This window comes from Astatotilapia calliptera, chromosome 14 (assembly GCF_900246225.1).
Source record: "Astatotilapia calliptera chromosome 14, fAstCal1.2, whole genome shotgun sequence".
Classification (NCBI taxonomy): domain Eukaryota; kingdom Metazoa; phylum Chordata; class Actinopteri; order Cichliformes; family Cichlidae; genus Astatotilapia; species Astatotilapia calliptera.
Window position 1 is genome coordinate 2,127,958 of NC_039315.1, and position 144,179 is coordinate 2,272,136.

At 43.4% G+C, this 144,179-nt stretch overlaps 4 protein-coding genes and 1 long non-coding RNA gene across 11 annotated transcripts; 3 read left to right on the forward strand and 2 right to left on the reverse strand.

Moving 5' to 3' along the window:
- The first annotated feature begins 8,390 nt into the window (after positions 1-8,390).
- On the forward strand, positions 8,391-15,868 carry LOC113035964 (myristoylated alanine-rich C-kinase substrate-like). Its single transcript, XM_026191879.1, has 3 exons — positions 8,391-8,581; positions 10,798-11,334; positions 15,348-15,868. Exons 2-3 carry the CDS (start codon positions 10,893-10,895, stop codon positions 15,368-15,370), a joined length of 465 nt encoding a protein of 154 aa, XP_026047664.1. The 5' UTR covers positions 8,391-8,581; positions 10,798-10,892; the 3' UTR covers positions 15,371-15,868.
- A 4,942-nt stretch (positions 15,869-20,810) lies between these two features.
- LOC113036981 (uncharacterized) lies at positions 20,811-22,881 on the reverse strand. 2 transcript variants are annotated; one of them, XR_003274534.1, is made up of 7 exons: positions 22,670-22,881; positions 22,492-22,560; positions 22,304-22,398; positions 21,762-21,888; positions 21,489-21,606; positions 21,314-21,380; positions 20,811-21,178 (listed from the first exon to the last, which is right to left on the reverse strand). It is a non-coding gene; the product is annotated as an uncharacterized LOC113036981 (long non-coding RNA). The 2 variants fall into 2 exon arrangements; XR_003274533.1 differs by having other exon boundaries at positions 21,314-21,390.
- Positions 22,882-33,651: 10,770 nt separating this feature from the next.
- On the reverse strand, positions 33,652-55,632 carry LOC113036113 (transmembrane protein 87A). Of its 2 annotated transcripts, none has more exons than XM_026192196.1 (21): positions 55,398-55,632; positions 51,588-51,660; positions 51,057-51,151; positions 49,521-49,634; positions 49,368-49,424; positions 49,068-49,121; positions 48,366-48,404; positions 48,143-48,263; positions 47,261-47,322; positions 46,971-47,154; positions 46,786-46,885; positions 42,326-42,419; positions 40,778-40,846; positions 40,277-40,385; positions 40,144-40,202; positions 39,842-39,945; positions 39,683-39,756; positions 39,210-39,271; positions 38,463-38,515; positions 38,343-38,373; positions 33,652-34,186 (listed from the first exon to the last, which is right to left on the reverse strand). In XM_026192196.1, the coding sequence occupies exons 1-21, from the start codon at positions 55,518-55,520 to the stop codon at positions 34,145-34,147; spliced, it is 1,719 nt and encodes a 572-aa protein (XP_026047981.1). In that variant the 5' UTR covers positions 55,521-55,632; the 3' UTR covers positions 33,652-34,144. The 2 variants fall into 2 exon arrangements, with proteins under 2 accessions (XP_026047981.1, XP_026047980.1); XM_026192195.1 differs by lacking the exon at positions 40,778-40,846 and adding an exon at positions 42,158-42,232 and having other exon boundaries at positions 55,398-55,631.
- Positions 55,633-57,545: 1,913 nt separating this feature from the next.
- Positions 57,546-65,468, forward strand: LOC113036540 (calpain small subunit 1-like). The gene is made up of 11 exons (XM_026192947.1): positions 57,546-57,690; positions 58,914-58,972; positions 59,055-59,091; positions 59,478-59,570; positions 62,835-62,892; positions 63,023-63,087; positions 63,237-63,305; positions 63,397-63,475; positions 63,663-63,779; positions 64,367-64,425; positions 65,155-65,468. Exons 2-11 carry the CDS (start codon positions 58,926-58,928, stop codon positions 65,179-65,181), a joined length of 651 nt encoding a protein of 216 aa, XP_026048732.1. The 5' UTR covers positions 57,546-57,690; positions 58,914-58,925; the 3' UTR covers positions 65,182-65,468.
- Positions 65,469-67,659: 2,191 nt separating this feature from the next.
- Positions 67,660-93,647, forward strand: LOC113036394 (flocculation protein FLO11-like). Of its 5 annotated transcripts, none has more exons than XR_003274448.1 (9): positions 67,660-67,768; positions 71,276-71,426; positions 76,337-76,378; positions 77,031-77,079; positions 78,448-78,559; positions 79,471-79,617; positions 79,860-80,004; positions 81,464-83,064; positions 86,813-86,945. XR_003274448.1 is itself a non-coding variant. In XM_026192724.1 (7 exons), the coding sequence occupies exons 2-7, from the start codon at positions 86,941-86,943 to the stop codon at positions 91,388-91,390; spliced, it is 1,500 nt and encodes a 499-aa protein (XP_026048509.1). In that variant the 5' UTR covers positions 82,799-83,064; positions 86,813-86,940; the 3' UTR covers positions 91,391-92,083. The 5 variants fall into 5 exon arrangements, 1 of the variants encoding a protein (XP_026048509.1); XR_003274449.1 differs by having other exon boundaries at positions 67,660-67,755; XR_003274450.1 differs by lacking the exon at positions 67,660-67,768 and adding an exon at positions 70,060-70,265.
- The last annotated feature ends 50,532 nt before the right edge of the window (positions 93,648-144,179 follow it).

Sequence of the window (144,179 nt, forward strand, 5' to 3'; positions counted from 1 at the left end):
CATAAACCTTTGGATTATTCATTGATTGGTTAGCGTGAGCGTCTTACTGCTTTCAGTTCGAGTCACATGGTTTTCTCCTTTCCTGCTCTCAGTCTCACTGCGAGCACACCTCCGTGCACAAAGAGTGGAGCAGATTTTAATCACAGTGCAAGAAAAGCTGTTAGCATGTTAGTGTGAAATGCTTTCTAACTGCTGATACTTTGCTGTTAGCTTCCGTCATGCACTGTTAGCTCTCCTCTCACCTACAGCATAATCATATAAAGCTACAGAGGCAAAATTGATTCCACTTTTGTGTGGACACGTGTTTAAATGTTGCGTCCGGCTATCTTACCTTAACTGTGCATCGAGTTGGCTCTGAAATAATAAAGATGTTTGTTGCAAGTTGCCAAAGACTGATGGAAAACAAATCAAGTAAATTGCTAGTGAACACTACGCAGCTTTCAGATGTATTCATTAAAATGTTTTCTCATTACGTTGATAAAAATGAATTCATTACATCCTCCCAAACTGTATTTGCTGTTCCAAATTGGTAGTTCATGAATTAGAAATATGCTTCAGCTCGCAGCAGTGTTGCTGTGTTTACAGTTACGATACAAAGAGGTTTCGAGTCTCATGCGTCTCACTCAGTCAGTGTTGTGCTTTGACTCCACATATTACACACGTCCTAAGCTCTGACTGTGCAGCTGTGCTTTTGCTTTCCATTGGAATTGAAGTGCAGTTGTGTGCTTTCGATCTTTTGCATGAAGTTAAACTTTGACTCCCGGCCGTACGGTGCTCACAGACAGACTGCATCATAGTGAGTCTGTACCAGCCCGGCACAGAAGGTGACTCATCCCAGCTGCTTCGTGTGCCTAAAATGTATTATTATCGACAACGCTCAACTTAACTCACAGCTGCACAAACGCAACACATCTTGTTGGTCCTTTGAGTCTTCACTTGACCTTGACAAACTACACCACATCCACTCCCTTCGTTTAAACCTTTCCAAGATGCCGGCGTCACGATAGCGGTCGTTGCTCATGTTAAACGAAGATGGTCGTTTTCTCGTACCAGTCAGGAGCAGTGTAATCAAAAGAGATTTTATTTTTTCATATTTCCCCAAGACCTCAGAGCAGAACGAGGCAATGACGGCAGATATTATATTTATAAAGTCAGGAACAATATTTTAAAAAGGGAGGCTGGGGTGAGGTGGGCTGCACAGCTGGTTGCAGATGTGACTGTAGGTTAAATTAACATAAATAGATCCCAACTGTAGCAGGTCTGAACCAACACTGTGGTCGATTCCATTCTCTTTACTTCATTAGACCAAATTTTAATTATTTCTTCAAATACTTTCAGGAGACTCGAGCTTCAGGACTTTTCTCAGTTTCCAGAACTTGTGGTGTTGAGTTTTTACGCAGTAGTGTGGTGGTGGATTGCCAAGCGGCTTGCAGAAGCAAATGTAGGTGGTCTTAAACATCTTGGCTCAGTGTCCTTTATGATATTTGCCATTGATATGTCTAGAAGGAAGTCTGCTAAACCACCAGATGATGTGGGCTGAAACCAGATGAGCTGATCTGCCGAGCTTGACTTCATGACCTACCTGAGTGAAGGTTATGCTTGATTGAATCAATTAGATTTTAAATGTTGCTGAAATGTGTGGCTGACTCCTACTTCCTGTGGCAAACATTGAGGACATCAGCATTTAAATGTATCATTTGACTAGTTATGGGGACATGTGCTCTGTTACAATAAATAAAAATGGTGAATTTGGGTCTAACAATCAGAAAGATGAATATAAAGCTGATAAACCGGGAGAGATGAAGACTGACAAACAGGTTGGAGGAAAAAGATCAAGTCAGAGATGGAGAGACATGGGAAGGTGAACGAGAACAAACGTGATACAAAAGATGCCGAAAGAAGAAGCTGGCATCGCAAAAGACATGAAGGCAAAAACGAGACGGTGACGGCAGGAGAGACGGAAAGAGTGAAATAAACAACTGAATGTGGCTGAGAGGAAAAAGGAAGGAGGATGAATTAAAGTGAAAAGGAAGAGACAGAAGAGAACACAGCATGAAAGGAGAGGCAAAAACACCCAAAGACAAAGATTTAATGAGAGGGAGAGAATAAAGACGAGTGCAAGAGAGAGGAAAACAAACGAGAACGAAAGAGACGGACGAGAAAAAACCAGACAGACGGAGGTGAATGGTAAGAGGCAAACGAACAGAAAGAGCGGATTCACAATCAGCCCATGTCTGCGCCACTCCTCCTCCTCCCCTTCCTCGCTCCCTCCCTCCATTTTGTCGTCGTCCTCTGTCTGATGCTGTTCCAACACCTCGGGGCTTCAGCCTCACATCCACCATCCAACACGCTAATGCTCCTCTGCTGCAGCGTAATCAGACGCCAGCAAGAAACACAACAAAAACACAATCCATCCAAAATAAAGAGCGACTGAAACAAAGCCCCAGCTCGTCTCGTGTGGGCGAACGTGCCTCAAACATCGAGGTAGAACCCAGCAGAAAGTTGGATCAACTGATGCTATAACGTCTGTTTAAAGCTGCAGTGATGAGGATTTCTATTCTCCTGTGTCGCCGTGCGATTAATCCTTAAATCCCGTTTAATGAATCCGTGGTTGAGATGATCAGTCACCTCTAATTCACAGCAGAGCAACTTTTTCTCACCGGTCCTGTTTTATTTGAAGCACTTGTCCGCTCTCTGACGGCCTTGGCTCAATGCTGATGTTCAGTGTTCTTTGAATCAGTTTATTAAAAATGTAAAGAACGGTCTGTTAGGTTATGTCAGTTTTGAAGCTCAGCGTTACGGCAAATGAGGAGCGTGAGACGAGTTTCAGACTTAGTTAGAAGCTTTAAAGACGGGATTGAAACGGCTTTCAGATGCAGACATGAAGGGTTAGGGTTACCCCTCTCTGGTCTGCTTAAGCAATCAATAAATAACAATTAATGTGTGGCCCAGGTGTGCCCCACATCTGCATTTCTGGTAAGTATTGAGACCTTTGTGCCAGACCTCCCTCACGCAGGTAGATCCTGTAAAGTCCAGCTCCTGACTTTTTAGGGCTTGTTGGACCCTCGTGATACCTGCTGTATTCCAGCTCATGAAATCTAGGGCAGTGGTCCCCAACCTTTTTTGCGCCATGCACCGGTTTATGCCCAACAATATTTTCATGAACCGGCTTTTAAGGTGTCGTTGATAAATACAAAATAAAGCTAGTACCGGTACCGAAAAAAATATTTATTCATAACACACGTGAAAAGACCCAGGAAAACCGAGTAAACGATAAAAACGATAACAAAATAACACTAAAAACCGCTAAAACCCCTGAAAACCATACATTTTACACCTGAGCCTCAACTCTCGCAGCCCGGTACCAAACGACTCACGGACCGGTACCGGTCCGAGGCCCGGGGGTTGGGCACGGCTGATCTAGGGTAGGGGTACGTACCATAACCTCATGTCACCCGGTAGCCTAGAACACAAAACCAGTGGCTGACACTACTACTCTTTGTTTAAAGTCCAGTGGATTTGATTCGATCCAAAGAACATCCCTAAAATCCCACAGGTCTGATTCTTTGGTAGGTTTTGTAAGACTCACTTAAATGATTAATAATGATCAATATTAAAGTGAAAACAGCCAAAACAAAGCAGCCTGCAATGGAAAAACAGATGGTGGTGCCAGTGTCCATCAGTCTGTACGACTTGTTGTACTTTGGCATCAATCAGCGGCACATCAATGAAATTATTCTATTTTTCATCCTGTAAAAACGGAACTGAAATGACATATCGAAGTAAACCCGAGTCGACGTTTGCTTGGGAAGTATTTTGATGAAACCAAGCCCATCGGCGTCTGAATTATTGATAAGCAGAATATTTGATCAAGAGCTTCTTAATCTCTGTCCAAACTCAGCTGCTAATGTGATGTTTCCAAACAGTCTGAGCGAACGCGTCGCCAGATGAAGGAAAGAGGCAAACAAACCAATTATTGGAAGAACGGGACCAAGATGGCTGATATTTGACAAACCGTGATGAAGTCCAGTGAGCTGGAGTTAAATCAGTCAGCGCCAGCTGGGGGGGGATAGTATAAAGGTGAATGCATGTGCTGAGCGTCATGTGGCTGCTAGCCTAATTTGTGTTTTATTTCGGCTAAATGACGCAGTGATTTTAATATTGTGTGATAGTGGCGGTGTATGTGTTTCTATCCCTAGGCTACAACCTTCAGGGGCTCAGAAACCAGCCACATGGTCACATTTATTTCTGCCAATGCTTTTATTTTGTCTCTTGGATTTTAACTCTAATGTTGCTGCTTTTTCCAGTCACTTCATATAATTTGTGTATATTTTTTGTTTTTATTAAATGCTGCCCTTCTTTAAAACGCACCAAATAAATGAATAACAGCCAGTCAGGCCCATTCGTGTGCTTGACATTGGTAAAGGTGAAAAAATATTCACCATTTGAGCTTCCAGATTCAATAACTCAGACATGAAATGATACGAAACCTCTTTCTGACTGCGGTAAAGTCCAGTACAGCATGAAAAACACGAGTAAGAAGTGACCATTGTGGCTAAGGCAGCCACGGCTATAAAAGTATTTATTCAAATATATTTTTGCATAATTCAGGGCAGTATTTATTGCCCGACTGTACGGCCCACAGCTGCACACACAGTCTGGTTTCAGGTTTCCTAGCTGGATAATTTTGATGTCGATTGTTACAGCTTGGACATCATAGTCAGACTTCCAGGTCTGAGGCTGGAACAAGGCTGATTGCTCCCTCTTGGTTAAGGAGTTGTTGTCCCAAGCAAGGAGCTGAAGTATCCTGAGTTCTTGTTAATGAGTGATGGGAAGGAAGGTGCAAGACCGACGGACTGACGTGCCATCCAACGTTCGCAGTCAGTATATTTGTGGCAACGAGAGAACTGAGCTGAGCTCACACGACCACCAGCTGTGGGTCGCGGCCAAAAGAGTATAATCTCAGTTAAGAGTGCAAGAAAGGAGCTTCCTCTGAAGGGCGTGAAGGTGACTCTGATGAAGGAGATGGCGAGAGGAGATCCGGGCATCTCTGCTGAGACTGCTGCAAGCAGCAAAGAAATGATGCATGGATGGAGCACTTCGACGCCGTCCTCTGTCACCACAATCTTTTATTACAACGATTAGTTTAGCAAAAAAAAGGGCTTTTATCACCTGCTCTCACCAAACCTTTGAAGCGTCAACACTGGCAGGCATGAATATATAAATGAGTGAGTCGGTCAGGCCGGGACACAGCAGTTTGGGGCAAAGCCACATAATGTTGGTATAATATGTCACAGCGAAGGTAGTAAAGATAACACGTCATTTAGATGTGGCACTATGTCGCAGGGAGCTCTTTGCTCTTCCCACAGATTTCCTTTCGTTCGTATTTCCTCCGAGCAATGTCAGCGAGGTCTGTCGCAGGTGTGCAGATGTGCACACATCACTCAGTAACTGCTCTCTGTGATTGCCGTCCATTATATCTGAGAGCCCTCGTGGTTTTTTGCTGCATTGTTTTGTTTCTAGTTATTGTTTCTGCATAATGACGGGGTTTCGCTTTTTGTGTGCGTAGGTATGAAATTGAACTTGATTTGAACTAAAACCAGCAGCAGTTTATGTCATTCACTCCAGAGTAAGATGGTTGTAACAACGTGCAAAGGTAAAAGCAGTGCTGTAAAATTAGTGATTGGGGTGGCCGGGTAAACCAAGCGTCTAACACAAACGCTTCGTATCGTCCTCACCGGGATTTATTTATGCAAATCCAAATCTTTACTACAGAGGTGTTGAACAACAAATCAGACGGCCCGTAAATCTGCCTCTCGCGCCGCTCAGCCATCACGGGATAATGAGCGCAAATCATCCGTCCCATCAGCAAGCCAGAATGACAGGCAGTCGACCAGTAAGCCATCCAGTTGGCCGGTCAGTCAGTTGTGGCAACAGCATAGTGTGAGATTATCTGGAGCATGTGATGTATGTGTTTACACCTCGCTCCCTCCGTCTGCCTCTCCTCTGTGTGATTGTCTCTCCACCCGAGTGCCTCTCCATCGGCGTCTGACTCACTCTTTTCACCTTCTCCTCTGAGAGTGTGCGACTGTGCACACTAAACGTCTGGACTCTCAGAGCTGAAAATTACTCTGCGTCGGCACTCGTGTGTGTGTGTGTGTGTGTGTGTGTGTGTGTGTGTGTGTTTGTGTGTGAGTCATTGATCTGCTGATTCATTCATTAAACTGTCAAAATGTGTTACAACCGAGGAATGTTTGGAAGCAGCAGTCTGGTCGTGTTTTATAGTTTTCCTCAATGAAAACAAACCACACCAGCAGCACACTGATCTCACCAGCAGGTGTTTTATGTGCGTCTCTCAGAACAAGACGGACAGTGTCTAATTGGTGCCACGTACCAAACATATAAAATACACGATGATTACCCAAAATGTACTTTTGCTGAGTCAGTGCTTGTGTTCTTATACATCATAAAGAACACAATTGGTGTCAATATATGATTGAAGGAACATCCCGTCCCACTCTCCTGTGATACTGATGGAGTTGTAAAGAAAAAATAAATCGTGCTGAACGACAACAAGCAAAGCAACAAATGCTTTACAAGATCCTGTGAGCGCGACACCGAGGCCTTCCACTTCTGTGTAGGTTTTGCATTTCATCCTTTTCAAGGTGTGTTGCGTGTATTTATATCTTTGTGTGGACCAAAAATTGCAAGTTTACTGTACTTATAGGGACCAAAATCCAAGTCGCACAAGTTGAAGGAATTTTAGAGACAAAATATGTGGTTTTAGTGTCAGGGTTACAGTTAGGCTATGTTTAGGGTAAGGTTAGTGCGTGTGCGTGTGATTAGGAAACATGCCTGTATTTTGTGTCCTGCTGAGATTCCTTATCATGTTACACTTCATTCCTCATTCGGTGCAGACCAGACCAGACTCATTGAGCGCCTATGGTGTTGCTTCAGACTATTAACCATCTGTCTCTCGCTCTCTCTCCCTTTTTTTTCCTCCTGCAGGAGTTTGGAGGTCTAGTAGGATGCTGAGTATCTTTCCTCCTCGCCACTGCTCTCAACCCTGCTCTCCATGACCTGAGAGTGCCACCACAGCGGGAGGAACGAAACACTAGAGAGAGAGAGAGAGGAAGAGGAGGACAGAAGGCCAGGGAAGAAAGGCAGGCCGGAAGGAAGAGACTTTTTTGTTGTTATTGTTTGGTTTCCCTTTCTGAGATGGCGGCAACGGAGGCCAGCACAGCACCAGTGCTCCAGGAAGATGGAAAAAGCACCGAAAATAAGCCAGCAGAGGTGGAGCAAGCGGCCAAAAACGCCAACACGAGCTCAGAGACTGTCAACGACGAGGCTGTCGATAAAGACGGCACAGCCGTCAACAGCGAGGTTGTCGAAAACAAAGAGACTGTGAATAACGACACAGCGGTGGCGGACACAGTGGGAACTGAGGAGGGGGGAGCCACGGCGGCAGGCGAGGATGCGCCGCCGCCTCAGAGCTGCGAAAACACCACTTCCTCTGAACCCAAGACCTCGTTCCTGGACTCCTTCCTCAACAAGAGTGGCCTGGGAAAGGTGATGGGTGGAAGGAAGAAGAAAGAGCAGAGCGCCCCTGCAGCTGGAGGCGAGGAGGGCGCGGCTGAAGGAGGGGAGAAGGAGGCCGATAAAGGAGGGGAGGAAGCTGCAGCAGCAGCAGCGGAGGGAGGAGCAGAAGGAGGTGCAGAAGGTGAGGCGGCGACAGAGAAGGCTGCGGAAAATGGAGAGAAGGAAGACGAGAAGAAAGCGGAGAAGGGCAAACCAGCGGAGGCGAAATCCACAGTTCGAGATTTGATCAGGAAGCCTGTGGCGAGAATCTTCTCCCATCGCAGCACTGAGAAGAAGGAGGGCGCCGCTGCAGAGCCCCAGAAACCAGTAAAGGTCCGGTCCAAGTCTCTGGACCGGCTGGAAGATCCCGAAGCACTTAACACCACTGCAGACTCCATCATAGAAGAAGGAGGAGCAGCGGGAGGTGCAGAAGGGGAACAGAAAGCCTCGGCCTCTTCAGCAACCACTAAGCACATGAAGCGCTGGCACTCCTTCAAGAAGCTCATGGCTCAGAAGGCACACAAGAAGACTGGAGGAGGTGAGGATGGGAAAGAGGAAGGAGCAGAGGGAGAAGGAGGTGGCGGAGACTCCTCCACACTTGACTCCAAAGAGTCAGGCCAGAAGAGGTGGAAGCTCAAACGCTCCTGGACCTTCCAGGGCTTGAAGAGGGACACCTCCATGTCCGGCATCAGCGGCAAGGCCAAGGGCTCCGACAAAGACTCCGCTGAAAACGCCAAGCCTGAGGAGCCTGCAGGAGGAGCTGAGGGAGGAGAGGAAGCAGCTAAGGCAGAGGGAGGAGCAGAGGAGGGCAAGACAGAGGGAGGGGAGGAGAAGGAGAAAGCAGAGGGAGGTGAGGAGGAGAAGGCGGCGGCAGCAGGTGGAACGGTGACACAACACGCCAACGAGATCTGGACCTCCTTCAAGAAGCGGGTCATCCCCAAGAGCAAACGCACCAACACGGAGTGCCACCCCGGAGGCGAGGAGGAGACGCCTGCGGCCTCGGGTGAGTCAGCGCAGAGTCGAGCGCGCGAACATAACTGGTCTTTACGAAGTCTTCATCTGACCTCAGTCACCCTGACGTCAGCCAGCCAAAGCAGTTGCAACCGTCTTTATCCAGGCTGTCAGTGAAGCATGTGCAGGTCCAGTGGCTGCAGGTGTGTAACCGCATTCTGCAGGTATGTGGGCGTTAATGTGGGAGGAGCCAAGGCTGATAATGTTAGCCACACTCGGCAGACTCTTGCTTTAATTTAGGCTTGTTTTACTCATAAATGCAGCCTTTTAACGGCTTCAACTCTGCACATCAAGATGTTCTTCTAAAGGACAGGGTGTGGGCATCCGTGCGTGACGAGTGACCGTGTTGGTGTTACGCTCATCAACTCTTGAAACTTTAGAGGTTCCTCTTTAAAATCCCTCCATCCATCCATTCGCTTCTGCTCATCCAGTTTTTAAAATTATAACCAAATGAAACTCATTTAATATCTCGCCAGTTATCACATGACCTGCACTGGGGGTTTGGCCTTTAGATTGAGAATCGCTGCACTTTGGGCGTCGTCATTTCCAGGTTTCTGCTTCATGATCTTTTGGAGGAAGTTAAAGCGAGCAGAGATGTATTAAGAGTCTGACTGCAGGTCTTAAGCGTTGCTGTGTTTTTGTCAGCGCCACAGTTGGACACCGTTTAAAAATTCAGCTTCTGAAGCCGGCAGCTTGTTTGCACTCGTTTCAGTCTGTCGCTCTCCACCAAGGACACGCAGGAGTTAAAGGCTTGCTAACTCTGGGGGAGGTAATGTAATTGAACATTGTCCCAAATAAAATATTCAACGGGTGATGTGAAATTCAAATTACAGCATAACTTAGGTCAACAGAAGAGACTAAATTAAGCTTTACTTTCTGCTCTTTCTTCACAAGAACACAGCAGAGTGAAAATGAGAGATTTGTTTCTTTAATGGCTGAGAAAATATTCCACCTTCTTTGGTTCAGAGTTGAAATTTCATGTTTTAATTTTAAAAATAAAAGTTTGTTCTTGTTTTTTTGCTTTAAGATAAGAAAAACTTTATTCATTGGGAAACATGGCAGCTCAAATATTCACCACAACCTGAAAAAAACTTAAATAACATGATGTCATTGTTATCCAAAAGGGCTTATTCCTGTTCCTGCCTTTCACAATAAAAGACCTCAACAGAAACAGTGTAATGATCCTTGGATGATCTGATATCGTCGTGTTTGTGTTCCCAGATCATCATGAAAATGTTGTTCCAGGATCAACATTGCAAGTGACCAATCACATTGTTGTGACGTTATTCTTTTGCGCACCAAGCCATTCGTTCATTTATGAAATTCCAAATTTTGCAAGTACAATATCAGTTCTGCTTACCGTTTACCGTTTATTAAAGGGTTAGGGTCAGGGTCAGGGTCCGTTGATCGGCGGACAGAAGCGGTTTCTCGCAGCTTAAGTACAGTTTTTAGTTTTACGGCAGTTTTTCCCGAAGTCGCAAAAGTATGACGTCACAACATTCTGATTGGTCACTTGCAATGTTGATCCTGGAACAACATTTAATATGATGATCTGGGAACAACACCAACACGACGATATCAGATCGTGCAATGATCCTTAACGTAGAAGAAGGAAAATCTTAAAAAAGAAACCAAACTACAGAAATATGAGAAGCACTTTACAAAATAGACTCGACAGCTTGTCTTTGGTTTTACAACTTATCAACTGTTTTCTTAAAAAGGAAATGAACATTTGTCTTTTTGTTTGAAGAACCTGATTGAATGAATTTCATGAATGTTTGCCAAGTGTAAGAAAGGACCACATTAGCAAAATTAATGAAATCATAAAACAAGAAGAAAGAGAAAACAGGGATGTATTTGATAAGACGTGATATGATAAGGACTTACAGTCTTCAGTGTAATTAGATTAAATGTTGGCACCGCGCTGGGTGAGCAGCGGCGTGAATACGATAACGTGAGAATGAGGATTTTTACATTGATGCCATAGGTGGAGCTACTAAAAATATCAGACAAGTTAGAAGCTTAGAGATCTGGACCTCAAGGACGAGGTCAGACTCTAATATTTTTAATCAATAAATTTGTTTTTAGTAATATAAATATTTGCTAACACTTGATGAACACTTCTTCCACTCACCCGCTGTAATCCTGTGCGACTAATTGATGCACACCCTGATGAACTTTAACCTCAAATGCTTTTTTCCACTCCAGGTGAGGAAGGCGCCACAGAGGACGGCAAAGACGGAAAGTCGGCCAAAGCCAAGCGCTCACATTTTGGCCGTGCGGTTTCCCTGAAGAACTTCATCATGCGGAAGGGCAAGTCCACCAGTGTGGACACGGGCGAGGGCGCCAAGGAGGAGGAGGCCACAGAGGGAGGAGAGGGAGGAGAGGCAGCGGCGGCGACAGAGGAGGGAGGTGCTGACGGCGAAGCTGCCGCAGCGATCGCAGAGGCCAACGACAAAGATGCAGCGACGGCAGCTGAGAAGACACCAGCGGAGGAGAGTGGAGCGGAGGTGGCGAAGGAGCCGGAGAAGGAGCCGGAGAAGACGACGGCCGAAGCTCCGGTGACCAACGGGGAGAACGGCTGCTCCAACGGCACAGAGGAGGAGAACGCCACACATAATCACCAGGAGGAGGAGGAGGAGAAGACGACGGGGAGCAGCCCCATGAAGAAGAGCAAGGAGGCGGGAGGGGTGAAAGATGAGGCCAACGCCAAGATCATCAACGCCACGGCGGCCGTGAACAGCGGTGAGTTAGAGCACGCCGACCGGGACTCTGACGAGCCTCAGAACAGCAGCAGCAGCAAAGATGGAGAAGCTAACGGCAAACGGCAAGAAGCGCTAATAAACGATAGCAATAAACGCGCCGCACACAGGGACCGCCAGACGCAGATAGCATTAGCTGTTAGCGGGGAGAAGGGGGAAGGGCAGGGGGTGGCGGAGTCTCCGCAGAATGGAGGTTGTCACGATGCTAAAGATTCACATGACCAGAGAGAGGGTGAGGAGGAGGAAATGAGGAAGAGGGATCTAAGAGAGGCGGCCGTGGTCATTGTTCAAAACGTGATGTCAGCAGCAACCGACCAATTAGAGAAGGAGCTGTGTGTGGACAATGGGTTAAACGGGTGCTATGATGCTGATGCCAGATACTAGGAACACACGCACGTGATGCAGTGAAATGTGACAATGTAAAGTAACACACACGTTAGCACAGATTAGCACAGACGTGGTGATCATGGAGCTCTGAGGGGAGGAGCCTATCTTTGTGCAACGACTGAAAGCAGGAGGAGGAGCAGTCTCCTCAAATGTCACAAATACAAAAAAATCTGATTCAGAATGAAAACAAATGAAAAGCAGGAAAACAGCTGACGCCTGCAGGCGCTCCAGAGTTTAGCACTGAGATGTAAACTGAACTTTGTCTGCGGCCGAGGTGACTTAACAAACATGCAGTTACTGAATTTGAAACAGGATTTCCTTTGAACTTTGAAATTCAATAAGAAGACACGATTTGAAAGAATTGAATCTAATTTATTTAGTTTAAGTAATACATTTTTTGGTGATTAGACTCAGATGAAGCTCCACAGCAGGTCAGAGTCCTGGTGAAAGATTGGCCTGGAGCAGAGTCATGAAGACTTGGCTGAGTTTAATAGTGTGGTCAGAAGAGACGATGTATAGTCTAGCAGCCCAAACACCTGAGAGCGCAGGTAGATGAGTGAATACAGATGTTTCTTACTGAACCTGTACAATAAGAGGTTAAAGAGCTGAAGGTGGCTGTTTGAAGCCCCAATCCAAGCAGCTGCTGGCCTCCGTGGTGACAGAGACCTGCACCGCAGCCGGGGTAAAATCTAGCTTATGGTCACCGTTTGCGTTACACTCTGATATCACCACAGCCCTGTAACACTGGCGCTCGACTCACTGCAGTCTCCTGCTGAAATACAGGTGCGACGGCAAACTCGAGCTGCTGGGACTGATGGTTCAAAGCTGTTTGAAAGGTTACAGTTTCACCCCGCCTGCATTCAGTCGTTAAGCTAAGCTAGGCTAACCGTGACCAGCTCCATATTCAGCCCACGCACTGATTGACGCTGTTTACTTGTACGTTGAAAGGTGCACGCACAGAACCACGCACTGTATTTATAGGCATGCCAGCTTTTCTGGGCGATCGCTCGGTAAACATAACGCAGTTCTTCCTGAATCCCTTTAAGTCGTAGAGTAGATGTTTGCTCAGCAGCGAATCACCTGCGAGTGTTCAGCAGAGAGAGAGAGAGTTCATGCACAGATGAGCAGCAAAAAGCCATCAACGGTGACCGGGACTCAGGTGGCGAGCGCGGGAGGAAGCCGGCTGCTCGTGGACTTGTATGAAAATGTAAATATCAGATCATCTGCTCTGCGGCACATCGCGTTAGAGCTAATTTGATGTTGAAGTCGCTTTGGTAGGTTTTGACCCACACACGAGAGGATCGAGGACAGGCACGAGGAAGTGTGACGATGGAGGTGAAATTTAGCATCTCCTGACATTTGGAGCCTTTTCTCTTCTTTACGTGGGGGCGGTCTGCTCCGTGGACTTGCTCTTTTCCTTCCTGTTCCCACCACTTCCCCCGTTCCCACCAGGGAGCCGGCAGGAGCTGCTGGACGCTGATCAGTAGGAGGTGAAGTGCCTGCGAACCAGAAGGTGCTCTGTTTCCTCCTCCATTATTTATCACTTCCAGCCTCCTCTTCATTCAAGCGCTACGTGAGGCTCGGTGTCCAGCGAGCGCCTCGCTTTGATCTCTTGCAGCCCGGCAGATGCTCGCAGAGAGGATCGCAGCTCCTCCTGCTGCTGCTGTGCCGTTCACGGGGAGTCTCTTTGAAGCTCCAAGTCTTTTGCTAAAATGAGCTCGGTTTAACGCCCAGCGTTTAGGACAGTGTGCCGAGCTGTCTGCGACACCAGCAGCTGGGCTCTGCTGAAACGCTCAGTAAAGGGTTTTTATTTGGTGGCACAAAGAACCAGCATGGAAATAAATGCCATACCAAAACAGATGAAAATTTCAGCTCTGATAATTAGTTTAGATTTTTGGATGAAGCATCTAAAATTTCACTCAGCAAAACTGGAGCTCAGACTTCATGGACCGTCTGCTAGCATGAATGACCTCACAGCAGCCGTATTATTGGTCACATGATGCCATTAAAAATACTCCAAAAGGCTCAAACATCACAAACGCAACCCAGAGGTCCAGTTCAGGGACTCCAGTTAGCTGAGGTGAAGCCTAGCAGACCACTAGCACCTACAGCCACCTGTGTCACCGTCCACCTGTCAGTCAAAGAGGCCACGCCCCTAACCCCTAATTGGTGGTGAGACCAGTGTCTGTATCAGGCTGTAAACGTGCTTCTTTCTGATGTAAAGTTGCACATTTTAACACCGACTCTGTTTTTGGCACTTCGGCGTTGTGCATTCAGTTTCCAGCCCTCTAACTGGCTGCTTGGTTGACATACTGGTGGAGCTTCCAACTGAAAATGCTGCAGCAATTTGGCAGCTTTTTAAGGCTCAGTGTGTGATGAGCAGAGAAGGTGAGAGGTTTGGAAACCAAATAAATGATGTGGCACAGCTCTTAGAGAAAGACTCAGATGTCTTTACATCTGTAGTAACAGAATTACCATGTTTGTGCATTTAAACCTCCTTTCTTCTCCGGCCAGTACAGAGTTGGCTTCTGTTATTTCCCATATGGATGCTGTGCAAGTCCAAACTGCCTTCGATAACGCAGGAAGATTAATTTGTGGAAACTCTCAAGTTCAGTGCATGAAGTGTTATTGTAACCGTCACTGCATTGATAATATAAAAACGCATCTTTTGGGTCTGAAGTGAAGCCAGTGCACAAGTGCCTTAAAGCTGCGTTCTTTCTGCAGGGAGCTGCAGCTCACACTTTGGGAATCAGTGATGCAGAAATGTTTTAAAAGCCTTTTAATGTTGGCAAAATAAAGCAAGGAGTTAATTTAGTAAATTACGGCCATGTTGGACTCAGAAAAGGATGTTAATCCAATGAGCTTGCAGTGTGCTTCAGTTTGTGTGCTCACGCATCACATCCGGTCTCAAAACGCAGAGGTGGCGACGGTGAAAAACGTCTCGAGGCGTTAAACAGGACTTGATGTGCTGAGTCCGTCTTTCGGACGTGTGCTGGATTCGGATCAGATTGGATACCGTGCTGACTCGCGGCTCCATCTTGTGGTTCAAACTGGAATTACGTGAAAACGCAGCTCCGTGATCGCACAAGCTCCTGTGCTTCCTGCTGCTAGTTTTACACGAATCACGTTTAAGGCACCGGTTTTGTCACAGCGCTTCGACCTCTGACCTCGATCCTCAGGTGGCTTCTAGCTCTCACTAGCTGTAGCTGAGACAGCAACGGGAGAGAAAAGCTGGGTCTGGACAGACTCTCCTCCCTCACTCGCTCTCGGAGGGTTTTCTGTGTGAGCGAGGCAAAGACAGGCTGCAGTGGGTGGTCGGGTTTATTTACTAGAGGGCAAATCTCCTCCTCAAGGTCAAGAGCACAAAGAGCACAAGCACAGGTAGAGTAGCTGTCACGTGATCCTCCATGATGTGACGACTCATTGTTGTCCTCGTCAGCTGTCGTTGTGTTGTGTTGTTCTGCTCTGTGTGCGTCCTGTGAGACCAACCTCCTCGTACTAAACCACTGAACACACGTGCAGCATTTAACCCTTTTATGTGACTGTTGCTTCTTCTTTTTTCCAATTTTTTAATCCTTTTTTTCGATCTCTTCTGTTATCATTTACCAGACAAAAAGGCGGGAAACGTGTGAGGCCACACAAAGAGGATTAGAACTGCCCGGGATTCGCTGAGCAAGGAGCTCTGAGCCCCACCCCCACCCCCCAACTCCTCCACTTTCTTGTCCTCTTATTTCCTCCCCGTCCTCCTCCTCTCTCCCTTCATCCCTCCCAATAAATGGAGTAATCACGTGTTATCAAACCAACATGAGAGACGGAGAGAAAGATGCAATTCATGTAGATGAGAAGAAAAATGATTACTCGGAAAGCAATAATTCAAGCCCTTCTTTTTGTCCATCCATCCGTCATCCATCCATCCTTCATCCATCCACCCCCTCTGTCCGATACAAACATCCAGTCTTTTTCTTTTCTTAATCCTTTCTTTGCTTGTCTGTGAGATTTTATATTGTCTACGAGAGAAAATGAAGAATAAAAAATGAAAATCGAGACATTCCACTTTCCTCCCCCTTCTCTTCCCGAAGCTCTGCCGACTCCTGATTGGTGGATTACATAAAAAAAAAAAAAAAAAAAGAGAGAGAGAAAAAGACTGTTAGTTTTATATCGACGGCCATTTTGGTTTGTAGTCCCCCCTCTCCTCCTCCTCTTCCTCCTCCTCTTCTTCTTCCTCCCCATCTTTGCCCCCCGTAGATATTTGACAGTACAGCAGGACCATGTTGCTTCCATATATAAACCGCCCCAAGGACTGCCACTTCCCCACCAACACTGCAATGTCTTCAGCTCTGTGTGTTTAATGTTTTTAGACTGTTATATTGTGTACATGAATTTAAAACAAAGGAAAAAAAAAAAAAAAGAAAATCCATCATTGAATATTAAAGTCAAACTGTTTCTTTTTGTTTGTTTTGTTCCCGTTTGGTTTCAATTCTTCTTTTGTTTTTATTTTTTAAAAACATCTTCTCACTATTACCGACGATTATGCTGTAATTAAAATAATAATAATAATAATGATGTTTTGTTGGTCCAAGTTTTCACATGTCCGCTAGCAAATTGTCAAGAAAAGAAATAGTACAATAAAGACTAAAATCTAACAACTAAACTGCAGGTTTCTATTTTTATCTGCACGCCTGAAGGCTCCTATGGTTTGAGGGGAGGGCGGGGCGATATGCTGAAATATGATTGGGCGCTCGTTAATCTGCATATCGATAATCTCATCCTTTTACGTAACGGGTGGAATAATACGAGATTTCTTTGTATTAAAGTAGATCTGCGTGTATTATCTGGCAGCAGGCGGCTGCTGCTTCCTGCGGACGGTCCAGGACGTCCGTATGCCGGACGCTGGTGTCGCACAGGTGGCTCAAAACTTTATAAAGGACTCGGCGACCTCTGCAACATCTTCATTTTAAATAAAGCATCATGTTTGTGCAAGTAGAGTGAAAGCAGTCCATGCTGTCAGTAGCCATTTAGCATATTCATTTTAGTTCTAGTTAATGAAGTTGGGCAAAGTTTAACTGTCACGTTCCCTCAGTTACACAGAAGGGCCTCATAGTGGCTGAAATCCAGGAACAACACACATCAAAGACGCAGGATGAAGCAAGAATGCAGATCATAAAATAATGTTTGTTCATGAACAACAGAAGCAGAATGAATGTGTTTTATATAAACTCATCAGGTACCTACACAACAGGTGAGGGCTTGCAGGACCTGATACCATCACACAACAGGAAACAGGCTAGTTCATGATCCTATCATTTGGGGCTTGATACCCATTCTCAGGGTGGGGGTGATGGCGTCTCCCCCCTGACCTGCCGTCCTGGCTCCTCCTTGCCGTAGCGTGATGTCCCTCATCAATCTCTAGCCGTGAGAGTGGTCCCCTCCTCCACACAGCTGGAATTGAACTTGCAACTCCCACTCCAAAGGCATGTAGTCTTACTACTACACTATCCAGTAGGATCCAATCGGTTCACTCTGAGGGAAAACTAAAGGACATAAATGTAATTTTCCATGGCTGATAACTGCAATAAAATGCAGGCTTTGGTGTTTTAAAACAGGAAATCATTTTAGCTCCATTCACTCTCATCATCGAGGATTTGGTCCTGCTGAGTTTCAGCCAATATCTGAGCAACATTTATAAAAGAAAGTGGAATGTCGGAGCAGCAGTATAGATCCCCTTTGTAAGAAAAGCATTTGACTTGCCTGATGTTGTTACTCCTAAATCAAATAGGTCTCAAAGGGTGGAGGGGAGGGGCTAAGAGACGAGGGCCGTGCAGCAGAAAATCGTCTGCTGTATATATGTAGAAGGTTTACTGGTGGAGATTAGAGAGTCGAGCTTCCAGTGTCCGGGTGAAGGTCCGCGGGCCAAACGTTGACGCTCACGGCAGCAGTAATAACACATGTCTCGCCGTCTGTGAAGTGTGTGATGATGATAATTCCCCGCTGTCAGTTAAAATCGGCAGCATACTGTCTCGCTGTCAGGCCAAATCTCTGGGATTATGTTATTATAATGTGGGAGTACAGTAGCCGAGCGTGCGCACACACACACGGAAACACCCTGAGGAAAACTGCTGCTTTGTCATTTAAAGACATCTTAATGGACGGCGTGTGATAATACCGCTCATGTTGGGAACAGCTCTGAATAGCAGATGGAGACGATGTCGGAATAACAGCTCGGTGGTTAAAGTCGTCTTTTTCTGAGTTCAGGTCAAAGACGGAAAAAAACAGGCCGAACAGACGGATTACAAATCGGGATTATAACGCAGAGACACCAGCTGCTAATTACAGAGCAACACCTACATGAACGGGGCCCACAGGCCTCTGCTTTTAGGATTAAAGTAACACCAGCGCACAGACTAACATCCAGGCTCCAGCAGCCGTCCTCAAGTTTGGATGAATTCTATTCTTCATTTCATTAAAGACAGATAACGTAACCCAAATTTGAATGTTTTATTTAAAGAAACCCTTTCTGCTCATGCTCAGTGCCAGTTTTTCATGCTTGGAGTCTGGAGCAGCTTTGCATGATTCACAGTTTGAAACTAATTGAGGCTTTACTGGCTTTTTAAAAGTGTACTTGGACACAAATTCTTTAGCTTTCTTAGTTCAGACTCTGCTAGAGCAGCTTTGCATAAGTCCTTGTTCAAAATAAACCATCTTATTCTGAGGCTCGGTGTAACTTTTTAGTTCATCGTCCAGGTTCTCTGCGCCAACTGTGCCAGAATAAAACAGAAATAGCAGACAGCAGGAATAAATGACATACAGTGTAAATATATACAATCAAGGAGGAAACAAAATAGTTGTACTTGGAGGCGAATAGAGTCTGAGTGGCCTGAGTGATGATTCGTGGGTGGGTGGAGAGGGGTGGGGTTTGTTAGCAGTCTGATGGCCCAGGGGAGGAAGCTGTTAGTGAGTCTGGAGGTGTGGACCTGACTGACCTCAGGTGCATCGGGTCAAACAGGCGGTGGGCGGGGATGCCAGGGCTCTGTGATGGGCTTGCTTTACCTGAAACAGGAAGATGGCAATGGTCCTGGTTAGAGCAGGGGGACATGGCCAAAAATATTTATCACGATATACATTTGAAAATTTGCGATAACGATATAACTGACACGAGACAAAATACTTTACAACGCCACAACTTTATTAGTGCAAAAAAAACATCAGTGTATTTTCACTTAAACAAGCAGCTGTTTTTTATCTGCATTAAAGTTATATAAAAACATAACAGTGCAAATGCAAACTCCTCGCTGACAGTTTAACCAAAAGGCATTTCCAGTGGAAACTGGCCGACATGTCCTCAGCATAACCATGTATCATATCCACAAAACTTAAAAAGAGGTTATACACACACAATATGGTAATATCAGGGGTCGGCAACCCCGGGCACGCTGCAGCTGGCACACAAAGGGTTAACTGATGGCACGACCATAGCTGGACTGTGATTTTTCGTTTTTATGGGTCAATGATTTTTTTATTTTATTTTATTTTTGTAACGGTATAAACAGTGAGAGGTGGTGGATTGGCCAGATGCTGGTCGATGTGTAACAATAACTCTGTTGTTTGGTGGTGGCTGTGGCGGAGCTTCCACTGAGGCAACAGGTGGATGAGGGAAGGGGAGGCAGGAGGAGGAGGAGAGACCCGAGGCGGCCGCCAGTCCGAGTGTCAGGTGAACTGAACTTCGGGTAAGAAGTTATGACCTGCAGTCTGTCTGGGTCAGATATAAACCAAGTTTAGGTGGAGTTTATTTTGTTGTGCTGACTTTTTACCGTCAGTTACAATAACTCGTACTGCGTGAGCTAGCATGACGGAGTTTCTATACAGCTGGGTGGGTGCTATGATGTCACTGATAGTGAACTTTATTTTATTCATAAGGTCAGTTAGTAGAGTTGCCAACCGTCCTGTACAAAACGGAATCGTCCCACATTCAGAGAAAATATTACTCGTTTTGTGTTGAGCTGAGAAGGAACGCAGTTTGTCCCAGGCCAGGTAGGATGGATTCCCAGAACACCGGACTTCAGCTACAATGAAAAAGACACAAAGCTGGATTTATTCTGTGTTTACGCTGCACAGATGCCTCTTCTCCTCTCTCTCCTGTTACTGCGGTCAAGTGAGCCCTCACTTACGAAGTCACAGTCAAGCTAGCCGCTCCGCCAGCCGCACCGAGAATGTGGTTGCACTACTCTTACGTATATTACGGTATGGGTGAAGACTGGCTTAGAAACGCAGTGTTTTCTGTCCTGACACTATTTTACTTCACAATCCACTCCCAGTTTTAGTGTATCTCCACTTTCCCCCCTGTGATCCACAGCCCAAATTACTGTATGATTCAGAGAAAATTAACAATAAAATTTACCCAATTTACTCAACTGTACTCTTAATGTCCTCATCTTTGAGCTCAGATTACAGGAAAACTGTAAGAGGTGACACAGATATTTCACTGGATTCTAAATCTAGGCCATCTCCACTCTTCACCCTGTGATCCACAGCCAAAATTACTGTACAGTTTTTGAGAAAATTGATAGCAGAATTTACCCAATTTACTCTACTGTACTCTATATATTCTAATCTTTGAGCTCAGATTGCAGGAAAACTATAAGAGGTGACACAGATATCTCACTGGATTATGACTCTGGGTGACCCCCACTCTGCACCCTGTCATCCACAGCAACAATTACTGTATGGATTTCTGATAAAATTAAATCCTATTCCATTACCAAACAAAATGAGTTCATTGAAGTATTTGCTTAACTACAAGAAATTTCTTTCCACACACAATTTAAATTTTTCAAAATGTCATTCACACACCACCTCAAGTAGCAACTTTAGTTTTAGACATTATTTATTCAGTGCTTAATCACAACAATAGCCACCTTAAGGCACTTACATAATAAGTTAAACCTTACAATAATACATACAGAGAAAAACCCAACAATCATATGAGCCCCTATGAGCAACAGTGGGAAGGAAAAACTCCCTTTTAACAGGAAGAAACCACCGGCAGAACCAGGCTCAGGGAGGGGCGGGGCCATCTGCCTCAACCGGTCAGGGTGAGAAATTACATTTCTCAGATTACTGATTTCTCATATTACTACTACACAGTTTAGATATATTGTTATTCATTATCTGTCATCACACAAATCAACCCAAAAAAATCAAAAAGGAAATACTTGAAGTACGAGCACAAAGCAAGAATGTTATACACATTGTGTTTTACACATGTGTTCCTCAAAACACCAATAACAACTATAAGCAGATTATTCAAGTAGCTTTCACTGCATGTGGAATTAGGTTACACAAAGCACACACTTCCACTCTGTCTTCTGAGCACTGCTCAGCTGTTCATTTGTCATGTCCAGGCCTTCAGAATGGAACCAGTGGTTGCAGTTATCACACTGGATCTGTAAACAAAAACATGAACTTTCATAAACACATTACGTAAATAATTCTATGTTTTAATCAATTACAATCATTAAAGACACAGAGTCAAATACTTTGTTGTAGATAACATAAAACTATTTAAAAAAATACTATACCCAGTCAGTGATGGAGGGTCCTGGATTAGGTGGTTTCACCGTTGCACACATGGCACAGTTGTTGTCACTGTCAAATACTAAAATAAGTAAATAAATATATATATATATATATATATGTTAGTGTTCATCAGTTTGACACAAATAAATATGTCCATTTGAAGAAGATATTACACACCAGAGGCCTCAAGTATTGTCTGTGCAAATGTCCTTCGTGCCTGGGCCATCTCGTTTTTTGTCGTCAAAAATGTCATTTCTGGTTTATTTGGGAATGCTTCCATTACTTCTTTGACCATCTGAAATAAAAAAACCCAAAAACAATTAATTGAAAACATCTGCAAACACTTCCTGTTTACACAATTTAACCTTTTAAGATTATTTTAACTTCCCCCACCCCATCTTCTTATCTAATTTCACAGAAAAATATTATTGCATCAATGTGGTGCCATACCATGATGACCATTACTCCTCAGCTAGAACCATCCCGTTGAAATGGATGTGTCAGTACTCCTCCTCGAAGTCTCACATTCACCCAGTCTGTTTTGTTGTAGCATGTCCTCCTCATTTTGAAGTATTCACTTTGTGAACATAACATATATCACATTTATATAATAATGAAAGATAAAAGTCACACAGAAAAAGACACATATAGTACATATCACTGTTTTTAATGGTGTGTCAGAAAGCCCTGTGCTCTACATTATGTTAGATGAAGTATCAAACTTATTAACATGTTCTTTTAAATCTACAAATGTTAACTGTCTCAAATGTATCACTGCTTAAACACTGTCAGTGGTTTTTTTATTATTTAAAATTACATATGTGAGTAATTTTGAATTATTTTTTTAAATTCTTTAAAGAACTGATAACCACAGATTTTATTAAACTTTCATCTACAACCATGCGTTCACCTTTAGAAAAAGACCTCCTAAGTCCTCCTGTCACTTCTCTAATACTTCATGTTATTATATACATGTAATAACGCATAATTACCGGACTCTTTTGGCTGCACGGTCAGACTCTTCCTGCTCCAAAGAGTTTCTTGAAGGATCGACCAAATACAGACAGCTGTCATCTGCATTTATGTACTGCGATAGATATATAAATTTAAAAAGTACATAAATTATGAATAATGTGTTATTGAAACAAACTGTTTTCACAGAAATGCTGCTCATACTAACCAGAAACTTCCAGTGTATATTTCCAATGTTCACAAAGGATAAAACGGCTCCGTAGTTGTCAAAGTTCACCTGTGACATATTAGGAATTAATTACAAATTTGCAACAATACCGTTTCCATTTTGAGACATTAATTAACTTTTAAAAAATTAATTCTAGAATATATAAAAAATTTTTTACCTTGGACAAGCTTTGTCTCCTGATTAGTTCTCTCTCTCCATAGAGGATCACACCGCTCGTGTAGTGGTTCATAATGTAGATATTATTCCCCTGATTTAGCCGAATGGCCCAGTGGTGCAGGAGACTTTCAATGACCTGAGGAGTTTAATAAATAACCTTTTATTACTTTGTAAACATGATAAAGTTTTGGAATACAAAGGTTAATAAAGATTTTTTTTACTTACGTATACTCAGTATTCAGTCATGAGGATATGCCTGGAATGTCGATCTAAAGTAGTACTTACTGAATGTGTAGGGAAAAACTAATGTCCTGCCCCAGCTTTAACGTTAACCTTATGCAATACTTTTTTTTTTTAAATAACTAGTTTACATACCTCTCCAACAAGCCAGCTGTGTGGTCTAAGGGTCAGGAACTCACTGTGACGTATGACAAAGTTGTTACCTCTAATCTGAGATGGGACCACAGAAACAACAACTTCCGTTTCCTGTTGTTTCCACAAATATGCGACCTGTGTTTCAACAAGACAATAGTAACTAAATTCAAATAATTCTTCTTATGAGAACATTCATTGTAATCAATTACAACGGTTTTAAATCTAACTCAAAAAAGTATTTAGTCAGCCACCGATTGTGCAAGTTCCCCCACCTAAAATGATGACAGAGGTCAGTAATTTGCACCAGAGGTACACTTCAACTGTGAGAGACAGAATGTGAAAAAACAATCCATGAATCCACATGGTAGGATTTGTAAAGAATTTATTGGTAAATCAGGGTGGAAAATAAGTATTTGGTCACCTCAAACAAGGAAAATCTCTGGCTCTCACAGACCTGTAACGTCTTCTGTAAGAAGCTTTTCTGTCCCCCACTCGTTACCTGTATGAATGGCACCTGTTTGAACTCATCATCTGTATAAAAGACACCTGTCCACAGCCTCAAACAGTCAGACTCCAAACTCCGCCATGGCCAAGACCAAAGAGCTTTCGAAGGACACCAGGAAAAGTATTGTAGACCTGCACCAGACTGGGAAGAGTGAATCTACAATAGGCAAGCAGCTTGGTGTGAAAAAATCAACTGTGGGAGCAATCATCAGAAAATGGAAGACATACAAGACCACTGATAATCTCCCTCGGTCTGGGGCTCCACGCAAGATCTCATCCCGTGGGGTCAAAATGATCATGAGAACGGTGAGCAAAGATCCCAGAACCACACGGGGGGACCTGGTGAATGACCTGCAGAGAGCTGGGACCAAAGTAACAAAGGTCACCATCAGTAACACACTACAACGGCAGGGAATCAAATCCCGCAGTGCCAGACGTGTTCCGCTGCTGAAGCCAGTGCATGTCCAGGCCCGTCTGAAGTTTGCCAGAGAGCACATGGATGATACAGCAGAGGATTGGGAGAATGTCATGTGGTCAGATGAAACCAAAGTAGAACTTTTTGGTATAAACTCAACTCGTCGTGTTTGGAGGAAGAAGAATACTGAGTTGCATCCCAAGAACACCATACCTACTGTGAAGCATGGGGGTGGAAACATCATGCTATGGGGCTGTTTTTCTGCCAAGGGGACAGGACGACTGATCCGTGTTAAGGACAGAATGAATGGGGCCATGTATCGTGAGATTTTGAGCCAAAACCTCCTTCCATCAGTGAGAACTTTGAAGATGAAACGAGGCTGGGTCTTCCAACATGACAATGATCCAAAACACACCGCCCGGGCAACAAAGGAGTGTCTCCGTAAGAAGCATTTGAAAGTCCTGGAGTGGCCTAGCCAGTCTCCAGACCTCAACCCCATAGAAAATCTGTGGCGGGAGTTGAAAGTCCGTGTTGCTCGGCGACAGCCCCAAAACATCACTGCTCTCGAGAAGATCTGCATGGAGGAATGGGCCAAAATACCAGCTACTGTGTGTGCAAACCTGGTAAAGACCTATAGTAAACGTTTGACCTCTGTTATTGCCAACAAAGGTTATGTTACAAAGTATTGAGCTGTATTTCTGTTATTGACCAAATACTTATTTTCCACCCTGATTTACCAATAAATTCTTTACAAATCCTACCATGTGGATTCATGGATTTTTTTTCCACATTCTGTCTCTCACAGTTGAAGTGTACCTCTGGTGCAAATTACTGACCTCTGTCATCATTTTAGGTGGGGGAACTTGCACAATCGGTGGCTGACTAAATACTTTTTTGCCCCACTGTATGTGTCAAGCAGGTACACAGGCCTTTTGTTTTGCATATTATTTTATTTCCACTTTAGGGAAGCTGTTGGCGTCTTTTTGTTTTAGTAATGTCTTTGATCTGGCTCAGCCGCCCGGTTCTCGTCCCCAACATTTTTCTTTTGTTAAGCTTACTGTTATCAGGGCATGGTAAATGAACAGTAAACCTTGCCTGATTACTAATCTTCCCGTTTCCCTCTCATTGATTTATTTGGGTTGTCATGGAAGAAGTATTAAACAATGCCTTTTATTAGAACATAAGCATTGATATGCAGTAATTGTATTTGAATTAGTTAAATATGAGTGGGCAACTCTGACCATGACAAGACTGCATTTACTTTAAGGAATTAATAAAAAAAATGTAGACATATTGTTGTCATTATTTTTACTCTTCAATTTGATGTGTTTTTTCTTTAAGATAGTATCAGAAGTTGCTCCTCCACCATGAAAAAAACAACAACTGCATGTATTCTTTTACTACATCCATGATTCTCCTCTGTGGTCTTCCTCACTCATCCTGTTTGGAGCTTAATGTTCAAGATCTTTTATCTATTAAAATTACAGAAGTAGAAGAAAGTAATCATCAGAGCAGGAATCATGATAAATGATAAATAGATTACCAGTACATGAAAACATAACATTTGCATAATTTCTCTGATAACCCTGCATTGGATGGGTTTATTAACGGTGGGCTGAAATTGTACTACAGTCTGCTGATGAGGAACTTTTTTGAATGTTGAATTAAATGTCCTCCACAATCTGTATATGAATTGTCATTAAAACCATAGAGATTCTTACTTATAACGGAAAGAAAAGTGTGACAATGCCCATCAACATATAGTGTATATTTTTTGAAACATTACAAAGATACATGTAATTCTGAGTTCACCTGAATTACAGATTAGACTGGTGGACAAACAGAGATGCTGTGTACAACTGGTGACAGCATCAGTGACAGGGATGCCAAAAGGAAGAACAAATTAATCAACAAGGCTGGAAGCAGAATTAGGAGGCGTCATAGTCAGCGAGGGTCAGAGATCAATGAACAAATTTCCCACTTTCTTGGATAATGCATCACCCTCAAAAGGATTCAAAATTTGGGCCATCAAGAACAGTTCAGGAAACCTCTTTTATTGTTTCGTCTGTGAAAATGTATAAATGAAATGTAAATTATGTTAAAGGCAAACACATTTGTAAGCAATAAGAAACAAACATGCTTTGCATTATGTCTTTAACCCCTGGAGGGTCCTACATTTATTACAATATTTATATTTATAACAATTTACATTTATAACAATATTTATTAACTGAATTTAAAAACATGTCTTACATAGTGGGAGTATTTCTTTTACTGATGATATTACAATGATATGTATTTTCTATGACTAACACATGGCAATAACAGCAGATGTGGCAATTTTGTAATTTGTTGTATAACTTTGATATTATTTTAGGCAGTATATTTTCTTAGCCTTTATCATACTCTGTCAACACAGCAATCTCAGAAACCGTACAGTATATTTGGCTGTGGATCACAGGGTGAAGAGTGGAGATGGCCCAGAGTCATAATCCAGTAAAATATCTGCGTCACCTCTTACAGTTTTCCTGTAATCTGAGCTCAAAGATGAGAATATTAAGAGTACAGTTGAGTAAATTGGGTAAATTTTATTGTTAATTTTCTCTGAATCATACAGTAATTTGGGCTGTGGATCACAGGGGGGAAAGTGGAGATAAACCAAAACTGGGAGTGGATTGTGAAGTAAAATAGTGTCAGGACACAAAACACTGCGTTTCTAAACCAGTCGGCACCTATACCGTAATATGCGTAAGAGTAGTGCAACCACATTTTCGGTGCGGCTGGCGGGGCGGCTAGCTTGACTGTGACTTCGTAAGTGAGGGCTCACTTGACCGCAGTTCTCCTGTTGCTACTTCAATCATGAAACTGATCAATGATCAGCTGATCGGCTTTTCTCTCTTGTTTGTTTATCGCCCACTTTGCGCCAGAAAGAGGAAACCAGCGGATATCGCGCTAAACAACAGCAGCACGTTTTAGCTTGATCAGCTGTTGTTAGAATTTATTTAATATTAATTTCTAGTATCAGCTGATGTTTGCTGGAGCCACAGCTGTAAAAACTGCGGGCAATAGCGCACTGCTGGCACGTCTCTGCGCACAGAGAATCTGCGTTGCGCACAAACAAAAGCTGACCTGAATTGAAATTAACATTAAAACTTTAACAATCGTGTTTTGCAGTGTTAGTCAGTGAGTGACTGGCTGCTCCTGTATGGGATTAGAAAGATGCCATCTTATCCCACAGACGCAGCTGATCAACGTCGTTGACAGGCTGTGACAGCGTCCTTATGTGCCGGTGTTTTAGCAAAGCGGCTGATGTGGAGTGAAGCCACGTTAATGACAACGTGTACAACCATTGGAGATGTGAGCAGGACAGACGGAACAACTGACGGACAAAGTGTGGACTTTATACCAGTTTTTAAATTGTGTTGATCGGCCACGTAAAACCAGAGTTATGATAAAAATATCTGCAATGTTTGTTTTTCTTCCTGAATACTGTCGTTGTTTATATTTGGAAACCAAACCCCCGCCCAGCCTTTCCTATTGGTGGAAAAATGTACCACGTGGACCAATCAAAAAATGATAAGGCAACATGGTATTTAGGTGTTTAGGGAGGGGGAAGTTTTAGGAGTGACGGCGTGTTTTGAGATGTGAGAGATTTGAGACGTTTAGCACAAATCTTGTGTAGTTAGTGTGTAGTTAGTGTGTAGTCAGTGTGTAGTTAGTGTGTAGTCAGTGTGTAGTGTAGTCAGTAGTGTTGTTGTGTGTGTCAGAACAATGAGGCGCCTGCTGAGTGTTACAGGTGTTACAGCAGTGACACATCTCCTGTTGTCAGGCCTGCAGGTATCAGGCTGTTGTTCTCCTTCATCTCATAGTGGACACAAATTATTTTTTGGAGCGGCACAAATAATTTGTGTGGCATCAAATTTGATGCAGAACAGCTGATTGTTCTGTAAATAGTTTGAAATGTTTGTTTAAAAACACCTTGGCTGCATTTTTAGGTAAACAGCTGCAAAACACTTTGTTGTTTGCATAACTCAGTAACTTTTTTGAAGAAGTAACTATATAATTAATTGCCCAACATTGCTCATTATTTACTGTATTTTGCAGACAGAGTTACAGACTCTCTCCCAGACCACAGACTCATACAAGTCAGAGCTTTATTTAAAAAAAAAGAAAGAAAGAAAGTTGTGTTTTCAAAATTGGAGTTCAAGTTATTTTTCCTTCCAGTAGTGTTAACATGCTACAGGTCAGGAACTAGATTTGTTTAAATTGTCATTGTAAAGCAGTTAATTAAAAGTCGTCTAACATAAATGTAAATGCTGTAATTTGATTATTTTAATAAACATGTAACTTGGATGCTGGCGTGACCACAGTGCACACGTCTGCTGTTGCTCACAGTGGTCCAGGGGACGCTCAGGGAGTTTGTGTGTTTGCTCAGACACATGAAACATTAGAGGCAACATTGGTCATGATATGGTTTGGATATGTGGTGAGAGGGAAACATGAAGATGAAACCAGGAGATGTCCTTACTGAACCATCAGAGCTGTGATGGAGAAACAGGTTTACCTTTTAGGTGACATGGATGAGTTGAAGTTATGAACTGTTTCTGAGAGACAAATAACACCAGGATCCTTTTTTAGGTAGCTGACAGCTGGTAACTGTGCAGGGGCGGGTCTAGCAAAGTGTTGCCAGGGGGGCAGGTAGGGCATTAACAGGGAGAGGGGGGCACAAAGAAATACTTTTCTTTCTTATTCTCATTTAAAATGTCTCACTTTTATTAAATAATTATCTGAATCTTACAACCAAAGTTTTTATCTGATGTAAAATGTATAGAAATCATACATATACCAACAAGACTGTACATCACTGTCACAACAGCGTCTGCTTTCATTCAAAGGCTTTATGGCTTTAATGCCTGGTGGGCCGGTCTCTAGTCAAAATGCCCATTTTTTTGTCCCAGTCCAGCCCTGGGCACGACACGCAGTGAATCAATCTGAGAGGTGCATTAAAAAATAAATGGCCGGGCCAGCGATGCACATCGCAAATCAGCTCGCATAGACACATTAGTTGTGCCGCTTCTTAATGACGATATCTTAGCTAACAACCCCAACTACCAGATTCAACTTGTAATTGGCTAAAAATAACTTTGAGCGATGAAATTTCCACATTCCAACACTTCAAATGCTTCAGCATCTGTCCGCTCAGCGCAGCATCAGCACCACGGAAACACACGGATACATCCGTAGACTGAGACAGAATTCACAATGTGTTTTCAGGTGTTTGGACCAATGTTTTCTTTTCTGATCAAACCAGAAAGCTTCAATGAGCAGCTGGTTTGTCTCACATTAACTGGCTGAGTTAATGCCAGTTAATGTGACATCGAAATGCAGCTGATGAACTGAAAAGCTCGACTCTGTGGGGGTCAAAGTTTGCAGAACTACAGACGCAGCTGGAATCCACAGCTGTGTGTGTTCATGGAGCTGCATGCTCACCTGCTGGACATCACTACCTGACAAGTTTAACTGTCTTCAGAACATTGCAGAGGCCTTATTGACAGTATTTGGCTCTACATGTCTGTGTGAGCAGATTTTCTCTCACATGTGTCCTCAGGCAGCCTCTGAATGCTGGACACTCTGAGACCTGTGTCTCTGAGTGGGAGACCAGAGATCACAGTAACATGTGTGTCTCTGTATTAACAAACATGCCATATTGGCTCATTTTATTTTTCTTATCATTGTTGTGAGGAGGCCATAAATAGCATTTGCATTTTCTGTTGTACAGTTCATTTGCTGTTATGGATAAAGTCTTTTTTGTTGTTTCAAAATAGCTGATAACTATTCGCTGACAGCTGCCAACATCTGCGAACAAATATAATTCTATAAAGTTGTTCTATATAATGTGTAACTGTTAATATAGAGCATTATTAAATTTATTGCTAAAGCAATCATATGGCACACTGACTGCTGAGCAAATTTTAGATGCACTCGTCATCAGAAAGGTTGCCGACCCCTGCGGTAACATTATGTTGAAGCACAGCACGTATCACTCCGCGAGGCTCCTGCCTACGATGCCGTAACGCTCCGACAATCCATCAAGCGGTGCGGCTTCGTAGCTCAGCAAAGTCGTACTGAAACATCTGACAGATTTTTGAGCGCCGTGCACATAAAATCGTTTCGAGGTCAGTAAACACAACCAGAGTTCATACATAAGGCACACGGGATTATAAGGGGCTCTGCCGACTTTCAGAAAAATCAAAGGATTGATTTTAAGTGCGCCGTATTTTCCAAACAACACGGTAATAACGACGGCCCGCTAGCATGCTCTACCAAAAATAGTGCTTTGTTGTGTATCTGACGGACGAAAGCTAAACCAGTTCCACACCAGTGAAGCTGCAGCATTTTTACAAACCAGTTCAGGTTCATCGTTTCATTCAACGATCCGCTTTCTCCGCCATGTGCGTATGAAAACAAAGGCACAGCGCATGCGCGTTTTACCCAAATTCTATCGCCATATTTCATTTTCTTATCGTTGCCCAACATTATACCGTGAACGGTATGATATGGCCCAGCCCTACACCAGGTGAGGTCATATTCCACCTGTTCTCCATTTACAGTGAGAGTTGAGTGGACCTGTCTGTGCCTGCTGACACCCATTATGAGACGTCAGCTTCAGGTTATTCTCTTTGCAGCAGCGGGACAAGTTCTCTACCTCCACCCTGTACGCCGTCTCATCTCAGAGGGGGCAGAGAACGCAGCTCTGCAGGGGTCCGGGAGGTGCGGGCCGAGTCGGGCTGATTGAGGCCGGTTTGTTTGGAAGATCCAGGAGCAGATGGTGGTGGTGGTGGCATCCTCCATGGAGGACTACCCGGTTATCCCCCTCGAGGGAGGGGGGTAGACGGGTAGTCTATTCTGTGTAAAAGTCATTAGACAACCAATCAGAACAACCAATAAAGCCAATAAACAATAAATGTCATAAGATGCAAATATCAAACACATAAGAATTGAAATATGTGAGTAAAATCAGAATTTAGGGGCAAAGCTCATAACTTACTTTTTATTAACAACTTCTGATTTTTTTAAAAAGCAAACGGCAAAATAATTTTACAGACTGAAGTGGAAAACAAAGTTTCTCCCCAACATCACAGCTGATACAAAAACACACTTTTCACAGAGACAAACGGTCATCGCCGCAGACGACTGAGCGACTCCTGCGTCCACAGTTCAGCAGGAACAGATGTTTGGTTTTTACTTTTCATCTAAATTTAACGGCCCCGTAATCACACACTGCTGCGCGAACGCTGCGCACATACTCCAGTGTAAAGCTCAAAGCCTGCATTACATGGATTTTATTTATGTGACGCACTTTTCATCTGTAACAGCTGCTGCTCGCTGGATTTAAAATGAGACAATGCTCGCTGTCAGACCCGTCTTATCTGCTCGGGATTTGCTGTAGGTCCACTTTATGAGAGCAGCTGCATTATGTAAGCAAACACAAAACACTGAATATGACTCGGGATCAGCAGCCCTCCAAAATAAAAGTCCAGCCTCAAACCTCACTGAGAAAAAGATGAAAGTGGAGCTGATTTCTGTGAAAGCGAGCGAGCGCTGCAGGCTGATGGGAGCGGGCAGCACACAGGGAGAGTTTTCCTGCAGCTGATCCGGGCGATTCATGGAGCATTTAGTCCATCCAGACAAGTCAGCGTCAACACTTAGACTGAAACACACACACACACACACACAGGGCTGTGTAAAGAGTGTGTGTGGCTGAGAGAGAAGACACTGCAGGCGGCCGAACAGACAGATAAAAAGATGGTGCAAAGTTTGAATAGGAGACGTTTTCCCGGGGCTGAAGCACAGACTGGATATCTGGAAATAGGAAGAAGCCTCCAGGGTTTCTTCCTGTTAAAAGGGAGTTTTTCCTTCCCACTGTCGCCAAAGTGCTGCTCATAGGGGGTCATATGATTGTTGGGTTTATCTATTTATGTATTATTGTAGGGTCGACCTTTCAATATAAACCACCTTGAGGTGACTGTTGTTGTGATTTGGCGCGGTATAAATAAAACTGAATTGAATATAAAAGATGGATGCAGCCATTGTGACATCATTAGCCAAGTCCTCCAAAAGCTGCAGTTCCTCCAGGGTCCACTCGAGGCTCCATAAGTGAGTCAGCGGCAGTTTTGTTTCAAACACTTTGCCTTTAAAAAAAAAAAATTCTCTTATGCAGTGAAGAGTAACCAGAGGTAATTTTACCGGCAAACAAATCAATTTGAAATATACTGAAAGAATCCTCAGAGACCGACTTCCTGCAACTATCCAGGAACAATCTGCTGACAATCTGTGCACCTTCCAGCATGATGGAGCTCCATGTCACAAGACAAACATGATCTGAAGTTTGCAGAAATCTTGAAACTTTGGATTCATGGGCAGGAAAATTCCCGTATCGTAATCTGACCCAGAATCTTTGGTCGGTGGTTGGACGAGGAGAAGCCGACAAAGCGACCAACAGGCTGAAACGCTGATCGGGCAAGAATGGATCTAACAAGTCGTGACAGTGAACCAAGTGTGGCGACTGGACTGGTTCTTAACTGCACACTCAAAGGGCTTCATCCAGCGTCTCACTGACACGAGCACAGTTTCTAACATTCACACTGCCGTGGATGCATCTGAGAGCACTTTGGGGTTCGGTGCCTTTCAGAGGAATACTCTGGCATCCAGACTATCAACCTTCCAGGTAGATGACCATAAATTTGTCGATACAACCCGAGTTTGAAGTATTTGCTACTTTGGTGTGTCTGAGTGTTTGCCAGGTTCTTTTAGACTTGTAAAAAATCGGACAGGGGCTCCGCGGGGCTGTGATTCATACATTCAGTTGGCAGGAGAAAGGTCGCTGGGTCAAGCCAGAGCCACAATTCCCCTGTGAGGTTGCATCAGGAAGGGAATCCAGCGTAAATCTGCAAAATCAAACCACCTGCTGTGAAACCTTTTATGGCAGAGGATCAGCAGAACTAGCTTTAAACTTCTCACAGTCTGACAAAACACTGGAAGGAGCCGAAACAAGTAAATCGACAAGTTAAAAACTGCCACAGGCAGCTCCAGCCTGGCACCTCGGGTAATTCCAGTCCCTGAACTGGACCTTGTTTGTACCGTTGGAGCCTTTTTAATGACATCATCTGACCAATTATATGGCTTCTGTGAGGTTACTGTAGTAACCATGAAGTCTGAGTGAAAGTCGAGGACTTTATTTGGATGTGACTCAGCGCTAATTAGCAGGTATCTGTGATGTGAGCGTGTTAGCCATGTTAGCTAATAATGCGGCACCTCAGCTCTCATCCAAATACAGTCCCCACTGGCGCCAAAGCGCCAACATTTAGGAAAGCATCTTTTATATACAGTCTATGATTTTACCCCCAGCCAGACTCTGAGGTCTGATTTTTGGCGTTATGATCGAATAATAGACCTAAATTATCACCAAAGACAGACCGCGCCGTTTCGTTTTCCTGCTCCTTTCTGTGCAGTAATGAAACCCTGTGCGTCGGGGCCTCGTCGCACGTTTTACGGCATCTGAACCGGAGCCTGCAGAAGGCGTCAAACTCAAACAAGCCGTCTCAGCACAGGAAGGACGTTAAGTTATGAATTAATAATGAGAATTAAACGAGCTCCACGAAAACACAAAACTGGCATGAAAGACAAACTTCAGCTTCATCAGAAATACTCCATGTTTACTCACATTTTACTTTTATGATTCACAATTTAAGTCTCTGCAGGTTGAAGAAATCAAAACACAATTTTTTCATTCAGCTTAAAAAACCAAACAAACCAAAAAAGCCCCCAAAACCCACTGCGGTGAGGAGACAGACACCTGCGCGTGTAAACGTGAAAAATCCAACAAACACAAAACATTTAACGTTAAATCGGTCAAAATATACTGTTTGTGTATGCAGAGTATACAGAGAGGCGTATAAGTACAAACAGGAAATAAAAGGATCTGAGCATCAACTCTGCTCCCAGCGTATGTACAGGTCAAGGCTTACAAAGCTCATAAGTTCAGGGATGAAATCACACGGCGACAGTGAGCTCTCGCTCCCATCGGTTCCCTCCTTCATCTCTCCCTCCTCCTCGTCACGTGGGCGTACCTCTCGGTGATGCCAGTCTCTTGTTTTTTTTAAAAAGCTTCTCTTTTGTGCTTCACTCCATCTTGGACATCTCAAACTTGGTCGTCATCGTTTCCTGCAACAGAAAACACAGCAGCACGTTTATAGTTTCAGGAGCTTTAACCCACAGACTGTTGAAGCGTCCACCTTAGAGCAGACGCACGGCCTCAGAGCTCCTGAAAATCATCTATATCATATCTTACAAAAAGACAGATTTAGGAAGGATTTACATCCTTTTGACTCGACGCTGGAATATCGTCTGCAGGCTGTTCCACTCCTGCACGGCCACACGGGGAATTTTGTGTTTTTGTTAAAATTACTGGAGTTGACCTCACTGAAATTTGCACCTTTTGCAGACTCAGCCCGGCGAGCTGAACTGGACCCTCTGGTGGTTCTGGTCCCACGTGACCCCTGCTTTACATTCTCAAGCAGTCAAAATGTTTCCACAGCAGGACAGTGGAGCTCAGCATGGACGTAAACAGCAATGGTCCTGAGTGGATCTACAGCCTAAACCTTCTGCTCAGAACCGGCCTTTCTGACAGCTCGGTGCACTCTCTGAGCGACAACCTGCAGAGGTCAGCACCATTTACAAATATTAAAAAGCTCTTTTACATCAGGTTATTTCAGGCTCGGGGATTAAGGAAGGTCAGAGAGCAGCTTCTGTCTTCACCTCCGTGTTTTCATGAGAGACACTGAGGAGCGTTTCAAACAAAGCAGGAATCTTCACACGCCGGCTCAGCTGCCAGAATCCAGGTTAACAGGATTTATTCAGGTAGCAAAACAACACAAAGCGTCGGGGTGACGGCAGGTGAGGCAGAATTTCCTCCTCGATCGTGATGAATTGCGTAATTTACCATAACAGGCAGGTTGGGTTCAGATTCAGCCCTCGTTTATCTCTTAAATAACAAGAACGCGTTACATAATCTACCAAAAGGAGGTGACGAGCAGGGAGTTAAAGGCATTATTTCCCCTTAATTTAACCCTTTGATGAGCCGGCTTCGTTACGTACACGTCCATTATCCTCGCTGGCAGAACGAAGCCCGCTCGCCCTGCGGGGAACAGAGCGTGTGCACACTTCATATCTTCTGTGGGTTTTAATACCCCTCTGCGTTCATATGGCCGCTTATGTAAGAAATTGATTTTACATAAGAGGCACTTTGTTGATTGCCGGACGCCTTAAAGAGGCTCGGTTTGGAGACGAGAGAGTAAATAATTTGGAAAATGGTTTGAATGAACAGCCAACAGAGGACACGAGGAAAAACACAGACGGATATTAAAACGAGCGCGGCGTCTGCTGGACGTCAGTCTGAGGCCACGGGAGCATTTTTACTGATCACACAAACAATGATGAGAAAAAATACAAATTTGTTTTTATTCAGAGGATCATTAACAGCTGCAGCACACGCACACACACACACACACGCGCACACACGCACACACACATCTGTCGCGTCACATCTTTCTGCTCACCATGACAACACAGAGGACGATAAACAACAGTATGACGTAACCAGCAGCACAGGGTGTCTACTGTGGATCTGCTGCCCCCTGCTGCTCGTAAGCTGTGTGTGTGTGTGTGTGTGTGTGTGTGTGTGTACCTGTGTAGAGATCTTTGTGGGGACCAACAGTGACTTATGAGGACAAAAGTGGTCATTAAACACATCAGAGCTGCTTTTCCACCATCCCTGGACTCGCACCAGTTTGCATACAGGGAGAACCGGTCAACCGAGGATGCGATCGCCACAGTGCTGCACACATTACTGAAGCACTTGGAACACAGGAACACCTATGCACGGCTCCTCTTTGTAGACTACAGCTCGGCTTTTAATACCATCCGGCCATACAAACTCCGTCCCAAACTCCACCAACTGGGACTTAACTCCTCTCTGTGCAACTGGATTGTGGACTTCCTCACTAACCGTAGACAGAGTGTCAGAGTGGGTAAGAACACCTCTTCCACCCTTGTGGTCAACACCGGTGCCCCTCAGGGGTGTGTTCTGAGCCCTCTGCTATACACTCTCTTCACCCATGACTGTATTTCCTCCTGCGCGTCCAATCTCATTGTTAAGTTTGCAGATGACACTACAGTGCTCGGACTTATATCCAACAACGATGAGACAAACTATAGGACAGAGGTGCAACAACTAGAGTCATGGTGCCACGACAATAACTTGGTCTTAAACACCAAAAAGACCAAGGAGATCATTGTAGATCTCCGGAAGAGGGGTCATAACAACCATCTGCCTCTCTTCATTGGCAGTGAGGCGGTGGAGAGGGTGAGCAGTTTTAAATTCTTGGGGGTAACTGTGACCGAGGACCTGTCCTGGGGCAACCATATCACCTCAGTTGCACGGAAGGCCCAACAGCGCCTCTACTACCTGAGGAGACTGCGGAGCGCACACATTCCCAGATCTCTGATGTTGAACTTCTACAACTGTGCCATCAGCAGCGTTCTGACGTATGGATTTCTAGTGTGGTTCCCCAGCTGCACCAAGGCCGATCAGCAAGCACTCCAGCGGGTGGTGAAGGAAGCTGGCAGAATTATTGGAACAAGTCTGCCAGAGATCAGTAATATCTTCCCCACTCGCTGTCTGAGGAGGGTGCACAGTATCCTGCGGGACCAACATCACCCTCCGCGCCACCTTTTCCATCTGCTGCCCTCAGGGAGAAGGTACAGGTCTATACAGGCCAGAACATCCAGACTGGCCAACAGCCTGTATCCACAGGCTGTGAGGCTCCTGAACTCTCTGCCCCCCTCTCACGGACAATAACCATATCCAACTTCTTAATAGCAATGAACTGGTCTGCATTGGTGCATCATATCTTTATTCTCTTCCCCCTCCTGCCCCCCCCCTCTTTCGTAAATAGATAACTATCATATCTGATATCATATCTCACAGTACAATAATATTGAATGGGTTGCATTGTTGTATTTTGTCATGTTTCTCAGGTCTTTGTCTGAATTTCTACGAACATTATTGCTAAGGATTGTCTTATTGCATTGGAGTCACACTGGGTTAAATATGTACACTTTTTAGTTTTAAGGGGTATTTATTTATTATTTTCTTCTTTTTTTGGGTTGTATGGAAGCCCCAAACGCAATTTCATTGTTCTTGACAATGACAATAAATAAATACTACATACTACATACTACACAAAAGTGGCCGTCCTCACGAGACTGAGGGCATTTTTGAGACTCAAAATGTGGTTTTAGAGTCATGGTTACAGTTAGGTTATAGCTATGGTTCAGGCTGATGGTTAGGGTTAGCAGCTAGGGAAAGCATTATGTAAATTAGATGTCCTCACAAACAAAACATGAAAACGAGAATGTGTGTGTGTGTTTCTCAATAAGTTCGAGTTCGTTCACTGAGCTCTCCGAGTAAACTCAGTAAGACTGCAGGTGAGAACAGTTTGACGCTCTGTGGTCTCCAGAGGGAGATCCATCCAAACCACCACAGCTTTACTTCACAAATGAATATAAAGTGATAATGATGATAACGTGGAGTTTCAGGGTGAATCACAGAAATGAAAACACTATTTAAACCCTGCAGCTTCGTTCCACTGGTTCAGTTTCTCTTTTAAATGCAAATATATTTAATATGTTAAAGTTGATTTTTTCAGCCCTCTATAACAGAAACATAGTTTATAATAGAAACATCTGCTTGACTTTGCACCTGATCCCAGAGGAGTTGGGCACCTTGTCCTCTAAAGCATAAAAGATGTGACCTTTAAAAATTATATATTCCTGTGGATTTCAAAGTTTTACAGACTTCAGAATTTCAATTAACTGGAAAAGAAACAGTTTATTGACATTAAATGAGCTCTGATGGCTCAAATGCGATACCTCGCAGCCCATGAGGGGACCCCACACTCTCTGGGGACCTTTCGGGACTTCTCATGTCCAGAGACACTTCCTGCATTTCTCTTTAACGCAGATAAACAGACTCAGGTGATAAAGCTGCGTGCTGCTTGATTTTGTCGTTGTTACCTGCAGGTTATTGTCAGTAACGATGACGATCTCATTTATTATTTATCTGTTAGCGGCCTCAAACACAATTTTCAAACTGTGATAAAGTTTAAACTTTAATAACTAAACCATCAGCTGGTCAGATCCCAGTGAGTCTACTCCGGGTACCATTTGTGCCTTTGTGCTCTAAATTCTCCACAGTGTTTCAAAGTTTCATTTTACGTTTGAAGTGATGTCAATTTTTTCCAGTGAAGTGAAAGTTTACCTCGTCAGAGTCCAGCAGGGGCGGCAGGGCGCTGCGAGGAAGGGAAAACACGTTCAGTGTCACGTTTGTGATTTACAATAATCAGCAGATTCACACTGATTAACGCTCGTCACGACTTACACATCTGCAATAGATGACGGGATGTTCTCCTCAACCCACTTCAGGTCCTCATCCTAAGGAGATTAAACATGAGGGATCATGCTGCATGATGCAAATAGAAGATTTTCCTTTGAACACTAAACATGGGTTCATCAGCTGTTACAGAAACTGTGACTGAATGCAGTAAAATAAGCAGCTACCACGACTGAACAATAATCAGTTTAGTAAAAACTTTAGTGAGTAAAGTTTAAAAAAGGATATAAAAAAAAGAAAAATAAGTTTTAGTTTCTAATCCATTCAACGGATCCAAAAAAATTAAGATAACGCTGGAGCACCAAAAGCTGCAGTTCCTCTGACGTCCACCGGAGGCTCCAGCTGCTGACAGTCATGTTAAAACGTTACAGCACAAATGAAGCACGTTTACAGCCTGATACAAAGAAATACGCTTTTGTCTCCGCAGCTAATTTCCTCCTTTATTACTGTAATTTTTTTAAATAAATCATTAGTTCACATTTTATTATTTTATTTTTGTATTTCCTTCATATATCTGTACCTGAGCTGAGGTGACACAAAAATTTCCCCGTTGTGGGATCAATAAAGTCTTATCTTATCTTATTGAGCAACTTTTCTGGACTGTGTTTGTGCTGTTGGTGCCTTTAGGACCATTTTAATGCCACAATCTGACCAGTAACACGGCTGCTGCGAGGTTCCTGTACAAACCACTAACACGGGCTGATGTCTGGCGGTGTTCAGATTCCTCTGACTCACCACTTTGTTAGCTTTGGCTGAGCCGTTGGCCTCATTCTTCACGCCCCTCATCTTCATCCCCTCTGGAGACACAAAGGAGTGAAAAACAAACAAACCGTGAGAAAAATAATAAAACGTAGATGATCGTTTACCAGAGGTACCTCACACATGTGCAGCATGGCTCCTGTTTCAATGATGGAAACGTATTTAACATCGTTAACGTGTTAAAAATGAGTTTCTAATAATGAGGTCACAGCTGCTCCTCAAAGCTCTTGTTAATGAGGGGCATCCAATCAGAAGAAGGCTGGTTTAAAGGGCTAAAAGCTAAAACGGCTCGCCCTAGACGGAGGATGGACTGAGTATCAGATAACGGATTATTATGAAGAGTGAATCATGGAGCTGAAGAATAAACCGAACGAATCCACTTTAATGGATTCATTTCATCTCAGGCTAAACAGAAAGAGGAGAGAAGTGAGGCGGGTGTGCATTCTGACCAAAAGCCTCGTTCATCATGGGCTCCTTCTCCTCTTCATCGCTCTCTTCATCCACCAGAGGACTGAAGGCGTACCTGTTACAGACACAGAGGACATGGCTTTACTTTACAGACACAAACTGGAGACTGGGGATTAAAAAACCCCAAAACAACATCCCACCTCTGGTTATTGGCTGACGGTCGCCATAGAAACATAATGACCAATAGGATGATGGAGAACAAGAAACGCCAGAAAGCGTCATCTATCCACAGCTCCCTCCAGTCCTGCAGAGAGAGAGAGATTCAGCAGTGAGGAAGAAAAAACAAACTCGGTTCAGAGAATAAATCGAATTAATCGTAATTCTTCTCATTTTTGCAGTTAAATATTCTCCAATGAAATTTACCAACCAAATGAAAGCAAGAAATGAAAGAGAGAGAAGCTGGAGAGCAGCTTTAACTGAATCCAAGCGCTGAAGCACTTACAGACTGACATTTGGACATCCTGAAGGTCTTCGTGGTCCAGATGATGAAGATGACCGACGCTGAAAAGCACACAAACATCCTTAAAACAAGGACATGAAAATAAAATGTTAAACACAAAGAGAACTTTGAATACCTATGACAGCAAAGATGAGCGTGTTGGTGAAGTGTCTGTAGAGCAAGAGCTTCACCACGTTCCTCCTGAGGCGCAGCAGCTTCATCGTCTGAATCAGGCTCACAAAGATGTGACGACACGGTCAAGGAACTTCACCAAGAGGAAGGCTGAAACTTGTCATGCAACATTCACTTCACACGCAGGACAATTTAATACTTTAACTCTGTCCCACTCAGCTAACATCCACTCCCTCCCTGCCACTGCACAGGTAGGAACAACCCAACAGCAGACGCACCTGTCGGATTTTCTCTGTGCCGATCATGCTTTGAGTTCTCCTGGTGCTTCAGGGTAACTCTCAAAACGGACCCTCTGATGTTTAAGGACACCTTTGATTCAAGGGTCCATGTATCAGTTAGCTCTGGCTAAATATGTAACAAAGCAGCAAGGTAGAAACAAGTGAAAAAGAAAGGGAGAGAAAGCCAAACTTTCACTAGAAAGGGGGGAAGGTGCAGCGGCGGATATCCACCAGCAGAGGGTAGAGTCGAGCACAGCCAGAGGAATAGCAGCCAGGAGCACTACATCATCTTCAGCCTGGAGAGGGAAAGACAGGAGAAGACACGGAGGATGAGGCGAAGGAGACAAAATGAAGAGGAAGAGGAGGGACGCAAGAAAGCAGGAAGGGAAGGAAAAGAACAGAGGAAGTAAACAGAAAAGAGAAGGGTGAGAGGAAGAAGAGAAATGCACACACAGCCCACCCACACGCAGCACAGCGAACAGCTTCTGTTCAGTCTAAAAGGTTTGTTTTGCTCATCAGGGTGCAGCAGGTGGGTGGAGTTTATTCAGCATCCCTCATGTCGCTCCATCATTGGATATTTTAGTGGGTCGGACGCATTTACATCCCCCAGCAGGGAAAAACAAACAGGAAGAGACAAACAAGAGGACCCGGTGTGTTCAGAGATGTATCGCCCTCTGGTGGCTGCAGCTGAAACAGCCGCTTCGTTTGGACTTTAAATTTAGACTTAAATGTGTCATAAAATATTAAGTCAGTTGAATTCTGTGGTTTTTTTTGCTTTGCTGAATTTTTTATTATAAATTCAGTTTTTACTTTAATTTATGCTTATTTTAGTTTATTGGATGGTCCATTTTTACCTCATTGACGTTTTCATTTTGCTTATTGTTATTTTTATCTGATTGGACTCGTTTCAGCTATTTCTTATACATCCGGTGTGTTTTACTTCATTTTGACTGCTGTAACTTTCCCCCCCACAGTCGAAGACTTTTGGTGACCTGCCACTGACGAGGGCTCAGGCTTCTAAATAAAATAAAATCTTGTAAGCAATGTGTTTGTCCAAGAAAAGGCATGAAACAGGAAAAAGAAACCTTCACTGCCGATGCTCCCTGGATGCATTTGACACCTAGTTTAGGTCCGTGTAGCTCAAATGTGCAGAGCAGAAACATTTGGGGCTCAGCTTTAAGCCTGCAGAGATTTACAGGACCGAACCAAACCTTTGGCACGGAGCTCGCAGCTTTGAGCCGTCCACTCAAACCAATTATGCACGGACACCTCGCTCTGGCATTTCAAATAAATTAACGCCCCTAATGGAAGCTAACACAGCCACAACAGGTGCAAAAGAGACTCTTGTCTGCATTAAATTAAGAAAAACCCTCGGTATGATTCATTTCAATACTCTCCTCCCAAAACGATGACTCTGAGAGGAAAACCCCTACAAACACAAAAAGATGCCTCCCCACGCCGATGCCTCTTTATTAAATCCTGACAGTGTGGTCATTAATACATTCTTCAGTGATTTATGTGCACTTATGTGTGACGGATTTTATTTAGTTTTCAAAAGATTAATTAAGCGTGAGAGGATGATTCTCTTAATACATGTTAAAGGATATCCACCAGACAATACAGGAATCAGTGAAGGCCAGCACTATGTCACACAAAACTCTACTGCTGGTGTCCCCTCGATCCTGCAGAGAAAAACATGTCAGAGAGACACACACACACACACACACACACACACACACACACACACACAGTACTGCAGCGCTCTTGGGACTCACAGCGTTGACTCTTAAGAGTCCCTCGATGATGGAGAAGATCAGGTAGAGCAGACCAACGCCAACGACTCTGTGCAGCAGAGCGCCGAGTCTCGGCCTGCGGGAGAGAAACGAGAAACGTCACTCTGTGTGTGTGAACTGTACCTGGAGATAATGACCGCTATATAAAATGAGTTGGATCAGGTGGCAAGGGATGGCGCTGGACAGACCTGTCACGCTAAAATGTATAGTGAGGGTGTGTTGGTAACGCCTAGCAGAGGCCCAGTCCGCGAGATCTTCAGCTTCAACAGCATTCTGAGGGAGACTGGGGACATTGAGTCCGGATGGACCATGTTCAGCATCTCCACTGTCGAAGCCGCTGCACTGAGCTGCGGCCGCAAGGTGGTTGGTGCCTGTCGTGGTGGTAACCCCCGCACCAAATGGTGGACACCAGATGTGAAGGAGCCACCAAGCTCTGATAGGAGTATGAATGCATCGGAGAGCAAGTGGGGAGCAAGTGTATTCGGCATGCAGACAGGAGCCAGGGATCGAACCACCAACCGATCAACAGATGACCTGCTCTACCTCCTGAGCTACCCCAGTTGTATTCCAACTACAGGGGGAATCACACTCCTCGGCCTCCCTGGGAAAGTCTATGCCAGGGTGCTGGAAAGGAGAGTTAGTCCATTAGTCGAACCTCGGATACAGGAGGAACAATGCGGTTTTCATCCTGGTCATAGATCACTGGACCAGCCCTTTACCCTCACAAGGATACTTGCGGGTGCATGGGAGTTTGCCCACCAATCTACATGTGTTTTATGGACTTGGAGAAGGCATTCGACCGTGTCCCTCGGGGGGTCCTGTGGGGGGTGCTCAGGGAGTATGGGGTGTCTGGCCCATTGCTACGGCCATTCAGTCCCTATACAACTATTGCAAGAGATTGGTCCACATATCGGCAATAAGTCAGACTTGATCGGGAGATCGACAGACGGACTGGGCAGCGGCCGCAGTGATGCAGATGCTCAATTTCCCGGTTGATCTACGTCCCTACCCTCAACTATGGTCACGAGCTGTGGGTAGTGACCGAAAGAACGAGGTTGCCGATACAAGTGGCAGAAATGAGCTTCCTCTGAAGGGTGGCTGGCCTCTCCCTTAGAGATAGGGTGAGTACGGCCATCCAGGAGGGGCTCAGAGTAGAGCCACTGCCCCTTCACATCAAAAGGAGCCAGTTGAGGTGTTTCGAGCATCTGACAAAGATGCCTCCTGGGTGCCTCCTGGGTGCCTCGTTCCGTGCATGTCCCACCGGGATGAGGCCCCGAGGCAGACCCAGGACACACTGGAGAGATTATATCTCTTGGCTGGCCTGGGAACACCTTGGTCTTCCCCCACACAAGCTGGAGGAGGTGGCTGGGAAAGGGGAGGTCTGGGCTTCTCTGCTTAGGCTGCTGTGCCCTCGACCCCGTCCCGGATAAGCAGAAGGAGATGGATGGATGGAATCAGAAACACTTTCAGTGGATCTCAAAGTTCTTTCAGTTCACCGCTTGACTGCATTTCCACAGTGGTGATATTAATAGAAATCTATGGGAGGATTCCCCATCTGCAAACATGGCGGTTATCCCTTAAACCGCGAAACACAAGCAAGTTCTGGGATCTGCTACAGAGACTCTTATCTTCCTCCTTGTTTAAAGCTGGAATCAAACTTTTTTTGTTTAGTGAATGAAATTTTAAAAATGCAAAGAGTATGCTTTTGACATGACATCGATTCTGAGCCAGGTAAACAAACAAAAACCTGTAACCCAATCAGGTAGCCGCACTGATCTGAGGATGGAGTTGTGCGCCATTTCTTTTTGGGTTTTCTAACTTTCCTTGATGCATGATATAAATTTTAATGGAGTCCGTTCAGTCCTCTGGTTGGATCAGCAGAACTGACGATAGCATCAGCGGTCTGCATTTAAAAGTAATGTCATGTGACGCTGCACAGAACAGAAAAGGGAGGAAATCGTATTTTTGAGCAAAGTCAGCAAAATGTTTTGATTATTTTATGAGACTTGACTGGAGACTCGACACAAGCAATTTTTATATCCTATTATTATGTAACTAAAGGTAAGACTTTCTCCTTTATGTCGAGGATTCAAAATAATACGAAGCACTCTGGACCCATCCAGGACTTCATAGATGTAGTTTCAGGGCTGAAAAGTGACACCACTAAAGACCAGCAGGGGGCTCCTCTGGTTCCAAAGACTTCTGATTACATAGAACAGCGTTTCCCAACGTTTTGGAGCCACAGCCAGTGTTGGGACTAACGCGTTATTAAGTAACGCGTTACAGTAACTACGTTATTATTGTGGTAACGAGCACGGTAACTAGTTATGCCAAAATCAGGAACGCGTTAGTCGTTACTGGGATTTAGATAGGCTCGTTACTCGTTACTTCGTGTGGTGGCATCGCAGAGCTTCCACAGATTCAGTAACATTAGCAAGTGGTGGAGGCAGCAGGTGGAGGATGGAAAGGGGACGCAGAAGGAAAAGAGACCCGAGGCGGCCGCTGGTCCAAGTGTGAACTGAACTTCAGGTAAGAAGTTATGACCTGCAGTCTCTCTGGGTCAGATATGAACCAAGCTTAGGTGGAGTTTATTTTCGTTATTCTGACTTTTTCCGTACTGCGTGCTAGCTAGCATGACGGAGTTTCTATACAGCTGGGTGGTGCTATGAAGTTACTGATGTTGAACTTTATTTTGTTCATAAGTTATTAGAGTTGTCAACCGTCCCGTCTGGTATTCAGAGAAAATATTACGCGTTTCTTATTGAGGTGAAAAGGAACAGTTTGTCCCGTAATTCAGCTACAATGAAAAAGACACAAAGCTGGAGTTATTCTGTTTTTGCTGCACAGCTGCCTCTTCTTCTCTCATTCTCTCCCCCTCCCTCTCCCGTTTCTACTTCAATCATGAAACTGATCAATGATCAGCTGATCGGCTTTTCTCTCTTGTTTGTTTATCGCTCACTTTGCGCCGAAAGAGGAAACCAGCGGATGTCGCGCTAAACAACAGCAGCACGTTTAAGCTTGATCAGCTGTTGTTAGAATTTATTTAATATTAATTTCTAGTATCAGCTGATGTTTGCTGGAGCCACAGCTGTAAAGCTGCTGGTCATGATGTTGGTTTGGATACGTGGTGAGAGGGAAACATGAGGATGAAACCAGGAGATGTCCTTACTGAATCATCAGAGCTGAACAGGTGATGGAGAAACAGGTTTACCTTTTAGGTGACATGAATGAGTTGAAGGGAAGTTATGAGCTGTTTCTGAGAGACAAATAACACCAGGATCCTTTTTTATGTAGCTGACAGCTGGTAACTGTGCAGGGGCGGGTCTAGCAAAGTGTTGCCAGGGGGCAGGTAGGGCATTAACAGGGAAAGGGGGGCACAAAGAAATACTTTTCTTTCTTATTCTCATTTAAAATATCTAGCTTTTAAAAAATAATTATCTGAATCTTACAACAAACGATTGATAGATTGATGCATATATACCATCAGAACAGTGAACATCACTGTCACAACAGTGTTTATTTTCATTCAAAGGCTTTATGATTTTTCCTATATTGGTGGGCCGGTCTCTAGTCAAAATGCCCGGGCCAATTTTCTGTCCCAGTCCAGCCCTGTATGCAGCTCATCTGCAGTCTGGTGTTACCTACATCTTCCTATTCAGAAGGCAGAATTTCCGAGTTCTGAGTGCAATCGAAAGCACCACGACTGCAGTTTTTGTGTTGGATGTAAAAGGCGCACATGACGCTGTGACGTAGGCTAGAATCATGGCAGCAGTCAATGACGGTCCAGGTGTGGGATTTCTCTCGTGGAAATGTGCACATTATCTTTTCCTGTCTATTGGTCGGTGGCACAGTGCACTGTGGCAAGTAAGCAAGCTAGAAGACTGGCAAAGTTATGGAAGCAACACATTAACAAGAGAAGTCTGAGTAAAACCAAAGTTACTTTCCCTAGTAACTAGTTATTTTGAAAGTAACGAGTAACTTGAAGTAACTGAGTTACTTTTGAGAGAACTAGTAATGTAACTAAGTTACTATTTTAAAGTAATTTACCCAACACTGGCCACAGCACATATTTCACATTAGTAAAATCACATAGGACACCACCAGACAAAAATGTCACAAAAAGCATTTTTGTTTCCCAGTACACCTTTTTTGCAACAACAACAAAACAATTTCCAGGCCTAAATGAACATTTATGGTATTTTTCTACGATGATGCTGGGCTACAGCTCCATCTGGTGGCAAACGGGTGCATAACATTACCGGCACTAGGCTCGTAAATCTGCTAACTGGCTTCAGCTAAGCTGCTGGGTTTTTAACTGCACAGCTGGAGGTTTTCAGACACATCAGCCTCAGAGTCGGTCCTTCCTTCTACTACAGAGGAGGTTCTCACAGTGGAAACATATAAAGCACCTGCCAGCCGTCAGTAACAGCTGTGAAACTCACTTGACGATGCCGTATCCCAGACTGGCGATGATGACCAGCACTCTGGCCAGAGTTCTCTTCACTGCAGAGAGCACCTCAGCAAACACCACCGCCCCGGTGACTGCAGGAGGACACGTGACACAGGATATTCATCACAGCTCTGTCACAAACCACGTGGGCCACCACCTGTGTGCGTCTTTGTCTACCTGACACGCCTTCATATCTGAGGCTCTGGAACTCGGCATAGTAAACGGCTTTCTCCAACATGCCCAGGAAGATGACACCTCCGATCCAGAACTGAATCCGGAGCAGGTCCCTCCAGTAACACGCGGACAGAACCAACCAGAGCACGGCGAGCAGCACGTACACGATGCACATCACCATGTAGAACTGGAAGAAAGGAGCGACAGGAAGTAAATGACTTATTGCTGCATTTTAAATACCAGAGCAAATAAATATCATTTTAATTTCTCTGCGTGCACGTGTTTGCTCTTACCATCATTAGAGGCCATTCGGACGCCGATATAAAGCCATGTGGACCCTTCATACTGATCTCGACTGCAAATGCAAACAGAGTGGGTATCAGACGGTGACTAAAAGCATTATATAAAGTAGCCTCTGCTCACTGAACATCAGAGCAGACCATCCAACTCCTCTCAACATAGCTCCATGTTATAGTCCTCTACTCGACCAATCAGCCTCCTTTAGCAAATGCTAGCTTTAAACACAAACAAACAAACAAACAAAACCCCAAAAAAACAGGCAGAATCAGCCTCACTCTAAAACAAACTGAAGGACATGAAAGTCATTTTATTTCAGTTTGGACGTGTTATGGATGCTGGATTTGAGAAAAACCAAATCAAAGATGTTCTTTTGTTGTACAGAAGCAGGTTTAAATGGTTGTTTTTCACCAGTTTAGTTTCATTTACACCAGGGGTGTCCAACTCCAGGCCTCGAGGGCCGGTGTCCTGCTGGGTTTAGATGCGTCCTTGATCCAGGATGTGGATTTAGATGTGATTCAGGAGTGTTGACCCAGGGTGAGATCTAAAACTTGCAGGACACCGGCCCTTGAGGCCTGGAGTTGGACACCCCTGATTTACGCCTTTGATTGAGGACCAGCTCTCGAGCGCCCCCTGCAGCAACACCAGGTGAACTGCAGTTGATGTTTCTCAAATTCGCTCTGATTAGACTTCACTGACACGCTGGTTGAAATGTTTTATTTAAAAAGCCTGTTATTGTGATTTTGAATGATTTCATTATGAGACACAGACTTAACATATTTTAATTACAATTGTAAATCTCATTGATTGTTAACTAATCCTGAGACTAATGCAGACAGCTGTCTGTGTTTGTGTTTTATGTATGCGCGTGCACTGACGCTTCAGGTTCCATGGATTTTTGGCACTAGACTGCTGGTTCTTGTCTTCGATTTTGAGGATGAACATGTAGGGTCCGTCATCCCAGCTCTGAGCCACCGCATCGAAACCAGGATTCCCAGCCTGAGCAACAGCGGAGAGAGCGCAGCTTTTACATCAATTTAAAGAAGCCTCCACCTGGATGTCCTGGGATCACAAGATAATCTTTCAGGAATAGCAGCTGACCTGTTTTTGATCTTTGACGGTGTCGTTCGTCTTTGCTGACTGTGAGACAAAGAAGAACAACATTAGTTAAACTGACTCAAACACTCGACTTCGTCCCATGAAGCGTTTCGTAATTTGGTCCAAAACATGCACAACAATGACATCATTTCCTATTCTTCCATTAACTGAAGACAACAGATAAGCAAACACACAAATCAGAACATCACAAAGCTTTGTTTGCTGCCACAGCAGAGAAAGTAAAGGTACTTTCAGCTGCTCCCACAATTATTTAAATTTATTATCAACATAATTTCCTTAAATGTTAAGGAGCCCTGGTTCCAGACCGGGCGGAGACAGAAGCCCAGGCTCAGAGGGGCACAAACTAGTGTAGCTCTCATACTGATCCTAGATGAGGAACAGGAGCGTGGGGTTATAAAGGGCGTGAGGTAGGGTGCACAATCTGTGGAGGGTGAAGCTGAGAGCAGCAGCTGTTTTTACGAGCGTGGAAAGAGCTTATCTCAGCTTCTGCTGTTCGTTATTTTACACATTAACGCCCTGAAATTCAACTGTTGGTCTGACACTGTGTATTTATGCAGGCATGCAATTACATTTTCTGCATGCTCCCCTTTATGCTCAGTGAATGCGCATTCATATCTTTGTGGGGACCAAAATCCTTGTCCCCACAAGATATGAATACCCAACGCGTGTGCATGATGTGCTCACCTGTGGCTTTGGAGCCTCTCTCTTTCGTCTCCCTGAAGCGTTTCCTGTGCTTGGCTGAAATACAAACAGCAGCTTAAACCAACCGGACAAACCAGAAAAGGTGTGTGAGCAAAGCGGCCATGATGATTCTCATCAGACACGCAGAGCATGTAAAACACGCGCAGTCTGAGACACACCTCTAAGGGTCAAACTGGGAGTACAGTCAGTACACAGAGCTGAAGCTAGCTGCCGAGACAAAGGGCCGTAGTGCTTCGGGTGTTTGGCTTTTTTGATTGTGAAGAACAGAAGGAAAAAGCTCACCTGTGCCTGATGCAGTGGTTTCAGTGGATGTATCGCCTCCGATTGATTCAGGTTGAACTGAGTCATAAAACAAACACGCCCGTCTTAGCGTTCAATCACCACACAGACACTTCATTCAGTATTTGCACTGTATGTGCGCGTGTGTGTGTTCACCTTGGGGTTCTGATGGTCACAGTGGATTGTATCATACGTGTGTGAAGAATAGGACCCAGTTCCTCCTTCTCTCCTGACGCTCTCGGACATGGAGTACCATTTTGCCAGATCTTCCTGCAGATGGCACACATGTGATCATTTGACATGTTGGATCCTGAGACGAGACTCAGTGTTGTCACACTTATAGCAGTCCGAGGATTATGAATTTAAAAAAACAATTAAAACTGTGATTGTTGTTATTGCATTCAGTGGGAAAGCAACTAGATGACAGAAAAAAGAAAATGAAACGTGAAAACTGAATCCTGATTGTTTGGGAACGCTCCTGTGTGGAGTGTAAACAGAAGGAGGACAGACGCAGCGAGGCCCAAAGGTTTGGGGAAGGGCCGCCATCTTTGTAGTCTTTACCCGCAGACCATCAGATTACACGTATATGTGGGGTGTGTGTGTCAACTCAAGCATATCAACATTCTCTGAGGTTTGCAACACTTCCTGTTGGAGAAGTGTTGCATCAACTCGTCTGCAGCAGAGCCAAAGTTTTACTGCCCTTCAAAAAAAGCATTGTGTTTGTATTTTAAAATATTAATGCAAATTAACTAATAGAATATATAATTTCACTTTAAGTCAGAATGTTATGACATCCTGGAAAGAAATATGGTCTTATGCACCCCATGCCCACCTTTAGATTCACCCCTGCTTCTTGCAGGTATCACTGCCGTAGACAGTTTATCATATCAGAAGAAGTTTACAGCTCATCTGCATATTTTAATGCAGCTTCTTTTTTCTCTGTGTGGATGAAGCATCTACAGAGTTCTCCTTCCTTCACGCTGAAGCTTGTGGATCAGGTGCTTTGCTTTAAAGGTGACTAGAGGAACAAGCACCGCTCGCTTGGATCACCTCTGCTTCCTCGCTGTGTTCCTGTGTGTGTGGACAGACTCCACATTAACCTGCTTGCTGATAGGAGGTCATATAATTGGTGGGTTTTTCTCTGTACATATTACTGTAGGGTCGACCTTAAAATATAAAGCGCCTTGAGGCGACTGTTGTTGTGATTTGGTGCTATATGACAACATCATCCTCACTGCTGATGTTGTGTTATCAGTGTTGCTGTTAAGAAACTGGAGCCTGTGTGGTCAGAGCCGTAAATAAAGCACAAAAAATGTGCATTGAAGATCCTTTTTTTTAAAAGTCAAGTTATACATCACCTCCTTACTGATCCTGTCCCGTTATTTGTATTATTCAATGAATAATGGTTGGAGTTAATACGTCTGTTAAACCCTTAAAGCTGAACGTCTGCACTTCACGTGACTGTCTGACTCGGGCTAGTGCACAAAGGCAAAACTGTCCACAAACTTCCAACCCTAACTGTTAATCAGTAATGATGTTCGGACTCTGTGTTTTTGAGCGTCTGTGTGCGACAAAGTTACAGGTTAAAAGAAAATACTCAGATCATCTGTAGAAGTTTGCAGAAGTCCAAAACATGGAAGTAGTGAATACTCCAAATAAGCAGTTTCCAGAGAAGAAAGCAGAGCGTCTTACGTTCAGGTTGAAGACTTCGTCGCTGCAGCGCGAGCTCCTCAGATACCAGGAAATGTTCAGGATCGGGTGAGAGGTGGTGCAGTCTTTTGATACAACTGCACACACAAACAAACCAAATTAACTCACTTCTAGGCCGCAATGCTGTTCCACTTGTTATTTTCTTTATTTCACTTCATAATTTTAACCTGACCCAGTGTTTCTAAACCAATGCTCAAAGTCAGCTTTCTTCTGATTGGCTATCCTTCATTAACAAAACGTTTGAAGAGTGGGTGGGTGGAGCTTCTGTCCTCTCAGACAGACACACAGGTAAACCTGAAAGTGTCTGCCTACATTTAATATGAACACGTGATATGTTCTGTAAAATAAAGTTTAATAAGTCCACTTTAAGTAAGCTTTTTCTTTCAGAATGTGAGACATTAGTTTCTGCTTCTGCCTGCACAGCAAACATAAACTGGACTTTTTGGACAAACCCAAACGTTATTATCCAACTCTGTAAAATAAAGATTTAAGAAAGAAGAAACATCTGCTTACATTTGATACTGATAAAGCTGTTATTGAACAGAGTTTTACTGTAGAAGAAGTACGTCTGGTCCTTCAGGACAGCCTGAAACAAACAAAGAAAATCCATTTTTATTCTCTGACAGTTAATTAAGTCACAACTAGGGCTGCCACAAACGATTATTCTGATAGTCGACTAGTCAGATCATCATCCATTGGACGTACAGCTTATTGCACCAGCAGCATCTGCTCTTATATAACTATCATTAGCTTACAGCTTTAAGTGTTTAAGGTCTGTGCTAACTAACAATAAAGACAAGATGATGGTTTATTAAACTTTTAATGACATTTGCAGATTGTCTCGGTGGAGTTTAATAAATTTGTCCGTCTGTTCTTTCTATCTAAATATAACAGGACACAGGAGTAAACTCTCGACCGTCTCACACTTCTGTTTAATCAGTTTTCTGTTTGACGTTTATTCAGCTGTGTGAAAATTTGAACTTTAATCTCAGCCAAACAATAATATTTTTAAGTTATCTAAGTGACTTCTATATCATGTTTGAGTAGGCACAGATCTGAAAACCATGTGCCGGGATGTCGCTGTTCTCGCCGGCTCTAGTGAGGCTTGAACCTGAGCTAGCTACGAGCTGGTGGCTAACAGACGTCTCCGTGTGTTTCGTGGACGTTGTCGTGTTTGTCGGGGAGAAAACTTACAAACTTACAGTACAGCACTACAGAGTCACACTGCTGGTGATTGATGTACTGTACAGGAGAGACGGCACGGAGGAGATCGACAACGATCTACAGCCGATCGGGACGCACAACACAATGCGCTTTAAAAAAAAAAAAGCATGCAAAACTGCACTAAAATAAAATCAGCGAGACCGCGATCACTTGGTCAGGACCAGATATCTGTTTCATTCTGTTCTGATGTGAAAAACCTCACAGCTAACACAAGGTGGGCTTTGTTTTTACATGACTTGTAAAATGTGTTGATTAATTATGATCTTTACTCATCTCCTGGGAGACTAAAGCCTGTAACCTGCAGGCTTATTGTTTGTAAGCGGTCCCAGTCCGATATTTCCAGCTGCCCACACAAACACAGTGCCCTCCATCCAGCCGTGGTCCCTCCCGAAAGTCGATAAATTCAGGGTTTTTCTGCATACAAGTTCCACCAAAGGAAAATCACCAGGACTGTGATAAAACTATTTCGCTATACTCCTAAAAACACTCATTTGCAGCCCCGTGTGTGAAGCATTAAAGGAAATACAAATTTCAGCCCCTGAGCTGGGAGATGCCTGTTATCGTGTTACTCTGTGTTAACCGATGATCTGAGGCCTTCGCTTTGGCAGTTGATAACAACATCAGTGGTTCATGTTCCTGTTTTTGGAAAGGTGGCTTACAGTGTTCGGGAACTTTGTGTATTTAATTCCACACCACTGCTGGTTGTGCAGATTAAAAACAGTGGTACAGTGTCAAGGCTCGCAAAATTTCTAAATCCCTGGCAGCCCTTTGGGCCGGCACTCTGCAGTTTTTGGTAAAAATAAATTCAAGTAGCCCGAATAAAAAAAGAGCATTTTTTTATGTTTTGTTTCCCGTTTTGTTTCCGTTGTAACAGAAACAAAAATTAATCAAAAAATTGTTACAATATAAATCACAACAACTGTATAAAAATGACAATCATCAACTCAAATACTTGGCTCTCATTGAACAGAAATTTCTATGAACTTGTAAGAACTGCGTAGGACATGAATCTGACATTTCCACTGGAGTCACTGGTAAGAGGCAAGTGGAACCAACATCTAGGACGTTTGCTTTTTGAAGTTTGCTAAATCTGGCCAGTGGTAGGTCACTCTTTGCTACACAGCACTCTAAACAGCTTTGTCAGGACTTCTTCTTGTGCTCGGTTCATTTTTAGAATGTTTTTTGCAATTGCTGTTCGTTCTGGGAAAGATACTGCAGACTGGGCAATAATGCATTTCTTGCATTTGTCATGGGTTCTAATGGGGTCTTTCTTAAAATTACTGGTCCCAGTAACAAAGGCGCTTGTCGACTCACAACACACCTGCAGAACATCATGTTATTTAGCTCGTCATGTTCCAGCCACAGAAATTATTTTGTCCATGAAACCATAAAGCTGCACTTTCTTTTTGCCTTATAGTCTGATTTGTCATAACTTCTCCGTTTTGTGGTAAGCTTTTCTTTGGCTGTCACTTCTTCACCCTGACCTGTCTTATTTGGCTCAGCAGAACTAAAATACCGGCTTGAATCCTGCTGCTTTTACACACGCACTCACATAAGCTCAGCGATTCTCTGCGCGATCAACCTCTCACATGTTTAAGCTGCGGGAGATTTCACTTGTCATGTTTGCGTAGTAAGCTAATGAGTGATAAGACGATGTCAGAGGAATTGGTGCACAATTAATCGTCACTCACCAATCAGTGCTGTCGCTCTCTACACGCCGTTCGCGCAATCGCAAAGTGAAAGCAAAAAACAAGCGCAAATTCAAACGCGATTTCAATATGTCACATAGTGACAGTGGCTCACCGATGCCAATGACATAATTACTCAGATACATTTTCCAAAGAATGCAAAAGCACTGACATTTTCCTATGATAGGCCGGGACGTCGGGCTAGCGATTTTGCGAGCCCTGACAGTGCTGTCTTTGTGCATCAGCTTTGATATTTAACCCGCAGCATTGATGACTCTGGTTTATCATTAACCGTCATACTGTAAGTCTGGGTTTCCAGTGCACAGTCACAGCTTTACAGTCTTCTGCAGACTAATGCATGTAACAGGTGGACAGACTGTGCTTACAGCCCAACCAATGCAGGATCTCAGACCCACAGCGATTAAAAATCTGATCTATCAGCAGATATTGTTTCCTTTAAGACACACAAAACTTCGTCTCCTCAGACATGTCCAACATCCTCTCATACTTCTCTGTCACCTCCTCATTCAGGTCTTCTGCATCTGCTTTTCTGGCTCCACAGACTCAAACATCACATGTGTGGAGCTGTTTCTCAGCATGAAGCCATACTGCTGCTCGCTGATTATCCCCTCTCTTTAACCTGCTCACGACTCTTTCCCACACTTTTTATTGGTTTGCTCATCAGCTGTATTCCACTGTAGTTACTGCAGCTCTGTACATCGCGCTTGTCCTTGAAAAGTACCAGCACCGCTTCTGCATTGCTCAGGCATCTTCTCATCCTACAGGACTGTGTTGAACAGTCCGGTTAAAAAGCCTGCTGGCCTCCACGTGTGTCATCTGAAGCGTCCACTTGCAGTCTTCAAAGCTGCCGTCACTGTCTTTCTTACCAATCCTCTTCCTGATTCACCAACTGTCCTCCAGTCTCTCTTCATTCACGATAACTCAAAGTACTCCTTCTGTCCTCTCAGCAGTATTTTTTTTGCCTGTCCCGTTTGGCTCTTTTGCCATCAGAATTATTGTCTAAAGGCAAAGAAAGATGCCCAACGGATTTCTCAGCAGAATCTTTAAACAAGGCTTCAGCATCAGACGAGCGGCTGGTATCGGCCTGTTTCACATATACGCGAGTAACTGGTGATTTTATTGATATCAAACGTCTTCATGGCGCAGCTGGTTATCACAGGATCGTTCGTGTTGAGTGACGCGCCACTTGAATACTTTCACTTTAGCTAACGTTAGCCGTTAGCGGCGTAACGATTATGGCGCAGGGCAAACAGAGCGGTATTTTAGCGGCTGCTTCGCAGCTGAAACACGTTTTATCTGCTCAAAGCTCCTCTCCGCTCCAACCCGTCCATCACAGAACCTAAACGAACCATCACAGAATCACAGCGGGAGGTACGAGCAGGAAACTCACGTTATTGATGTCCAGGTCCCACTTCCCCGGTTCCGACACGGCCGCCACCGGCCAGCTCGCTTCCGCCAGCATCAGCAGGACCAGAGCCCAGCACCAGAGTCCCGGACCCGTGAAGCTCGCCATTTGAGCCAACAGGAAGACGAGACCGACAACAGCAGCAAAGCCTCCACGACAACTCACAAGCTCCTGAACACTTCCTGCTTCCGGGTGACGTACACGTAGCGCAATGACTCTTCAGGGGAGACGTAATAAAATAAACTTAAATAAAATAAAATAAAATACATTTGCATTGTTTCTTTTCAAGAACGCGTTGTTGTTTAGGACAGGGAGAGATATTTTTTTTACTTATCCGAGAACATTATTTATGAAATCGTAATAAAATTAATTAATTAAAAATTAAGAGAAATGACTACAAGAGAACGTAAAACATCCCAACTAACTGGTAGCGACGAGCACTACAGGGCAGCCTCAGGCATTGTTGCTGTTGCTGTCTTACACGTGCAGTTCTTTACTTTCACCACTGGAGGGCAGTGAAAGCTCTTTCATTACCGTTTTGTTAAACAGCCGATTGGTTCATTTTCCTTACAGACACTGGATTGCCCAATCAGATCTCTATAATTCGCTGTGCGCTCAGCAACTTGTAGACAAAGTTTGGTGTGGAAAAAGTTGTGAGAAGGTGGAGCTGAAAGCTAAGAGCAAACAATACAAAGAAACTAAAAATAGATCCAGTAAAATGTGTCAAATTAACGACACGTTAGCTGTCGGTGCGGCTGCACCCTGAACAGCAGTACCAACAACAACCAGTAACTGATGGCAACCAGGCCTCCCAGTGACAAGAGGCTGGAGCTGCACCGGCTCTGGAGAAGCGAGAAACATCCGGTTATACCGCATGAAGAAATCATTTATGCGAGGTTTACACTTCATGTTATCACCGCCAAAGGATACAGACATAGTTTTAAACGCACAATCATAAAAATAAAGAAAATAAATGTGATAAAACATAATCAATTTATTAATTAAACAGAAAATACAATTAAATAAATAAAATGCTATTTTCTGCTAAACTTCCTCCTTAAAAACCACAAACTTAGATAAAATAAAACAAATGCAATCAACTATCAACAATACAATAATATAAAATAAATATTTATAAAATACAAACACAAAGTAAAATAATACAAAATAATTAAATTATAAATGCATTAAAAATTAATAACTAAAGTCAAATGAAAAGAACAAAAATAAATCAAATCATAAAACCTTATAAAATACATAAACAGCAGAGGATTCATCTAAAGAACTGTAGAATAATTCAGTGCAAGTTATTCCAATCCACACTTCTCTGCTTCAGAGTAAATAATGATAGTGATGCCTTTAATAATGTCTCTGTAAACGTGTGTTTATGAGGAAGTCTTTGTCACGATGTCAGCTGTAGTAACATCAGTAATGATGTGATCTTCAGTTCTCGAAGCTGAGACACAAGCTGAGCTCCACAGAGAGGCTGGAGCTGTCAGAGGAGGCGTTTAAAGGTGGGAGACGTAAAACAGGTCAGCCAGCTCTTTAACAGACACACCCACTGAAACAGGAAAGATGGAACATATCTGAAATATTTCTGGCAGTAATCAGCTGATGGATCAGTGGCTAGAATGTTCCTTTTACGTCCCACCTTGTCCAACATGATCTTTTTCCTGAAATCTGAAAAGTTCCAGGTCTGAAGTCTGTGAGTCAAAAGAAACGCAGACAACATTTACCAGGTTATCAGAGGATAATAAACCACCCACATCATTTCACATCACGTCGAATATAAAAACATTAACGTGTTCATCTGCCCCGGGCAGGAAAGGCTGACCATGTCCACAGCAACACTCAGGTAAGCTGTGGACGATGCTCAGTTGGACCCAAAGTGTGTCAGGATAATATCCCCCACACCACCACTCCACCAGCAGCCTGACGTGCGTTTACAGACAGGCTGAATCCACGCTTCCAAACTCTGATCGTTGAAACTCATCAGAACAGCTAATATGAGGTGAGGTCTCCTCTGTTGGTGATGAGTCATTTGACCTGTGGGCCCCTGAACGCACCACGTATTTGAACTCTAGAGGGCGCTATGATCTGGCGGCCTGCCCGTGCATATGTGCGTGTGTTTGGGGAGGGGTTGATGACGCATTGAAAAAGAACGCTGTCAGTGGGCTCGCCCTGCAGTTCCTCCGTGTCTGTGTTCCCCGCAGTCCGTGATCGTCTCTGTCGCCGGCTCCGCGGTCTCTGCCTCCGTCTGTCCTCAGCTGAAGCTTCTGTAAGTACCACAAAGCTCCTCTGTGTCCTGTGTGCTGGCTTTGCCTCAGCTGTGTAAAAGTGCAGAATTGTGCATGCTGTCCCACCCACCCGGTGGAAATTTACAAAACAAGGTTAAAGTGGAGAAAACAACCCAGCGCGGCCAGAACACGGAGGCATGGAAAGATTACCGAGGGTGAGATAAGACAGGAGCTGTGAGCCTTCAGTACCGACGGAGCCTCCTCCCGCCGCTGACGCTGCGCTTTATTTAAGAAAACATGGCACAAAATGGACAAGTGTGTGTGTGTGTGTGTGTGTGTGTGTGAGCGTTACTAATATGTTTAATACTCTTGTTTGAATGAATCCAAATACACTTAAAGTACAAGTATAATCGTTACTACTACATAAAAGTTACTACATGAATTACTGATTCATTCATATTTGATTATCGGTTAATTTGGTCAGATTACTCAGACTGGAAAATTGTGAGTTCCCTTTAAAAAGAAGAAAAATGTCTTTTACATTTGATCAATGAGCTGTGAGTTTAATTCGTCTGAGAAAGCTGAATAAAGCGAATCCAGCGGTGGGAGGGATGCTGGGCTGAATGGAACCTGAGAACTGTTCCAGACACAATCATTTCATTTGAATAATAATCGTTGAGTTTGTTGTTTTAATAATCTCTGAGAGCCAAAATGAGCTCAGTGGATAAACTACATTTACTCATGAACTGCTCCAGCTTCAGGTATAATAATAATAAGCACTGTGTCTTTGCAAGAGTCAGCAAAATAAGAAGTAACAGAAGCTTTAAAGTAGAATAACATAGAAATACTTGAGTGAAGTACACTAAAATATTAGATCAGTAAAATGCTTGAGTACATGTACTTGGTTAGATTCCAGCACAGGTCGTATTCGTAAGACTGACAGTAGCGTTTCATGTTGAGTTCATATTCATATTTCAGGAGGGGTGGTGCCACCACGTGTCCCCTCTCTGGACACGGCCCTGCCTCTGAATGCAGTTTGGAGCCTGATGAGTTAGTTGAAAATATTTAAAGCATGTAGTTTAATGATCAAAGAGTATAAAAACGTTAACTTTAATGAAACGTTCGTTAAACTTCTGCGTGAGTTCGTCTGCAGTCGGCGGTTTCTGTCTCGGCCTTGGTGTTCAGGTCATTTACAGCCAGTATGGTGAAAAACCTCCCGCAGATTTCACGTATCAGTGTCGATTAAATCTTCGGTCTTTTTCAGATCGACGCCAAAATGTTTCTGTTGAAAGGAGTGATCGGGAGCGTCATCAAATCTGTGACGTGAGCACACTTTTTCTATCAGTTTCTACTCGAGTGTTTATGCTGAGCTAGGCTAACCGAGCCTGTGATTTCTTCCCCACAGCGACATCGACCCGTCTCAGTTCATGCCGTCAGACCCTGTAAGTACTCTGTAAAGTCTGTCCTAATGCAGCCTCCAACATTTCTAATGAAAGCACAGGTAGATTTGCGTCAATGAGAAACGGGAAAAATAGATCCCAGATCAAATTTCTGCTTGTGTGCAGCACCTGAATGTCGATGAACAAGTTTTAATATTTAATGTAGCAGAAACAGAAAGATTTTTTGTCTTGTTCCTGTTAACAACTGATGACACACAGTGGATAACTCTGAGCTTATGTGCATCGCTTGAACCTTGAACTGTGTGACTGAAGCGACGCCCTCTCAGTGGAAGATTTTATGTGCAAACAAACACACAAACTGTCCAAACACAGTTGGAGGGAGGATGTGTGTGAGTGTGTGACCTAACAGAAGCTTCTTCTGTGTGCAGCCTCCTCCCCGCAGACCTCTGCAGTTCGCTGAGGCCAATGAGAGCGAAGAGGAGAAACAGTTTCGGAGGGTTTTCAAACAGCTGGCTGGAGATGTGAGTGCACCTGTGTCCTGATGCTCTTCTCTTTAAACCAGGCTTAAAGCATTATTGGGGGCGTGGCCTCTTTCACTAAACTTTTAAAGTCACTGGGGTGTCTGCAGAAAGATCAGCGGCCCCTTAAATCAGCTTGTTCTGGTGGGTAGAAAGTGTATTTAGGCTCATCTGCATAGACTGGGTAACACCTGTGCACTCTGTGTTTGTGCTCTGGTGCCTGTTTGGAGCATTTTTAGTAGAAACGGTGAAGGAGGACCTGCAGAGGGTTGGCGTGACAGAGGAGGACGGTAAAGATGGAGCAGATGCTCTGCTGTGGTGACCCCTCATAGAAGGCATAGAAAACCTGAAGGGTGAAGTATAAGTAGTCAAGGTGAGAAAATGGACAGGGGACCGGACAGACGGGATGAGGGTTGGAGTATGAAAAGCAGGCAGACAGGTGTGGTGAGGTGTGATGGCTCAGGTGAAGCACAGACACTGACTGAGAGAGAGAGAGAGAGAGGGCCTACAGCTGCCGACTGTGCACAGCTGTATGTTTAGCATCTGTGCTAGCAGCATGCTACAGTACGATGCGCTGCTTGCTGTGAACCAGGAAGAGCTCCTGTGTATTTTTACTGGCTTGTAAAGCTGTGAAGCAGCCTTGTTGACAGCGGTGTGAGAAAAAGTGTGACTTTCAGAGCTTGTTCTGTTCATAAATATCTCATAACATTGTAGAAAGGCCTTTTCTGGATATCGGACCTTTAACAGAAAAATAAAAACTGTGCGCAACGAGCTCGAACCAGCTCAGCAGCTCTGGAGTTTCCACAGCAGTGAACTAACTGTCAGTTTGCACTTCTAAACTTCAACCGCCTGTTTTTGACCCGTGAAACGAGAAACTCCTGTAGCAGGGCGCGGCTGTACGCTCAAGTATCATCCCTCACAATAAGGACAGACATGGTTTCTGTGTGCTCTGCAGGTCGTATACAATAGAAGGATGTGTGTAGATGGGTGCATGCTTTATCTGTGCATTTACACTAGAAAATACTAAATGCACTTACAGTGCTTCCATCTGTATTGCTGACTAGAGGGTGCAGTATAGAAGCAGGAAAACTACAATATCAGGAATCAATTGTGTGTCGTGTAAATCTGCAGTCACAGAGTCCAAAGATAAAAACACAGAGCTGGAAATCAGGAGCTTTAAAGAGTCGCAATTTGGTCGTCTCAGGAGCACAAGGGGAAGCCGACTCTGTGCGGTTGGTTGTGTGTGAGTCCCCGAGTCATGTGGGCCCCTGACTGTAAACCAGGCGCAGATGTGCTTGGATGTTACAGCTGCAGGTTGAAGCCCTGAGCCACAGAGTGCAGCGCTGAGACGTCCTCGCACCATTACAGCCAACCGGGAAAGATCGTTATTGGTCAGATAATGTCATTAAAAATGCTCCAACAGCACAAACACAGTGCAGCTCAGGGACTCCAACTAGCAGACAGACAGCAGCTACCTGTGCCGCCATCCACCTGTCAGAGGCCACGCCCCTAATAATGCACACTTTAAGCCTTAATACAGTTTAAATGGGTGAACTCTAAATACATTCAGCCCCTGTACCTGAGGGGGAAATTTTCTGTGGAGACCAAAACTTCCAAACCAAAGAATCAAAGATGACTGAAAAAATAAAGAGAGCTGGAGGAAACTGAATTACCCTTAACATCAGTGACTTCAACGTGATGAGGTGAAGAGTGTTTCCTACTTTTTTATCGAAGCGAATGTGTGTGTTGGTGTGTTTCCAGCCACTGACCTCACCGTATCCATGTCAGAGAGCCTTAAATATGATTTGGAGGTTTGTAAATGAAGTTAGTGAGAGCAGAGAAAGCTCCAGTGCTGTTCTTATTGTGCACTAGTGATTGTCTTTAATGTGCTTCTTCCTGGCCCTGCTGTACAGTCTACACTTCCACTCTGAGATGTGCTTTCTTTGGTTATCATAATTTTGCTGTATTATATTTTAATCACAGTGGAGTGAAAGCTCCCTCTGGGACTGGATCAGGAAATGCCACCGGTGTAAAATTCAGCCAAATCAAACATGGAGCCGCACTCTGTGGAAGGCCTGGTGAATAAAGGAGCAGCTTTTTCCTGCTTTTTAATTATAGCGTGCGGTTCTGTCGCAGACATAAACAGTGAACTCGTTCGGTGAATCCTCTGACAAACATGTGGAAACTGCAGTTCGCTGCAGGGCGTGTTACACAGAGAACTCCCTCTCTGCATTCCTGCCATTGTCTGGCACAGCCGCAGTCATGCTGTGTGTGTGTGTTTCTTCTACTCATCTGATGGGCGTGCGCACCAGTTAGACCAGAACACAGCCGGTTCTCGGCTAAACCAACAGCAGTGATAACTGCTGTGACAGAGGCTTGTAGTAAAGTATGCTCCTCCCATTTGCTTCAGGCGGGTGGAGTCAGGAGGCTGTGAAAGGTGAGTACTTTGTGGAAATTTCCAGGAGTTTAGTTTACCCTTAACATCACTAAGGGGAGCCCGTCAGGTGACCGGGGCTGATGCTGTCGATGAGTTTGCAAAGCATGAAAACTTTGAGAACAGGCCTGGTTGTATCTGAAGAGGAGGAAGACCTCGACTCAGAAAGGAAACGGAAGAAAGGATTTCTGTTCTGAAGCTTAACGTTGGGCCCAGATGTGATGAACACCTGCAGCTTTGTTAGGTCTGCAGGGCCACCTTATAAGGCCCAGTATACTTGCTGTAACACATACTGGGCCCACCTAGTTATCTTTGGCTCACAGAACAGTTTTTAGTGCCATAAATGCTCCTTATTCAGTACAGTGTTTGTCACGTGTGGCTTCTTCGTACTTTTTTACAGTTAGATGTAAATAGTGGAAAAATGAAGTAAAAAGAAGAAGGAAAAGAGATTGAAGTGACTCAAGTGGCCGTGACTAAGAGTTTAGAGCTTCAGAGAAAGCTCGGGAAACATCCCAGCTCACTGCCGGATGAACATTTGATTCGAAGTCGAGGTTTGTGAGCCGATCGGCCAGCATGTGAAAATAAATCTTTCCCGCTCACCCCGTGGCCTTGGAGCCCAGCTCACAGCTACAGGCTTTCATCGCGTGAAGAAAAAAAAGAGTTTTTGAGGAAGCCGCGTCCGGAACTTTTAGCGCTGCTTCTGTGTTTTGGTTGCGTGTTGTTGGCAACAGTGACTGCAGTGAGTCAGACGCTCGATCGAAGGCTTTGGTTTGAGTCATTCTGTGAGGCTGTGACTAACTCAGGGGACTTCCTGTGTGTGTGTGTGTGTCCAGGACATGGAGGTGAGTCCCAATGAACTGATGAACATCTTGAATAAAGTGGTCTGCAAACGTGAGTCCGGTTTCCTTCTGCAGCTCATTAAATCGTTCTTATTGTTATTTTCTAGTTTCAGTGTTTTGTGTGTTTGCAGTAAATTTGTATTTTAACTAAGCTGAACTGAAGTTGTGGATCTGTCGTTCAGATGGGAAGCTGAAGACCGACGGCTTCAGCAGTGAGTCCTGCAGGAGTATGGTTGCTGTGATGGACGTATCCTTCCACAAAACATAGTGCAAACTGAACACAGTAATCTCAGTGGTTGCAGAATTAGTAGCAGCAGATCAGAAAATCAACCGTCACGGTTCTCAGTGAGTTCTGCTTGTGTTGCTGAGTTTGACCTTTGACCTGGCTCCCATCAGAGTGACAGCACAGGAAAACTGGGCTTCCACGAGTTCAAGTACCTCTGGAATAACATCAAGAGATGGCAGGTCGGTCGGGAGCAGCCGTGCAGACGCACTCTGACGGTTTCCACGCTGGTTTTATGTTTGTGTTGTTTATTATTTGTTGTCTTGTTTTCAGGGCATCTACATTAACTATGACACCGATAACTCAGGTGTGATCAGCGCTAGCGAGGTGCCTGGTGCCTTCAAGGCTGCAGGTAAGAAATGCTGCTGTGTGTGTGTGTGTGTGTGTGTGTGTGTGTGTGTGTGTGTGTGTGTGTGTGTGTGTGTGTGTGTGTGTGTTCATACATTTGTTGGGACCAAAACCTGGACGTTCACTGTACTTGTGGGAACCAAAGACGTTTGAGTGTGTGTAGTTTCATACTAAGTGTGTGTGTTTTGCAGGCTTCCCGCTGAATGACCAGCTCTACAAGATGATTATCCGTCGCTATAGTGATGAGAACGGCGATATGGACTTTGACAATTTCATTGGCTGCCTGGTGCGACTGGACGCCATGTGCAGTGAGTCTCTCTTCACCCTGTGATTTCAGATATGCGTGCACTCGGCTGTCCGACCGTCTTATTTTCAGCTTTACGTTTCTGAACACGTAAAGTTTGTATAATGATGTGTTTAACTTTCCTCACCTGTGAACAGCTGTACATGCTGTACATGACGTGTTGTCCCTACTTCTTTGTCTCTCTTATGCATAATAGAAGTAGTTAGTGTATCTCCAGTGTGTTGCCGCGTGGGGTGTGGTGAACCCATTTGCACGAGTCTATTCTCAGAGGAGAGACAAACCCAGCCTCAGGGGGTCAAAGCTATTGTAGCTAGTGGACCAATCCCAAGCCCAGATAAACAGGAGGGCTGTGTTAAAGTTCAAATCTGTGCTACACCAAAACATGTGGATCCGTCCACTGTGGCAATCCCCTGGGAAACAAGGGACCAGCCTGAAGCACCTAGTTCATCTCTAACCTACACCAAACTCCTCCTCCCTCCTCATCCACCCAAGAAACAAAAAGCACAGAAGAAAATTTTTTTTATATCAATTTAAAATGCACAACCTGTGTGTGTGTGTGTGTGTGTGTGTGTGTGTGTGTGTGTGTTGCAGGAGCGTTCAAGACGCTGGATAAGGACAACAGCGGCACCATCGATCTGGACGTCAAGGAGGTAAAACCCAGACTGGTTCACTTCAGAATGTTTTCTAATTCTCTCGATTCTGAAGTTTAGACACTGAGTGGACGAGTGTGGTAAAAGTAGGAACGTGTGTGTCAGCTCACAGGGGAAAAGATCCAAACACAGGAGACGAGGGTGCATCAAATTCATCAAGGGGCAGGCAAGCAAAATGGGTGGGGGTCGGGTCAAAGGCCAAAGACGAGAACGAGATTAGAAATGCACGGAAACAGTCTGAAGTAGGAAAAGAAAACATGATTAATATTTTGCAATGATATGGAGCAGAAAAAACATGAGGTGGAGACGGATTTACTGACTGTGAACCACAGGAAAAAAACAACTAGTGCCTTAAATCTGTATTTTTTCTAATATCCACTAGGGGGCAACATTTCTTCTTCTTCATTGACTGCGTTATGGTCTCAATCCCTAGTTTCAAGTCTTTTTGAGCAAAGCATCCTTTGATTTCGTAATTCTGGCCTGATGATGAGTGCACAGTCTCCCTCAGTCAGAAATGCTCAGCTCGAGGCTCAGCGAGCAGTAATGGCCACATCGTTCTTTTCTATACAGTCTGGTCTGGTTGGAAATGAACTTGAATCGCACAGAAGTCTGTAGGAAAACATCGGTCAGCTCCTGGGGTGACAATCAAACTGAAACTATAAAACCGAGGAGGACAGAGGACGGCTTGTGGTCACATGTAAACACTGACGGTCTCTTTCTTCCTCACAGTGGCTTCAGCTCACGATGTATTCGTGAGGCGACGGAGGGAAGCCTCTCCACAGCTTCTCACTTCTCACACCTTCTCCTTCCTCTCACTCAACCCGCGATGCGCAGTTATCGTCTTCATCTCTGTAACGGGACCAAAACGCCGGCACTGAGCAGACACGAAGGGAAAGCTCGTGCTGCCGTTGCACTCTCCGGCGCTGCGGCATCTCTGTGTTAAAGATTTCTGTTCTTTTGTCTCTAAATGAATTTTATTAGGCTGAAAGTTTGATGACTCTGAATGTTTGAAAGAATAAACTGACACAGCTGATGCTACAGTTGTCCTTTTCTCTGAGTTTTCATGCACGCTTTGTCCTTGTTCATGCACGTGACCACATGTGATGTTACACTCATTCGTCTGATCAGGAATATTTTTTACTGCATCAAATTTCAAAGCTCAACTTCAGCCTGCCGAGGTTCTTCTGCAGCCCCGAACCTTTAGTGGCAGCTCTGCTCGTCTCGCAAGTGAAAGATGAAATATTGCTTTTACGTTTTCATTCATTCATTTTGACTTTTAAAGACACTTTACAACACCTTACTTGTTGAGCTTGATTCTTTTATCTGAATGTGAGACATGAGACAGGCTTAAAATCATGGCTGTTTTATTCTTTCCCTTAAACTGTGAAGATTTTTTGGAAATTTTAAGCGAAGTTACAAAACCTGAGTTGAAATGTCCTTCAGAAAATGTGTTGACGAATCCTAAAAGATTTTATTGTACAGAAACCAAAAGGATGATCGGCTTATGGATCCTAATGGTGTAACTTATCCTGCAAGTTTAACCTGTGAGATGCAAAACATTCAAAAGGTTTGACATTTTCTCTTCAGCTTATTTGTTACCCAGTGCAGTACCGTCAGAGCCCACCAGGGGGCTTCAGTTCATAAGCGGTCACACCAGGCATGAGCGGCTGAGAGCGCCTCTGGCAGATGTCTGAAAAACAAAAGCTTAATGAAAACTGTTTTTACACAGTCTTCAACTTCAGTTTGAATTTGGTTAAAAGTGGAGGGTCGTCTCTGTCCTCGACACCTGAGGTCCGCACACCTCGTTAGGAAACGATGAATTTGATGTTCAAAGAAACACCATGTGAACCAGACAGAAACTGGTTCACCCAAAAGGCAAAACGCCAAAACACAGACTTAACAATGTGGTGTATGCTGTACAGTGCAGCGAGGAATGCCCAGACCTCTACATTGGAGAGACCAAACAGCCACTTCACAAGCGCATGGCACAACACAGAAGAGCCACCTCCACAGGACAAGACTCAGCAGTCCATCTGCATCTAAAGGATAAAGGACACTCTTTGAGGATGCCAATGTTCACATTTTGGACAGAGAGGACAGATGGTTTGAAAGAGGAGTGAAAGAAGCCATCTATGTCCACTGTGAGCGACCATCTTTGAACAGAGGCGGGGTTTACGACACCAACTCTCTGCCATCTATAATCCAGTTTTGAGATCCTTCCCAGACGCCTTAACGCCCACTCACATCCTGGGCCATCTGACCTCAGGAATTCGCATAATAAGGTGGGGCCAGGTTTCACAATGAACACACCCGAAACTCTGGCTGATTGGGACCCACACCCAGTTTCCCACCTTGGCTCAGGCGATTAGAGGATCATCAGGGGGTCCTTTTGTCCCTCTGTGGGGGGAAACTCCCACTAGGTTTATATCTGGGACTCTCCACCATTTGACCTTAGAACTGAAGAAGCTTCTCGGATGAGAGGTGAAACGTCTTCAAGCAACTTAAAGAAGTCCAGACGCTTTTCTTTGCAAGCTCCTTTGACTACGATGACCTGGATGACTGAGAACCTTCACAGACACCATGTGACTGACATTTAGACAAGTATAAAGACTTTTTCGGTCATGTTTAAAAAATGATGAGCGCCTGTGTGGCTGTTTGATCACAACTATTTTACAAACATGTCATTTAAAAAAAGTCAAATGTTTGACACACCGCTCAAACCACTGAACGTGATATACGTGTCTGCTTTCACCTTCTAAACCAACTTCATCCCAGTTTTAGGCTTCAGTCATGTCCAGTGTGCCATTTAGACACCTTTGGACAGGGTTTCTAATGCTTTGTTCAGCGGATAAACGGATAAATGAGAAAAACACCATCATTATGACGTCACTAAGAGAGCATTAACACATGTGTTTGACAAACGCAGGAAAGATGCAGATTTCATGGCGGCAGCTTCAAAACAATCAAAGCAGGATTCAAACTGTTAATTATGAAAATATTTTTTTGTAAAGTTTGCTAAACTGTCAGGATGCGAGCAGAGCTTCCTGCTGACCAGCGCTGAAAACACGCCCATCGTTTACCCTTAAACATGTCGCTGGTTCCTCCACCTTCAGCTGCGTCCTTGGGTGGAGAGAGGCGTTCAAAGCCGCTGCTCTCTGACGTCACGCTCAGGAAGAAAGTTTGGGTTGCTGTTTGTTGGGGGGCGGGGCCTGTGCGGAGGAGGGGAGCGGTGATGCTGAGGAGGAGTAACCGAGGAAGAGCAACAGGTTTCAGTGTGCTGATGGGTTCACGAGGACAGAGCACGAGCGTATGAAGAGGACCGGATGAAAGGTACGGAACACAGGTTCGTATGGACGTCATCTCTGAAAAGAGGCAGCTTCAAAAAAACTGTTTTTATTTCAAATGTAAAAGTTGGTCATCAGAGTGACCCAGAGGTGGGAAGTAACGAAGTAGAATTACCAGGTATCTCTATTTAACTCGAGCGTTTATTTTTCTTGTTACTTTTTACTTTTACTCCCCACATTTTTAAACAAATATCTCTACTTTTACTCTTTACGTTTTAAAACAGACCCGTTACTTTAAGTTCATTCATATTGTGTGTGCTCGGTGTTAAACAGGGCCGGTGTTCCAGATTAACTGGTGTCACAGGTTAACTGGTGACGGTCAAACAGGCAATAAAAAAATAAATATTTCATCTGTGAGACTCCGTCTTTTTGCTCTTGAACAATCAAATACTAAAAACTGTCGCGAGTGTACCTGGTGATATTCTCACGCACGAGTTGACCGCGAAAACGGCAAACAAATATACGTCACCACGCCGATTCACAGGGCAGCACGATGAGGAGAATCCTGTCTTCGTTATCATCCCCATCACTCCGTGTCAGCCTCACAGCTGAGGCTGCAGTTTCACTCGTGTACACGTAAATGAACTGCCATAGCCTGTGACCAGGTGAGCCTGTGACGCACACCTGCACCTGCTGTCACTACAGAACCAGAGGTAGCCAAGAAATCACAATGCGGTCAAAAAACAGTAGAGGAACAAAAGACAGCATGGTACCCGGATGTTTGATTTTAAAAAAAAAATATCCAAAGAGCATTTTTGTGGTAAACTTACAAGAGTGATGTCACTATACGACGGAAGTAGCTGCTCAGAACAGGTTGTACCATATGAAAGTCTCCTTTTACCTAAATTTGATCCCAGGCTCATCTTCTAAAATAATTTTCTAACGTAGTCGTGAAAAAGATTTTGAATTGATATTAATGCTCTAAACTGACCAGAACAAACAGTCGTAATGAAGAAAAGAAGATTTGGCTTTGTGACACTTGGAGTGGGTGTAAAACAGATTTCAAGTTTTCTACAGATCCTGAAACTGTCACACGACTATCTCATCTACTTAAAAAGTTGTAAATGGTCAAAAATGTTGGGAATAATAATTAAAAAACATTAAATTTCAGCCCGCCTCTGTCCTCTGAAGGCTGTTAATGCAGAAATTATGAAGGTAAAGTCTTTCATGGCTTCATTAAACATGTTAAAGCTGATTGTGACGGGGTGAGGTGGGCAGCACTGAAGAGCCAATATTTAAGGAGGAATAATTAGTTTAGTGTCGAAAACAGATTTTCAGACTCATCTGGAGCCCAGGACAAAAACAGATTTACCACATGAAAAAAGATCTGTGCTAAATTTCAGTTTTCCAAAGTGGTAAAACAAATATTTAGACTCTTTAGTAAAATTCACAATCCCCCCTAATAATAGTAAAAAGTTGTAATATGAAAATATGGATCATAGTTGTGGATTTGAGCTGGAGAAGATTTTAATGACTTGTATAGTGCAGGTATCTATCTATAGTAGTACTGTGTAGTACATTAATACATCATATTTTGGGGGATGTGCCATGTGATGCCCCGCCCACTTTTGGGCACTCCTGAACATGAATGCTCATTATTATGCCTGTGATTAGGAAGCAGTGCCAAAGCCTGCATGTTTGTGTGTGTTGGTTATTTGTCTCTGGTCACTCTTAGCTAAGCGTGCATCACTTTAACGTGACAGCTGGAGGAGATACTGGTGATGATGTCAAGCTAAAGCAGGTGACTCTTTTCTGTTACAGAAGTGTTACAGAAAATCTAGTTTACAGTCAACCTGATGAACATCGGCCTTTAAAAGCCGAACACAGTCGTTTTCTTCTGTGTGTTGTGTCCCAGACTGAATACCTCTGTCTATTTTAGCAGTTTCATTTTGTAGACTAAAAGATTTATCAGTTTATGGTGCATAATATTTAAAACTGATTTTTTTAATATCAAGAACATCGTGGCTCATTTGTTCTTTTCTTCTTTCTTGTTGTTCCTCTTCTTTATTCCAACAGGTGGTGATTAGTGGTTGGGGCTAATTATGATGCTGCAGCCTGATCACACAAAGAGAAGTGTGTGTGTGTGTGTGTGTGTGTGTGTGTGTGTGTGTGTGTGTGTGTGAGGACTCAACACCTGGTTAGAAGCTGACATTGTGTGGACTCCTAATTACAGAGGAGGCAGTTGTTGTAAGAGTGAGGAGGGATTCGTTTTAGGCGCTTGTGAGAGCCGACGGCCGCACTGCATTCATGCAGATACTGTAACACTTTATAACTGAATTGTGGTCTTTTCTAAAGAGCCTTTGTGGGAGTTGTGCAAAGACCGTGTGTCTTGCCATCACAAGAATAACATCCAGTGAAAGAGGACGAAAATTCCTACCATTTCATATTTGACTGATATATGCAGAGAGAACGATCTGAGCAGGAAACAACGGGAAAGCAGGTTAAAAAGAATATGTGTGTGATGTCATCACTCTGCAGGGCAAACTGAAACTGGAGGTAAAAAACAGAGATTCACTCATATGAGCTTTGTTTTAGATGAAAATAATTTTGACTTGATATTAATGCTCAAACTAAGTCGTGCTTAAGAAAAGCAGATTCAGAGTGGGTGTAAAACTGAGCACTTAAACCTGAAAATGTTGTGTGAATATATCTCCTCTTCTTCAAAAGTTAGAAGAGCTCCAAAGGCTGAAAATATAACTAAAAAGCAGCCAGTTTCACACCCACCCCTGTGCCCTATAAGGGCCTGTATCTGTGGATATATAAGTGAGTAATGACTCTGATTAACCCCCGGATTAATCGGAGATGGTGGCGGTCTGGGTGTCTCTGCTCAGACCTGCGTGACTTGGACCTGGATCAGCAGCAGAAACTATGGATGAATTTAAGAAGAATGACGACAGGGACAAGAAGGAACCCGACAGTGTGCTTCAGTGCTTTTTACTGGCACACATTAAATGACTTATTCAGACTAAGCTAACCTGAGAGTTCATCCTTCTTCCTGTTTGGCCATTTGAATTGCTTGTGGTTTTAGCTGAAGATGATTTTAGTGTAATTTAGTGTGTTAGGTGTTTATGAAGAGCAGTGAATCACAAATAAGCTAGCCTTTAAGGCTGGAGGAAGGAGCTAAGAGAGCTTGTTTTAGACAAGAGACGCTGTATCAAAGCCCGTGCTAGACAAAGAAGGATTATTCTGAACTGTGGATGTTTCAGAACTATTCTTTTGATAGGAAATGAGTATTATGGGTCCCCTTGACCTTGAAGTATCACATTCATGTGTGCAAAAGGCTGCTGCAGCTGATGTTTTGAGTGCTAACTGGATGACCGTTGACAGTTACAGTAACTGCCATTAAAACGAAACAGTCTGTTGGATATAAAAGTAACTGCTTCTTAAAAAATAAATGTGGTTATCCTGAAGCGTGTTTGTGTAAGAGCCTGTGCTGCGTGTCTGCCTGCCTGGCGTCTATTGTCAGTCATGAAAAATAATCATGGCCTCGCTCTCACCCTCTCCAGCTGTTAAAGACACCTGATGCTGCAGTCTGATCCGCTCACCTGGGACTGAACACACACACAAACAAACATGGCTGCTAACGCACGTTCAGACCCGCCCATCCTCACAGAGCAGGAGGAGTTACAGAGAAGAGCCAATCAGGTCACAGATGAGGTAAGAGGATTATGATGGTAAATAAGTGTTTTATTAATTATTAACAACCACACATAGAAATGGCCGTTTACTTGTTACCCTTGTATCCAGTGCACATTAACCTGATAACAGCCGTTGACTCACCTGTTTGTGTAATTTACCTACTTTTCTCATGCCTAAAACCCTCCTGTGATTTAAACCGTCAACGACGGTCCTTCACCATTTTCAGTCTTAAGCCTTTTCTCCCTGACTGAAAGAAGATTTTTGGTCATCTCACCACGTCCTTAGTTTCCTTTGACTGGACAAAACATGTGCTGCAGACATGAAATATACTTCCCTCTTGTAAACGTTACTTACAAATTTGTGCCATCTCAAAAAAATTTCACAATTCATGTCCATGAGCATGAACAAATAAACAATATATCTCACGACCCGGCTGTAAATCCAGGAGCAGGAAGTCAACAAACGTGACAACATAAATGAAGGTTTGGAGGAAAATGGAAGCGTTTGGAATTCTGGAATTTTGTTGTTTATAAAAAGTGAAATAATTTCTTGATATCTTTTAACCTCTTTTGTCCCAACGTAAAAAGTTGTTGTATAAGAACTAAAGGACCAAACAAAGTTGTTCTAGTTGTGTCTGTGTAGCATATGGCTAAAACACAACCATATCTGTGAAGTGTATAACTCGAGCTGTGGTCTCTCTGTGGAGGCGAAAGGACTTCCTCAGCTCCACTAACCTCTAAATGTGGACACAGATTAGTTCGTATGAGACGGCACATCTGAAACATCAGGTTCAAGGACATGAAATTCATTTCCAGAATCACAAATGAATAAATTGGATGTTTGGAGTATTTCATAGACTGCCTTGAATCAGCAGGGGGATTTAAGTGATTCTACTTAAAAATAAAAACGTATTATTTCTTTTTTATATAGTGAATTTTATCAGGGATGCCAAATATTTCCTTTCAGTGCAGCCCACCATAGGGAGAGCAAAAACTGCGAATAAAGAGGGGCTATAATACACTTTACACTGTATTTTGCTTAAGGAAACATTATGTTGCAAGTCATTAATAATGAATCAGACTGCATACCATGACCAGTTATGGAGTATGGAGCTCCATACTGAGCCTGGGCTGTCTTTGGGCTCTAGGCTGGCTTCAGAAAAAGAAAAAGTTTGAATAATACATACAGAGAAAAACCCAACAATCATATGAACCCTGTGAGCAAGCACTTTGGCGACAGTGGGAAGGAAAAACTCCCTTTTAACAGGAAGAAACGTCCAGCAGAACCAGGCTCAGGCCATAAAAAGACATGGATAAAGACATGCTGTGGAAGAGAGCCTGAGATTAATAACAAGTATGATTCAATGCAGAGAGGTCTGTTAGCACATAGTGAGTGAAGAACAAACACCCAGTGCATCATGGGAAATCCCCCAGCAGCCTACACCTATCCAGTTGTTCAGTGATGACGTGACGAATCCTACTTCCGGGTCTAAAGTAGTCTGCGTTTAATATGGCTTTTGTGTTGTTAACATGTTTAATGTTTTGTATTTTCTTCTATTTGATCTCAAAAAGCTCCTAAAACAGTCAGTGATCACTGTTGACCTCCCTCAGCTTTTATTACCGCTAATCATTTATTTAAGCTCAGTTTTTAAAACCTTAGGATGTAACTACAGCCCAGCCCATGCAGCAGTATATGAATGACTAACCTCGTATTGTGGATGGATTATCTCAGTTGTTCTCCTGGCTGAAGTTTGGTCCTTTTACAGCATCCTGCCATGCGATTACATTTGTTCCTGACCACCGAGAACACTCACGTTAACTTTTATCCAGTGGAAAAAAAGTTGGCTTGTTTATATTATGCTAACATAGCTGTGTCGCTAGCGGTCACGTAGCACATAATTATATACCAGCTAGCCCAACTTCAGTAACCCTACAAACGTCACTGCTTTTTAGTTTTCTGTCTTCATTTATGTTGGAAGTGATAACAGAGCTGTACGTTTGAATTTGTTTCCAAAACCCCGCAGGCAGGACATGCTATATTGTATTTAGATAGAAGCTAGCGAGCTAACTCCCTGCTAACTTCTAACTCCGTTAAATGTCATAAATTCCGTTTTCATGGATGCCTGGATGTTAAACTCAATTGTTACACCTGGTAGAGCAGAACGCTGATCATTTTATTAAAGATGAAAGACTTTAGACAGTTTTTCAACTCAGTAATGCCATAGTGATCGTTTGATATATGGACCTGCAGCGGAGTTTAGGTCCAGACACGGCTAGTGACGTCAGACTGAACAACTGGATTGCAGCATAACTAAGGGAGGATTCAGGGTCACCTGATTCAGCCCTAACTATATGCTTTAGCAAAAAGGAAAGTTTTAGGTCTAATCCAACACGTTCTCATCCCAAAGCGTAACATTTTACGCTAGGTGACAAATCGTCAACATATTACATTTTCGGCCACCCAACGCGTTCCTAAATGACGACATTAGCAAAATGAGGAAATATGAGAACTGTTTGGACACAATCTACACATGTTTGTTCATTTTCTTAAAAACGCTTCGGAAAACACCATTTCACGTCATTAAACTACTGGTTAAGGTTAGGGAGAAGGTTAGATTTATGGATTTCATCCATAACCCGGCACGTAGCATTAGAACGCGGAAGGTCTCCTTTTGCGTTCCTCAGGAACACCGCAGGATGTGACAAAACGTCGGCATGTTACGCTTCGGGAGTGAAAACGGTCTGTCTAATCTTAAAAGCAGAGATAGTTTTCAACAGTTACCTCACGGAGCATTTTGTTGCACGACCTTCCAATCCTACACTATATCATCATGACTACAAGTAACAGACTCTGAATTCCCAGTTCCAGATGTTATAGCTCCTCCCCTTTAAGGCCATCTTCCCTTTCTTCTGACTGGCTGCTCCTGTAAACAGAAAACGGGAGGAGGATATTGGGCCATATCCACTTATCCCCCGTCTGCAGTAGAAAAACGATGTGAAACTAAGCCAAGCCTGAATGTTCGGCACATGGGAATTACACGGATTCATCTTCTCCTTTGACACTTTTGCCATGTTTCATATGAACATGGTTTTACATGTGCGTTACCCTTCAGCTAACTCGGCCTAAAGAACGGATTGTGAAAGTGTCAGACCAGAACAGTGTAGTCGGGTATTTCCTTTGCCAACACATTTTTGAGGCTGGCAAGGAGCAGAGAAAAATACAATCTAACAGTGGTGATATGGACGGGAGCGAGTCACAGCAGCATCCTCAGCTTATACCCCAGAGAGCGTGTCACACTCTGTGTGTCAGTCAGAGAAACCTAATGAGGATAATTATAATTAGAGCATCTCAGCAATAAAACCAAGAATTCATAATAAACAAACTGGCAAGAAGAGTGACGCAAACTACTACACAACCTGCTGAGCCACAGAGGACACAGCCCTGCCTGAGGGGAGGGCCTCTTCAAGGGCACCTGGCTCACCTGGTTGCCTTGGAGACAGCTGGTCTCCATGTGCAACTGTCTGGCACAGATGAGCTCACAACACACACAGACACACACACACGCACACACACACACACACACACTCCCTGGTGTTTAAAGGCTACTGCAGGTCAGAGACATGTGTCACCTCATCATCCCATCAGTGGGGAAATCCCAGAGGACTGACATGATATTTACACAACACACACACACACACACACACACACACACACACACACACACACACACACACACAGACCTAGGGGTAGATAAACAGGCAGCTAGCAGTTTCTGCACATAACTGATGTAGACTGTATCCTCCTACTATAACCTATAATAACTCCTTAATGACACAAAGACGATTTTGATGGAAAGTTAAAAGTTCTTTTAACTAGAAATGACTTTCTAAACACATCAGATATCTTACTTGTTCCTGCTCCCATGTGTCACCCTTTACATTTGGAGCTGAAACTATAACACATTCCACAATACTGATGCTCAGAGATGGTTACTGAACAATAGTGAGGAGCGAGAACAAGTTGTAGCTTTAGATTTTCACACTTGGTGCGAGTGTAAAATGAGTTTGACTGCATTTTTGACAGAGCTTAAATGTGTTTTTACACCCTCAAGCTTAATATTTAAAATGTAGAATATTAACTTACTACCAGCTGCTGTCATTGTTCAGATGATGATAAGAAATTGCGTCAATATCTGGCATAATGGAGGACGAGGTCTATCTCGCCCCTGTAGGCGGCCACGGGTGCGCACGGACCGGTTTAGGTCCAACAGTATTTTCACGGACTGGCCTTTAAGGTGTCCCGGATAAATACAACAAAATAAAACCAGTGCTGGTACCAAAAAGAAATAAGATTTAGTCATAACACACGGGAAAAGACCCAGAGAAACGAGTTAACGATAAAAACCTGGTACCAAACGACTCATGGACCGGTACCGGTCTGTGGCCCAGGGGTTGGGGACCACTGCTCTACCAGAGGCCTGGAAGCTTGAGCTTCCTGTGTAGTGTGTGTTTAAGGTGGTGATCCACACCACTGACAGGACCATTAAGACCACCCTCCCCACTTTGCAGGACAGCTACATGAAATGATTCACCTGCATCGTCTGCTGAATGAGGAGCAGCTTCTGACCTCACACCATCACACTGCTAAATCAGACTGAAAGACCTCCAAGACTCAGAGTCACTCTTGCACTTCTGTTACTGTCGCACCGTTTCTTATGTTGGTTGGATGCATTTAATGTATTTCTTTAACTTATGTGTAGCTGCAGAGGGGAATTTAAAGACTTCACTGTAGGTTGTACTAAACTTTAACTGTTTGTATAACTAAGAACAAAATTAAAGCTACAAAAATGACTTAATGGGCACGCAGTTCACAAGCTCATGTAATGTGTTGAATGTTAAATATTGAAGCAGTGATTTTGTGTCTTTCAGTCACTGGAGAGCACGCGGCGGATGGTTCAGTTGGTTGAGGAGGTACACACACACACACACACACACACACACACACACACACACACACACACACACACACACACACACACACAATATAATCTAACAAAGACCCCCACAGTGATGGAGTGATAAAGCACAAACCTCACTGTGAACTTTGTCATCATCATCTGTAAATTAGCCTGCTGTGTTTCCACACGAGGAAATGGCCAGAGATCCATGTCAGGATGACTCTAACAAAGACGGATGCAGTGTTATGATTAAGTTTAAGCTCCTGGAAAATGATTTTGGACAAACGACGGCCGGGAGAGCAGAACAGTGAGGAAAGCAGGAAAGGATGTTTTTTCATTACTCCATAATGCACAGCATTCATGTCAAGTGCTCATACGTCCTTTATCCATAACAGCCATTTGTTTACTTTTAGTCACTGTGATCAGGATCGAGGTCATGTGATCTTACTGCAGATAAACAGTTCAGGCAGTCTTACCTTGTTGGCTTTTTACCATAAATCTAAAATAGAAAGAATTTAAAGAAGTGAGCATGAGCTCAGTGGATCGCCACGTGGCGTCTGCAGCAAACGTCTTTAAATCGATTTCCATATGTGCAATAAGAACCTGTTTGGAAACGTCGCTGGGGCTCCTGTCAGTAACGGGTTGTTATGTGTTCCATCCTCCAGAGTAAAGATGTTGGGATCAGGACTGTGGTGATGTTGGATGAACAAGGAGGTAAACAGGTTTTTCTTGGCTTAAATGTAAAGACTTGTCTTGACCATGAAATTTGAAATTTGCTGGGTTTTTTTGTTCCTCAGAAATTTGTGTTTATTCTTAAATTTCTCATTGTATCAAGTTTTTTTCTCATAATTTAGCCTTTTTGTGTAAATATCTCTGATTTGAGCTTTTGGTTTGGAAGCCTTGCCAGTACACATTGTGTAAACATGCCCATCTCTGTATTGATCTCTGCTCCTGCTGTGGCAACACCATAAAACTCCCGTTCAAACAGAGCAGTTGGAGCGTATTGAGGAGGGTATGGACTCCATCAACAGGGACATGAGAGAGGCAGAGAAGAATCTGACAGACATGGCCCAGTGCTGTGGCCTTTGTATCTGGCCACTCAGGAAGTAGGTCCAGGAACCTGCGTCTTTATCCAAACAGGCCCTAAAAAGCCCCGTACTGGTGCCCAGTTCCATTAAATGTGTTGCAGTGTTTATCAAATGTGATTAGATTATCAGACTCCTTCAGCAACGATAATCGTAATCAGTCGTCATCATCATAATAATCAGGGGCTTAAATTACTCGATAAGCCATCCTGACTGAATGATGTCACTCTCTGCTCGTTTCCTTTTGCCCAAGTATTAAACTCAAAGTTTTTTTTAATTTAATAATTAGTTTTAATTGATCCATTAAGAATAAAATAATCCCAAAATACAAAGAATGCATGTTTTTACTAGTAGATGTTCAGTGAATCAAGATCTGAATGATATATATGAACAAACTATTTGGTAAAAGCCTTCAGGATGTGAATAACTACACGTTTGCTGTTTCTGAAGTAGAGATTTTTTGGCTTGAAGGATCAGAAAAATCTAATTTATAGACAAAGGCCTGTAAAAATGAAGTCGATATAACAGATAAGCTCTGCATCTCTTGCATCTGATGTCTGTTTATAGCAGAACGGTGACAATGAAGAGTTTTCTAACTGCATGTGACTAAAAATACCTAAATTTGGATTTAGAAGACATATTTGTATAAATGTTCCTTAAAATCTTCTTTAAAAGAAGCACAGATGCAGAAACATCCTTCGTACATAGCCCGAGAGAAGAAAACAGAATGGAAGTGGGCACCGAGGTCAAAGGTCGTTGGCTCTGCACCGTTTGGTCCAGTGTGCTGTTAGCATTTAGCGCAGCGTGGTGGTGTTCTGTTTCACGTTTCTGGTGGCTGGTTTTTCAGTTCATAGTGCAGCCGCGTGGAAATACTTTGTGATTTTTTTCTTTTATTCCACCTCCCTCCTCCTCTTTCTGCCTCCATTCTTCTCGTTACGTTCCTGCTTTCTTTCACCTTTGCTCTTCCTTCATCCTGCTCCGCTGCATCCTCTCATAGAGCAGTTGGAGCGAATAGAGGAGGGCTTGGATCAGATCAACTCTGATATGAAGGAGGCAGAGAAAAACCTGACTGACCTGGGCAAGTGCTGTGGTCTCTGCTCCTGTGATAAGTAGGTGGAGATGTGTGTGGCGTGTGTGTGAGTGTGTGTTTGTCTGTAAACATTATCCAGAGGTAAGTATGTGAGATGTAGTCATAAGAATCTATTTGTAAAAACCTAAATTATACCTGATTCACAGCCCTGGGCCACGTTTACTGCAGCGGCTTCACCACAAACCTCAGATTTATACAAAAGGCACTTTTCCACCATATCAAAGCGATCTGTCAGCTCGGTCCTGTTATTATAATGTTAATAGAGTTGAATTGGTCCTGTAAGGTCAGGCTGCAACATTCAAACACCATCACAATGAGCAGCCATCTTATTCACCAGTTTTTTCTGGCGATTTCACACTTTCAGGGCTCGGCGTTGGTGTTATGGCTGCTGCCGTGTTGGAAGTGACCATATTTGTAGTTTTTGGCACTTCTATGCCCAGACGTTACTCACAAAGACAGAAAACCAAACATAGCAGGAAAGCTAAACTGAGTGTTCTTCTTAAAGAAACCACTCTGAAGTGCAGATCTAAATGTGATATAGTTCTTGTTCTTCCCCAAACGCACTGATCAGGATGATCCCAGTGATACCAGTGAGCACTGGAGGTAAAATAGATGTTTCCAGTAAGGTGCTTTAACATACAGTGCGATGCTGACAAGGAGCAAATAGCCTCGTGAGATTTAAACATGAGAAAACTCTTCAGATTTGGTTCATTAGTTGCTTTTAGCTTTTGCTGTCGGCTTGCTTTGCTGCTCTGATTTGCTCTGAAGTCGTCCAGCGCCATGTTTGTCGTGTTTTATGGTATAAATGGACCCTTGGTGTACCCGTACTGTAGCTGCAGGAGCAGTATGGGTACGCTGTGGTTCTCACGTTTCACGTTTAACAGACTTATTAAATTGACATCCATGGGGTCATCACTCTTTCTCTTCCAGACTAAAGGCTTTTGAGGAGAGTGGGGCATACAAGGCAGTTTGGGGCAGAGCCTCAAGCCAGGATGGCGTTGTAGCCAATCAGCCGCCGTCATCTCGGGTCGTGGATGAGAGAGAACAGATGATTATGAGTGGAGGATACATACGAAGGTAGGGAGAGAGTGACACACAGAGTTTAGTGGAGTGTGTTATTGTGTGAGCTGAGAGACGGCAGCTGCATACACGGTTTGTGTGTGTGTGTGTGTGTGTGTCTGTGTTTGCTCTTCTTTACAGCAAACTGACATCTAATACTTAAGCCATCGCACACAGGCAGCTGGTCAAACACAAACACAAAAACTTGCACACATCTTTGCAGCATTAATGTTTTCCTGCTTTATTCCTGCCCGTGTCAGGGCGACCGGCGACGCCCGTGAGGACGAGATGGAGGAGAACCTGGCACATGTGGGCAGCATCGTCGGAAATCTGAAGAGCATGGCCCTGGACATTGGCAACGAGCTGGAAACACAGAATTCCCAAATCGACCGCATACAGGGAAAGGTACCGCCGTCCTGTTCTGCATGTACACCTCAGTGTGTACTAATCAAATAAAATTCATTTCACCAGACTCTGTTAAATGTAACAATTTAAGGGTGCTGGTTTAGCTCGCTGGGATGAACGTGCAACCATATGCCGGGTTTGAATCCGACCTGTAGCCTTTGCCGCATGCCTTCCCCTCTGCTTTCATGTCACTCTTTGATATATCGCTCAAACAAAGCCAGATAAAGAGTAAATAGTCGATGATTACTTTTACAAGATTCTCAAAGCACCTTGTAGTAAACTCAGGTAGGGATTCGGAAGAGTAGGAGGCCAAGGAAGACATTAAGCGCTTAACTCCCACCAGGTCAGGGTTAGAGTTGGATTTTGTTTTAGCCACATGATGAATACACACATTTTACAAAACTGGAGGACTTTACATAAAAGCTTTTCCTTTGACATGTTCTAGACCGGTGAAACTCTGTGAAAACAGCCACACCTAGAACATGCCAGCAAACCTCAGACTCCTGTATCTGGTTTTGCATCCAGTTCTCCAAGAACCCAGTTAAAAAAATAGCATGGAGCTCATGTAAAAGACAGCGTTATAAAGAGAAGAAGCACTAACAATGGTAAACAGTCAAACAAAAGAGCAATAGCTTCTCAAGACTATACCTGAATAAAAGCAACTGAAAATAGGTTCATCTTCAAAGTTGATTTCACAGGTTCTTATGTAGGAGGGCCGACTATTCCAGAGTCTGGAAGCAATGAGAGCGTGGCCTGGTCACCGTTAGGAGAGAATTCCCAGAAGTTGTTGGGATAATGATGGAGGCAAAATAAGCAGTTAACAGACCTGAGCAGCCATAAACAGGAGTGACGTGCTGTCTTTTCTTTGTACCAGTTAAAAGTCAAGCTGCTGTACACTGAACTATGTGAAATAGAGAGTGAGAGTGGAATTAGGCAATCTTATATACAGAGTTGCAGTAGACCAGCTGAGAGGTAGGTAAGGGGGGGAGAGCTGTTTCCAGATCCTTTAGTCAGACGGAGTTCCGTGAGTTTCACACGGATCCATCTGGGATCTTAGTGAGGAGAGAAATGAGGAATTATGGCAGTTCATCTCAGGCTTGTGCCCAGAGAGGGAGATGAATGAAATCAATAATGTGGCTTCTTACCTGACAGAAGCAGTTTGTGCTCTTCCCTTTGAGTCAGAGATGAAAGCAGCACAGGAACTTGTGCTAACAGCACTAAAGCTAAGAATTCTTATCTATGAACAGTTCCTTCTGAGCAGGAGGTGTTTGATTATATTCACCCTACTGTGTGTTGTTGGACTGTAGAGCTTGCCGAGCTCTACAGCCTTCCTTTGATTAACCAGTGCAATTAAGCAAACCTGAAAGTGAAAGATAGATGGAGAGCACAGCTGTTTGTGCCTGCCTACCACATTCTTGTTAACACTTCCTTGTTCTTTCTTTTTTCCTATCCTCTGCAGGCTAATCTCAACGTTACCCGAATCAGCGCTGCCAACCAGAAGGCTACCAACCTCATGAAACGATAGAAGTGCTCTTCCAGTCTTTTTCTATTAAACTGTGCTTTTGCGTGCCGTGCCAATATGCTGACCCTGTTATTTTAAACCTCCCATTTCTCACTTTTGACAGTGAAATGTGCTGTAAAACTCATCTAGAGGCCATAAGGGGTTTAAAGTGGAGCTCTTTATTCCGTAACCCGTATTTTAACATTCCTGTTTGTTCCCCAAATATCATAATAGAAAGTCGTAGTTTTGTTTATTTGTATAAAATGTGACCTATGATTATTATAAGTCAGTTTGCAGTGCAATGTACGCTCTGTTTTACCCCTCAGCGTGGCCTCCTTTAGCTCTTGGGAACCTTTAATGGTCCCTGTGGGGAAAAAATGGGTCACTCCAGCAGCACCATCACTGCCAGCAGTAGCAGTAGAGAGCACAATCACACAAATACGTCAATTTGTGTGAAGAGCGGCTGTCCCTGCTGTGGTGTTATGAAACATGAGCCCATACGTCGCCTTTTCCATCTGCCGGACGGACAGGGGAATAACGGCATCTGTGCAGCAAAATGTTCTGAAAAGCAACCAGTCCAGTCCCAAATTACACAACCCTGTAATTCCACTTTCTCCAAAATCTGCCACTGTGGATGAAACACGTATGTGACGGCGCCCTCTGTCGGCCCAGTCGGGTATTGCCCAGAAGAAGGAAATACGTATTTCCCCACAATGGAGGATCTCTGGCGACACCAAGCGGACGCAAGCGGAACATGCATTCTTCCTGGCCTCTCCCATCTTCCTTCTGTCTCCATGTTGATAGAAAATGGTGGTGACACCAAGTGACGTTGTTGCTGATTTTACGACCCTGTCTCTCAGTCGTGCACATCAAAGGTTTGCTGACAATGCCAAAAGTCACCATATCCTAAATGATTTGTACTTGATGTCTGTGTTTGTAATGTTAGCCAATCAGGGAGATCCTTAAGTAAACTATGCTGTCTTTTTATTAGCTGCTAGGTTTGAAATCGTCCATTGGGTAGAAGCTGTTTTTTGTTTAATTATGTACTGATGAGTAATATAGTACAAATCATAGAAGTGTAGATGATGCTGACCTATGTTGACCTAAAAAGGCCTTCATGTGCGTAACTACAAGGTAACTACTACAGCTGAGGCTCACTTGTGTGTGTTTGCTACGATGAAATGTTGAAATGTGAACGTAATGAATAAAAAAATGTGCGCAGGAATATAGCGTACGTGATTTTGGGACTAATTAATTATGTGAGGCGGGAGGAGGGGCTGTGAGGGTGATGGTAGTCATTAAATATTCACCGTGTGGCTGAACGTGCAGACTTCGTGAGTTTGGTGACTGGTGTGTTGGGAATGGGAGTGACTGGTGCATACGCTTCTGCGGCACATGGGGGCGCGCAGCGGCCTGAAAATGTTGCGCGTTCGAGGAAGAAGAAGGAAAAAAACCACACGCGCTGCGTGAATAGAGTCTGCGCAATTCGCTTGTTCGCGTCACTCCGAACTTTCGGGAGAACCACGAAGGAAGGAGGGGAGAACAGCGCCATTTGCCTGGTAATTATTTACAGCATATGCGGCCTTTTAAAAAACACTGCACGTCACGCGGAATCCGCAATAGCAGCCCGCACGGGCGGCGTTTTCGCGCAAAGCGTACGAACGTGCTACAGTGCGAAATAAAAGCGTATCGCCGAGCTAGCAGGCGTCTCCTCCAGCTCTGACACCGACAGTTGGAGCGCAAAGACACTGCACAGCTCCGCTTGTAATGTTCGCGATAATCCGGCTCGTGGTTACGGAAATTCGCAGGATTCGCACGTTTCGTCGTTTTCACGCAGCACCGGTTCAGCCCCGCGTAGCTAACAGACGCGGAGGAGTCTGGTGGGCAGCTCCCCGTGTGAACCATCAGGCACGAGCTCAACAAAGACACAGCACGGTCGCAGCTGATTGGTTCGCGTGGGTCACGTGGCCTGGTAGAACGCAATGTTTATCAGGTATTTAATGAGATCTGGAACATTAGTACGCTCTCGTGGATGTTTACAGCCAGCCAATCAGCGCCGGTCCGAACTCCGTGACGTAAACAGAATTCAACAGATTAACTAAAAGAAACAAAGTAACTAATAAAAGCTGCACTGACATGGTTACTTACTTTGTAACTGCTTGATATATGGATACACACATACATGTGTATGTAGAGGAATTTCCTACACACACGTGTGGGTGTCTTTAGGTTTCCTCAGAAAGTAGAAAAAGAATAATTTCTGAAAGACAGGAAAACAGTCATCTATCAGTGTTCGTGTATGTTAAAGTCCAGCCAGGAGGGGGCAGTATGGGGACACGAGCTGAAGGAAAAACGAGATGTTCTCGTCCACAGCCATGAAAGCGGCCCCTGTCCAACACTGCAGGTGGTTTTCCTGAAATCTGCACTGGCTGTTTATGGTTCAGTCACCCTGAAAACAGTCCACAGTCTGCTACGCATGCAGCACTTTTTGTCTGTGTTGCTAATTAAAATTAAGTTTTCACAACATAAAATCCATTTCTCAGAAGTCTTGTGTGTCAAAGGAGGAGACGTAGGTTCGGTTCAGCTGCACAGCTGTGGCTCAGGTGATAACATCTGTGAAGTCCAGTTTTATATGAATTTGTCGCAGTCGCTAAATTTGTATGTTTTTTTTTTTTGAAAGTATGTAGAAGGATTTTTGAGAACATAATTTTGTAACCTTTAAATTGTGAGCTGCGGGTACATTTAAAAGTGCCAGTGGATGACTGGACTACCTGCTTCTGCAGTCATTTTTAAAATTGGGAACATACTTGAAACATGCATGAAATATTTATGAAACTGTATGAAGAAAGTTTTGTCTCACAACTTGTAAAAAGAAAATGCCAAATTCTATATTCATCACTTCAAATATATTTGTTTCAGTGGATCAGTTAGTGCCGCTGGGACCAGAAAATTGGTCCAGTGAATAAAAATGTTTTGATTTTTTTCTTTTGTCTGAAGAAATTTAATGGCTTCACAGACTTAGAAGAAACAACAGCTCACAATAGGGGAAAAAAACAATATTGCTCAGATTCCTACAGAAACTACTCACTCCACAGCTTGGTAGCTTGTAATATGAACGTATTAGGTGTACCAGTGCTCTAAATGCTCACTCTAAACTTAAGTTTAGAGTGAGCCGATGGCGCGATATGGCAGCCTCGCTTCTGTCAGTCTGCCCCAGGGCAGCTGTGGCTACAACTGTAGCTGCCTCCACCAGTGTATGAATGTGAGAGTGAATGAATAGTGGTATTGTAAAGCGCTTTGGGTGCCTTGAAAAGCGCTATATAAATCCACTCCATTATTATTATTATTATAAACTTGAGTGGGCAGATATACTTGGCTGGCCATTAACATACAAAGCTTGGAGGAATGGGACTGCTATCACTTCCCGTGATCCAAGACAGTAGTTACGCCTCTTTTCCGCTGGTATCTACTCGTCTTAACTCTGTTGTTAGGTTTTTCCATTAGGTAGTAGTACCTGGTACTGGTTACTTTTTTAGTACCTGTTCAGTGGGGGTTGCAAGTAGGGTTGGGTTTAAAAAATAGATTTTCCGATTCAAATCGATTTCAGTTTGAATAATGCGATATGGATTCATTAAATCCTGAGTCGACTTAAATATAAATGTATTTTTCCAGAAATGCCAGAATCTCAGGTTAAAGCTAACGAAACTATTTCAACAACCACCAACAGCTAAAACCGCAAACGATTAAAAAGCAGGTAATCCGATAAAGATGTGAACCCGACGGCACGCACAATTCACTGAACCAGCAACAAAGGAAGATCAAAACCGCTTCACGTTTAGAAACACCGTCATGGATACACTCTTGTTTTGGCAGTTTTGCTTCCACCACGATAAAATTACACTTCCTGCACAGCTCTCTCTCTCTCTCTCTCTCTCTCTCTCTCTCTCTCTCTCTCTCTCTCTCTCTGTACTCAGAGACCAGTTTAGCATCAAAAATCTGTTTTCTGGATTATTCGCTAGCTTACTACACACCAGTCTACCGTTGTGTACAGCGCTGTCTGCCACACGTGACCTCCGACAAGAAGCCTCGTTTGTGTTCGATCCTAAAGAAATGTAAACTTTTACAAATGATGTCAAATTGCAAAACCCTCAGTTGTGTCTCTCATCAAACCTCTGTAACTTTGCTCTGCTTCACTTCAGCAGCATCAGGTCATGTTCAGATGTTGATTCATGGTTTTCTTCAGTTTTTTTTTCTACTGCAGAATATTTTAAGGTTTTCTGCTATAAAAAGCCAGGACAGGAAAATCTGCTTCATGTTTTTGTGTTTTATCCTCAGTTACTTTGACACAAAGGCATCTGCTCACACCTCTGATGAAGTCTCACAGTGTCAGCCTTGTTTTTATACATAGATATAAAATATGGATGTACGGATAAATGATCAGAATTATAATATTTCTGACTGTCTGAGTCAAAATCAAATTGAATCATATCGGCACCTTGTGAATCAGAATTGAATCGGTCATGGAAATCCTTGACGATAACCAGCCCTAGTTGCAAAAATGTGACGTCGACAGACTGCATGCTGGTGACTGGCCAGGCTGTGGCGTTGCTCGCTGAGTCATGAGATTGTCTCCTTCAAAGAAATCAAAACTGCTATTTTTGAATCTCGGCCACAAATAGCCACACAACATCCAACACTCTGGTCCCCGAGTCTGACAGAAAGCCAGAGACTGAGCAGCAGGTGTAGCATCACCTCGAAATCCTCTTTTTGTGTTTGTGTCATATAAACATGACATCACAAGACTTTCAGCCACGTTACTTTGATGACCACATGCACATTTAGGTGGTGCTCGTTTGCAGTGTAAATCTGATCAGTCAAATCGAGTCATGGAGTCCATCCGACCCAGGCCTGCATCACAGCATGGGAAAATATGAGACAGGAAGCAGCACAACTAGCTGATTAGCAATGACTGAATTTTCAGAATAAGAGCGAGGGTTAGGAGACTGTTGAGTGTAACTCAATGATGTTATTATCTTACATGGATTAAATCTCACATTAGTCAAAATGTACTCATCTGTTTATGCTGAAATTTAAAGTTATTTTGTATAAAATGAAAAGATAAACTTTGATCTGCACAAAAGCTTATTAAGGAGCTTATTTAGAGCAATAATAAGGAATAGTTTTTAAACGGAGGGAAATATTTTGTATGCTTATGAAGCAGAGATGCTATTTCTGCCTGCTTATAATTCATTTTATCCTCCATATTTCTTTTCCTTCATCGTTTTTTCCTTTGTGTTTTTTCTGCAGGTCCTGTGCAGTCAGCCAGGCGTGTCTAGTCCCGACTGGCAGCTGGATCAGGATCAGCTAGCCGTGGAGGGCGGTGAATTTGGACTCGGTCTCTCTTTTAGTGGGCCGTCCGAGGCAGCGGTGGAGCCATGTCAGCCACGTGGCGTGAGGACGATGAGGAACTGAGGGTGGGAGGAGTAAAAGGAGCATTGAAAGCCAAAACGAGGTTCTCCTTCACTGAGGTCAAGCTGCTGCTGGAGGCGGTGAAGAGGAACAGATACATCATCCTCAGTGAGTAGGAATAAAAAAGTAGATTAGTTCTTTTCTATTTAGGAGGAAAGTCTTTGAGGAGCTGTTCGTAATAAAACGTGTGCCGTTGAGGCCATTCTGGTACGACCTACTGACCGTCCTGTTGGTCGTGTTTATCATGCGAGTGTTGAGCTCCTCAAATCTCTCATCACATAGGCTGATGGATGCCAGCTTCGCCACCTTGGGCTGCATTTGGTGACAGTGATCTGTATTCTGCTGCAAAATGCACTCCAGCCGACTGGCAGCAGGTGGAGAGCTGCTTCTGATGCTGCTCTGTCGTCCTGCTCAGAGAGGCTGCAGTCAGAATCCCTCCATCCTTTTGTTTTTGTCATCACGGCGTTTGGGCAGTTAAAACACAGAGGGACATTTTTTAATATTGTTTAGTTCAGGAACCCCTGACACCACTGATACAATCAGTCAGATGTCAAACATAACATTTGATTTTATTGTGAAGTTACAGGATGTTTTACTGGTCAGTCTGCCCTCTCTCTGTTTTTAGTGCACTGTGCTTTTAAAGATCCTTACCAGCAGAGGGAGCACGTGGGTCACCTTTTACAGCACTGCTGTGATTTAATACTTGAGACTGATTCGTTCTCTCTGTAGGGAAGTTTAACCAAGGTGTGTCGGCTGAAACGAAGAAACAGACGTGGGTCGAGATCACCAATCAGATCAACGGTCTGGGAGAGAATCACAGAGAGGTTTGTTTTACATCATTCTCAGCTCCAGAAAGTCCTTCGAAAGATGATTTGTGAAGTTGGCACAGTTCAGAGAAGCCCTGATCTGTCCTTCAACGTTTTGTTTTTCTGCATTACGTTATTAATTTATTCAAAGTCATGTAAAAAGAATCAGTTCTCCCAGATGAGTGAATTAATAGATAAGGCCATTCAGTCCTGCCACACCATGCTGCCCTCTGCTGTTTGAACACAAAGGCTGTATAAAACCTTTGCAGTTATACTCATACCAAACTTAACAATCACATAAGCTGAAAGTCTTCACTTCAGGATGCGATAGATTTATTTTTTTTATCGTTTGTGCTTCATAAACGACCGGCGGATTGTCGACAGTAGTTTAAGAACTTGCAGCAGTTGCAGGCAGTGTGATGGATGCGATATGTCACTCAGCACTCCTCAAAGGTTTTGTTTCCACTCAGGTGCGTCAGATCATGAAGAAATGGGCAGACCTCAAATGTGATGGGAAGCGACGCATTGCAGCGCTGCGGGGTCCCAACGGCACAACCCTGAGGAAGAAGAAACTGGGCCCCGTGGAGAGGATGGTCCATAAGATACTGATGATGAGTCCTAGAGGAGGTGAGGCGAGGCATAGAGCAACTCAGGGTTTAATCAGATTGTCCATTTTCTTTCTTGGGAAGGTTTCTAAGTGAGTGAAGTGACCCAGAAGTATCAGAGTTTCAGCCACAATTACAGCTGTTCAACTCTCCAAATCCGAAGGAAAGGCGCTTCACTGCTGCCTCCTTTCGCAAAGGATGCACTAAAATCCATCCTTTAGGAAAGGAAACAAGATGATGCCATCCAGCCCGTGATGAAAACACGTGTTAGTTTAGTTTCACTTCACTGCTTTATAAATTCTTTAATGTAATAGTCCTTTTTACCTCATAAAAGGCTGATGTTCTTCAGAGATTAGTCTCACCCCAAGCTGCCGTCATGTCACTGCACGCGTTGGCGTTTCAACCAGACCTCATTTTTGTTTGTTTTTCAGAAGTTTGTCTCGACTTCACAGGTTTCTCCTGGTTTTTCTCACTGTGCCACTCAGCTGTCAGTGACCCAGCACCTGCTAGTGAGGTGATCTGTTGTTCGACAGCTTCACGGCGCATTAACGCCACCTTCTGGCAGCAGAGATGCTCTGCATCCTGCTAGGTGGCTGTAAAAACTGGTCTAAATTCGTACAGCTGATTTTACAACTGACTCGAGTTACAGCGTCGTGCATCACTGACACTGGTGTATATTTCATATTGCTGTGGCTTCAGTGTGTGTGTTCTGTTGTTTATTTTATTACAGATTTAATGTGCTGTGTACACAAACTGTGGTTAGAAAGTGTTTTTATCAGCCTGCCGGGGGCTGTGTACTTCCTGGGTCAAGTGCTGAAAGTCTAGAGAAGCGTTGTACTCAGCACTGCCCCTAGAGGCTAAGGAAAACACTGCATGCACAAACTGACTTCCTGAACTAAGTAATCTGTCTGATGTATTCTTTGCTGCTGCAGCTGGAAGCTGATCACATTACTGGCAGCCAATCAGCAGATGCGCTCTGTCCGCTGCCTCTCAAAGGCATTTCACTTTGCAGGATGGTGCTGCATTGTTAGCGTGGTCAGTGTAAAACTGAGAGAGGAGGTTACAGTGATATTTAAAAAAAGGCATCAGATATATCTATGAGGATCCGTCCAGTCAGAGTATCAGAATTTACTCAGATTTCATGTGTTGGTTTTCAGACGGCGACAGCGACCTGGACCTGGGAGAAGACGACGACTTCTCAAAGATGTGCAGTAAAGGGCTACCCTCCAGCAGTTCCCCCTACTCCTACCTCAGTCTGACAGACGGCACTCACACTTTATCAGGAGGACCCTCTTTTGAAATTTCACCTCTCTCCTCACCTGAAAAAGAACTTGGTGGTGAGTAAAGAAAAAGCTCTGGCAGCTCGATCGAGGGTTATTTGGACCAGACTCTGAGGTGTAAACCATGGAGCTTCAGGGTCCTGTTTTACATTTAATATAAATATGAAACGGTTGGTTGTGAGACTGATCTCCCATCGTCACCGACGTACAAATCAATTGTTTAAGAAGAGAAAAAAAAGTTCTTATATCCAGTTCAGATGTCAAAGCCTTCTTGAGGCCTTCTTGGACATTTTCATGACGTTCTCATGTTTTTGCAGGAGATCCTTTCCACTCCTCGTCTGACTTTGACCTGGGTGACGATGGAGGTAAGGACACTGTTGATACTTATTTTTTAAACCATGCAGTCCAACGTTTGGCTGCAAGTGTTAAAAATCATACATAATGTGCATTAAATGAATATGAATCAGGCATGACGTGGGTGTTTGAAAATGTTGTGAGGTCCTGTAAACTTCCTGCATTCATTTGGCACAAGCATGAATGTCATACCTGAGCCTCGGCCATAATCTGATGGAGGCAGTGAAGTGAGGAATAAGAAATGAAAACCCTGAACATTCATCTTCTAGATTTGTGCGTTTCTTAGAAATTCCTGTAAAATGTGGAGAAACAAAGATGGTTTACTGCGTGTAGAAACACGATGTAAACATCTCAACGGTGCGGTTTCTTCTGTCCTCGTTTTAATCTGGTGACAGCATCAATGACAGTAATGAGAGTTTGCATCACCCTGCATGTTTCAGTGCTGCTCCTTTAAAGAATAAACTGATCCTCCTGTGGCGTTTGTCCTTCACAGAACAAATGATGGATTTTGATGAAAACGACGACTCCATGTTCTCCTACCCTTCCTCCGTCCGGCCACCCCCCACCTCCCTCGATCCTCTGCCCGATAACGCCCTGATGAGGGTGAAGCCCGTCTACACGTACTCCCGAAGCAGCAACGGCCAGAGCCAAACCATCCAGAACTCCTCCTCCTCCAGCAGACCTCCACCCGGACCTTCCTCCTCCTCAGTGGCTTCCACGTCCTCTGGCTTTCCTTTGGCTTCTGATTCAGAAGCTGCTTCAGCCTCTGCTGTCCCCCCACCATCACGGTCCCCCAGCACCTCCAACAGACCTGGCTCCGCCCTCCCTGCTCCCTCTTCATTCCCTCCTCCATCATCTTCCTCTGCACCTGCTGCAGCCAATGGTGCTTCCTCTCACCCTCGACCTTCTACCTCAATTCCACCACCTGAAGCTTCCTCCGCGTTCTCAACAGTCACCTCTGCCACTATTTCCTCTTCTTCTCGAAGCCAGCCTCCTCCCTCCTCCTCCATCTTTCCACGCAGTGCTCCCACCTCAGGCTCAAGCCTATCGGACCCTCTCCCAGCTGGAGCGTCCTCACGCAGGGCACACGAGCAGGTCGCCCAGGTGGCGTCTCAAAGCCTGCAGCAGCAGCGGGCCAGCAGGATGCTCCTGACCTCGGTGTCTCAGTCTCTGGAGACGTTGGCTCAATCGGTCCAGCTGCTCGTGGAGAGCCAGCATGAGTTCGTGCAGGAGTCCCTGCAGCTCCAGCGGGAGACCGTGGACATCCTGAGGGATTTCTCCAACACTGCACTAACCATGCTGAGAGACAAGGCCAGCAGCGGGCAGCTGGCCCACCATCACCACCGACATCATCCCGCCTCGCACTTCTGAAACCCAGAGGGAGAAAGGACAGGTTTGAGCAGTGCGAGGAGCTTCTCATCAGTCGGGAGTCTTTCTGGTGGGTGTTCCTGTTTGCTGCACACAAAAGCTGCTTTCCACTGGTGACTCGAGCACACGCAGATTTAGGCCCAGAGCTCAATTTTATTTATGTGCCTAAATCCTGTTTTGTTGTTTTCCCTTTTTCTAGTTTTGTGTCAAATTCTAAAAGTTTTCCACACTGTAATAATCAGCATTTCTAAAGGTGCTGAGCTGCTGTAGTCTCACAACCGCCGTGAACATTTCCACACAAACCCAGAGTGACCGAGCGCATTTACAGGAGATGATACACTACGTGGTGCAAGGACACGATCTGCAGTTTGATAATTCTGCTTCCTGTGTGGACATGAGAGGAGAACACTAACCCTGCATCTGATCTCCAGAGCCAGGCTCAAGAGTCACGGCGCTCTTAAACTCAGACTGGCTCCATTTCAGTTTCCTGAAACACCAGAGGAGCAACACCTGGGGACAGGTGGGACAGGTGCTTCATGTCTGTAGTAAATTAGGATAAATTGTTGAGCAGAAGGAACCTTTTTTTGGGGGTTACTGCTGAATTTCGCTGCTGCTGATGAAACTTTAGCTGTAATTGACCAATAGATGAACTGAATCTCTTTCCCTCATTAAAAACAAACAGTTCTCTTTTGGTAATCTGTGTAATCTGCTTACAGAATGCATTCATGCACAAAATCAGATAAACTTCACTGTAGACACAAACAACACACCCAGAGCGTGCAGCATAATAAAGTACCTAAAACAGGAGGCAGCAGATATTAACGACTGATTCACAAACTGGTTCCCTTTAACCCAGTCAGGGTCTAAGCAGCCGTGCAGTTTTCAATAGAAGCTCCGCCTTTTATTGAACAAAGCTATAAAATTGCAAATGTGCAACCCAACAGTATCCAAAGTTTCCTGACTGTAAACCATTACAGGAGGATTAACTGCTGCAGGTGACCGTGACACCGCATCATAATGTAAATGGGAAAAACAAATGTGAGCTGACAGAGTCTCTTATATCTTTATAAATGTACTTTTGCAGCCTGGGCACCTTCTTTGTGTGCTTCCTGAAACTAACATAAATCAGATATTGTAGCTCTGTAACTTGTGCTGTGGCTCACACGTGAATCTTTAACTTATTTGCCTGTTTTAAGGACGGAGAAAAGCAAAGTTTCACAAAACGTTAAGAAGTCCAGTCGCTTTTCTTTCGAGGCTCTTTAGAGTACCGTGCCTTGCACTTAGGGAGGAACACCCTTCGACTGGAGTATGAAAATCAAGAATCAAGGAAACTAGCAGATTATAGAAACCATCTCCGTTTCCACCTAAGATGCACACAAAGCAGACTTATTTCCAAGAGTTTGCACCTTGGATCCACGGTGAGGCGACACAGAATGGCGTTGTTTCTGTGGAGAGCACAAAACCAACTTCTAGGTGAAAGGATGGGACGGGTCACTATAGATGCACTCCACAACAAGATCAGATTCTGCAGGAACTCAAACCCATACTCTCTCCTATGTTAGAAGACATTTTTGGGTTTGTGGACAAGGCTAAGCTCACATTTAAGGAAAAGTAAGACAACTCCAAAAATTCCATACTTCCCTAACACAAACTTATATTTTCCAGTCTAGACAATACAAGAACAGGAAGACGTCACAGCCGAGGACAGTCAGGAAAAATGGGTGACGAACTTTTCAGGCAGGACTCTCACTGAAGCTGAACAGGAGATGCCAGCCAAACGACTCAGTTTTTGCCATTTCTCCACAACAGCTGCCCGTAGTGGATGACATCACAGCCACGGAAACCGCCATAAGGATTAATAAAGTAACAACCCGAAGCAGCGAATCAGGGTGAAGGTTTCACCCACCCTCTCCACTACAAAAGTTCCTCCATCTAACCTCACGATACAAGAAAAGAAGGCCGTCGCTGAGCAAAAATCAACTTCAAGAAACTTTAAGAAATCCAGTCACTTTTCTTTCCAAGCTGCTTAAAGTCTGTTTTCTAAATGCTGGGTGTCCCCTCTGTAAACCTGCACCAGGACGTGGCTGTAGTCCATTTATATTTATAACTGCTTATAACAAGCAGAAGTGGGCTGAGGACAGAACCCTGTGGAACACCTGTCAGAGGTTACTTTTCATTATTGGAGAACAACATCACGTTTCCCAATTAGATACGATTTAAACTTATTTTTTCTAATAAAATCCTGCAGTAAGCTTAGAAAGTTCATGTCATGGTTTAATGTGTCAGATGCCTTTTTAAGACGGAGAAAAACCAACACACGATTGAAGTTGTTCAATCAGAAGTGACCGTCTCTGTGGAATAATGAGCTTTCTGATTATTCCACTGATTCCCACTTTAGATGCAAAGGTTAGGAAGTTGCAAAAAGGAAGGCTTTACTTCCTGTGTCAGGGCACGTTAACGCTGTAGAGATGGTGCCCACAGTGTTTTCGCTGTGGGGTGGTTCTCACCTTTACCTGTCATTTAAAAGGTGGAACTGGGAGGCATCAGCAGCACAGCTGCAGCTTAAACAGGGGAGAACTTGAGCCTCCTCGTGCCAAAGCTCACTTCCTGTTAGACGTCTACTATCAACTATTCTTCTAGCCCAGATTTAATTTAGATAACAGCGCAGTGTCAGTCGTGCCCAGTATTTAGATGTTTCCTATGGAGTTATTGTGGATTTAAATCCCAGCTACAAAGATTTAAACGTCTGAATGTCTGCATTTCCAGCCGGTTGTTGGCAGGTGCTGTAAATCTTATTTAATGTAGTTCAAAATCCTGCTTTCTTTAAACTTTGCATTCCCAGGGACTGTTGAAACCTTTACTCGATTTTCTCCTTGACATAAACCAGTGAATAGAGTTGAGTTGATAAACAATATTAATAAACTGTCTTGTAGCAGTATTATTACTCTTCCATTTTCTGGAAAATAAAGACCGAGCTTCCACCTTAACCATCACTTTAAAGGCTCAGTCACACATCTATGGAAGCCTGTTTCCGCCACTAAAAAAAAAAAAAAAAGCTAGTATCCATAACTCGAAATTTCGAGTTATTTTCTCGAAATTTCGAGTTAGCTCTGCCAATCAAAAATATACGTGAATGAGGTCGCTTTCTTGTTACCCGGAAGCATATGGCGCAGGACCGCGCACTCAAAAACGGATCCCAACAAATTAAAGTATGTTTGCTGATAGTAACACCATGTGATTCAGCTAATAACACAGGGATTTCATCATTTGTGAAGCCAGGCTGAAAACACTCAGCAATCTGTGCATTCACGACTGGATGTAATACCGGTAGCTTAGCTGTAGCATTTGTAGCTGAGGGCTTCAGCTTCCGGGTAACATGGAAATGACGTCATTCACGTAGATTACTGATTGGCAGCGCTAACTCGAAATTTCGAGTTGCTTTTCTCAAAATTTTGAGTTAATATGTCGAAATTTCGAGATAATAACTCGAAATTTCGAGAAAATAACTCGAAATTTTGAGTTATGGATCCTTTTTTTTTTTTTTTTAGTGGCGGAAACGGGCTTCCATACACATCAGCACTGAATCAATGCTTGATGAATGTTCCAGGCAGTCAAACATCTCTGCTAAATTTCTCGTCAGCCGTCGTGGCCTTTGCACGAAGAAGTGATTCTCTCTTCTGCAAGAGTTTATTCCACTAACACCAAACTTCTTTGCTTATACTGGTTTTCATTCTCCGTGTGATTATAGTTTATTCTGGTGTCCACTCAGTTTTTCAAACTGCTGCTGTACCAGAACAAAACACCTACTGCGGCTTTTTAAGTGGTATAGATGTAAAATAATGTCGGCCACAAGTAGAGTTGATGGACCAAAAAATCCAAAATGAATGAAAGCAAAGAACAAACAAAACAAGAAATTCAAGAAACATCCAACAGAACCAGGTCAATAAAATAAAATCTATAAATGAGTAAAAAAAATTGCTTGTTAAACGTTAACATGTTAAAATATTTAACTTTACAGCAGAAATAAATATTTACAGCCAACTATAGAAAACAGCTTTTATCTTTTAAATAGGTGACGTACAGCTGGCTCTGCAGAGGAGACCGACTGAGACGTCTGCTTCAGTTTCAGTCGGTGAAATTCTTGCATTTTGTAATTCTGTTGCTCATCACTAATCAGCTGGTGTTTGTCTTTGCATTCTCCAAAACAACAAATCTTGAAAATGTGGAGATCAGAAAGCAGCGAGCGTGGATGTGACTGTCCTGAATATTCAGTCTGTAGCAGGACATCAAACTTGTTTTACACTGTGGGCCACATGAAGCCCAATTTGATCTAATCTGGCTTAATAACCTGTAAAAAAAGATTAAGGATGAAATTTGTAGAACTACAGAAAAATCCCAGTCAGCTCGTTGCCCAAAACACAACTTCTCTCAATTTTTTTTATAATACTGTGGACCAGCTGCAAGAAATAGAGGCTTTATTATTTAATGAAATATTGTCAATAAAAAAACAAACAAAAGAACTCTATCATATAATGACTTGTCTTTTACTTTAGTGTATGGCAGGCTATCATCTTTGTCAGTAAGACGATTTAAAACTAACCGAACTTTATCACCTTCTTTGGAATTTTAGTTTTTTGGCAGCTTCCAGGCGGGCAGATGAGGCCCTGTGCTGGTCTGGTACTGTGTGTTTGACATCCATGTCTACAGTATGCAGCACAAAGTTCAAGCAAAAAGTTTTTAAGGACGAAGTTGTTGAACTAGAGAAGATTTAACAGATGATCCGGGCAGAGGGAGTGGGAGGAAGAAGAACAGCAGAGAGTCTGAAGCAGAAATAAAAAGAAACACATGGACTCATCACTGAACTACAATAAAACTCGAGCGGTAGTCTTTTAGTTTTCAGGCTGTGTTCAGTACGATCTCACCTGGATGTCACCAGATTACAGACGGCAACAACGTCAGGTGTTTGAAATCAATTATGCTGAACCGTTTATTTTGACCTTTGTTTCTTTGCATTATAAGTGTGGACCACTGCTGTCCTTGTATTTATTCATCAGAGATCTGTCTGTTAGAGCCTGAATATTCAAATCAGTTCAGACCCTACAGTAATGCAGAGAAAACTGACCCTCCACGTGTCAACAGTGGGAAGGAAAACCTCCGTCAGAACCAGGATCGAGGCGAGGAGGCCATCTGCAAAAATCTGCCTTGATATAAGAAGGAAATAAGTTCTAACAGTGACCAGAAGAAAACCACTCCTCTCACACTGGAGTTATGCTACACAAGAATTGATCTTTTCCAGGTGGATTAGTGGGCTGGGAGTGGGAAGCCCAGGACACCACGGAGTTATCAGATCAGCTTGGTTATAGACGAGAAAAGGTGGGTCACTCAGAGGAATGACATCATCAGTCTTGCATCTTGTTAAGAAAAAGTTTTCAACCACTGTAACACTCCGCTAACACAAGGCCCAGCGTTAGCGGGGAGAGACCTTCCTCCTGGGAATGTTCCTCCTCTCCAGGTCCTCCATGCTTCCACCAGGCTGGCTGCTTCCTAATTGCACAGTGAGCTTTTCCTTCTGAGACCCACACAGAAACAGGTTCCCAGTGCACACATGACCTGATTAAAAATGGATCCTCCTTCCAATGATGAGTAGATTATTTAAAAAAAACAGAAGCAGTGAGTCTCAACACCGGTTTCCTGTTTCCCCTTTCTAGAGAAGGGCCGCAAACCCACAACATTCATCTACCCCGGTACTCGACTCCAAATAGCTAGCAGCTGGATTAGAGGAGAATTTTAACTCCCACATATCTGAAAACACGGATCCAGTGTTTTGTAGGAGATTGGGAGATGGCTTAGTGGGTCAGCATTCAGCAGTGATGGAGCACTGGTACCAGTACAGACCTTACTGCACGCATCGGTAAATGGCAGATGTGACTGCTGTAACCACAGATTCAGTTTTCAGTCAGTGAACATTCATATATTCTCAAACAGTTTTTAATTTTCAGGGAGGTCCTTACAGAGCGTGTACAGACATGCAGCACGTTAGCTTCTTTTCCCGATAATAAATCAATGTGCACAAAAGCGCAGGTGAATGATCAATCAGCTTCCTCTGAAACATTTGTAGAAGATTCTACGGAGCTCAATTGGATAATGAAAGGGTTTCTACAGAAGCCAAAAACAGTTGCTGTGAAAATAATTGTTAAAACTGCATCCACTTAAACCTACAGACCAGTCAGTGACCCTGGCAACCACTGGTTGCTGGGTATCAGTAGAGTTAAACTGGCTGTTGACAGGTTGCTGTGCTTTTATGTCTTGTCTGCAAATACTTGCAAACTACTCACCAAGTGTTAGTGAAACTGAAAAGTACAACTCAAACAGGAAATGGAGAGTGTGACCTTCAAAGTAAAAGCTGTGTCCTCTGGATCATGTTAGATTAGATTAGATAAAACTTTCCTCTGGGAAATTTGGTTTCCAATAGCACAGCACCGACAGAAGTTACAGAATGTGAGCAGAAATATACCATATATACACATATGTAACTACAGAGACATATATAAATACAGTGTACAAAAGGAAAATAGAATAAATAGGAGTAAGAATACAAGGGAATTGCACATTTCAAGTATTGTGAGTCTATTGCATCGTTAGATATTAACAAAAAGTATTCCACAGTGAAGAGGCACTACAGCTTAGTTGTTCCCCCCTCCTTTGTCCTCCTGTTTCCCCTCCCTCTCCCCTCCAGAGAGGAGTTAAACAGTCTGATGGCGTGTGGGACAAAGGAGTTTTTAAGTCTGTTGGTTCTTGTCTTTGGGAGAAGCAACCTGTCACTGAACAGACTCTTCTGGTTGTTTATGGCCGTGTGCAGAGGATGCCAGCATTGTTCATAATGTCCAGCAGTTTCTTTAATGTCCTTTTCTCTGCCACTGTCACCAGAGTGTCCAGCTTCATGCCGACCACAGAGCTAGCCTTCCTGATTAGTTTTTCCAGCCTGGATGAGTCCTTCTTTAGTTTGTTAGTTGTTAGTTTTACATTGAAGGCGAACGCTCTCCATTTCTTGTTTGAATTGTAGTTTCTTGGCGAGCAGTTGGAGAGTGTTTGTAGACAAGTCAACATCTTCCATACAAACCACAGGTGACGATGACTGTTTGCTATTGACCACACCAGTCAAAGAGGGTTTCTGTGTAGCAACCAGTTAAGGTCATTATTCCCTAGTGACCAGTGGTTACCAAGCAGCACCTAGGCTTGTGACACTGAGGCCTTAAATTAGGGGTGAGGGAACTCCAGGCCTCAAGGGCTGGTGTCCTGCAGGTTTCAGATGTGTCCTAATAGTGTGAATGCCTCACAGGCCTGGGGTTCTCCACCCCTGCCTTAGCTGTTGGATTTGGGAGGGAGGATGTAGTTACCATTTTATTTAGTGGATTCGCTGAAAAAATACTAATACCCCCATGGTTGTATTTTAATCTTTTGCCTTAATTACTGCTAAAAGTAGTTGAGCAGTCAAACAAGAGCACTGGGGACCCGACCCTGTAGAATCAGTACCATCAGAGTGGGGCGCCTTTGTTGATCATAATTTCAGAATTTATACAGGAGATAGTTTTAAAGGATGCATCATTGTAAGGAATCCCAAAGGGCATCAGAGAGAAATAACCTTATAAACCCGAGGCTGTACTGGATTAGAACTAGATTCTTTTCCTTTGATGCAAAAACTTGATGTATTACTGATTTGATTGGGGAAAAGTGTAGGAAAGTGGTCCAAGTACGTAGTTCTTCTCTTTAAACTTGGTGACAGATTCTGTTTCTTCTTTGCTCTTTTCTGCAAAGTTGTTCAAATGAGTTCCCTGCAGATGAGTATTTTTGGAAAATTGGGGGGAAATAGGGACCCAGAAGTCAGTACTGGGGATATGAGTGTTGAGGCAGATGAACAGAAAAGTGCTTTAGTAGCAGCTTTTTCCAGTACGAGCGGTTAGATATTACTTTTCCTTCAGGAGGCACACAGCGGTCGAGATAACAAGGCAGATTGATGCTCGTGTAGAAGGGTCAGCATATCTTTCATCATGGGTCCCATTTCAGTGCCCGAGGAAGCTGTCGAGAGCAAAGAGGCGTTAGCCGGGGCTGAGAAGGAAGATTGTTTTATTCCTGAAATGAATAACTCTAATTTGGGTGGTTGGAGCTTCAGAGGAAACCTGCAGTAGGTGTTTATTGAGAAATAAGAGCCCCGAGACACATGGATGCTCCTCCGGCTGTTCGGGAGTGTCAGAGGCAGCAGATGGGGAGTCTCTTTCTTCCAAGTACTGATCCAGTTGGAATGAGGGCTCATCTGGTGGCTCAACCACACCTGCTGAAGTGTGATAGAGCTGTACTGATTAAACATGCATCTACACACATTTCTGTCAGAAATCTGGTTTTGTGTTAACGTAAAAAAGCAAACAGGGCAGGAAACTGTGTGGCTAGGGTTGTGAGGAACATGCATGAGTTTGTGCAGCTTGCTAGCTAACACCAAACCACAGGCTGTAACTTTTAAAAGTTCTTAGCAAGACCGCCGTTATTGTTCTCACACTCGAGATAAAGAACCCAAGCAGAGAAGAAGCACTGTGTGTCCTGTATGTGAGGTCAGCCTCGCCCACCTCCCTGCCTGAACGGGGACCCAGTGTGGGCCGGGCCGTCGGTCTTTAATCCGCAGAAGATTATAAACAAGATGAATCAATGGCTCTGTCTGAAGATGCCCTCTCAGCTACTCAGTGACTGTGTTAAAGTTTTGAACCACACAGGGACAAATCTTACATATCCTCAACCAAATCCTCCCTTTTTAAAATGATCTATCAAATATCTAAGGTTCATATTAAACATGGCCACAGTTTCAAACGATGGTGTCAGTGTATGTTCCAGTAATCCCAGTGAAACGACTGCTCAGGCTGCGGCACTTTTTTCTAGTCTTGGCTCTGTATGACGCAGCAGCCCGTCCACCATGTGCCAAACCTGCTTGTTATGGGCTGATCCAGTGAAAGCTAGCTTACAGAAGCAGCTAATGTTTATATAATAAAGATTACAGCGGGTTTTGTTGGATTTGTAGTGCACATATGTAACATTTTTGCACTCATGTTATAAGGCCCTCACTATGTGCCTGTGATTCTGTTCATGTGGACGTAGCGTTTTCAGTGGGAAAAACGTCACTGACAGATGAACCCTTAGGCCCCTCCTCCATTCAGAGATGGTCTTTCCCTTTTCACGTAAATGGCCTCCTTGACTCCGCCCTCAAACCAGCGTTCCTCCCTGTCCAGGATGTTACATCCTCATCATTGAAAGAGTGTCCACTGGCCTGTAGGTGTGAATAGACTGCAGAGTCCTGGCCTCATGAAGTGGCTCTTCCGTGTTGTGTCATCCGCTTCGCCAGAGGTTGATTGGTTTCCCCGATGTATAAAACCTGCCTGTGACACTAACTTTAACTGTGTTATTTATTGTAGGCTGTATTCTCCCAGTGATGAACAGAATCAACGTTCTCGGACTATTTTTCTTCTGTATCCTGCAGCTCACCTGGTCGTCCACCCGCCGGCGGCTTCAAGTCAAGCTCGCTCACAGAGACTGCAGCCTTTCTTGCCATAAAACTGGATCAGAACCTAAGACTTGAGTCGAATACATCAAAAATTGTTTTGGCTAAAAAAACCAACCCAAACATTAAATTTTCATGCAAATTGGAAATGGTCCATCAGAACATTTTCTTTGATTCGCGGTGGAATGAAACATCTTTGTCCTTCATGTACACAATGTGTAAAACGTATGTTGGACTAATCTACCCTCGGATCTCTCGCTCTCCCCGTCTCCTGCCTTTCAACCTTTTGTGTTCATTTTCATTTGGAAAATCCGATAAAACCAACAGTCATCGTTTCCCTTCTTCTAAAACACATAACTCAGATTTTGTGAATTTAAGGCATTCATAAACTTGCCTCATCGGACTCTGATAAACCTTTTCTTTCGACAGAAATGCTAATAATCAATCGCTCCACCACTCTCTCCCTCTCAGGGTCTCTCTGCTCCAAACAGTGATAAAGTCTCCTGCTACTTTCCTTTGAAATGTTCAGAAAACCAAATGTTCCTCTTGAATTCTTCACAGGCTCGCTGACAGACTCCATGTTTTAATAATTCACTTTGTTTCTTTATCTTCCTCCAGCCTCCATTTGTTCCTTATTGTCTTCATTTTCTGTATTTGGTGGAGACAGAAAAGACGAAATGAGATTTCTTTTCTTTAAATCTGTCATTTCCGCCTGTGACACCTCCCTCAACAAACCGCTGATAATACAAAATTAAACCAAATTATGATGCTCATTCAAAGCTGGTGAGTAACTTGTGTCCTTTGTGGGTTTCTGATAACACTACTTTACAACATATCAAATAACTATCTGGATTATTTTTCTGTTCAAAGTCAATACGCTGTATGACGTTTACAAAATTGTTCTCCAGCTGGATCTTGAACAGAAGACGCTGAATTTTACAGTCATTCCCAAAAATCTGTCGCAATAACGCACAACTCTCAATGCAGCACCCTGTGCACTAGTGTGGAATAATGAAAATAGCCCAGCATGTCTGCGGTATTATAACTGATCTAACTGACCACTCAGAGACTGAAAGCCACATTCAAGTGTTCTAACCATTCATGGCCAATAACTGGGTTTCCTGGGAGGAGCTGGCTGGAAGATTTCTGCGTCTATATTCAGACAAACATGAGGTTTTTGTACTAGAAGACCACGTTTTCCCTATAATGACTTTTCTGCATTGGCTCCCTGTTAAATCCAGATTTGGATTCATAATCCTTCTCCTCACATGCAAACGCTTTAATAATCAGGTCCGGTCATAACTTAACATCCATTACCTCGCTGTTGCACTCCCCTGGAGTATTTAAAAGTAGAATGGGAGGGAGAGCCTTCAGTTTTCAGGCCCCTCTTCTGTGGAACCAGCTTCCAGTTTGGATTCAGGAGACAAACACTATCTCTACTTTCAAGATTAGGCTTCAAACTTTCCTTTTTGCTAAAGCATATAGTTAGGGCTGGACCAGGTGACCCTGAATCCTCCCTTAGTTATGCTGCAATAGACGTAGGCTGCCGGGGGATTCCCATGATGCATTGAGTTTTTCCTTTCCAGTCACCATTCTCACTCACTATGTATTAACAGACCTCTCTGCATTGAATCATATCTGTTATTAACCTCTGTCTCTCTTCCACAGCATGTCTTTATCCTGTCTTCCTTCTCTCACCCCAACCAATCACAGCAGATGGCCCCGCCCCTCCCTGAGCCTGGTTCTGCCGGAGGTTTCTTCCTGTCTTCCTATTTTTATTACAAATTATATCAGTAAGGAAGCTGACTAAATATTCACTGATAATTTATGGCAAAGGGGTGGGATTAAATAAGTGTATACTTCTTCCCACTCCCTTTCAACATGTAAATTAATCAGAATGTTTTTTTGTATGTAATTTGTATAGTATTTTTTTTCTCTCTTATTTCTTTTCTAAATGTACTTGTATATTGTTCACATGTTGAAATAAATTACCAATCAATCTCAAAAGGGAGTTTTTCCTTCCCACTGTCACCAAAGTGCTGCTCATAGGGGGTCATGTGATTGTTGGGTTTTTCTCTGTATCTATGAAGCGCCTTGAGGCGACTTGTGTTGTGATTTGGCGCTATATAAATAAAATTGAATTGAATTGTGCAGAAAAAGTGAATGTATTGTCCATATCCACACTGCAGACTGCGCCACTATTTTCCTCTTCCAGGCACACAAACTGAGGAAGGCAAAGAGAGGAGGTGAACCCAACTGGTTTTCCTGGGTCATGGAGAACAAATTACACCCAAACATTCCTGATGATCTGTCCAGGTGCATCAAGATGATGTATGTTCAAAGAAATGAGCACTGATGATGAAAGACATACGCACACAGATTGTGGATATTTATTCAATTCCCTTAGGCTGAATGTTTGCATACACAACTTGTCTCTCTCTCCCTGTGTGTGTGTGTGTGTGTGTGTGTGTGTGTGTGTGTGTGTGTGTGTGTTGGATTGCCACTAAACAAACAACAATCAGCTAGCAGGTTGTTGCCTGCAGGCAGCTTGTTGTAAAGTCAATACCTGTGAAATTGAGAGTCATCATTTTGCTGCAAGTATTTTATCTCCACTGACACAAAGAAACAAAATGACTTCATAATGTGTGTACAAGGCAAAACACACACACACACACACACACACACACACACACACACACACACACACACACACACACACACACACACACACACACACACACACACACACACACGACAAAGTTTGTTGCTTAAAGCTGAATAAAATCAAAAGTATGTGCACTTGTTAAAACTACACACTGGAGTTGTTTATATTTTTTGCCAGCTTCACTGATTGTGTTTTTTTCCTTCTGCTTTACATGGATCTATTATAAGGTTCATTTAACTGAACTTAATTACTTTTGCATTGTTTTACTTGGATTGGAGGCGCGCGTTTCTCTCCTTGTGTTTGTGTTGTTTTTGTTTCAGTCTTATTTCCTAATTTTGTTATGACAGATAGAAATGTAATTATTAGCATTCCGCTTTAAGGAAACACGTGTGCTGCTCTCAAGTATTTGTTGGGAGAGTACATTATAGATGCTTTCACATAAGAAAATATGAGGAGTTAAGCTGAGCCAAATCTGTCCTTTTCCACATGGCCCACCGCAGGAGAGTGTTCGTATCAGACGAGGTCACACTAGTGGAAATAAATGAGGATGCTACGTCTGTTGAACTTGCAGAAGGAAGGAACCAGACAGAAACCCTCTGAGCTGAGAAATGAAGCCAGCAGGGAAGTGGCAAAAGCTGCAGTTCTTCTAATGTCCACTTCAACTGAATGCAAGAGTGAGTCCGTCCCTACAGACTCTCGTGCATAAACACCTATAAAAGCAGATTTGGCCTGATGGTTTGCACCTTCGTTACAGCTGAGCAAGGTCAGATGTTTTTATGACTCACCCATGTGACGCTGTAGTTTTGACTGATGGGTTTTCTGAGAAACACCTGAGAGTGTGTTTGTTCTCTTTTTTGATACTTTATTCAATTTTAGTTTCTGTTATGACCATTAGAGCCATTTAGATGTTATTAACACTTACAGTTAGGTCCATATATATCTGGACACTGACACAACTTTTATTTTTTTTGCTTGTTTACTGAAACATATTCCAGTTATAGTTATATAATGGACATGAACGTAATGTGCAGACTCTCAGCTTTTATTTGAGGGTGTCCACACTCAAATAGGATGAAGGGTTAGAAGTTTCAGCTCCTTAACATGTGCCACCATCTTTTTAAAGTGAACAAAAGTAATTAGAAAATTGACTCAAAGACTATTTCATGGGCTTTTGTTATGTTATTATAGATTAAGCAGATAAAAAGCCTCATTTCCACACTAATAAGAAACCCTTTCACAACACCAGGAGGAAGGTGTATCGATATCCAAGTCTACAGGAAATAGAAGACTGCATGAAAGTAGATGCAGAGAGTTCAGTGCAAGATGCAAACCACTCATAAGCCTCAAGAACAGAAAGGCTAGATTGGCTAATAAACATCCAAAGAAGTCGGCATAGTTCTAGTAAAACATGCTTTGGACAGGTGAAACCGAGATCAACCTCTACCAGAAGACAAAGGTATGGTGAAGGCGTGGAACAGCTCATGATCCCAAGCATACACATCATCTGTAAAGCACGGCGGAGGCAGTGTGATGGCTGCCGTGGCACCGGGACACTAGTGTTTATTGATGACACAGGACAGAAGCAGCCGAACGAAGTCAGAGGTGTTTGGAGACATCACATCCAGGTAAACGTACAGTGGTAACATAAAGAACCAAAAAAGAACCAAAATGATGACTCTGTTCCCTCTGCTCTAAATCTCATTCATGCGACCTGAATCCTTTCACATCTCCACCCAATCAAAGACCCTCATCCAAGTCTCCACCTGCTTCATCTCTACAGCCACCAGCCCGTGCTACTTCCTGTCATTGTTGGGGTCCACCTTGATACACAGCGTCGTTGGACCTATCGGGCTAATTGCTGCAGTTATCACTCAAACTGCACTTTAGAGCTCAGGTCTTGCAAATGCTCTCTCTTTAGTGGAATACAGTAGTTACAAAGCTGTGCTGACTGAAAGGAAAGCTATTCGTGCCATGTACCCATAAAAAGGAGGTTATTGATATTTTGCCATGTGAGTGAACTGAGTGCTGTAACAGGTTAGAATAAGCACGATCAAGAAATATATACTTTACATAACCATTTAATGAGTCCTTACTGCACTGCTTCACAGTGTTATACAGCTTCATGCATGTGGTCCGATGAAGTAAGAGAGGGAAATGAAACTGAGGAAAAAGTGACTCAGATCAGAAAAAAGGGGGAGGAGAGAATAAGAGGCGCACTCGATCTATAACCAGACACCGTACACATCACTACTGAGCTGTGACTCCACATGAACCTCTGCTTTTCTTCCACATAATTGGCTTCTAAAACAAAGCAGAGGTCTGGAGGTCATCTAAGATCATTTATTATACAAGCAGATGCAGACTCTCTGGATATTCACTTTGTGTTTTCAAACTGGTATTCAAGACATCAGAGAGCAGAGAGAATGAGTTTGCATCTCTCTGCAGGATAGCTGTTATCTGTTTGTGTGTTGTTGTTTGGGGGGCAGAGTTCCTGCATTATGCAAGAGGTGGGTGATGAACCCTCACGAGAGGGCGGCTGAGACTCCGTGACACGTTTTAGGAGAGCATGCATTATACAGCACCGGTCCTCCGACTTCTTCTCTTGTCTAAGCTGCTGCAGTGCTGAAAACATCTTTTAAAAAAGTGTCTGTCACTGGGGAATCAGTCCAACCCTCAGCTGTTGTACTGCTGTACTCCCCCACTCATGTCCTAAAATACTCACTTCAGTCACAACAACTCATCCAGAAAGCTGTCTCGTCTGCTGCCTCCCCAACATTCTCCTGTGTCTCCCAGTTGTCCTAAACTCCCCTCTCCTGGCTCACTGTAAAACCTCGTGTCAAATCTGAAAAGCTAATGTTGGTCACGCCTCACATACGTTCTGCAGATTCAAGCTTCACCACATTTAATAAGAGTGTCTCTTTTATTCAAAAATGAGAACAGAGGCACAAAAATAAAATGGGAGAAAACCAGAAGTGTTTATATGTAAGAAATCTAGAAGCAAGCACTAACATTTAATTTTAACTTGTTATAACTTAACTTTTTTTAGCTGCTGTTGAGCTGCAGAAGTTCCTGCCCTGGCAAGGTTGGAGTTCGAATTCACTTCGTCAAATTCAAACTTCCAGACTGACAGAACTTTGCTAATGGTTGATTTGTGGAAACACATTTTTGCAGATCAGAATGTAAACTGGGAGCATGTAGCGCGGTAACTTTGAGGCTTTCACTGTGATAAAGGTTCACGTCTTACTGTGGTACATTGCCACGGTAACTCAAAGATGCTGGACTTGCTTTGTAGTTTGGTTGAATAAAGCTGCTGTGCTCACAGGCAGAGCCGTGTACCACAATTAGAGACACGCCCCCTCCCTACGTATCAAGAGTAGAACAAAAACACCTTAAACTGATATCTACAGCAGGAGTGGGAACTCCAGGCCTCAATGGCCGGCGTCCTGCAGGTTTCAGATACGACCCTGGGTCAACACACCTGACAGAATATAAGACAGCACCTTCTGAGTTTCTGGAGGAACTGATTTTGAAGAACACAAAGGTGTCACTGAGGACAAAACACCTCCTGTTTAGGTAACTTGATTAATATTTGGTGAAGCCATAAACATCAGCTAATGCCTGCCTGGCCTTTTTAACCAATCTGACAGAATTTAAAGTGTATCCTGATATAATCCCTTTAGAAATCCTTCCTCGCTGTCACCTTGGCTCTTTTCTAATTTTAAAAGTCGTCTTTGTTGTTACTCCTCTTTCCTAGTTCACTCAGAGGTTGCTCACATCACTGCTGGTTTACTGAGATAATGACTTACTGAATATATTTAGCCTTTGCGTGACCAGACATGCCTTTCTGAGTCTGAGGGTCCATCCATCTCAGCCAGGTTCAATGATATTTTATATGAATATGACTGTGCGATGTCTATTTTGGCCTGTCAGCAACACAGATGCTTTTCCTAAAACACACATAAATCAAACAGGCAGCCAGGAAAAGTTGAAGAGCCCTGCCAGCTTCATACAGTGATGTGTCAAAAGTGCATGTGCCAGGATGAAGATGAGCTGAAATATATTGGCAGCTTTTGGTTTTATGTTTGGATAATACGAAAACGTGTGCCACCCTTAGCTAATAGCATCAGTCCATATCTGCCTGCACACTTCTCACTCTTCCTCAGACCATCGTGATCTCTGAGGGCTCACAGTCGAGGCCTCCCTCCTCATTCATCCAGCATCCTGACATACAGGATGTTACACAGCACTACTGGACGATCCCTTCATCTGATTTACATCACTTTACAACCTAGGTTTAATTTGCAGAAGCTGGGTAACAGAAATCGTACATGTGATTTGGTTTCATAACCTCCAACATTTGAATATTTGGCCATATTTAGATTTTCCTTTTCATGTCTTCTGTTTAAAATGGTCAGACTAAACTGGTAACACGAGCAGCAGGTACACAAGCACTGGCTGAACTTTGAAAGGAAGACCAGAATCCTACCTCTTCTATTATCTTGTATCCTCCGAAGTCATGACACAAATCATCAAGAGAAGATGTCGTTTTTATGTCTTCTAAAGACGTTTGTCGCCTCTTACCACAAGAGAGATTCATGTCAGGGAGGGAAAAGTGACGTTTTCATGATTGACAGATAGACCGTCCTGTGGAAGGATCATCCTTTCCCCAGCCACCACCTTTAGCTCTTCTGAGGTGTATGTAAGGCAGGTATGACTCAGGTTCTCCTCTCAGGCCGGCTGAACTGGCTCCCTTCGATGGACCCTCCTGAATGACTCGAGTTCCTGACCCCATCTCTGAGCCTACACAGCCTTCTGCAGAAGCTCATTTCCTGCACTTGTATTGGTGAGACAGACCCTGAGTCCAATGATGGAATAGCCTGCAACAGTGGTGTCGATACCCAGCACTCACGAAGAGCCAGCCACGGGAGAACCTGCAGCTGAGTCCAAAATGTACCAGAAAGAAAGACTAAACAAGCTGGAGATTAGTCAGATGATCTAAAACAATCCTTACTTTGCTCTCGCTTTATTAATATCTGCAGTTAGCTAGTCTGCCAGCTAAATTACACAATAACAGTTAAATTGAGCAAAAATCTTTGCTCATATTTTAAATGCACGTGTTTTGTCATTTAGCACATCTACTAAAAGCTAAGACTAAAAGAAATTAAGATTTTATTATGATGTCCGATAAAGAATTTTAAATCGAACAAAATTTGAATGCTTCCCTGTTATTTTTTCTTCATCACTTCTTTGGTCAAAGGTCAAAGCAGATAATTGTTAAATTGGTCTGATTATCTCTTTTCCTCCAGCTTGTTCACTTCCTACCAGGCATCAGCTAATGGAGCCCAGAATGAGGTTTTTGTGATACTTTGTAACACACACACAAAATACACAGATCTGTAACAGATTTGGAGAGAAACCGCGCTTTCCTCCAACCAGACTAACTCCTCCATTTATCTCTGTCTGGAGGCCACTCCAGCTAATGATGCAGGACGTTTCCTAACGAGGTGCTTTAATGAGCTGACCTAACAATGAGGCATCCCTTCAGTCTGATGGCCTCGGCTCTGCTCTGTCAGGCCTGACGTCATTTCTCGTCTTCGCGTCAGAAAGCAACATAGCGTGCAGTCCAGTCATCCTTCAGTCTCTGTGGGCAGGACTGATGACTTTTCGTCTCGCTGACCGGCACAGAATCGTTCCAACATGTCAGCGCTGTGACCTTAGAGCTCAAAGAGGTGTGCATGGGACGGAGCAGTCACTGGTTTAAAGTGGATAAATCTGAGCAACTTTGTGTGTCTGTTGTGTCTCTGCACGAAGCCCCGAGTGAACCCTATGCTTACACTAAAACCTTGCTGCCTTCGACAGAAATACAAGCCTGTTAACCAGTCATATTTTATTAAGGCACTGTTGCAGCTGATGGTTGTAAGCAACCTGGACGAGATGAAGCTGCTCTCTCGTACGGGAAGAGGCAAGGGTATCGTGTTTAGCTCTGCACTGAGGACAGATCTGACAGTTTGGCCAAGTGTGTAATCATCTGTAGATTAGTCACATTCCCATCCCACATTTGAATTTTCTGGACACAGCGGTGTTTCTGTTCAGAGGAATAATAACTGTAAGGGTCTGAGTGTGCGCGTTTGGTCAGGGCAGGGCACTGGAAGCTAAAAAACAGACATCAGTTCAAACCTAACACAGTGAAAGCAATCCCTCTCCTCCTGTCTTAAGGCACCGGTCAACCCACCAGGATGATCGCTTTGCTCACCGCCATCTTGTCTCACAGCCACTTGTGTTTTTTAATGCCATAAAGGTGCAGGAAGCGGCGGCAGTATTCTCCTGAACGATAGGCGTCACTACTCAGAAAACATTACCACATAAGTGCTGATGTAGGAGAAGAAGAAATCAAAACCAAAAGACAAGACTTTGAAATCTCCTTCTGTACATCTGGATGTCTCTGTATTGTACACTTGAATCATACAGTCCTTACTTTGTTATGATGAGGCTATTGTAGACCTGTGTCAACTTAGCTGGGGCAACCACAGCGCACCAGAGCGCACCACACGCCACCAAGGCTGTGCAACACATGATGTGACATGAGAGCATAATGGCTCCATCCTATCAGGCAGCATCATTAGAAGACATAGCATACATTTTCAGCTCTATCTGTCCATGAAGCCAGATAACACACACCAATGAGTTAAACTGCAGGAATGTCTTAAAGACATAAAGACCTGGATGGCCGCTAACTTTCTGCTTCTTAATTCAGATCAAACTGAGGTTATTGTACTCGGCCCTGAAAATCTTAGAAATATGGTATCTAAGCAGATTCTTACTCTGGATGGCATTACCTTGGCCTCCAGTAACGCTGTGAGGAACCTTGGAGTCATTTTTGACCAGGACATGTGCTTCAACGCACATATTAAACAAATATGTAAGATTGCTTTCTTCCATTTGTGCAACATCTCTAAAGTTAGAAATATCCTGTCTCAGAGTGACGCTGAAAAACTAGTTCATGCATTTATTACTTCCAGGCTGGACGACTGTAATTCATTATTATCAGGAAGTCCTAAAAACTCCCTGAAAAGCCTTCAGCTGATCCAAAATGCTGCAGCAAGAGTCCTGACAGGGACTAGAAAGAGAGAGCAGATTTCTCCTGTTTTGGCTTCCTGTTAAATCAAGAATTCAAAATCCTGCTCCTCACATACAAGGTCTTAAATAATCAGGCCCCATCTTATCTTAATGACCTTGTAGTACCATATCACCCTATTATCCCTAGTATCAGGCCTACTTGTTGTTCCTAGAGTATTTAAAAGTAGAATGGGAGGCAGAGCCTTCAGTTTTCAGGCCCCTCTTCTGTGGAACCAGCTTCCAGTTTGGATTCAGGAGACAGACACTATCTCTACTTTCAAGATCAGGCTTCAAACTTTCCTTTTTGCTAAAGCATATAGTTAGGGCTGGACCAGGTGACCCTGAATCCTCCCTTAGTTATGCTGCAATAGACGTAGGCTGCCGGGGATTCCCATGATGCAAAGTGCTTGCTCATAGGGGGTCATATGATTGTTGGGTTTTTCTCTGTATGTATTATTGTAGGATATACTGTGCAATATAAAGCGCCTTGAGGCGACTGTTGCTGTGATTTGGCACTGTATAAATAAAATTGAATTGAATGATCAGCATCCTGTCCAGTAACGGCTCTCCTGTTGCTCATTTGCATCATTTTTGTAAATTCTGCCATCTTCTGGCTGCAGGTGGCGCCTGTCTCTGTGAGCGAGCTTGACTTGAATCTACAACTTTTTTTTACTTTCCTTGCTCCATTAACAACAGCTAGACCTGTGAAGCTGAGAGGAAAGCTACTTTCTTTGGTTGTCATTCTCACCGTTAACCCGAGGTCTCTGACCGAACACTGATGGGAGAAGGAGCATGCTGCGGTCACTCTGCAAACATATGACTTTATAAATATGATGCATTACATCAGATTACAGCAGAAATATTCATCTATTTATCACTGATGGACATTTTTCTGAAGAATAATTTGTTTTTAGGTATTTAAATAAACATTGCTACTAGTACGCAGCAGTTAGGTGTACTGCTGGTTTCTTAAAGAAAGGGTTCTAGAAATTCCTCCACTGCTGGCAACGTTTTGATGATGAGATAAAACATCTATGAAACAAATCCAAACAGGAGGGAGAACAGAAAGCTGAAGATGTGCAGGAGACGTGGAAATCATGAAACACCATGTTTTAGTCTCAGACTGAATTATTTCTGCTTGCTCTTCTGAAAAAAATCCAATCATCCATATTACGAGTTCTTGTTAGCACGGCACACTTATTGCTGGCTGTGATCTAGTGTCACTAAATCTACTATAGTTTATAAAATGAACCAATGAGACAGCCCCGTTCTTATCACTTCATTTGAAGTATGAGCTAAAGGTAAATCACGGCATTGTTAGATGTCACTGACAACATAAACAACAGATTAATTTGCCTGCCTTTGTGTTCTGGAGCTGTCCAATGAGCAGTTTTTACAGTCAAATGCTGTTCCTGGCTTTAAGAGCTCCAAGCTCTAAATAACACACTGTCAGAGCACATTACCGAGAGCAAAGCAGATGAGGTGTATAAGAGAGTGCCCGCCCTATGGAAGACATCCTGCATCGTCCCGGTCCCTAAAAGGAACCGGCCCAATGAGCTGAATGACTTCCGACCGGTGGCACTGACGTCACATCTTATGAAGACTCTAGAGCGGCTCTTCCTCAACCTCCTCCGACCACAGGTACAACATGCCCAGGACCCACTACAGTTTGCATACAAGGCGGGTGTCGGAGTGGAGGATGCCATCCTGTACCTCCTACACAGAGCCCACTCACACCTGGATGGGGGAAAAGGCACGGTCAGGATCCTGTTTCTTGACTTTTCCAGTGCCTTTAATACCATCCGGCCCTGTATGCTTCAGGAAAAACTGAACAGGATGGAGGTGGACCCCTGCCTGGTGGCTTGGATCTCCGACTACCTCACCGACAGACCACAGTACGTCAGGCTGAAGGACATCACGTCTGACACAGTGGTCAGCAGCACAGGAGCACCACAGGGAACTGTGCTGTCCCCTCTTCTCTTCACCCTGTACACCTCTGACTTCTGCTACAACTCTGAATTATGCCACATTCAGAAGTTTGCAGACGACACAGCCATCATGGGGTGTATCTGGGATGATCAGGAAGAGGAGTACAGAAGTCTGGTGAGGAACTTTGTCGCATGGAGTCACACAAACCACCTGCAACTCAACACCTCAAAGACTAAGGAACTGGTTGTGGACTTCGGGAGGTCCAGAGAAGGTCCACTGCCGGTTCAGATAGAGGGGGAGGAGGTGGAGGTGGTCAACAAGTACAAGTACCTCGGGCTGTGGGTGGACAATAAACTGGACTGGTCATGCAACACAGAGCACCTGTATAAAAAAGCCCAAAGTCGACTGTACTTCCTCAGGAGGCTGAGGTCTTTTAACATCTGCAGGAAGCTCCTGAGGATGTTTTACCAGTCGGTGGTTGCTGGAGTACTTTTCTATGCTGTGGTGTGCTGGGGGAGCAGCACAGCAAAGAAGGACTCATCCAGGCTGGAGAAACTGATCAGGAAGGCTGGCTCTGTGGTCGGCATGAAGCTGGACACTCTGGTGACAGTGGCAGAGAAAAGGACATTAAAGAAACTGATGGACATTATGAACAATGCTGGGCATCCTCTGCACACGGCCATAAACAACCAGAAGAGTCTGTTCAGTGACAGGTTGCTTCTCCCCAAGACAAGAACTAACAGACTTAAAAACTCCTTTGTCCCACACGCCATCAAACTGTTTAACTCCTCTCTGGAGGGGAGAGGGAGGGGAGACAGGAGGACAAAGGAGGGGGGAACAACTAAGCTCTAGTGCCTCTTCACCTCACTGTACAATACCTTGTGCAATAATTTTTGTAAATAGTCAACAGTGCAATAGACTCAATACCTACTACAATATTTTTTATTCCTATTTATTCTATTTATCCCCTTCGTATATTTTATTTATATTTGTCTCTGTATTTATATATGTGTGTGTGTGTGTGTGTGTGTGTGTGTGTGTGTGTGTGTGTGTGTGTGTGTGTGTGTGTGTGTGTGTATGTATATATATATATATAACAATTCTGTAACTGTAACTTCGGTCGTTGCTGTGCTTTTTGGAAGTCGAATTTCCCAGAGGAACCCACCCGAGGGATTAATAAAGTTCTATCTTATCTTATCTTATCTTATCTTATAAGTGAAACAATACCCGGATATGAGGATTTATTAGGAGAAAATGATTTGGAGATGACCGAAAACCAAAGCTGCCATCAACAGTGAAAAAGAATCTGTGACTCTGAGTTAATGGAGCCATTTACAGCACATATGGTCGGTCAATAAAAGCCTCGCAGTAAGCAGCAGAGAGCCAGCACGACATATGGCTTTAAATAGCTGGTTAGCTAGTTAGCCAACAAGGTTGTATTATGACAGATGGTTTGGTTAAAGCACAGTAGCCCTGCGGCTCGTTGGCTGAAGAGAGCTTTACAATTCCAGTTTCTCCACTGAATCTGTTTTTTCTTCACGTTGTGTCTCCTTTGTTTTCCATCTAAGACACATGATGGACATTCCTGAGTGAACGTAAAGAATCAGTCTGTTCATGGTTTTTCTGCTCTTTGTTTACAACAGTCAAACGTTTTTACTCTTTCATTTTTGTCTCTCTTAACTTTCCTCATGAGTACACGCTGCTGCCCTTTGGCCAAGCTCCTGTGGGATTGTACCAAATGGGCTAGGGAAGAGGGGGAAATGTTTGGAAGATTCAAATTCAATTCAATAAAACTTTATTGATCCCGAAGGTTGACTCTGAAGGAAATTGGGTGGGAAGATATGTTTCTTTGAGTAATTTGAGATGGTGTAAACTCTTTTGGATGTATATAACAACCGAGCCATAACAGGAATCCAGCTCTCTCCTTTTTAAGGCGTGGCTGAGCTCACCCTCACTGTGCTACAGCCCTGTCACACACAGATCCAGGTCAAAATGTTTGCTTGTCCCAAAGTAAACAGTTGGTCCAAATACTGCATGAAAAAGTAAGAAAAACTTTTTGATCTTGGAAAATTTCAGCTCAGTAAACTTGACTGAGAAATGCATCACTCGTGTGTGACATCAAGTTTGAGCTTTTGCAGCGCACAGAAGCATTTATATAACACCGCATCCATTTTTCAGTAGTTTGTCTGAGAGGTCATGTGGACGACGTACTCGTGCTGACGTTTTCAGGAGAGTGTCACAAAAAATGGCCGAAAAGCTGAGAGCTGCATTTTTTATAAAGCGAAAGACATTAAATGTTCATTATTGTCACAAACATGTTGCAGCCACAAAATGTTTGGGTAGTCGATTGTTAGAAATTCATTTGAATTAAACATAAAAGCATATATATGTTATATATTTTCTTAAAGGTCAAGTCAAGTGGCTTTACTGTCGTTCCAACCATGTGCAGCGGTACAGTACACAGAGAAACGAGACAACGTACCTCTGAGACCATGGTGCTACATATGACAGACCAACACAGGACTACATGAAGTGCAAGTGTGCAAAAAAAGAAAACAAAGACAAAGCAATATGACATTTTTGGACAGCTTTATAGTTGTGCAGGATAAATGTGTCAAAGCTGTAATGAAAATGCAAACTTAAAGTAGAAAACAATCAGAAATAGTCGGTGAGAGTCACGTGTGGCAAAAGATTTCATTGTTTATACACATTAGTAATGTTGGTCGGCTCGTTTAAACTTATAGTAAAGAGACCAACTAAAATATTTATTAAGTTTATTAAATTATGTATTTAACAAAAAATGAATCAAAATGAAAATTGCGTTCAAAAAACTAAGCACACCCTCGGTGTCAGTGGCAGGCAGGTGCTGCTATAATGAAACGAACACTAACTGTGTGAGCACTTCTATGGAGGTAGAAGAACTCTGGTCTGAAGTTTTTAGGTGAGATTTAACACAAGTCAGGACATCAGCTGAGAAGCAACCGTGCATCAGCCTGGGAAAGGTTATGAGGCCATTTTTCTACAGTGAAAAACATGATTTACACGTAGAAAACATTCAAGAGAACAGCTAATCTTCCCACGAGTGGATGTCCCAACAATTTCTCCCCAAGCTCCCACTCTGGGATGCATCAGCTGCAGCTGTCAGCACGGCAGTGGAGGGGAACACTGCAGTCAGTGATGGGACCATCAAGCTTGGACCAAACTGGGTCATCAACAGGACAACGATCCAAAGCACAGCAGACAACTAATTGGACCATTGCAGCAAATTAATTCTTTCCTTTTTCAGCCAAAGTCCAGACCTCAGGTTAAATAAGATGATGCGATGGGACCTTCAAAGAACTGTGCATAAATCAGTGCATGCAAATGCAATGAACTGAAGGAACGCTGTCAAGAACAGCGGGCCAGAACTCCACCAGAAAGATGTGAGAGGCTGATGAAGTCATTCAGGAAACCATCGCTGCTGCTAAAGGAGGTTCTAAAGATGCTGGTACAGCGGAGTGCATCTTCACTTAGAGTTTGTCATGACACAGTGGACTTCATCATGTTGGTCATCTCAGGTTGTATTTATCTCATTTTAAGACCTGCTGACTCTTTTAATAGAAAAACAACCCCTGAGACTGACCCACAGATGATGCACTTATATTTAACTCAACATCTTCAGGATGCACTGATGTGGTGATAATGAGCTCCACAAATACAGATGATAAGACACGAGGGTGTGAAGCCGATGAATGTATTGTGTGTTTAAAGCCACTGTTGTGTCTTCAGATATGCAACACTGGCACGATGAGCTGTGTTGAGAATAGATTCCTGAATATACATCAGAGTCAAAGAGAATATCGTTTGGGATTGCTTGCAACATTATAATATTGCGGGTGTAAGAATACAAAATAGAAAATAGGTCTGGAATGGGAACAAAGAACTGGGGTGCAGGACAGGAGGGGCAGACAAAGGGCAAACGGACACTACCTTAAAAGGAGATGGGGGGAGGAGACCAGAGGTTTCAGCCTTTAGCATGGACGCAGTGTGCTGATCTCCAGATGCATCTGTAAGAATAATGTGTAATAAAAGGATTGAGTGAAACATGGAAACATCTCAGCGTGATCTCCACCAGGACCAAAAGAATCGCAGAGACCGCCGTTGTCTCTACAGCTGTTTGTCACAGTTTTGATAAAACGTGGATTAGCCTGTCCGCTTAGACAGAAATCCAGTTAGCTTTTTTGTCTTTTTAGACATGTGGTGAAAGTGTCATAAGGAAGTAATCCCTCAAAAGTGTGACAGTGACGTCTTCTAATTTAGGCGGTCATTGGTTGGTTAATTTTAAAACGTGATTTGATGTAATTAAAAGTGGCACATGCTGTAAAGGAAGCTAGGTGAAGACTGCGATATATGCAAACGGCCTATTACAGATATGACAAATTAGACTATTATCCTGATTATCAAGTACACGCGAGGCTTCACAGCACGAGTGTGTATTGTACGAGTACACGAGTGCGCATAAATCAAGTCGTCTTCCGCTTTACTGTGTTTGTGTGTGTCTGTCTTGCTTCTTCCATCCTGTTAGCATCAGTCCCGTCAACAGATGATGTGTGTTGTCAATCACACAAAGCTTTTTACACGGTTTACACAAACCCACGTAACTGAGCCGTGTCATCGGCAGTTGTCGCGTGAAGCCATGCGTGCACGTTAATAACATCTGGAAGACAGCCAACACTAAATGTTTCTGTTATGCAAATACCCCACAGAGTACGTTTCATTCGTTTCTAAGATGTGTGAAAGGCTAATCTGGATTTCACGTCATGTTTCTGTGCGATGAATGACGGCACGCGTGTATGCTGCATATGGATCGCTGATTATTTTCACTTCCTCAGACTGTGGGTGACAGACACAGGCATGACACGTCTCTCACCAGGACTTGCTCATTAGTGGCTGATGGAGGGACTCCTCTTCCACGCATGAAGGTTTGGCACATGCGACACACACACACACACACACACACACACACACACACACACACACACACACACACACTGCAAAGAGTTCAACCCAATTAGAGTTTCAATTACGATCCGCTTCGGGGTCATCGTCACTTTGTAAATCTCATTACATCTAGCTGCTGTTCACCATCCAAAACAAGTGAGCAGGTACTTCATTTCTGCTGCATGTGGGTGAATAACGTCCCTTTCCTATAAACTCTTGTTTAACTTGCTTCATTCACACTGCAAAATGGCAGCAGGGCTGTCAGCCCAATGTGTTCCCTTTCCTTTTTTCCATTCGAGGTGTTCTTCAGCACAGCGCTGAGGTTTTTCCGTTTTGGTCAGCACTTTTCTCTCCAAGCGGCTGCACTGTGCCAACAGCTTTTCTCATCGTGAAGCTCGAGTTTTTATCACCAAACACCGGGAAGAATCAGCAGCTCGCAGGATTCACCTGCTGCCACCCGCAACCTGGAGACAGCAGGGACATCCGGGACACTTTGACACGTCTGAGGAAAAACAAACTTGGAGTCTTTTTGCGTGGTTAATGTGTTTGAGCAAAGATGAGAACGCAATTATCACACCTACAGGTTACTGCAGCAGTTTCACACACAGGTGTCGCAGCTCTATGTCTTTATCTAATGTGTGAATAGAGCAGAAAATAGGTGGGATGGAGGATGTAAGCACAGGAGACCCCAGCTGGCAGCCGGATACTCAAATCTTATTGGCTTATTTTTAGGAAAAGGTTGTGGTTTGGTTTAAATATTCACAACATGAAGCCTGCACAATGAAAAACGTTTTAAACATGATGCCTTCGGGTCCTTTAAAAATGTCTCATTACCGCCTGACGTGTCCCAGCACTGATGCCAAAGGATACCTTGTGCATATATGAGACATCGGCAGTTTTGACACTTGCAGCATGAGAGGCAGCTGAAGCTCCCTGCAGGAAAAATCAGATCTCAAACTTACCCACAGTTTTTGTGGGAGCTACTTTATTCTCTACATCCCACTTGTAATACATTTGATTATCTTTCATTTTTATGCATTTCTGTTAAACAGAATATTAACGTCAGACAAAGCAAACAGATGAAACGCAGCTGCTGCTTGCTGTGCATCCTTCAACACCGTCGAGGTGTGGAGCGCACGGAGGAAAAGCAGAGCAGTACACGACACAGTGGCACACTTTTCTCATATATTCAATAAAACCACGTTTGACTTAATGTTTTATGAAGGCGAGGAGGAGAATCAAGACCTTAATAAATGTTGTATCTGCTGCTCATGATCAGGAAAACACAAGCTGAGTCTTCTTTGCTCTGCTGCTGTGACTACTAGCACTTTTGCATGCTTTGTGCACTCTTTGCCCCTTGAGCTGCTGCATGTGTGGAAGCTGTGGAGGCTCGTGCATCATGGACATGATGGAAACCGCTGTGACTTCATGTGTCTCCTGGTCCACACAGATGTATGGGAGCTTTAGCTCTCTGCTGACTTTATTATGTTCTTGCATGCATTTCATACTCAGCTGATCTTTTCACATTTTCTGTAAAGTCCTACATTAGGCAGCTGTACCAAACATTGCATTGTCTTCAAAAGTGAGTCGCAACAGACAGACCAATCTCCAACTTTACAGCAGAAATAAACATGTTTAGCTTGCCACTAAAAGTTTTGGCCTCTGCAGCTGTTTTTGTCCTTCGTAACAGCTGCACGGGTTCAGGTGGACACTGATGAAGCTTAAAGTTGGGGGTGTGGCAGCTTCAACTAACAGATAGCTTCTAGCCGGGGCTTCACCTCCTCTAACTGGAGCCCCTGAGCTGGACCTCTGGTGCTCCGTGCTGTTGGAGGCTTCTGGAGCATTTTTGATGCAATTATTTGACAAATCCTATGACTGCTGTGTGATTAATTGCACAAACAGACTATCCAATTAGTCTGTGCACCAGTTTTGTTCAGGTAAATGTGCAGATACCTTACACTTAACCCTGCTATGTAATTATGGTGCTTCTTGCTCCAAAAGCAGAAATGGCTGCAGTGAAAATGCTGAGAACCGGTGCTTAAGAATGAGATGCTGTGCTGTTTGTCTAATACATGCAGTGTGTGGTTGTGTGCGTGGCTGCAGCAGTGGACAGAATGTCAACTACGGCTATTTCATTTAGAAAAATGTGTGGTGTAAACCGCAGGGGGCTAACGGTCATCCTCGTGGAGCATCTTTATCAAAATTTTAGACACGTGATTTGCAGTCATCAGTGGCAACAGTTAATGGACTCTAATCATCTCATTAATGACACTCGAGATCAGAATGGCCCCTAACTGTTGCTCACTCATTCACGATGAGCACAGTTCCACCCTTTTCCTCCTCTTTCCATCTTATGCAAACACGACAGAGACGCTTGATTTTTATATAGCTGCATGTTTGCGTAAAAGAAGATGAATTATCATTAGGGCTGAATTTGCTGGAGGCAAAATAATAATGAAAATGAACAGAGGAAAGCAACATGACTCTCTGACCTCTGAGAACCACTTTGTTTGTTAGGTTATAGAACAATGAAGACAATATTCAGGATTAACACCCAGGTGTGTATGTGCAGGTTCACTCTGTGCCAGGAAAGACGCCGGTGCCTCAAGATTAAAAACGACCGCGCACACCTCGGGGAGTAAAGACATGTGTGGCTCTCCAGCCTGAGCTTTACTTAAAATGCTTCTCAACAGGACAGTTCTGGGGGCTCTCTAATGATAACCGCCCCCTGGGGTGCTGCCTGGTAATGACATACCTTTAAAGGGAATGTAATTAGATTTTCTCATGCTGTTAGTACACTTTCCACCACTAGGTGGCAGTGTTTTATCAGAAATTGTCAGTGTAATTGCCCCTGTAGTTATAAACAGTAAAATGAGATATTTGCCCTGATGCTGGGCAGCGGTTAGCACCCTCTTCTTACTGCAGGAAGCTTCTGATTTTAGACTTCCTGTGCAGGTTGGACGTTCTCCCACAGGACAAAGACATCGTTGTATGTAACTGGAGAGTCTGAGTTGGCCATATGTGTGCCTGTGTGAAGGTCCTTTGATGGACCGGAGCCCAGGCTCTCACTCTGTGACAGCTGGGATAGAGTTCAGCTCTAAAGCGATTAAGAAGATTGATGGTCTAAAATCCTCCAGTGGACAGTTTGGGAGATGGCTAAGAAGTGCTAATCACACACGGCAACTGTATCGTTACTTTTGTACGTTAACCCCGCACAATCTAAGCACTGGGGATCTTTTAATAGACAAGAACTACAACCTTTAATGAAAGGCTACTGTTGAATTTATTACATGGTATTATATTCTTCCCCCCCAAAAATAATAAATATTTGACAAGAATGGAACCTCGTGGAAAATTTACTATACAATATGAGTGCATGAGGAAAGTGTTCACTAAGGTCAGGCCCGAGGGGCTTTTTCTTTTTTCCATAGGACCTGAAGTCATGTTGTCACAGGTATCGCCCCCTGGTGACCAAAAAAAAAAGGTAGGATGGAGGTTTAAGGTATCTGGATGCTGACTTGATGTGTCAGACCTGGAAGCTACAGCTGCCCTAACATTTCCTCTACCTCTCCTGATGAACCACTGACTCTCACCATCCAGTGGTACAAAATCCTCTCATAATAATGTCACAGCGGTTGTGTCCTTACATTCTGTTGATAGCATGCTTCATCAGGAAGGCTTTAAACGCTTTATTTACCTTTACAGGCTTTTTTTGGTTAAATTTGCACTGCCAACAGGAACTCTGACCAGCTGGCAGCTTGAATTGCTAATGCCAACATCATGGAGGACGATATGATCAAACTGCTTGTTGCCTGTTGTGCGAGTTGCAAAGGAGAAATGATTGCTATTTTCTTTATACGCCGAGTATACGAGAAACTGCGATCGGCTGACCAACACGTTGTTTATTTCAGCCTCAGACAGTAACAGTGCTGCGAGCACTAAATACTGCATTTCGTACTGAAACTTAACACATACTTTGGCAACAATAGTCTTGCTCTACCAAAGTCACAGGTAAGCTAGAAGTAACCTAGAAGCTGAGGAGGACTGAAGGAGGAGGAAAAGTCAATTTGCAGCTGGTTGATGATTAAATTTAGGTTCCAATAAAGGTAACTGGCTTGAAGATTACTTGATATATGAAATGTCAAACTCCAAACTGAAAAATGTCCGCGTGGATCTGGTGGAAATGATGACAAATTTACCAGCAAACTACTTTTTGGATCTCTGAGTGTGAATAATGATTGCTTTATACTTCTGGACTTATTGCATGATGGATAACTGTGCAAAATCCACACCACCCACACCTTCCCCAAAGTTGGAGAGGCTGTGTCTGTGTCCCACAATCTGATTGGCCAGCTGTGTGAAAGACATTGTTCCTCTCGCACTTTTCTCATTTGCTGCACGTCCCTTTGTGTCACTTGTGTTGGAACATTCTTTGATTTCCAGCATCAATATGTTGTGAAAGCCCATAAACCCGCCCCAATGCTAACTATAAACCAAAGTGGGGAATAGATGCATGAATCAGCACATGAAAAAAATCTAACTAGAAGAAGTGCACTTCACACAATGACAGCAGAGCACCAAACATGCAGGGCTGTTTGGAGAACTTTTTTAGCAGCCCCCTGAGGAAAATGCCCAGTAGAGAAGTCTCCTGAGAACTACATGCATTTTTATTTTTGCATTTGCATTGTTAATGGTTCAGTCACACCAGGGTCAAAATAGGAAAGAAACCTCCACTTGTCTCCAAACAACTGTGATGTGATTCGGATTAACTGCAGTCGCTCTCAGACGGGCTGCAGGAGGTCTGCAAATAACTGCAGCCTAATCTATAAATACAGACAGATGGGCAACTTGTTGCAATTGTGAGTGCAGTTTGTCTGTGACGCTTCTCTTGGCAGGAGGGGATTGGACTTAACTGGCTGTATTCTGGTTGTATTTTTATAGACAAACAGGGCTATGAGCCCCAGAGTCGCTTTGCAGTGAAATCAGTCCTGTATGTCACGATTTGGGAGGTCAAGGTCAAGTTTATTTATATAGCACATTACCAAAAGTCCATGCTGCACAAGGTGCTTAACAATGTGAAATGCCACTAAAATAAATAAAATGCACAACAATGATCCAGTAAAGACAGTTAAAACTAAAATGTTTAGATCGATGTGTTTTAAAAGCCAGACCAAAAAATGTAACAATTTTAAATGTTCGAGTGTTTGTGCAGATCCAATATTAAGAGGAAGACTAGTGTAGAGTCTGCCACAGAGCGGCTCTGTGGCCACAAGGCTTAAGTTTAGTCCGTGGAGTAGTTAAGGTTAGTTTTGACCTGGACCTCACAATTCTTTCTGGAGCATAAACAAATAGGAGCTCAGACGGGTAAGAAGGGGCTCGACCGTTAAGTCATTTATGAACAAAAAGTAAGATTTTAAACTGGATCCTGTAAGGAACAGGACGCCAGTGTAGAGAAGCCAAGCCTGGGGTAATATGCGCCTTCAGTTTTGTGCCAGCAGCTGCATTTTGGACCAACAGTAGACGATGCAGAGAGGCCTGGTCCAAACCAAAGTACAGACCAGCAGTAGTCCAGTCTGTGAGTCAGGAACAGATGAATGACATGGGAGGAATTTCTGTTTATATAGACATAAACAGATTTGCAGATTTTGTTCATTTCTCACCAACAGGAGTAAGTACAGTAATTGACAACCTGACCCCATAACATGCAGACTGATAGTGTTGTGAGCTGAAAATCTTTAAGGAGGACACTGATTTAATTGTATTTTATTTTTGGGCACAGTGAATTATTAGAGTTTTACTGTTTCCGGGAGGTTAGAGTTCTGACTGGCTCATGATGTCATCAGTAAGCACAAAAAGAAAACAAACAACAAACAGTGCGAGACGAGAGAGTATAGGCATTGATGGGATGCTACGTGTAGTGGCGATTCCTTTTGTTTGGCCAACCAAACATCCAAAAATTTAAATTTCACAAGCCACTGCTGCACTGAGATAATATTTTGTACGCAGGTAAAAGAAGTCCACTGTCCAAACTTGAAAATTGCGCTTTATGGTGTATTTATCCAGTTTGGTAAGCAACAACAAGATCTGGTAAAAAACCATAGGCCCACCCCAGTGCATGCTGGTCCTATACCAGTCGCTTTATTTATAGAAAAATGGCCTCACAGTTCTTCCTGACTGACTTAACAAGATAAACAACAAAACAAAACAATGAAACAAGTATTACCTACAAATATAACTTGTGAATAACCCCCAAAATATAAGTAAACCAACAACAACAAACTTTAACAAATTTCAAAATAATAAAAAGAAAGAACAAATAGCTCCAACACTGTGCTTCATGTAAACTCCAAACCTGAACTGAGGAAAATAGAAAAAAGTTGCCAAAAGCAGAATGGAGTCCTGTCTCTGAGGGTGCAACAACAGCAGACTGATGGCAAACTAAAACCACCGTTAAACTCACAAAAAGGAATAAAGACGTGAACGAGCTTCACTGCGTCATGCTACTCACTGATTAATCTTCTTCCCTTTGCAGAACAATTACATGCATGCATAATCTTCAGTGCCACGCGCTGCTATTTTAGAAGTCCCCTAAGGATAGTTTAACGTTGTTGCTATTTCAGATTCAGAGAGAAAGTCTTCATCGTATGCTGATGTTCACCCTCACTTTTGCAGCTCTGCACATTAAAAGGCTCCATGATCCATGTGAAACAAACAAAAACAGCTGTGCCAAGATCGCCCTCTTTCCTCATAAAAAGCCCCAGGAGAGGTTTGGCAGGATTCACAACCCAAAACATGACTCATTTAAACTCTGCACATTCCCGATGGATGTTGGACTTCTAGGTGCAGACGTGGAAAGAAAGCGGCCATATTTGTTGGTCTCAGGATCTCATCAAGCAACGACCTCCAGCTTTCAGAGGCTGGATAGTTGGGTGAGAATGAACAAATAGGCGAGTGTCTGTCCCAGGTTGGCGGATGACTTACTGCCCTGAGTGAAGGAGTTCAAATATCTTATGGTATCTCTTGTTCACAAGTCGGGGGAGAAGAATTGGCAGGCAGGCTGGTGCAGCGTCTGATGTAATGGCTACAGTACAGGTCTGCTGTAGACTCTCCTGGTGATTTTTGTGATCTGTATTCTTATGCTTATCTATGGCCACGAGCTGTTACTGTGACTGAAAGAACGAGATCGCAAAAACAAGAAGCAGAGACAAGTTTCTGTAAAAGGATGTACCAAAGACATGGTGAGGAGCAGGACCATTCAGGAGAATCTCAGAACGGAGCCACTCCTCTACATGAAAGGAGGTACATCTTGATGGATGCCTCCTGGTTGTGGTGTTTTGTGCTTGTCTGACTGGGGGACACTCCAGGGCAGATGCGGGACATGCTCATGTCTCACAGTTTGCTCGGAGACATCTCGATGTCCCCCAGTCAGAAGCCACTGGTTAGCTCTGCAACCCTAACCTGGATAAACAGGTGAAAATGTACAGATGGAGTATTTTTGGCAGCAGGGATGCTAAAACACCTAAACACGCAGGTGTTCAGTCAATTTAAAGCATGGAACAATATGTACTGATGTACAGATTTGACTAATACATCACTTAGCAGACTGGTGGCTCCAATGAAGCTGAGCAGTAGGACAGATGCCCCCACAGTTTAGATGCTGGTGGGTGAGCAGATGGCAGGTGGAGACTTGAATGAGGGTCTCTGAACATCCAGGATAAACTGGAGAACGTTAAAGAAATGAGAGTCTGAGAGGCAGAACGAAAGCATGGCAGTGAATTTTAAAGAACAGGAGGAAGTCTGTGATTGGTTCATAGAGATGATTATTGAATCAGAGTGATGACAGCAGAACTGTGTTTGACAGCAAGGGCGAAAGAATGAACGCAGGAAGGCGAGAGCACACAGAGAGCTCCGCCGAACTTCAGTTCAATTATAGCTTCATAAGAGAGAACATGATGTAAACCCCTCAGCTTTATGACAGAGGAAGAGGAAAATTAAAATCTTACAACTGGCTGCTTTTTACAATCCTTCAGCTGTTTTCCTTATGTTTTTCCTGGCACGGATATCAGAAAGAAAACTGAGCAACCGTTGCTGCCAAAATTTGTGACAAAAAAAAAATCCAGTCCAATAAGCACCATGTTCACTTAACTTTCTAAAGGAAACCTACCGCCACCTGTGGTCACGAGCTGTGGGTAGACTAAAAGAACGAGATCGCAGATACAAGCAGAAATGAGCTTCCTCCGAAGGGTGGCTGGCCTCTCCCTTAGAGAGAGGGTGAGAAGTTTAGCCATCAGGGAGGGGCTCAGAGTAGAGCAGCTGCTCCTCCACATCCAAAGGAGGCTGACAAGGATGCCTCCTGGGTGAGGTGTTCTGGGCATGTCCCACTGGGAGGAAGCCCCAGGCCAGACCCAGGACACGCTGGAGAGATTATATCTCTCGGCTGGCCTGGGAACGCCTTGGTGTTCCTCTGGACAAGCTGAAGGAGGTGGCTGTGGAGAGGGAGCTCTGGGCTTCTCTGCTTAGGCTGCTGCCCCACGACCCGGCCCTTGAAGAAGATAGATAGATGGATGGATTTCTAAAGGAACATATAGTTTGATAAAGTCTTGCAGGTCCCATCATGGAGACATAACTAAATCAAACTAGGAAGCATGGAGACATCAACAGGGTTTCCTCTTATCCATTCTCCAGGCGAGGGCATCAGTGGACACAGCTCTGGACTCTGGCTCAGTGGAAACCAGCTGAGTGAAGGCTCAGAGCAAAATCATGATTCAGCAAACACACGGCTTTCATGTTAGCATGTAAAGCACATCACGTGATATTATCAACGGATTTTGTAAAGACTGATTGAACCTGCAGCTTTCTGCGAGAAGGCTGAATCACGGCATCATTATGTGAGTATTAATCAGTGGAGCTAAACAGGTGGCCCCTGATCAGATTTGTCAGTTTAATTTGCTGATGGCTGCTCATGATGAAGCTGCAGCAATGAGCTCAGATCTGACTCATCAGTGGATAAAACAGGGAACTCTATTTGTGTTTTTATTCCTGGTGACACAGCTGTGGAAAAGCTGCAGGTAGTGGGAGAAACGGGGGTGAGAAGGTGAGATTTTGGTCATTTAAAAAAGGTTAATTAAAGACATAGGGGTGGAGGAAGGGTGAGGGGCATGTGGAGAGGAAAGAGGTGGTGAAGGAGCGGAGATGGAAGGGAGGGGTGCTAATGAAGACAGGGAGGAGAAAAGAATTTTCTAATTAACACTCCTCCAGTTTGATTCAACAGGAATTCTCCCTCCAGGCATCCTGATGTTTCTCCGCATCCACCCCTCTATCATCTCTCCTCGTAGCTTTTAGCTTAGCCTTGATCTTTTCCCCTCTGCATCTGTCCATCTCCTTTTCTCCACCATTTTGCCCTTTCACTAGAATCGCCTCTACTTTGTGACATATTTCCATTCCTACCTTGACTTTTTAAACCGCCTGCCTCCACCTCTACCTTTTTCTTCCTTCTATTATTCCTCCCTCCAGCCCCCATCTTTCTTGCATCCTTTCATTCTCTCTCCTTTCCTTCCTCCCTCCTGCTCTTTCTCCTCCAGGAGATGACAGGCTGAAGCAGGTTGTTATTAGTCCAGCCCGTTCTCCGTGGGTTTGTACAAGCAGACTGACAGGAGGAGTCTCCAGGAGAAGGCAAACACTCCCAGCACTGACATACTGGGCGAAGAGGAGAGGCAGAGAGAGTTAAGGAAGGAGGAAAGGTGAGGAGGTAGGAAAGAGTTATTTGGATCCCAGGTGGAAAAGGAACAAAGGAGATGAAAGAAGGATAGCAAGAAGGAAGAAAACTGGTAAAAACAAGACCAGGAAAGAATGATGATTGTTCGACAAGTATCTTTAATTTTAGGCATTTATGAGTTTCAGGTATGAAACTAAGCCTTTACTAAACACCGGCAAGCAGAGTATAGCAAGAGCAATGCAAGGTTTCAGCCTCTCTGTTTGCATGTGTAAATCAAAGATTGGTTATGGACACCTGTGCATCACTTCATGTCACACTGATCCTACATTATGGAGTGTACTTGCACTGATATATCACCTTGTACTACTTTAAGCGCCGACAGAAAAACTTCTCATGGTGGGCATCAAATAAAGCTGCTGCCCTTTGGGAGATGCACTCAAGACATGCTTTGGTGTCGGAGCTGCAGCGTTATTAGAGAGTGTTATGGCGCTACAAAGGCCCTCTGTGATTTTCCCCTTGTGGGTGTGGCTTTACTAGCAGCTAACTGCATTCATTAGCTAAAGACTACTTAAGGTTGGGGAGCAGAGAGCTCTGAGGCCAGCAGGGAGTGAACCGTGTGTTTGTGGCTCCTTAAGAATAGGAGCATATTTTGGGTTAAGCCCAGTTTATGGTTCCCACATTGGTTGCTGTACATGCAACAAAGGACCTTAACTGTCAATACTTTTGCTTCAGGTGCACCGGACTCACTGAAGTCTTGAACGCTCGGTGTTGCAGCTCATCAGAGCAGAAGAAATCAAAACAGGAAGCAAAGCGTTTGAGGATTTTTATCCAGAATGTCTCGTCTTTTCAGGCTGCAGCGTCTGCCTGTCTGCGATCTGGGAATCTCTGAGCTCCAATTTATCTATCAATTTAGTCACTTTAGTATAGTAAGAGCGCTCCTGTCACCAGTTTGTATGCTTGTGGAATGTGATCACAAGTGGGGCCCAGGTTTTATGGCACCTTCACAGCAGACTCATTTTCCTCTTGAGGGCTCTGGACATCCTGTTGTAAAGGAGGTGACGGTTGGTCGTCTGTGTCTGCGTATATAAGATGTAAGGGCGGTGGCCACAATTCAGAGATCATCCTAGTGTTTGGCTGGAGTCATTTCAAAAATCATTTCAAAACGCTCAGTGGGTGTGTTGCAGGTTATTGTTAAAATTTCCATAACAAAACTCATGCATCAGGTTCCAAAAATCGGGAGTTGCATGACGTGCAAAACGACACCAACGTGCGGTCAGCAGTTGTGACATCACTTTTGGCGTACGGGAAACAAGGGCAGCGTAAACGGGCTGTTTCTCACTTTGGTTTGGTGACCGAGTGTTTCTGTGTCTCTAACGTAATAATAATGGTTTTTTGGTTGCTTTTAGTTCAATTATCTGTAAAAGCCTTTAATGATAAAAATAAAAGTCGACCTGGAAACTTTTACTGTTACTTCCCAGAATCTCCTGATTTTCTGGGAAATGCAAATGCTTATGTGGGATGAAAAAGGAGGCGAGCGAGGAGGGTAGTATTGCGGCAGGTTGACAGTTTTCTTTGTTTCTTTCCTTTATATTAACTCCATGTGTGGTGAGCTGGAGGTCGTTTCACCAAAGCAACAATGAGTGCAAATAGTGCCGACGTCTCATTTCACCAGGAGCCGACACTCAAACTGCACTTTCACTTCTAAAGTGTTTCCCCGATGAGATTAACACAAAAGAAGGTGATCTCCCATTTCAAGTTACAACTTGCATGTTGAAAATGTATGAAATGATTTGAAATAGAGATCTCAGAAACAGCTTCTCTCTGAAGCAACTCAGCGTTTAGTAAAATCTTTCCAACAGTTTCATTGTTTTCTTCTGCAACATCTGAGTTTCTACATTCTGTCACGTGTTTGGTGTCACGAACTTTCAGTGATACAGACAGTTTGAGTCTCCTCTGTTCTTTTCTTCATTCATGCAGAATCCTCCTTTATTGCTCACAGTGTCAAACATTAGTTAGACTCAAAGCTTAATGCTTTTAAATCCTTCTTTAAAGACCTGGTTTAACCTCTCGAAATAAAAATGTGTTGCGGGCACACCACACAGTCGAAGCCTCTCCAGCTGAAAGGAGTCAGCAATGTGTTTCACGTGGCCTTGTTTTGCTCCGACACCTAAACAAAGCAGAGCACCTTGGTTTTCTTTAAGAATCTATTTGGTTGCTTTCTGAAAAGCGCTCAGATGAATGTTTAAAACACGTCAGAAAATCCATTCTGACAATTTCTGCAGTGAAACTGTCAGAAAGCAAATTTTATTTTCTTTAAGATACTTTTAACGTGGACGTGAAGGTTGCCCTGATCACCTTGTTAGACTTGTCCATGAACTGTTTTCTACTGTCTCTGTCATTATTCCTCAATAGTAAGAATGAGAAGGAAAAAACCCTCATTGGTTATAACCTCTGGCCTTTGGTGCTACTTCCTCTCCTGAGCCAACTGTCATCATTGTTGTACTTTTATGAGTGAAGCATTTTGTTAGTTCTGCTACTTTGGTCTGTTTTGATGCAAAGAGAGCTGAGCTGGACGGTGAACCTTTCAGTTTGCGCTGGATAATCTGCTCCCTACTATCACCCAGCACAAGCTGTAGGGACTGAAAGGAAAAGATCACAGATAGAACTGAAGGGTACGGTGGCCCTGAGAGCTCAAACACTCTGCAACTTAGGAAAACACGAGCAAAGAGAAACACAATGCAAAAGATGAATAAAATACAACAAAAGTAGAAAAACACAAATCTCACCAAACACAATGAAAGTCTAACAGCTGCTAACAGTAAACAGCTAATAGTAAAGCTTCTGTTTTGTTCTGGAAGGATCTCTGGGCTGTGCTGAGAGTAGATCCACTGAACCCCAACACTGACAGAAGCCAGCTGAGGGGATCTGGGAAAATGCCTCCTGTGGTTCAGAGGTGAGGAGTGTTGGACATGTCCTGAAGGAGGAGGAGACCGTGGGGTGGACCCAGGAAACACTGGAGAGATGATCTCCTGTGGCTGGCTTGAGAACACCTGTGTGTCACTGGGAGAGCTGGGGGAGGCGGCTCCACCAATTTGTCATCTTTCTTGGTTAGAAACCAGACAGACGGCTGTTTAAGTCCAGTAAAAATAATCCTTTTTACCTCCATTTATCTAAATGTAATTTTTACTATTCATACTCAGGGCTTACCTTTACCTTTAATGGAATGAATATTGTGTCTCATGTTTTTTGATGGTAAGAACAAAAGAAAAGAGGACAAGTTACACTGAAGACGGGCTGTAAACTGTTTCCTTGTGACGCAGAGGAGCCTCGCAGCTCCTCACCCTTTTTCTCCCAAGGCCTCTCTTCTGCTGACACAAACAAAGGGAAAGATATGAGGATGGTTAATGGGGTCCAGGTGCCACATGTTGTTATTGGGCTTCTCCTGTCCTGCTGGACACAGAGGTCTCTGGTGTGAAGCTGAGACTATATGAAATAAAACCAGAAGCCAGAGAGTGAAAGGGCTGAATCAAAGCTCTTTATTAGCTCTGACAGTCTTTCAATAATCAGTCTTCCAGTTTCTGGAATAAAAGCACCACATCACCCTCTGTATTCACCTGACAAAGTGAATTTCCTCTTTAAGTCTTTATAAAAAAAAACCCCAAACAACAAATGTCTCTGAAGCTGCGTGAGCTGAGCGTGAACCTCGAGGACGTTTCTTTGTACTGTGAATGTGATGGGAAGGAGGGCAACGGCAGAGCAAAGCAGCTCATTCGTTACCTCAAACTTTGGTGCAGGGTGCCAATTTATCTGCTTAATTCAAGATTGAAGACATTTAATAAGCTTTTGTAACTTCTTAGAGGTGCAGATGAGAAGGAGAATCCAAGCAGAGCAACAGAAAAAAAACTACTCAACAAATCAAACGTCCTCCCAAATATCACCGTCAGGTTTTGGAAACTCTCACAGACTTTAGAAAACAAATCTTCCACCACATGGAGCAGAAGTACATATTCATATTGATATACTGTACCTGTACATTGAATCCAAAATGCAAGAACAGATGTGATTACACGTCTATTTTGCATTAATTTGTGGATGTAATGCTATTTCATTAGAAATGGTAATATGTAGTAGTCTAATACTCCTTTAATCTCAGGACAAAGTGACAGCATGTTCAGTGTGTCTGAAGGTTCTCAGTCGTCCAGGTCATCGTAGTCTAATGAAACCATCTCGACTTCTTTATGTTTCTTGAAGATGTTTCGTCTGAGAAACTTCTTCAGTTCTAAGAGCAACTGGTGGAGAGTCCCAGATTTTAAGTCCTATGGGAGTGTCCCCAAGAGGGTCATGAACCCCCAGTTGATCCTCTACCTAATCACATGAGCCAAGGTGTGAAAACGGGTGTAGGTCACACTCAGCCAAGGTTTCAGGTGAGCTCATTGTGAACCCTAGCCCCACCCTATCATGTGATTTACGGAGGTCAAGTGGCCCCGGATGTGAGTGGGCGTCTCAGACGGATCTCAAAGCCAGATTAAAGATGGCAGACAGTTGGTGTCGTAAACCACCGCCTCTGTTCAAAGATGGTCGTTCACAATGGACATAAATGGCTTCTTTCACTCCTCTGTCTTCTCTGTCCAAAACGTGAATGCTGGTATCCTCGAAAGAGTGACCTTTGACCTTTAGATGCAGATGGACAGCCGAGTCTCGTCCCGTTGAGGTAGGTTGATGGGGGGTGGGGCTTAGACAGTGCAGAAACCTTTGGCTTCACACCGTTTTGAATGGTGGGAAGTGCAGACAGTCAGCATTGCTTGGTCTTCTGTGATCTTCGGGTAGATTATCATTTAGTTAGTATCATCAATACATAATACAAACAATAGATGCACAGCACACTGGTGTCAGGGCAGAGAAACAGGAGAACAGAAGAAGAGTTAACAAAAAGAAAAGAACAGCGGTGGGTGGGAATGAAAAAGTGACACTGAGTAGGATGGATAAGTGGCCCAAATGAGTCGAGAGGAATGCGGCCAAGTTTTAGTCAGAGAGCAAATGTTAATTTATGCTGTGTTCAGAGATTCTTTCAGGAGGGCAGAGCTGCTGCAGATTAGACAAAACTCAGTAACAAAGGGAGTATAAGCACTCCATGAAAGATCTCCTTTCAGCAAACAGCCGGCTTTTTAAAAATTAGGACAGTGTTTCAAGAGTAGAGAAGCTTTGTGCTTTCTTTTGTTTAATCCCAAATTGTCAACTCTGTGTTCCTTAAATAAGCTGCTTTACCGTTCACACTTTTCCTCTTCAGTATGAAGATGCTGTTAGAAACGAATGAGTTGCGCACAGCATCACCTACATCAAAATGCAATATGTCTGCCCAGCACCTCACTATTTGCTTTCTTTTGTACCTTTTAAATGTCTTTGCTGCTTCTGAAAACACTTGGCAGGGTCTAGAAATTCATGCATCCAGACGCCCGGACATGCTCGGGGTGGTACGACCACAAGCACACCACTGTGAATTTGCATGATGCTGATATGTGATTGTCCTGATGTCAGGTTGTATTTTGGTGTATTTTAACTCACTCAGCTTAAATTTTATGTAATATTTAATTGCAAATTTTATTCTTATGAATTCTATTTCATTTTTAAATGTTACTTTATTTTATATCTTTGTATGTTTCTTCTTTTTTATATGTGTATTTATTTTCTGGTCTTTGCAAAGTTTTAAAACTTTGCAGAGTAATTTTTAATAAAAAATAAAGTCAGAAAGTAAGCTGCTGTATGTGTCTCTGACTGTGCCTTTAAATTTTAATGATGGATTCAGAGCATGAGGGAGCTGACAGGTTCTGCAGGGAGAAGAGGGACGCCTGCTGAGAAGGGCTACGGTGTGTGTGTGTGTGTGTGTGTGTGTGTGTGTGTGTGTGTGTGTGTGTGTGTGTGAGAGAGCTGCATGTAGACGTAGACACTCTGGCAAACATACACACGACACTTGGATGCACTCAGAAACAGACTCATACGCAGATACACGACACATAATCTCACATGCCTGAAAGTTAAGCATTAGCTAACCGCCCTACCAGCCTTTCATCTACGCGCATGTTTCAGTCTTGCTTTCTAACTTTTCATCTTTATGTGTCTCCCTCTAAACTAATTAATCTTTATCTCTTTAGATGGCTGTAATTGTGCTGCTTTTTTTTAAAAGTGATCTTCGTTAGCCTGTTAGCACATCAGATCCAAAAGGCTTCTGCTCCTCTGAATGACATCTGTCTGAGAACGACCTGCTGGGTGTTCCTGCGGGCAGGGCGAAAGTCTCAGGCAGGATGTGAGAAAGAGGGAAAATCGCAACATGACATGCTCATTTCACACGTGGTGTGTGTTTAAAACAAATAGCAGGGTGTCTTTTTATCCATACGTTTATGCTCACAGCAAAACTGTCTCAAGCAGAGATCAGTACTCTGAATGAACAGTCACTATGGCAGGAATAAGCAAACAAAAGATGGAAGGTTAATAAAGTCAACCTACAGATTCAGAAATGATGCTGCTGGGAACGTAAACGTTTTCAGGCGTCAGTGTTGAATCTGCACAATGTTTTTAGACTTTAGACACAAACTGAAGACAGTACGTGGCCTTCATGATGACATGCTAGATGTCAGCGGAACATCCATACATCCGTCTAGATATAGATATATCTAATTTTCACAGATAAAAATCACAAAATGCTTCACAATAAAACAAGAAGTATAATGTATCACAACAATGTAAAGCAGCAGAATAAAGTGAGTGGAGTCTGTACAGCGTAAAGAGAAGATTTTACGAGTGAGTGAGGCCAGTGGCCAGCTTTCTGACCCGATGACCTGCGAGCTCGGGAAGAAGAACGAGGTTTCAGCAGGTGAGAGGTGTACAGGGGAGCCTGACCATGTAGGGCCCTAAAAGTTCAAACTACAATTTTAAAGTGAAACCTAAAATTTACTTGTGAAAGGAGGCTAAAGGGTATGCGATCTTCTGTTGGTGCTAGTTAAGTCTTGCTGCAGTATTCTGCACAGTCTGAAGGCCATCCAAAGCTGGCTTGTTAAAACAAGTCAGAAGATCACAGCAGTAATCCAGACGGGAAACGATAAAAGCATGAATAATCATCTCAGTTCGGCCTTTTGAAATACCTCTATGATTGAAAATGATTTAAAAATCTTCTAGTTCACGTCTATATTTTACCCTGAAGTTTCTCTCAGGTTTTCACAATTTTCTATCCCAGGACAAACGTGAGTCGCCCGGCAGCTGTTAGTAGCTCCAAACACTAGACTGGCTTTTTCAGTCCTTTCTTTCACACTTACAGCTCTGAAACTCTGGGACAACCTACCTCTCCATCGGGGGCCTGCAGTAACCAGTGAGTTCAACGTACCCACGCTCTCTTTGCACTGTGCACGTACCCCTGAGGACACTGAGGATAAGCAGTCTGATGGTTAACAGCTTGCTGAGCAAACCCAGGGTTCAATTTAGCTACAACTGAGTTCACGTGAAAGGGACAATGTTTGCAACAAAATAAAACTAGACGACGTAAAACACATAATACCGACTGAAGCAACACAGCTGCTGCAGTCAGGGTGTGTGTGAGAGGAAAAGTGCTGTACAGCAGTGCGATATTAAGAGTGCTGTATGAATGTGTGTGTGTGCTTAAAACACTTTGTTAACATAGCAGCGCTTTACCAAAGTCTAGTCTATATGAAACCAAGAAGAAAGCCGGCAAACATGCCGACTGTATGAGTTAACGGACTTTTCAATATCACAACTCTATCGTTACGAAACGGGAGAATCTGAGGGATTATAAGTGATATTCTACTGAATTAATGTTTATGTGTGTGAGACAGTTTTTAGTGCCTGAGCTGCAGTCCGGTGGTTTTTAAGCGCTCGATAATGAAGAGAAAGTAGAAAAAAAGAAGTCCACAATAACTGTCACGTGTGTGGCAGGCAGGAAGTGGACCCAAATGCAGGACTCAAACACAAAAAGGTAAACTGAGAACAGAAGCTTTAGTCACTGGGAAAAAACCCTGAGTAAGAAACTAAGAACAAAACACTTGGAGACTAGAAGCGTGGGACTAAGAAAGAAACAGAAACACGAGACCTACAGTGGTACAAAACCACAAAGGGCAAATGGAAACACAAGACTTAAATACACAAGGGAGTGACAGAAGGGAAGCACAGCTGGGACTAATCAGACATAACGAGAGGTGGAGGAAGCAAAACGGAATACACTGAACACAGGACAAGGAACTATCAAAACCATTCACAAAGATGTGGACCTTACACTGAGACAGAGACATGTGAATCACTAACTTGTGAGACAGAGGGACAAGAGGGCCTAGACGAGGAACACGGCGAAGGCAGAGCAACAGAAACCTAAAGTAAGAATATAACACAAGCAGAAAACAAAGGGAACCAAAACCATGAATCAGAGAATAAAAATGATCAAAAAACCACAAACACTGAGTCAGCAGACTCAAGACCATGACAATAACAAATACGTGCTCTATTTTAGGAAAGTATTTTAATGCTTATAGGAGAGAAATAAGGGGAAAAACCAATAAAAGACTAAATCTGGATCTGAGAGTGAATGTTAGATAGAATTCCACTGAATAAAACCTGTAAATGTCTCAATGACTGTGCACGTGTGACTTTTCAGACTGTGCTAATAAATCACCATCTGTTGGCTGACTGATGAAACAGCCTGCAGCAGTGTGGCTTTTACATCAGCAGATCAGAGCTCCCCCATTGGCTGGCTATCTGTTTGTGTCCTTTGAGCTTCCTCAGTTGTGTTCCCTGCAGGCTGAAATCCCAGTGAGTTGGACCACAGAGACCTGTGTTTCACCCAGATCATCCCCCAGCACACTGATTCTGGGTTTTTCTATCATGGGTTTCTTCTCATGAAATCTGCTTTAAGTCAGCTTCAGGTTTCCTTCAGTTCAGATCTGTCCACCTTGGTAAGTCTGTTCCCTTTCGCTGAGGATCGTATTGGGATTATTTAGTTAGTGTAGTTTGAAAGGGAAGGTAGACGGCTGTGATGGTGTATGAATGCTGCAAAAAAGTTGGATCTACCCACTGTTGTATCACAAATTATGTGGAACGACTGAGAAAATCCTAAAAGTTTAAACCATTGAGTTGTAAAAATGTTTTTCGAGGGGCATTCCCTTTGAGAAAATAAGAAAAAACTGAAATAAAATACAGTAATCTGGGCTTCAATTACCCAGTTTACTTTTTCCAAGGATATTTTTTGAATCAATGCTGGCAGTTTGCAGCTACAACAAACAATGTGAGGAAAAGCACAGCTGGGTTCAAAGTCTTTTTCTGGCAGGTTTATCCATGACTGCCTTCCAGATTATACTAGCAGACCAAAGACATCTGGTGGGCTGTCACTGAAGGACACAAACTCGTCTGATACAATTGCGGTCAAATCAGAATTGGTGTTTGTAAGAGAGCCATCTGATGGTCAGAAAGTTGCATCGCAGGTGACGGTCAATATGCATGACATTAAAGGCAGAGTAAGGGAAAAACTAATTGTGCACATTATATGGGATGTTCTGGCTAAAACGGTGCATGGTGGCAACCCTTCTTATATCAGACATTAAAAAAACTAATAAAAATCTGTTTCTTTGATCAGATTTCTTAGTTTGTTATCAGAGAAATTGAATCTGTAAGTTCTGTCAAAGTTTAATACTTTACCTCTACTGGACTCGTCTTTAACTCCGTCTGCATCTGAGTCCAGCTAATGCCACCAGAGGTCTGAGTGTAGTAAGAACGAGAGCTTGGAGAAGTAGCAAAGGAATTATTAGCTCACTTCTTACAATAGGATCAGGTTGGGGTACTGTGGGCAAGCTGCTGAACAGGCAGATGAGTAGGCTGGCAACGCAAGGTGATCCAGGTAAATGATGCTATAGGAAAGGAACTTGCTGACAGTGAAGCCAGAGGTATCCTGACTGTGGTTCTTCTAATAACTCTTTATTAAGATTCTGCAGAAATTAGACAAAAAGAGAGAAAGAAAAGAGGGAGGGAGAAAGAAGATTGACCCCCAGAGATGGTGACAGTAAGAAAAAGAAGGGCTGATGTTGGTCTGGCATTAAATGTAAATGTAAAACTGATAAAGCAGCTGAAAACATTGGACTTTTCTTGTGGTTGGACTTTAGGACAGATTTCTGTTGGTGTTCTTTCTTATATCCCAGAAGTGAAAAAACTTATTTCATACATTTGATTCTATTGATTTAAAAACAACTAATAATTAGATTTTCATGATCTTGGGCTTGAGCCATTGCTGGGATGTTTGCGGGCAGTGTTGACTCACTGACTATGAAACACACATGTCGTAGATGGTAACCGTTTCTCCACCCAAAAGCCATCAGACTTCTCTGCAGACCTGCTCTGGACTTTTAGAAGAACGAAGCTCCAAATATAAAAAACTGCTTCACACTTGGTCATGACTGAAAAGTTATTTGTCCAGTGTGCACCGATGAAGCACGAGAGCATTAACTTCCTGCTGTGTTCTTCACTACCTGAGCAACCACTTAACCTGACAGCAGTGTGAAGGTGAGTAAAAGAAGCACGAGGCTGGAAGTTAGCAGGAGGTGGTGGCCTTTCATGTATTATAGATACAACATTTGGTAACCGGCACACAGAAAAACAAAGCTTGACACTTTGAAAAACAAGACTCTTTAAGTGAGTGTCTGAATGAAGCTGGACAAATGGAGAGAAATGACTGTTTCTCATTTATGCAGCCAAACACAGTATAGATTGTTTTAACCTTAATCCTCAAAACCTGCTTCATGACCAGAGTGGGTCCTGTTCACCTGATCTTGGAGTCCCTTTCCAAACCCGAGCAGTCATGTACTCTCCAGCTCCTACACCTACACTTGTTCAGGAGTACCCATGCTTGCAGTGGTGGTGTAAATGGTGCCAGGTGTGGTGACGTCACTGTTTGCACATGACACCGTTGGTGTGGCCATAAAGGGCCCTTTAGAGCTTTGGTTTAGTGCATGTGTTAATGCTTTAGAGCCAGAAATCGCCTTATATGCATAAAAACATGTCGTGAGTAATGCACTTGCTTCAGCTCATTAATAAACAGCATGGGTGTAACTCTCAACCCAACTGGTAGTGGCAGATGGCCGCCCCTCCCTGAGCCTGGTCCTGCTGGAGGTGTCCTCCTGTTAAAAGAGATGTCATGGTCCTCCGGTTTTGCCGGGGGTTGCTGTTTTCCCCTCCTCCCGCCAGGGCAGCATCTGGTTTTCTGGCCTTCTGCTGTTCTCCACACCTGAGACTCATCATTCCTGATTATTCCAGCCTGTTTTTAAGAATGTTCCTTGCTGGATCATTGTACTTACCTCAGGTGGTGTAGCCAGGCTCTCCTCAATGAATTCCCTTGTGTTCCTTGGTTTCCTTCTAATGGTTGTTTCTCCTTCTCCTTGTACAGACCCCCGGGGGCCCTTGCCCGTTTCCCTTGGACCCTCCTTGGATGAGCGTGAGTGAGTCACTACATGAAGTATATCAGATCACTGTATATATGTATGTATTTCACTTGGTATTGTAAATAAAGTCCTGCCTCCCCCCAAGGCAGTTTTTCCTTCCCACTGTCACCAAAATGCGCACTCATAGGGGTCATATGATTGTTGGGTTTTTCTCTGCATGTATTGTTGTAGTGTCTACCTTACAATATAAAGTTCCTTGAGGCGACTGTTGTTGTGCTTTGGCGCTGTATAAATAAAATTGACTTGACTTGAAGTAGTGATAAGTAACATCCAAATAAAATCCTAGAATTTCACACACAAAACTGGAGCCCAGACTTCTTGGCCGGTCTGTTAGTGTAACTACCTGCACAACAAGTTGAATTATTTGTCAGATAATCTATTAAAAATGCTCCAAATCCAGTTCAATGATCCAGAAGTGGTGGATGAAGTCTAGCAGACAGCGACGGCGCGTCCATGTTGGGACAAACGCCAGTCAATGTAACAGCGACCCAACCTGTAGTACCCAGGTGGAAGAGTTATAAGAAAATTCCCCTGAATAGGATTGTTATGAAAGCAAAGCTATCCAAACGGCCTTTTGCAGGCGGCTGTAAATATGCTTTATTTCTGTGGTGAAGTTGGACATTTAACACCTATGCAGACCGACTCCAGGCTCATGTGGACATTAGAGGAAATGCAGATTTTGGAACTTAAAGAATTGCTTCATTTTCAGCTCCAATCGTTGCCCCTCGGTTAAAGTGCATGTGTGCATGCTTCAGCATCCTATGTGAATAAAAAGGTCTTTACAGTGTCCACAATTATCACACACATCAGTATGATTGAGAGTCATTCACTGATAGGCTTCTGAAGCTGTACCTTAAAGCAGACACCTAACCAGCACACGCACTTTCTCAGCACCGGACATGAGCCCAGGGTAAAGCAGCTGAAGCCACATGGACGGCTCTGAGGCAATTACACCATCTACACTGTCTTCTGTCAGGGAAGGAGACAGAAGGCCGTGAACTCTTCAACCCACCTCTCCACTTTGATTTTAAAAAAAGAAAGAAAAAACAAGACAAATGTATGGGTGACGTGAGAATTGTTAAAGTTTAATAAAGCTCCTGAAATCCAGCCTTGGAATATCAAAAGTATTGTGACAGGAGGAAAGCAGACACAACACGGAAAACATTCAGAGACTAGACAGCCCTGGTGCTTTTGAAAGCAGCACTCCTTTTACAAAAGCTGATTTTAAATCTGAGAGGTGGATACTGCTTAATCCAAAGGGCCGACTAACAGTGAATTAGAAATGTGGAACCTTTTGGTGTTGTGCTGTAATGAGATTTTATTCTTATCCGGATCCATCGGTCATGTTCTCACCTCATCTTAAACCAGAGGTCTCACACTCATTTTACTTTTTACACTTCAGTCCAATTTAATCTCAAGTGGGCTGAAACAGCAAAGCCAGTGCATAATAACTCACTGGTTTTTTTTTACATTTATCCCAAGATGTCTTTAAAATACATGTTTTTTCTACATCAGTGTGCTGTCATGTGGATTATAATCTGAGTACACAGGAAAGCTGGAAAAACCCTCATGTGTAGAGAATTTGGGGTCTAAACAGCAACCTTGCTTTACTTCCTTATGATGGAAAGGCATTAACTGTCCATACTTCCCATGACTGAGAATAGCAGTGAATAAGATAAGATAAGATAAGATAAGATAGAACTTTATTAATCCCTCGGGTGGGTTCCTCTGGGAAATTCGACTTCCAAAAAGCACAGCAACGACCGAAGTTACAGTTACAGAATTGTTATATATATATATATATATATATATATATATATATATATATATATATATATATATATACATATATATACACATATACATATATACATATACATATACATATATATATATACACATATATATATATACACATATATATATATATATATACATATATATATATATACATATATATATATACATGTATATATATATATATGTATATATATATATGTATATATATATATATGTATATATATATATATATACATATATATATATACATACACACACACACACACACACACACACACACACACACACACACACACACACACACACATAAATACAGAGACAAATATAAATAAAATATACAAAGGGGATAAATAGAATAAATAGGAATAAAAAAATAAAAATACAAGTGAATTGCACATTTCAAGTATTGAGTCTAATGTGCTGGAAAGAAGACCCCTGAATAATTAATGACTTTTCTACAATTTTCATTCTCTGTAGAGCCATCCAACAAGCAGGACTGAACCCTTCTGTGGGCCTGTTGCTGCAAAAGAAATGTGTCCAGTTGGCAGTATTAATAAAGCAGTCGCTCATTCTGAAGGTTTCTCTGCTCAGGTTTCATTTCCTGCTTTGCTCTTTTATTGTGGCTGTCATGCCGGAAAAGTGAACCACAAATCTTTGAACTTGCACTTTTTGGAGTTAATATAGGTTATAGGCTTTATATAAAAGATGGACCTATACTTGCTGATGTCACCCTCTGATATGTGAACTACAGTTTTTAGGGGTGACCATATCCAGCAGCATCCAAGTCACATACGATGTCCCTTTTTCATGCTGACAGACTTCTTGGATGTGCGGTTTGTGCAATTAACTTCATAACAAGCTGCAGTGTATCTGAAAAAGCTGCATTAAAATGCTTCAACAGCACAAACACAGCTGGATGTTTCAGTTCTCTGATTGCACCATTGCCATGAAGCATGCTGTTAGCAATGGAGACCATCACAGTTTTTGCATCAGGCTGCATTTTAACATGGGAGTTTATGGGGACTTACTCAGTTTTCGAGCCAGCCTCTTGTGGCCACTGATGGAACTGCAGTTTAAAAAAAAAAAATTTAATTTTTTTTTTACCTTTAACCTTGTTTTTATTCATCTTTGTCTCATTCTTTCAGAAGTCCATCTCACCACCAGAGCTGCATCTGCTGTTGAAATACAACCCTCTAAGCACCTTCCTTATATTTCTATGACTTAAATGATGTATTGGTATTCTTTATTTCTGAAGCATCGGATTTTGTAGCTTTTCAGGAGAAAACTTTTCGAAGGTGACCATTGCACAAGTTACAAGTGTCAGTTTTTAATTAAATTTTTGAAATCTTGTTTTGGCCTTGTGATGGAGACACGGATTTATCTGCAGCGTCTCTCATCCAAAGGGACCAAGGATACCGATTGAATTTGGAGATGTTTTTCTAAAGTGGAAATTTCAAAACATGTTGTAACTCAGGGGCTCACGGGATCAACTTGTTAGATAATTAGATAAAAAGTGCACAGCTTTCACCTCTTTGTCCTTCTTCTGCCGTTTTTTTAGAACAACATGCACTGATGTGACAACATTTACCGAGAAAGCTGCTCGGAGGTTTAGGGCATGAGTGCAGACAGTAGAGGTGCTGAGTGGTACAGATAGTAACATTGGGTGTTTTTGGTTAATTTACCTCATTTTACCTTTTTAATTTTGTATATCCTTAATAGATCTATCACCACTGAAAAAAGTGTCTCTTCTCGCCTGTGTAGGAACTGTAAATGATAACCCTGGGTCAGGTAAAAAAAACAACAAAAAAAAAAAAAACACACACATGGGGGCTTCTGGGCGCCATGACAGGTGTCCTCCAAATGGACCCTGAGGTCACCTGGATCCAATGTGGCTGTCTGTGATGGACCATTATATTCTGTAGGGGCAACACACTCCCCATGCCTAACATGTCCTTAGATGGCACAACACCCATCCATCTCTGCAGGTTCCGAATGAGTCTTCCAAGCTCATTTGCTCAAGGTGCTCCATGTGGAGGCAGGTCCTGCCATGAAAACCTTCATGAAGTGTGACCGTTTCACCCTAGCTGCTATCTTTGCGCCTCTGGGTACCCAACTCGGGAGAAATGCTTTCTCAAGGTAAAAAAGTAGATCTAGGATCTTTGCAAATACTGGAAGTGGAAGTGCAGAATTCCCAGTTCCAAAGAGACATACCAGGGCTACTCTCCAGTCTGACTTGCAAAGGCTCATCTGCCCAACAATCAGCTTCATCCTCAGTCATGCTATAATGATGGCTACAGATCCAATAATTAACATGTCTGCAAAAACTTATCGCTGATGCAGGAGTTTAACCTTTTCATTACCAAACTGTAGGTTTTAATTGTATTTACGGTTATGAAAGTATATTCTCGCTATCAGAAATTGTAAACAATGACACATTTACATTTTAATATCAAACCCTCTTAGTTTATATTGTTGACTGACAATTATGAGACAATGTGTTTCAGGTCATTTTACGGATAAATGTTACTTCTGATTAAGTGACATACGGCATTACTTTTAAGAAAGAGTTCTGTGTAATATGTATAATTACTACTGAGTAATGACCCCAAACAAAGAGGAGAAATGCCTCCAACATGTGCAAACATTTGAGCACACAGCGTGGAATTATTCTCCATGAATGCAGATTAAGATTGAGATGGTTAGTGATGGTGGTGACTCTCAAAGTGGAGCCAGTGAGAACCCAATGAGAGCCAAGAAGAGAACTGATAATGGAATCAGATTCCATTAGTTCTTATCAATCCTCTCGCAGAGGAAGGAGGATCTTTTATGAAGAGAATTAGCCATAAATGCGCAACAGCCTTACACAAGCCTGGACCTTTCAATATTACGCTACACGATCAAACACCGAAGAAGCTCGCTGACTGTCCTGAAGTCACTGTTTGACTGACAGGCAATTTACTGGAAATCCAGCACAGAATGTCGCCAGCAATGAATCCTCTACAAAAGTACTTCAGTGAAATAGAAGTCCACAATGTCGAAGTTTAACTGTACTGAAATGGAGCGAGTGTACTGGTATCTTGTGCTTAGTAGTGTGTGAGTGATTCTTTACATGGAAAAGAGCTGAACAAAGACTTCACACATGCAGATTGATAAATAGGAGAGTGATGAAAACGTGTCGTTGAGCAGATTTCTTCTAAATTAAAAAAGAAGAACATTTGCACGAGTGTTTCCTTCTTTTCTTGTGTGTCGGGAGCTTTTGTAGATTTCTTTCAGTGATATATATTGCATGGCATTCTGGAAGTGCAGCTTTCTAAACAACTTGTTCTTTTCCTGAGTTTAAAATTCAGCCCTCAGGCAACAATTTACTTCAGCTGTAATTTCAGCACCGCAGACAGAAACACGCTCATCACCACTTTCCCTCAAGAGTCTCTCCTGCAGCACGGACAGCAGAGTCTCGCTGCACTAAGCTGCTTTATGTTTTCATCCAACTGCTGAAGTGAAGTTTATACATTGCATACTGGTGAAGTGTTTTTGTTACATAATCCTTGTCATTGCAAGTACTT

Bases quoted from the DNA above. Each gene is read 5' to 3' on its own strand.
- LOC113035964 (XM_026191879.1), top strand. From the start codon at position 10,893: ATGCGGAAGGGCAAGTCCACCAGTGTGGACACGGGCGAGGGCGCCAAG. The intron at 11,335-15,347 runs GTGAGTTAGAGC...ATCATTTACCAG, and splicing joins CACGGCGGCCGTGAACAGCG to ACAAAAAGGCGGGAAACGTG.
- LOC113036113 (XM_026192195.1), bottom strand. From the start codon at position 55,520: ATGGCGAGCTTCACGGGTCCGGGACTCTGGTGCTGGGCTCTGGTCCTG. The intron at 51,661-55,397 runs GTGAGTTTCCTG...TGTTTGTTTCAG, and splicing joins GGGACCTGGACATCAATAAC to GCTGTCCTGAAGGACCAGAC. The intron at 49,122-49,367 runs GTGAGCTTTTTC...TTTGTATTTCAG, and splicing joins AACCACTGCATCAGGCACAG to CCAAGCACAGGAAACGCTTC.
- LOC113036540 (XM_026192947.1), top strand. From the start codon at position 58,926: ATGTTTCTGTTGAAAGGAGTGATCGGGAGCGTCATCAAATCTGTGAC. The intron at 59,092-59,477 runs GTAAGTACTCTG...TTCTGTGTGCAG, and splicing joins AGTTCATGCCGTCAGACCCT to CCTCCTCCCCGCAGACCTCT. The intron at 62,893-63,022 runs GTGAGTCCGGTT...TCTGTCGTTCAG, and splicing joins GAATAAAGTGGTCTGCAAAC to ATGGGAAGCTGAAGACCGAC.
- LOC113036394 (XM_026192724.1), top strand. From the start codon at position 86,941: ATGTCAGCCACGTGGCGTGAGGACGATGAGGAACTGAGGGTGGGAGGA. The intron at 88,408-89,542 runs GTGAGGCGAGGC...GTTGGTTTTCAG, and splicing joins GATGATGAGTCCTAGAGGAG to ACGGCGACAGCGACCTGGAC. The intron at 89,723-89,982 runs GTGAGTAAAGAA...ATGTTTTTGCAG, and splicing joins ACCTGAAAAAGAACTTGGTG to GAGATCCTTTCCACTCCTCG.